The sequence below is a fragment of the Cydia amplana genome, chromosome 18, assembly GCF_948474715.1.
Source record: "Cydia amplana chromosome 18, ilCydAmpl1.1, whole genome shotgun sequence".
NCBI lineage: Eukaryota > Metazoa > Arthropoda > Insecta > Lepidoptera > Tortricidae > Cydia > Cydia amplana.
Genome location: NC_086086.1, coordinates 14,845,228 through 14,974,751, shown reverse-complemented (window position 1 = coordinate 14,974,751; position 129,524 = coordinate 14,845,228). Strand labels below are relative to the sequence as shown.

The 129,524-nt window shown below is 39.6% G+C and overlaps 3 protein-coding genes and 3 non-coding genes across 6 annotated transcripts; 3 read left to right on the top strand and 3 right to left on the bottom strand.

The window, feature by feature from the left end:
* Positions 1-20,544: 20,544 nt before the first annotated feature.
* On the bottom strand, positions 20,545-40,937 carry LOC134656314 (monocarboxylate transporter 14-like). The gene is made up of 5 exons (XM_063511825.1): positions 40,826-40,937; positions 23,666-25,391; positions 22,740-22,955; positions 22,002-22,287; positions 20,545-20,754 (listed from the first exon to the last, which is right to left on the bottom strand). Exons 2-5 carry the CDS (start codon positions 25,331-25,333, stop codon positions 20,576-20,578), a joined length of 2,349 nt encoding a protein of 782 aa, XP_063367895.1. The 5' UTR covers positions 25,334-25,391; positions 40,826-40,937; the 3' UTR covers positions 20,545-20,575.
* Positions 40,938-45,982: 5,045 nt separating this feature from the next.
* Positions 45,983-61,397, top strand: LOC134656361 (putative nuclease HARBI1). Its single transcript, XM_063511879.1, has 7 exons — positions 45,983-46,462; positions 48,405-48,601; positions 49,209-49,338; positions 50,316-50,457; positions 51,018-51,218; positions 58,323-58,531; positions 61,140-61,397. The coding sequence occupies exons 1-7, from the start codon at positions 46,025-46,027 to the stop codon at positions 61,389-61,391; spliced, it is 1,569 nt and encodes a 522-aa protein (XP_063367949.1). The 5' UTR covers positions 45,983-46,024; the 3' UTR covers positions 61,392-61,397.
* A 5,994-nt stretch (positions 61,398-67,391) lies between these two features.
* LOC134656351 (AP-3 complex subunit beta-2) lies at positions 67,392-123,334 on the bottom strand. Its single transcript, XM_063511869.1, has 25 exons — positions 123,120-123,334; positions 122,111-122,218; positions 120,757-120,895; positions 119,531-119,691; positions 118,471-118,614; positions 116,788-116,893; positions 115,529-115,635; positions 113,564-113,655; positions 111,830-111,939; positions 103,796-103,954; positions 102,918-103,026; positions 101,154-101,262; positions 99,862-99,973; positions 99,167-99,328; positions 98,532-98,610; positions 97,489-97,640; positions 90,673-90,767; positions 87,290-87,352; positions 81,578-81,692; positions 73,050-73,227; positions 71,423-71,622; positions 70,545-70,683; positions 70,170-70,279; positions 69,163-69,266; positions 67,392-67,554 (listed from the first exon to the last, which is right to left on the bottom strand). Exons 1-25 carry the CDS (start codon positions 123,224-123,226, stop codon positions 67,407-67,409), a joined length of 3,108 nt encoding a protein of 1,035 aa, XP_063367939.1. The 5' UTR covers positions 123,227-123,334; the 3' UTR covers positions 67,392-67,406.
* Trnas-uga (transfer RNA serine (anticodon UGA)) lies at positions 104,417-104,498 on the bottom strand. Its single transcript has one exon. It is a non-coding gene; the product is annotated as a tRNA-Ser (tRNA).
* Trnas-uga (transfer RNA serine (anticodon UGA)) lies at positions 105,704-105,785 on the top strand. Its single transcript has one exon. It is a non-coding gene; the product is annotated as a tRNA-Ser (tRNA).
* Positions 109,959-110,040, top strand: Trnas-uga (transfer RNA serine (anticodon UGA)). Its single transcript has one exon. It is a non-coding gene; the product is annotated as a tRNA-Ser (tRNA).
* Positions 123,335-129,524: the final 6,190 nt, after the last annotated feature.

Below are 129,524 nucleotides of genomic sequence, written 5' to 3'. Positions count from 1 at the left end.
GTCACTTTCTGACTTTGTCACTTTCTGAGATCGTCACATTCTGAGTACGACACTTTCTGAGGACGTCACTTTCTGAGTACGTCACTTTCTGAGAACGCCACTTTCTGAGGACGTCACTTTCTGAGTTCGTCACTTTCTGAGTTCGTCACTTTTTTAGCATAGGTACGATTTAACAGTATAATATACCTGCACGAAAGATGTATACTGCCAGCAACCAGATTAGCTGTTCGACATACGGTCGCTTTTATATCCTACATACCAATACCAATCTCTGTTTGCCTTACACCTGACTGGTAGAGAATTCCATTTGGCAAAACGTCCTATGTGTCGTGCAATAAAGTGAAAATAGAGAAATAAATAATAATAAAAAACAATGTAATTATGTTTCAATCAGAGTATTTAATTCAGAATAAGTACCTACTTAGGAACTACAAGCACCAAAACATTTAGCCACAGATTGGAGTTAGGCCGGCAACAGCTTCGATTCAATACACACAAATATTTCGCACAGTAGGAACCATGATTTTATCATTCGCCGCTGTGATTAGCTCGTGAAGGTATCACAGCAAGCTCGCTGACACCAGTAGAAGGTCATAATTCCAACATATTTACATTTAAACGGACTGCCGCTCCTTTTGTGACAACATGTTCTTCAGCATACCGCGTCTTCTGTCATGTCTCCATAAACTCAAACGTCTTTTTTTCTGATGATAGTGTAAATTTTGGATACCTATCTGCGTATAAAATCAGCATTGCAGTTTTGTTTCAGACAATATTTCTTCTCGTGTCATCTGTGGAGAATAGGCGTCAATGGATTTTTTCTTCAAAGCGTTGCCGAATTTCAGAATATATGTTCAGCCATCAATCAATTCTGCGTATGAAGTGATCCATACTCTCATAGTTCTCATGTTCTTTATTTGTTTGTTTTCTTCCTATATAGGTTACACGAAGAATTTTTAAATTATTATTACATTATACTTTTAACCTGACAATAAAAATCTAGCATGTCACCGATTTGACATCGCTGATTTTTTTTCTATTTAAAATGCGAAACTACAAAAAGGTTACATATTTATATATAGTTTGTCAAAGGACTGTCTCATTTCAAACATAGACAGAGATAAATATACTATCTTTGTCTTACTCTAGTACTAGCACCCAAAAGAAAAGCATGAGTATAGTTTGTATTGTTCTTATTTAATGACAAATTGGTTTGACGAACTATACTTACAGTCCATTAAGGCATTAACTCTCAGAATGAACTTCGTTTTTCGGGTAAAATCGGACGTAGTCGCGTAATAGAAAATGACAGCGTCGTACTGCACATTTAGTTGCAATCCAACACTAAAACTATACAGGATAGTCTATACCACGACATCCAAAATTTTTTTTAGATTCCTCATATCGTGGGCTATTAGAATATACCCTATGTACCTTGTTTTTTTTTTTTGTCGATGTGGGAATGCTGTTACGCATCGTCCCCCTGGCCCCGACGTGGGCCCATAATGGGGGGTATGTGGGACTCTCACCTCCCAGCTCTTTTCAGTTATGAAAAAAGGGGAGGAGCCTACCCACTAAACCCACACCGGCGTTTCCCACAATATGCCGTTTGGGGAGGCGTCCTGGGATCGCGAACATTCTACCAGGACGATACCCTATGTACCTATACTATAGTACACCAAACGAACACCAAAAATCGGAAAAAGGAAATTTTATATGGATTACTTATGTAGTAGAACATTTTTTGCTACGGGCTACCGTTCAAGAGTTATTTACGAAAAACTCTAAAAAGGGACCTTAACACCATAATAACATCATAATTTGACAGAGTCGCCGGTCAAAGGAACCGAGGTGGAAACTTCCCAAATTATAGATGGTCAACCAAATCTTGTCAGTAAAAAAAGGCGAGAAATTCAAATTTTCTATGAGACGATATCCCTTCGCGCCTACATTTTTCAAATTTGCCGCCTTTTTCTACTGTCAAGATCTGGCTGACCAAGTATAGTAATCTGATAGCCCACGTAGTGAAGAATCTAAAAAAATTTTTGGACATCGAGGTTTGTACCACCTTGTATAGAGTAGTTAATACCACCATAACTAGTAGGTAAGTAAATATTTAAATTCATATTAAATTATGTGACTTTTAAGTACTTACTGTATATTTACAAATTAAATTTAAAATTATTGTTTTAATTTATTCTTTTATTTTAAAGTAATGTTGAATTAAAACTAGAGATAAAATAAACAACACAAACTATAAAATATACTTACTTATCTACAAAAAAAATGTGACTGTTATTATCACTCTATATAATTTCAGCCAGAAGTAGTAAATGACGGTGTGACGTTCTGCTTTCAAATTCTGATTCTATTTTATATAGAATATGACAAAAAGTCAAATAGCAATATAGTCATCAACCAAATAATAAGCATAACGTCATTAAATTAGGGCTTATTTTACATTGAGACAATAGGTATCCCTTACTTTTTGCGGTAAGCTTAAAACTTTTTGTGAGTGAGTAAGAAAGCAGAACAGCAGTATATCACCTTCGCGTGTTACCGCCGATACCCGATGTAAGTATCTTTCTAAAATCCGAAGGTCATTAGAGTTAACGGACTGTAGATAATATGTTGCGCTAGCTTCGACCCGCGACTTCATCTGCGTGGAAGTATAATGATGATGATGATGATTTATAAACAATAATTAGGTCCTTCGCGTCGTAGCGCAAAAATAGTCAAATTTTCGTTCCCCTTTGAAATCCGTAAGTAATATTTAAAAACACGAAAAACAAATAAAAAAAGAAAAAAAAGAAAGAAAAATGTTTATGGGTTGTATCTCCTAAACCGTGCGTCGTAGCGCAAAAATAATAAAATGTTCATTCCTCTGTAAGAAACCCCTAATTAATATAAAAAAAACAAAAAAGAAATAAAAATAAAACAATAAAAAACTTTATAATGCATCTCCTAAACCGTGCCCCGTAGCGCAAAAATAATCAAATTCTCGTTCCCCTCTGAAATGCCTAAGTAATGTTTCAAAAACACGAAAAACAAAAAAAAATATAAAAAAAAGAAAGAAAAAGGTTTATGGGTTGTATCTCTTAAACCGTGTGTCGTAGCGCAAAAATAATAAAATGTTCATTCCTCTGTAAGAAACCCCTATAATTAGTATAATTAATTTTGTTTTAATTTTTTTATATTAATATATGTATAAAAAAATTAAAACAAAAAAGAAATAAAAAAAAAACAAAAAAGAATTATAATGCTGTATCTCCTAAACTGTACGTCGTAGCGGAAAAATAATCAAATTTTCGTTCCCCTTGATTTAAGGCCCGGGGAAGGACATAATTATTATTATCATCATATTTCCACGCAGATGAAGTCGTGGGTCGAAGCTAGCGCACCATATTATCTAATTATAGTTGGTCAAACCAATTTGTCATTAAATAAGAACAATACAAACTATACTCATCCTTTTCTTTTGGGTGCTAGTACTAGAGTAAGACAAAGATGATTATCTCTGTCTATGTTTGAAATGAGACAGTCCTTTGACAAACTATATATAAATAACCTTTTTGTAGTTTCGCATTTTAAATAGAAAATAATCAGCGTTGTCAAATCGGCGACATGCTAGATTTTTATTGTCAGGCTAAAAGTATAATGTAATAATAATTTAAAAATGATGGGGACCTTTGGACCCGGCATGGCTCAGAACGGGTTTTAGTTCTTAAGTTTTATATGTATTACCTTTATATTATTGAAATAAAAACTTCCAATTAGGAAGGAAAAAAAAAAAAAAAAAAATTTAAAAATTCATCGTGTAACTTATATAGGAAGAAAACAAACAAATAAAGAACATGAGAACTATGAGAGTATGGATCACTCCATACGCAGAAGTGATTGATAGCTGAACATATATTCTGAAATTCGGCAACGCTTTGAAGAAAAAATCCATTGACGCCTATTCTCCACAGATGACACGAGAAGAAATATTGTCTGAAACAAAACTGCAATGCTGATTTTATACGCAGATAGGTATCCAAAATTTACACTATCATCAGAAAATAGACGTTTGAGTTTATGGAGACATGACAGAAGACGCGGTATGCTGAAGAATATGTTGTCACGAAAGGAGCGGCAGTCCGTTTAAATGTAAATATGTTGGAATTATGACCTTCTACTGGTGTCAGCGAGCTTGCCGTGATACCTTCACGAGCTAAACACAGCGGCGAATGATAAAATCATGGTTCCTACTGTGTGAAACATTTATGTGTATTGAATCGAAGCTGTTGCCGGCCTAACTCCAATCTGTGGCTAAATGTTTTGGTGCTTGTAGTTTCTAAGTAGGTACTTATTCTGAATTAAATACTCTGATTGAAACATAATTACATTGGTTTTTATTATTATTTATTTCTCTATTTTCACTTTATTGCACGACACATAGGACGTTTTGCCAAATGGAATTCTCTACCAGTCAGGTGTAAGGCAAACAGAGATTGGTATTGGTATGTAGGATATAAAAGCGACCGTATGTCGAACAGCTAATCTGGTTGCTGGCAGTATACATCTTTCATGCAGGTATATTATACTGTTAAATCGTACCTATGCTAAAAAAGTGACGAACTCAGAAAGTGACGAACTCAGAAAGTGACGTCCTCAGAAAGTGGCGTTCTCATAAAGGGTCATTCTCTCATTTCGTGCAAATCGGTGAGATTCTCTCGATTTGTAATTTTTCTTTTAAATGGTAAACTTTTGGGTTTCGTCAATTTGTGGATTCATTTATTAACATTTTTCTGCTAAAGGCACCTTTGTAACCTTATTACTTTTCATTTAATAAGGCTACTGGTAATGAACTACGCGCTGGTAATGAAATCGGCCGAGATGGTAATTTTATCTGTGGACGGTAATGAAACAAACTTATGATATCGAACATAAAAAAACTGTATTTCAAGAAAATTAACACCAATTAAAATCGACAATATTAAAAACATGTGTCTTAAGCACTGTGGAGATGATCAAACCGACTTAACATACACTTGGGGTTGACAATCTCATCTTATAATGTTCAAGCTAGATGGTACATTTACCATTTACTTATCATCATTATAAGTCGAGATTGTCAACCCCAAGTGTTTGTTAAGTCGGTTTGAACATCTGCGCACCATATCACATAAAACGTAGTTTTCAAATTTTCAAAAATTAGCATAGACAAAATATATTTAAATCATTCGCGTTTTGTACCTATGTAATTTATTTTTATCGTTTTAACCCTATAGTGTGGGGTGTCGTTGGATAGGTCTTTAAAAATAAATAGGAGTTTGCAAACAACATTTTTTGATAAAGTGAATCATTTCGGAAATAATAATTTAGAAAGAACAAAAAACGGTTATTCCTTCTAACTTTTGAAAAATCGATCCAAAAATATGAAAAAAAAAATCATAAAAATAGTGCTTAATAAACTCATTCAAACAAAATTAAAGCAAACTTGATAAGTTAAGCCGTTTATGAGTTATCGCTAAAAGTCTTCCCTTCTTATTTTATTTAAAAGCCTGGCAACCCTTATTTGTGATCGGATTTTCGCAAGCAACCCTATAACCACATAATAGTGACCGGGAAAAGATAGGCAACCTAGTTGATTTATATTGTACAAGTTGTATACTTTCCATTGGAACTTATTTTGTTTGTCAGACAGATCGGTGAAATTTGAAAAAAAAAAATTTTTTTTCAAAAAATAATTAAAAATAGTCTTGACCATATTTCTTTAAGCAACCCTATTTATTTATGTTCAGGAACATATTTTCTTTCATAATATGTAAGTTTCATCCGTCAGACATATCGGTGAAGGTCGACCATCTTAGACTACAAAGGCTCCCCTATTATCATATACAGTTTTAAATGTTTATAACAGCGTAGTATTTATAATTACTAAGCCTCTTTTCATTAAATGCACTGCCTCGAATATATTATCATTACCTTCTTAAGTCATTCATTACCTTCCCCAGTAAAATTGGAAGGAAAAGAAGTGAATGAAACCGATATGAATGAAGTTTTGGAAGTTTTTGTCGCCTACATCAGTTGGCATCAGACCTTAATTTTGCAGAATAAACCATCTGAAAGGCGACACTAAAACACTTCATTACGTATAATTATAATAATGTACACTTGCTACTTACTGTATAAATCACGCGATGGCGATGAAGACTATCGAGAACCACACTCCTTCCCGACCCGAGAGATCGTATATATTTTCGCTAACAGTGGCACACGGGCATCCGCTACGAGATCATGCGGCCAACTGACTGACGAACAATGTGTTGCATCGGCGGTAGGCGCTATATACCCTCGCTATGTAGCAAAATATAGCTAATCTATTTCTCGCGTCGGTAATGAAGAAATTACTTGAACCATACACTTATAAGGCTGTATAGTTTTTATTATTTATTTCTAGCTTCTAATATTATACGATTTAAAACATAACTAAATAAGTCATTTATTGCACAAACAACGAATTTTCTATTTGTAGTATCTTAAGGTTAAAATGTAGGTCAAAGTTATATCTTCACGCGTTACATATAGAGATGAATGAAAAAATTGGGTGTTAATTGTACATATAAAGAAAATACTAACTTTTTTAGAATTGTTCATTGGAGATACATATACTTTAGGCCCTATGTTACAACCTTGCATTAACAGATATTCGAAAACGCCACCACATTTTTGGTAAATTTCCGAAAACACCGATTTGCACGAAATGCGAGAACGACCCTAAAGTGACATACTCAGAAAGTGACGTCCTCAGAAAGTGTCGTACTCAGAATGTGACGATCTCAGAAAGTGACAAAGTCAGAAAGTGACGAAATCAGATTGTGACGATCTCAGAAAGTGACAAAGTCAGAAAGTGACAAACTCAGAATGTGACGTCCTAAGAAAGTGACATACTCCGCCTGAACCATACTGAGGGGCTCCCGCGAAAAACGAAAGGCGTACCTAATTAGAGTGACAGACACAGATGCCCGCAATTTGCGAACTTCGATTTTCGCAGTTATAGCCCAGTGCGATGGGTAGACTGAGAAAAGAGATCGCTGTTCTTAAAAAGTTAAACGATTTGACGTAGCCAACGTGACAATCGATTACGCTTCGTAGCGATCGAAACGCAACTAAGCGGTCGTCCAGAAATCATGTGATCGTTTAAGGGGGGTGGGGGTAAAAAAAATATCACAAGAAGGTGGTCAGAGAAGATATCACGTGTAATTTTTTTTTGTGGGGGGGTCAAAAATAGGCCATATATGATCACATGATTTCTGGACGACCCCTAATATGGAAGAGTGATAGAGAAACACAAAGTGATTCGATGGCGAAGCGCATGCGATCGTCACCTTGGCTAGGCCGCCTCTTCAAAGTTAATAAGCTAATTGAATTTATGAACTTGAGCAGTGTCGTACCTAATGTCAGTGGGGTGATACTGGACCTTCCGGCTGCGTAACGAAAAATTATTAGGGTTGGCAAAACTTGACGCTCCTTTGCGTCACAACTACATAAGATAATGTGCGTACTGTGTCGTTTGGTCTTATATTATACAGTCTGTAGCATTGCTTGACGTTACCTAAATAGCCGAAAGGGATAGTGCAATACATTAAAGGGACAACATGATTCGTCCCTGAATCGCAGGGCTTCTGTTTTGTAGGAAGTGTCATTTCTGTATGGTAGTAAGTACTATTATTTATTCTGTGGCAACGTGACTAGTTTAATCTAGTCCGTGAACGAAATCGCATCCGTGAGGCCCTTTTATTTCAAAGTGTATTCCCAATGTAACGGTTGGCTCCTACAGGCTCCCTTAAGTGCGAGGCCACTTTTCCCACGCCTATTTACGCCACTGGACCCGAGAACGGTGGAACGCTCGCTCCATGTACGCTCGACGCTGAAAACGACCGCCATCTTGTTTGAATCAGTGTTTGACGGTCGGCTTTAGCGTCAAACGTCGAGCGTACGTAATCAAAATATATGACAAGTATATGCGGTTGAATTTTACAGACGTATTCGAATTTTAGTTACTCGATCCGTTTCCGATATTATACTAATCTGTCAGTGTCAAAAGTGACATTTCTTCAATCAAAAACGTCACTTAACAAGTAAGATCGGTATCATATCGGAAACAGGTCGTATCGGAAACAGATCAAATATGTAACTAAAATTTGAATACGCTTGATAGTCACAAATGATTATTTGTTATGTTTTCACTGCACCATGGTACCTGTGCTAAATAAATGACTATCTCAATACTACTTATTATAGTTATTTTCATAGTGTAATGTCATATGGTATTCTGGTTTGGGGCAAAGCAGCTGACATACAGACTATATTTGTCTTACAAAAGAGAGCCATTCGTTCTATATATAACTTAAGAGCGCGTGAATCATTAAGAGAACTTTTCAAAGAAATTAATATTTTAACTGTAGCTTCCCAATACATATATGATAGTATTATTTATGTTATTAAGAATCTAGACTCCTTCACTAAGAATTCTGATGTCCATAACTTTAACACTAGAAATAGAAATAAGCTTGCTATCAGAAAGTTTCGTGTCCGTAAAGTACAAAAGTCATTCGTTGGGCAATGCATTTATTTTTATAACAAGTTACCTGAGGATGCTTTAAGATTACCCTTTCCAGCTCTTAAGAATTACTTAAAAAAGTCATTGATGTTAAAAGCTTATTACAGAGTCGAGGACTACTTGACAGACAAACATGCATGGTCCAAACCAGAAACTAACTAATAAAAAGTAGTAGCAATTAAAAACATTGTATTATGTATAGAGTTATAGGTGACACACCTCAGGTAAGCAGGAAAGCACATCAAATATTATATGTTGGTAATTAATAATAATCAATCAGATTTATATAATATGTTTTCCCATTTCTTTTAATAACTTTATTTTCTTTTCCTTTTGTAAGAATTTGATATGTTTTCTGAAAGAGCTACGATTTTGTATGATTCCATGTACATATGTATATTTTCTAAATCAAATTTCTATTACACCTTATGTGTATAATTGCATGAATTCTATAGTAATTTAAATTGTATTTTTTCCCTTATTTTCTCGTAATGCATGTTAATTATAAGATGTAATTATTTTTGAAAAGATGTGTCCCGCCGAGTTTGTTGCCGGTCCCATATTGGGATACCCTCCTCCAATTGAGGGGGGATTTAAATCTTCTCGGGGCAGAGGTGTAGGGTTGGAGCCGGTCTACCTAGCTTTATTTGACGTTCATAAGCGCATTGTAATTATGCCTACTTGAATAAACTATCTTTTATCTTTATCTTATCTTTATCTTTACTGACAAAATCAAAAAATGTAAGGTGAGGTACCAAACTGCGGTAAAACAATAAGTAGTAAAAGAAATGTCAGAAATATTCTTAAACTTATGTCTAAAACTCTAAGACGTGCACCCTAAACGATAATTATAATTAAGAAAATAAGTCGTCATTGTAATGTAAAAGTTAATGCATTGTAATGGTTTATACCAGTGAGAAATGTAAAAAACAATACACTCTTTTTTTGGGCAGTCATGTAAAAAGAAGAAAAATGTAGGTAAGTACCTATGTGTAAAATTAGGACAATATAGAACGATGATGCTTATCGATTTAGACATGACAATGATGTGATGACTGATGAATGTACGTCACATATTAAAAACTTATAATATCATACAAATGTGTTAGAATATTTCATTATTGTAACTGCCTATAACCGTAAAAACCTAAATATTGAATATTTAAAGACTCAATATATTTTATCAAAAAATTAAATCATTTACCACGATTTTCAATAAATGAGCACGTAACATTAAATTTTAATTTAAAATAAACTGAATAAAACTATATTATTATATACATAAATAAACGATGGAGATTTATGTACCTAAATTATTTAAAATATAATAAATATTTTAATGACACACTTTTACTAAATGCCGTTTACCTCTTGCTCTATTTTTGTAAAATACTGTAATTGTCAATTAGTTAAACTACCATTAAAGGATGACTCACGTTAGACCGGGCCGTGACCGGGCCGGAGCTTCCGGAGCTTCGTTTTCTATGGAGAGCATCACGTGATCACCTGTCATCTGTCATAGAAAAGTAAGCGCCGGAAGCTCCGGCCCAGACACGGTCCGGTCTAACGTGAGTCATCCTTAAAATAAAACATATCACAGTAATAAAGTGGGTAAATTATATTTCCAAATTATTGTAATATTTTAATCGATTAGCGTTATAATAAACTTATAATATATCAAACACACAGTCTGAATATAGCAACATAACTCATTAATTATATTGAAGTTAAATGTTATGATTATAAAAATAATTAACAGATATTCTAAAGCTCTGCTAAAATGATAAACAGTTCAGAATGAGAATATACGTACGTAAATCCAAATACTAAAAAATAAAAATATTAAATATTTCATAAATACTGATATTAAATATAAGTAACTGAATAATATTTCAGTATCTGAAATGTCCGATTACCTTAATAAAGGCCGATTCTTATTTATAATTTGTTACGGTTTTAATAATTTGTTTGATACGACTTTGAAGATCGCTCACGCTGATTGGTGCATGTGAAATTTAATTAAATTCGGGGATTTCAAGCTCGTATCGAACGAAACATAGCAAGTTTGTTAGTTAAAATTGACTTAATGTAAATTTACTCTTACAAGTAAATATATCAATTGATCTATTTTCAAGGTAATTGATTGATTATGATTATGTTTACACACTGATTTGTTACAGTGATCGATCAAATTACATTTCTAAAATCAAATCTAGACTAGACTATATAGACAGACTAAAATCAAGTTTGTGATCGTGGTTGTCTGTTACTCGTTAACGTGGTTGTTATTGTAAATATTACTCGTATATTCGACTGCTTATACACTCTTGTCGTATTCCCGTTGTTTTATCATGCCCGCCGTTGAACTCTGATTTACATAATATACTCCAAGTAGTATACCCTCACTTTATCGATAACTTACAATCGTCGTCTGACACTGACAATTTAGTGCCATCTCTGACCGGAAAAATAATGATAGCAGGGAATCATCTTTATTGTCAGGTTAGTTGACAATTGTCAAGTTAGTGAGATATGAGTCAACTCACTTAAATGTTTACCTATTTCTTAATTTATGCAGAAAACTATCTGTATAAATTGAAAATTTGTATTTTTAGTTGTATTAGAAAAGTTGTTAAATTAAGGGATGAACCTAAAATGGTGACCCAAATTTATAATCTTCTAAACGTTACCTGATCTTTATATACATAAAGTAATTAAAATTGAATCTAATAATAAAGTGAGTATTATACTACAGATGTAGTGCATAATTATTTTCCATCGTAATTATTTTCGCGGAAACGTTCGAACGTGTCTTTCTATTTCAATCAGTCTTGGTACAAAATTTATATATTTGGAAAATAATTATGCACTACATCTGTACGGTTTACACTACTAATAACTACGCCAAAGTTAATATTCTTATCTTTTAAAATGAAACCACTAAAAAAGGGTCACTAGTGGATGAAGATTGTATGATGTAACCTAAAGTGATTTCAAGTGAGAATAGATATGTCTTTAAGTCTTTTTCTACGACCTTTTCTATGTCATTTAATGTTAGTGTTATATTGTATTGTAAGTTTTCCATATGCGTTCTCGTCTCGTTGTTTGTTCCAAGAATGGGTGTACCTAATACCTACCGCTGCTGAAACTTGCGTATAAATATGAAATGTTCGGTCTATTTTATTGACAAAATAAATTACCTCGGTTCGCTAAAAAGTGTCTAAATCTAAAAATAATTTATGCATTAAATCATATAACGTTTTTATTTATTTTTATAATTTTCTTTAACGATAAAATTTCGAGTGTATTTTAATTTATATATACACTAGGAAATTGCCAATGCTATCTAAAAATAATTTATGCATTCAATCATATAACGTTTTTATTTATTTTTATAATTTTCTTTAACGATAAAATTTCGAGTGTATTTTAATTTATATAATACACTAGGAAATTGCCAATGCTATTAATAAAAGGTACACCTAATTTTGGACGTGACTTTTCCAATTCGTTCCTCTTGTTTCCAAGATGAGCCGAACTAAAACAGTTCTATGAGCGATATTAAACTTTCGTGAGACATATTTTAAACTGTTTAGACGACAACTTCACTCACTTTAATTTTTAGTCACGTGAACATGTCGCCAATAGCGACTAAAAATTCAAGTGAGTGAAACCGTTGTCGTTTAAACAGTTCAGTTCTATGAGGTTAAGGATTTTTGTCTTAGGTTAAGAAATCGTTGTAATTGTAGATAAAACAGTGGCTGTTTATAGAATTTTGTGGTTGATTTCACTCTTAGCACAATTTATAAAGTATTATCACGAATAAAAAGCATATCCTCTTTGTTATTTAAGTTTTAAAAATGGTAAACTTGTAGGTAAGCTTTTTGTGAATATTTATTTATAAAAACGTCTTCCCTTGTAATTTAAAACCAATTTTTATCTCTTAAATAGTTATTAGAATAATAAATATAATATATTGAAGTAGTTCATACCTGAAGAGTATTTTTCGTTATTTAATAACAGAAAATTTATGAATATTAAATAAAAATAAATAACTGTACGCTTCGATTTTAAAATCTCTTATGAATATCCAATTAAGGAGTTTTTATAGTAATATTGAATGTTTAAGCAACTCTTGATCTACCTCTTCAATTTAATTCTAAATATAATGAATATAATTCTTTAGAAAAAAATATTTTAAACAGCTCAACGTTTGATTGTTAAGGCGAAAGAAAATATTACATACTTAATTATAAGTAGGTAATTATACATATAGTGTGTCTAGACTGGCGTTTTTGGTCACAGCAATTGGAGGGTGTTGTATAAAATACATAAGGTTTCATAAAAGTTTCAAAAACCCGAGAAACGTCTCTTGCATTATTGTCGTAAATAATATTATCATCTCACATTGTGGATTGTGGCGCCTTAACAATAAAAAAAGATTATTACTATTTTAATTTAGCGGACTTTCTTATTAGGAAAATGTAACAAAATTAGTTAATTATATTTTGTATATGATCAAAGAAAGTGACAAAAGGATGTAGGTGCTTGCAGAATTATATTGGAAAGAGTATTTTTTGTAAGTAATGCTAAGAAATTTATTTTGGTGTATAGTTTCTGTAGAATATGTATGTATGTCAGAAATATTATGTAGCACAGGATGCGAGCAATTAGAAATCAAGTACACTACTTATATAGCGATCAAGGTTTATGTTCGCAAAAATCTGATGACCTATCTGTCAGCAGCTATAATGCATTTATTTAGTTAAACTTTAATTAGTTTATGACTGAAAAATAGTTGAATACATATTATTATGATATTATCTGCTTTGTTGTAGTTCATTGGCCATATCATACGATTGGGCAACCTATTTATTTTTCAAATGCATTCTAATCATCAGCCAATCAGAACAATGCCAATTTCATTGACAATTTTCAAGAAAACAAATCAAAGTTCAACTATGAACTGTGCGGCGTATATCTACTACATGTGTGTTTTCTTGAAACTGTCAATTTATGAATAAATACATATGGGGCATTATCTATGAAAAGGGACCTTATTGTCGATGGCGCTTACGCCGCACAGCGTCACGCGGCATTGTATTTACATCGGAGCATCGTTAATAATGGCGTAAGCGGCATCGACAATAAGGTCCCTTTTCATAGATAACGTCACATATTGAATAAGAAATACATGTTTATTCCTAAGCAGGTGTAAGCATTTACAAATAAGACTTTTATTTAGAATTTCTGTTAAAACGTACTGTAGGTACAATTTATTATCGTCTCCTCAGGATTTCTATTATCCACATTAATTTAACGTAAGTTTATTTGTCATCGGAAAAAAATATGGTCATCTTTATTTCTGTCTGCGATAAAATTATTTATCTGAGTCTATTTATTATATTTAGTAACTAAATTACAAAATCACAACTGTAAACATTTGTAGGTAACCTTTTTTTAGTTATGTTAATTAGAAAAAAATGTTATCCAATAAGTTAGGGTGTCAAGTAGGCAGCAGAATTGATGTGTAACACACACAGCTAAATATATTACTGAGAACTATAGTGGCAAGAACATAGTGAATGTACGAATACTTAAGCTCGATTCTCCATACAAACATAGTTACGCTCTCATTTTAAAACGACTAGTTAGATTGCTCTGAAACTTTGTACTTACAATAGGATAAGGTATATCAAGTTCTGTAATTAGTTTATGTAGACTCAGATACCATAGTTAAAAAAATACAGCGAATTTATTTTTTAGAAAACTTGCTCTTGCTCCATTTTGTTTGTTTTATAAACTGGAGCTAAGTATATAATAGTAGTTTTTCTACTCCAGCACTTAAATGTGTCAATTAAATGACTGACAGTGATATCTAAAGCAATGTCATTTGAATGATTTGTCTATAGGCTCATAAGATGACTGCTAGCAGTCATCTTATGAGTATAATACAACTGCTTTATTTTTTTTAAAGATACAAGTTCCGATCATCTTGATTGAAAGAGGTATGTTTTCATTTACAATAATAACTCTTTTTTTTTTTAAATAATAACTCAATTTTTTTTAAATTATAACTCTTTTTTTTTAATAATAACTCTTTTTTTTTGCTGCAGCTGTCATAGAAAAAGTAATGTATGCAACAGCTCATAATTGGTTCTTAAAATTCTCGGGTCTTTTTTTAACTAACTTCGACCCTTGAATTTTAAGAACCCTTATTATATCACTGTTGCATAATAGTAGTTTATGCAACAGTGATATAATAAGGGTTCTTAAAATTCAAGGGTCGAAGTTACAAAACGAGACGTAGTCGAGTTTTGTAAAAAAAGACCCGAGAATTTTAAGAACCAATTATGAGCTGTTGCATACATTACTTTTTCTATGACAGCTGCAGCAAAAAAAAAAAAAAAAAAAAAAAAAAAAAAAAAAAAAAAAAAAAGGGTTATTATTAAAAAAAAAGAAAAAAAAAAGAGTTATTATTAAAAAAAAAGAGATGATTAAAAAAAAAGAGTTATTATTTAAAAAAAATTGAGTTATTATTTAAAGAAAAAAAGAGTTATTATTGTAAATGAAAACATACCTCTTTCAATCAAGATGATCGGAACTTGTATCTTTAAAAAAAATAAAGCAATTATATTATACTCATAAGATGACTGCTAGCAGTCATCTTATGAGCCTATAGACAAATCATTCAAATGACATTGCTTTAGATATCACTGTCAGTCATTTAATTGACACATTTAAGTGCTGGAGTAGAAAAAATAATTAAGAACACTAGAAAAGAACACAATATCAAAATCCCGCTGCCATCGCATGACACGTTGTTGTTTGTGTGTGTAACCTCAATTCCGGTGCCGATAACTAAACATACGTATTTAAAGTGACATAATCTTGTTGTGAACTCTCAAGTAGATTGTAATTTAAACCACTTATGAACATTTCACTGTTATCAACGGTGTTAGTGACCTCGACAATACTTATTTTCAAAGTTACGGTTACCTACATTTCTGGATATTTGTAGCAACAGTGTTAAATAATTGTATGAAATTAATGTTGTGAAGTAGGATTGTCAGTGGGGGTAATATGTAACTTAATTATATCGCTATGTCCCTTTTTCATTAAGTTAACAATATCCATTTGGTGGTAATTTGTCACTGACATTATCTTTGTTATTTTCGGCGCCTATTTCACTACGATGACAATTGTCATCAGACAATGATCATTTACCGTGATAATTTATGATCATTTATCAACAAGTGAACATTGACGTTAGTTTTACTAATCATTGTCAGGTGACTCTCAAGTGTTAATAGGGGCCTGGTACAGCGAGCTACAAAAGAGTATAGGTATGTATGTACTTTTGTAGGGCATTTCTCAGGAGGGCCATTTTTACGTGTCCGGGGCAAAAAGTTATTGAATTTGCTGTTCAATAAATCTGAATTAATTCAGGCATGATCTTCAGCATATATTCTGTCTGGGACACTATCAAACGATTTATTTATTATTTATATAATACATGGAAAAAATATAGAAATGCGAAAAATGATCTTCGGTGGGCGTGTCCCGCGCCCAGATTTTTTGAAACAAAAAAATATTATTCAAGATGGGGCATTATATCGGAGTTATTATCGGTATTCACGCATAAGGTATTAGTTAGCTGATCATATTCTTTATATCAAAATAATGTGTTTGCTCAACACATTGAATAGTTTGTTCAGCAAGCAGGTGTAAGCATAAATCTTGTATAGTTCTTAATCACCTAGCACAAAATAAACTATTAAGTTTTAAAATATAAAATATAAAACTAAAGTTGTTTAGTTCATATCCAGGGCAGAGGGGAGCGAATGTGTAATATGTACTTAAATAATAAGGTATAAAACTCCTTAGCTAACGAAATCATAGTCAAAAGTGGTTAAAAATAAACCTTAAGTTAATTTAGCACGTTTTCATTATTTAAAACAAATTAAAGTTGATTCAAGTCAGTGAGAGAAGAGCTTGATATTTTTTCTATAAAGTCGCTTTGATATTTTTCTAGAGTGCAAAATGCATTTTTGCTCCCCGTGTCCACGCCCAAAGTTCACCGCTCAATGTATTCTATTGTTGTTGTTGAAAAAACTATCGTAATGTTGTTTCCTTCAATAAAGTTGTCAGTAAAGGTTGGAATGAATTTTTATTTAATACTTCGTTTATTTTAACATTAGAAAAAGGGTAAACAACCTGACGCGTCTTTTTATTGAAAAACAATTGAAGGGATGTTTAAAAAAACAACATAACTGCTTAAAGCGGTTGACACTTTTTTAAGAACATTGTTAGTCGTTTCAGGTGTCAACCAGTGTAGTCAGTTATGTGGTTTTTGTAAACATCCCTTCAATTAAAGAGTAACTATTACTTTTAAACCAAAATAATGTAAATTATCATAGGGTAGGTGCATCAGTTTTCGTCCAGCTCTAGTTTTCGTCCACTTGACGAAATTTTAATATAAACCTACATTGCTGCACTAATTTGGACCTATTGCAATTAATAACGTCTAAACAATATATCTATCTACATAAAAGTTTTATTTGGCAAGTAGCAAATTAAAAATCAAATATATTATTTGCTAATCTGTCAAGTGGACGAAAACTAGAGCATGGACGGAAACTACCGCAGTGACAAGTAATGCAAAGTAATTATTAAGTACCTACATATTAGCTGTGACTTAGGGCCCGGCCACATGTCAGCGGTGCGACGCCGCCGCCGCCGCGCGGCGCGGCACCGCAGAATCTGCGGCGCCGCAAACCGCTCTGCGGCGACGCCCGCCGCAACGCAAAATTTTGCGGTGCCGCGCCGCGGTGCCGCCGAGCGGCGTGCGGCGCCGCAGATTTCTGCGGTGCCGCGCCGGTATTTTCTTTTGAAATGATTTGCATCTTCATTCATTATACGAAGATATGGGTTCACCCAAAATTTTCTTTTCAATTGTTTTTTTATTTCTGCGCCTTCTTAATAGCGCTGGCAGTACACCGAGAAATTCAGTAAAATGCTGCAAATGATGTTAAAGGTATGAAAATCGGTACGATTGATCTTTAGGACATTTGAAACAATTTAACCCGAAGCACCATTAAATAAAAAAAACGAGATGAGTTATATTTTTTGTATGGAATTTAAAAAAACTGTTTTGAAACCTATCGTGTGTGGTATTAAACGAAAGGGCTTTCTGAGCCGATTCCAAAAATATCATATCATTACATTTCAGTCATTTTTTTTAATTATAATAAAAATAATTTTCAAAACATACCAAGTTTGGGCTTCTCCAGATACAATACCGTTCAATATTTTTTCGTAAAATATACCTCAAATTATACCTAATATCCTCATATCTAACTCTAAGAAAGCAATTTTGAAAATAATTACATGAAATATGTTTTTTTGTATATTTTCAATTTTACAAAGTGTGATCTATGAATCTCTCAATTAAATATTTAAATAGAAAGCATAAAATTAATATAAGTATAACGGTCTTTCCAGAAAGTCGCTTATATCTCGGAATCTATAAGTCTTAGTAAAAATTATCTATGTAAGAATTAACTGAAAAAACTCACCTTTAACTAAGTGCATTGCTGCCAATTTTATAAATTGGCAGCAATGCACTTAGTACTCATTTGTCAGAGATGACAATTAAAATTAGGTTGGCAACAATGCATTTCATACAATATTTTTTAAGTGGTAATTACACGAAGTATCGTAAAAGTACCAAAAAGATACTGCGTGTATGCACAAATACTTTTTTGGGGAACGCTGACATGTGGCCGGGCCCTTATTTTTCAAAAGTATTGTTTAATAAAAATACACGTCAATATCACTAACTAACCTTCTTTTTAATGCTAAAAAACCGCCCTTTAAGGTTATCTTCGGATTAAGACTGCAGCTGCAATAATATACAAGACAAGTAATGACCCAAAGTATGAAAATAACGAGGTATAATAACTGTTATTTAGACATTACTATTTTCTCGATAGTATTTATAAAGGATGGCTAAAAAAAACTGCATTCCCGTTGCCAGGGAGGTTTGGGGATTATACTGAGCAACTTTTACTAAGTATGGGACTAATCCCGAAATCGCGAAAAAACAATTGGCTGGTCCATTTTCTATGGGAAGGATTTTTTTTTTGCGTGTTCGGGGTTGGTACCATAGTAAAAGTTGCTCAGTAAATATAACCCCAAAACCTCCCAGGCAACGGGAATGCAGTTGTTTTTTTTTTGCCACCGCGTATAATAAGTAGTACATTGTGCAACATGGGTAGGGTTGCCAGATCGAAAGGCGCTATTATCGGGAAAAAATATACATTTTTCGGGATTTTGGGACTTAAGTCGGGAAAAAAGAAACATTCAAATTAAATTAATTGTATTAAAAACAACGATATTATACATTATTGGCAGTCGTCAGCTGCTCCCTGCCCAATCTCGCCATGCCGCGCTGACGGCCTCGACGCGGGTCGCTCGCTTGCTCGACGACAGTTAGGAACTTGAAATTATTGTTTTATAACGTGAAGCTGTTTTTCGGGACAATTTTCGCTTTGGCGGGAATCGGGAACACATGCTAAAAATCGGGAGAATCCCGCCAAATCCCGACCATCTGCCAACCCTAAACATGGGGCGTAAGTTAAATATTGCAAACGAGAGTAAGTTAAATCGCGACGGCTTGCCGGAGCGATTTATAGACTCGAGTTTGCAATATTATTACGCCCCGAGTTACACACAATGTGTTTCATCACACTTGCGATACAAAAATGAAGTATAAAGACAAAAAACTGTTATTTATGGTACTACAAACTTCATTACTCCCTAGGGAAAACGCTTTTTCTATTACTCCCGCTAAGCCTGCGTGCAATTCCACATTTACTGAGCGAGTGTGATGAAAACATTATTGTTCTTCGTCATTTCTCCTTACACACATTAATCGCCTAAATTATGTGCAGTGTCTGACGATATTTTCAGCTTTTAATAAATATCGTTACGTTGCATAATTCGTGCAACTATAATCAGTACGTCACTTAAATCCTTTTTTACCTCCACAAATACATTATCCAAACAACATTATTTACCCAAAGATCAGACTAAAATAGTTACAGCAAACAGTAGGAAGGAAAAACACAGATGACGTGATAACGTAAGATAGAGCAGAGAACCTAACTATACAATTGTTTAAGATAGTTACTTAAACCAAATTAAAATATTATAATTATTTTCGTGAAAGTATTGAATAAAAATCTTAAGTTGATTTAAAAAAATAATGATTTATTAAAAATTGTTTAATATAACAATGGCAGTCAATAGTACATATATAATATAACATACAGTATGCTGTTTATTACAGTTTTATCCTTGAGGAAAACAATTGTAGGCAAATATTTAAATTGTTCTGTATACCTTATACACAATACATTTATCGTATACGTAAATTATTTTATTAAATTACACTTGATCAATAAATTACAATATAAAGTTTTGTAAAAACATCTAAAATTGAATACAATTACTATTACAAAATACTTCAATAAATTGTTATGCTTAAATGAGATTTATTTTACGAATAAACGGAGTATATACAAATACCATTTTTTTTACATTGTAATTTCATTTGGTAAAATGTGTAATATAGCTACAACCTTTTATTAAGTACAAATATTTTAACTTTTATAGAAGACTTTTAGGTAAATATATTACATATTTTGACAACTTGCATATACAGAGTGTGGCATGCTGGCATGTGGCATGTCCAAATATAGACTTACATATTTAAAAGCATAGAAGTGACTTAGTTTGACTATTTCATGCTAGATGTCGCTAGAAGATTAAATGATATTTATGGGATAACGCTGAACAATGAATTATTCTGCCGTTTTTCGTCTGCATTCTTTTTTCATTACAGTGCTCAGCAAAAATTGTCTTGAAAATTTTGTGTAGTCACTTGTTTATGGGATATCTCTCTCACACATCAGCACCGCTCTCGCTCTGCTCCTCAGCCTCCTTTAGCAACGGGGCGCTCCCACACATACGCAGGTCCTTCGTGTACGCGATCACGCCTACGCACACACCGGAGATGACCAACCAGAGGCCGCCGATATAGAATGTCAAGTCCCAGGTTCCGGTCACGTCAAAGAGCATTCCTGGAACAATTTTAAAACATTTTGTATCTGTTGAAGAACTAACAGCTAACGGTGTAGGCAATAACTCAAAATTCTATCATATTACAGTACCTAAAATGTTAGGAATCACCTGACATTTTTAGAAATGAACTACCCACGTGGATATTAGTCTGCGCGGAAGGAGAAGAGTCGTGGAATGTATGGGGCCCGAAAGGTACCATCACGGCCATTTAGGGTCCTAGCTATATTGGTTGATCAATACTTACCCTATAGAATTTCCAATTTAGCATGAACCCTAAATGGCTTAACAATGTGTGGTGACTGTACATTCCACGACTCTTCTCTTTCCGAACATACTCTACGTGTGTGTAAAATAAGAAATAAGCGGTTTTGACTTAGGTATTTACAATATTAGTGGTGGTAATTGCTATAACTGTTCCAAGATTTAGCTATCTACGTCAAACGGCGACTGAAAAAAAAACAACCGATTTGCAATACCGAAGTGATCCCATAAGTGTTCCGTGAACAAAGTTTTGTACAGAACACTAATAAAAATTATAAACAGCTTGACGACATTTTTTGGTCCATTTTACAGTTGGAGGTTCAACTTGCTATCGGTACGAAAAAAGAATACTAATTTCGAAAAATCTCGCTATCATTAGGTACATGATTTTGTTGTTGTGTGCGTGACATCAACTCTAGTCCCATACTTATACAATTGGCAGTATAAACGACATAATTTTCCTTTTGATGTTGGAAAAATTACTTTCCCGTGGGACTAATTATAAATGGTTGCCCATTATTTATAATTAATAGGACTGGAAGGCCAGGCTGGGATATTATAATTTGCGTTGTTGTATTAATGCATTATTAAATTTGAATGACGTCATTTGATGCATTGTTATCATTCACTACACTGTTTACTGAGAAGGTTTATCGATTATCTTCAACGCCTTCATACTGACAAAGCAGGACTAAGTCCCACATAAGAGGCGCGCTGTGCGCGCTCTAATTCCGGGCACCTTCGGCCCTCTTACACTAATAAAATAAAGGGCGCGCTGCACACGCTCTATTTGTCAGGCGCCTTCAACGCTCTCACACTGATAAAGTTGGGATAAGTCCCTTGAAAGGGGCGCGCTGGGTGCGCTCTAGTGCCGAGCGCCTTATTTCATACTTTTAAGAGAGCAATTGTTTAGTAATCAAGTTTTGAACTTATTTTTATAGTATGTACCTATCTAGGATATTAAAACAAGAATAATTAAACGAACCTCCAATAGGCGGCCCCACAAGATGTCCGATCCCCTGACTCAACAGAATCAACCCATAAGCCACAGTGAAATGATCGATCGGCATCAGCTCCATCAGTATGGCAGGCGTATAGGAGTAGGAGCTGGCGAACGACAGGCCAAAGATCGCTGAGATGACGGTCAGCGCCCAGTAGTTCGTGATGAAGGGAGGGTAGGCCGCGACGGAGAGACCGCAGATGACGAGGCAGATCGCGTAGGTCTTGGTCACGTTGATCCAGGGCTGGTCGCCGGCCCAGCCGAGGACGACCTGAGGAACGTAAACATTTAGAAATCTACGTTAGCAAGTCGTCGTAAGGATGGCCTGTTAAATTGAGTGTTCGGTTGTTTAATCCAATGAGGTATTCTTCTTCCTTGTAGTAACCTCATGGCTGAGGGACGTGACGAACGTGGTACCTATTAATGCACACAAAGAAATCTTTAAGCTTATTTTTTTACCCCCGACGCAAAAAGAGTTGTGTTCTAAGTTTGACCATCATCACTTTTAAATGAGTTATTTTTTTTTTAATTCATAGCAAGTTTTCTAGCGATTAGATATATTTTTATCCAAATCGATTCACATTGCGTCAGTTTTTATTTATCGTTTTTATACATATGCATGATTGATTTTGACGGTCATAAAATATTATATTTTTATATAACATAGCTCAAGAATTTATAATGAAATGCTATTATTAAATAAACAAACCTAAATCTACTTACAATCCCAATGCTGCTGGCGACCCCAATGATACTAATCATCACAGCACCGCCCTCAACGCCGCTATCCGTCATGTAGGACGTCAGGAAGAAGTACGGCACGATGAACCACACGGAGAGGATGAGGGACGCCAGGTTGAACATCAGGAAGTGGAACTCGGTGAACATTCGGAAGTCAAACATGGACTTCATGGTCTCGAAGAAGCGGTCATACCACATCTGAGGAAACATAAATGTTTACACTGTCTGTGTAAAAACGTAAACCGTGAAGATTGTTCCACAAACGATGGAAAGACGTCAAAAGTGATACCGTAAAATCAGGTAAGTCCACAACTTACAACTATGGTTCAAATTCAAGTTCCAAGTAAAATACTATAGTATAGTAGTATTTTTCATATTAGGTTGAGTATATAATACAGAAAGAGCATTAGTGTATCTAAGCTCCAAAATAAATGTAACGACTACAAATCATAAATCATAAATAAGGCTCGTTAAGAATCAACGTTAAAAACTGGACCAATGTTGTACTTAAGGGCTATATTTATTTACGGTAATATATCTATAGAAACATAGTAAAAAGCACAGCAGGCACAAGCCAATTTGTACCTAATATTATGCAGAATCGCGAATAGGAAGAAACGCATTTGTCAGTATAAAGTAAAACGAATGCGGTAAATTGCTTATATCAAGGATTCATATTGGATTGAGTCGCGAATAGGAAGGAAGAAACACGTATCTCTATGTGAGACCCTATAATAAATAATAATCATTATTTCTAAATCCATCTTTTGTTTATGATCCTTCAAACCGGATCTTGACTTTTAGTATAACTTTTCCGTGGTCTTTTTTTAAGTTATGAAATATTCGTCAGTCGTTATATGGAGAAACATTTTAGTTATGAAATAATGTTATAAATAGGAATAGCTTACCATTTCATCGTCCGATTCAGACGCAAGAGACCACATCGAATTCCGATAAATATCAGGAAGCGAAGAGGCCCGAAGCTTGTACCTCGGTATATTGAGCATGGCTCCTCTATGCATCATTGTATTTCTGGTCAGATACATTTCTCTCAGATAATGATGATCCGTGGATATTTGTCTCGAAAACCAGTTAGTTTGCGGCATATTGTGTGACGCATGCGTATGGTGAGTATGAGGTTTGTGCTTAGACTTATCTTGCAATAATTTAATATTACTCGCTGTTAGAGCGCTACTTGATCCCACTTTTTCTTCAGCCTTATTTTCTTCATTAATTTTCTCTTCAGATTTCTTAGTTTCCGATTCATGCTTAGGTTTCTTGACTTTGATAGTTACTGGTAGTTGAGCTGGTTCGTTTTTAGCTTCGGTCGGTATGGCAATATTGACTTCAGATTTTCTTCTCGTCAATACATCTGGATAGTTTTGGAGTATTATGTTATACAGACGCTTATTGGTCATCAGTTTTTCAATTACTTCCGCTGGCACCTTTTCATTCTGCTGTACGAATGTAGGTAGATGAATCGCTGAATGCATTCTTCTTTGAAATCCTTGATCTGCGTTCATCTGAGTAGTAGCTTCTAGTTGTTCAGCCTCTGCTATAGTCGTAGCCAAGGTGGATAAAATGTACTCGGGGCTCTTTCCACTCTTCAGCAAGTCTCTAATCTCTTCAGCATTTAAGAACACCGACTCTCCTCCGGTAGAGCCAGCAGAGCTATTACTGGACGATCTTCCAGACTTTGACCTTGATAACTTCCTCTCCTTCCTCTCACGCTTCATTTTTATCTCCAACCATTCAGGATTCCTCATCAGAGCTCCACAAACACACATATTTAACAAAGTACCAGCTAGTAACACTATAGTATTCCTCCAATCATATAAATATAGAAAATAATTCGTCATCGGTGAGTATAACAATGTGCCGAAACCTATTCCGCACGAAGCTAAAGATACCGCCAAGTTTCTTCGTTTGTCGAACCAGAACGCTACTGATACGACAGCAGTTACGTATAAAATGCCCATAGCTAATCCACTCAGAAAACCGAATGTTAGACAGAGTACTTCAACAGAATTGCTCAATGAAGCCAAAAGGAATCCAACCGTTGAAAGGACTCCAGCCAGCATAGTCATTATTCTGCAGCCATATCGGTCCACTAAAGCGCTCATAATTGGTCCAGCTAACAACGGAGTAGCTATGAACAAGCTTCCAATCAAAGATGTCTTTGATTGCGTGGTTTCGAAGTACGAAGTAAATTCTTCGTGAAGTAATCCGAAAGAAAATGCCAAGCCATCGGCACAGGCAGAGACTAGAAACGCAGAGATTACAACTACCCAGCCCCATCCACCATCTGGTATTGGTGGGAGCTTGTCTTCTTCACTTGACTCATCGGAACAGATGCTATCATCATCTCCTATTCCTACAAATTTCACCCGATCAACTGGTGACTCATCACCATCAGCTTTAGTGTATTGAGCAGCTAAGTCATGTCCATTTGATTTGATTGAGTTTATTTTGTCGAGATCTTTCTTCTCGTCCAAGCCAGCTGCAGCTTCGATTGCGTCCATGTTCTTTTCTACTGGTTTTCCATTATCTTTACTCGATTCGTGATCTTCTACCATTTTCTAAAGATTCACAGTCAGAATGTGACTTTTTTCATATGTTTTAGGTAAATGGGGTCTGAAACAAAATAACGGTTTATAATTAATTACTCAGTAGTTTTGTGTATCAACTTTTTCTTGACACTCAATGCCATGGTTACGTTCCCCTGGGCAACCCATGCTATTTACCCAACATGAACTTTTGTGGTAGTTATAGTTAAACCCTTTCTTTCCATAATGGGCATTCGACTACGGATGTTACAGGCAGTGTTGGCCGTAATGTGTAATTCTAATTAACAATTAATCATTTCCATTAACCATTAAATCCGCAATTAGTCAATTGCATTACGCATCAATTTAAATTAAGTTAATTAGAATTGAATTTTGAGACGTTTAATTACATTGATTGTCAATCTAAATTAACGTTTAATGCAATTAAATCAATTTTTTCATAAACTAATAATTAATGTTACTATTGCTTAGAAACTTGGAGCTAGGTATTAAAATTAAAAATAAGCATATGAATACAAGCTTCAGTGAATTATCAGGTCGTGATATTTTAAAATGAGACAACAAAATGACCCTGAAACCTGGCAGTAGGTACCTACTGGAACTCAGGTTTGGTGCAACATAGACACACGCCGTTTAGGCTATTCGACTCGTCACAATGAGCACTTGGGAGAGCAGTACCCAAGATGGAGCTGATGCTGAACCTTGGCTGTACCTAGTGGAACTCAGGTTTGGTGCAACATAGACACACGCCGTTTTGGTCATCCGACTTGTCTTGATGAGCACTTGGGAGAGCAGTACCCAAGATAGAGCTGATGCTGAACCCTGGCAGTACCTAATGGAACTCAGGTTTGGTGCAACATAGACAAACCCCGTTTTAGTCATCCGACTCGTCTTGATGAGCACTTGGGAGAGCAGTACCCAAGATAGAGCTGATGCTGAACCCTGGCAGTACCTAATGGAACTCAGGTTTGGTGCAACATAGACAAACGCCGTTTTGGTCATCCGACTCGTCTTGATGAGCACTTGGGAGAGCAGTACCCAAGATAGAGCTGATGCTGAACCCTGGCAGTACCTAATGGACCTCAGGTTTGGTGCAACATAGACAAACGCCGTTTTGGTCATCCGACTCGTCTTGATGAGCACTTGGGAGAGCAGTATCCAAGATAGAGCTGATGCTGAACCCTGGCAGTACCTAATGGAACTCAGGTTTGGTGCAACATAGACAAACGCCGGTTTGGTCATCCGACTCGTCTTGATGAGCACTTGGGAGAGCAGTACCCAAGATAGAGCTGATGCTGAACCCTGGCAGTACCTAATGGAACTCAGGTTTGGTGCAACATAGACAAACGCCGTTTTGGTCATCCGACTCGTCTTGATGAGCACTTGGGAGAGCAGTACCCAAGATTGAGCTGATGCTGAACCCTGGCAGTACCTAATGGAACTCAGGTTTGGTGCAACATAGACAAACGCCGTTTTGGTCATCCGACTCGTCTTGATGAGCACTTGGGAGAGCAGTGCCCAAGATAGAGCTGATGCTAAACCCTGGCAGTACCTAATGGAACTCAGTTCTGGTGCAACATAGACAAACGCCGTTTTGGTCATCCGACTCGTCTTGATGAGCACTTGGGAGAGCAGTACCCAAGATAGAGCTGATGCTGAACCCTGGCAGTACCTAGTGGAACTCAGGTTTGATGCAACATAGACACACGCCGTATTGGTCATCCTACTCGTCTTGATGAGCACTTGGGAGAGCAGTGCCCAAGATAGAGCTGATGCTAAACCCTGGCAGTACCTAATGGAACTCAGGTCTGGTGCAACATAGACAAACGCCGTTTTGGTCATCCGACTCGTCTTGATGAGCACTTGGGAGAGCAGTACCCAAGATAGAGCTGATGCTGAACTCTGGCAGTACCTAGTGGAACTCAGGTTTGATGCAACATAGACACATGCCGTATTGGTCATCCTACTCGTCTTGATGAGCACTTGGGAGAGCAGTACCCAAGATAGAGCTGATGCTGAACCCTGGCAGTACCTAGTGGAACTCAGGTTTGGTGCAACATAGACACACGCCGTTTTGGTCATCCGACTCGTCGTGATGAGCACTTGGGAGAGCAGTACCCAAGATTGAGCTGATGCTGAACCCTGGCAGTACCTAATGGAACTCAGGTTTGGTGCAACATAGACAAACGCCGTTTTGGTCATCCGACTCGTCTTGATGAGCACTTGGGAGAGCAGTGTCCAAGATAGAGCTGATGCTAAACCCTGGCAGTACCTAATGGAACTCAGGTCTGGTGTAACATAGACAAACGCCGTTTTGGTCATCCGACTCGTCTTGATGAGCACTTGGGAGAGCAGTACCCAAGATAGAGCTGATGCTGAACCCTGGCAGTACCTAATGGAACTCAGGTCTGGTGCAACATAGACAAACGCCGTTTTGGTCATCCGACTCGTCTTGATGAGCACTTGGGAGAGCAGTGCCCAAGATAGAGCTGATGCTAAACCCTGGCAGTACCTAATGGAACTCAGGTCTGGTGCAACATAGACAAACGACGTTTTGGTCATCCGACTCGTCTTGATGAGCACTTGGGAGAGCAGTACCCAAGATAGAGCTGATGCTGAACCCTGGCAGTACCTAGTGGAACTCAGGTTTGATGCAACATAGACACACGCCGTATTGGTCATCCTACTCGTCTTGACGAGCACTTGGGAGAGCAGTACCCAAGATAGAGCTGATACTGAACCCTGGCAGTACCTGCAGGTTCAAGATGTGACGGATGACCTAAATAGCGTGGGCCTATGTTGCACCAAACCTGAGTTCCACTAGGTATAGCCAGGGTTCAGCATCAGCTCTATCTTGGGTACTGCTCTCCCAAGTGCTCATCAAGACGAGTCGGATGACCAAAACGGCGTTTGTCTATATTGCACCAAACCTGAGGTCCATTAGGTACTGCCAGGGTTCAGCATCAGCTCTATCTTGGGTACTGCTCTCCCAAGTGCTCATCAAGACAAGTCGGATGACCAAAACGACGTGTGTCTATGTTGCACCAAACCTGAGTTCCACTAGGTACAGCCAGGGTTCAGCATCAGCTCTATCTTGGGTACTGCTCTCCCAAGTGCTCATCAAGACGAGTCGGATGACCAAAACGGCGTGTTTCTATGTTGCACCAAACCTGAGTTCCATTAGGTACTGCCAGGGTTCAGCATCAGCTCAATCTTGGGTACTGCTCTCCCAAGTGCTCATCAAGATGAGTCGGATGACCAAAACGGCGTGTGTCTATGTTGCACCAAACCTGAGTTCCACTAGGTACTGCCAGGGTTCAGCATCAGCTCTATCTTGGGTACTGCTCTCCCAAGTGCTCATCAAGACGAGTCGGATGACCAAAACGGCGTTTGTCTATGTTGCACCAAACCTGAGTTCCATTAGGTACTGCCAGGGTTCAGCATCAGCTCTATCTTGGGTACTGCTCTCCCAAGTGCTCACCAAGACGAGTCGGATGACCAAAACGGCGTTTGTCTATGTTGCACCAAACCTGAGTTCCACTAGGTACAGCCAAGGTTCAGCATCAGCTCCATCTTGGGTACTGCTCTCCCAAGTGCTCATTGTGACGAGTCGAATAGCCTAAACGGCGTGTGTCTATGTTGCACCAAACCTGAGTTCCACTAGGTACAGCCAGGGTTCAGCATCAGCTCTATCTTGGGTACTGCTCTCCCAAGTGCTCACCAAGACGAGTCGGATGACCAAAACGGCGTTTGTCTATGTTGCACCAAACCTGAGTTCCACTAGGTACAGCCAAGGTTCAGCATCAGCTCCATCTTGGGTACTGCTCTCCCAAGTGCTCATTGTGACGAGTCGAATAGCCTAAACGGCGTGTGTCTATGTTGCACCAAACCTGAGTTCCACTAGGTACAGCCAGGGTTCAGCATCAGCTCTATCTTGGGTACTGCTCTCCTAAGTGCTCACCAAGACGAGTCGGATGACCAAAACGGCGTTTGTCTATGTTGCACCAAACCTGAGTTCCATTAGGTACTGCCAGGGTTCAGCATCAGCTCTACCTTGGGTACTGCTCTCCAAGTGCTCATCAAGACGAGTCGGATGACCAAAACGGCGTTTGTCTATGTTGCACCAAACCTGAGTTTCATTAGGTACTGCCAGGGTTCAGCATGAGCTCTATCTTGGGTACTGCTCTCCCAAGTGCTTACCAAGACGAGTCGGATGACCAAAACGGCGTTTGTCTATGTTGCACCAAACCTGAGTTCCACTAGGTACAGCCAAGGTTCAGCATCAGCTCCATCTTGGGTACTGCTCTCCCAAGTGCTCATTGTGACGAGTCGAATAGCCTAAACGGCGTGTGTCTATGTTGCACCAAACCTGAGTTCCACTAGGTACAGCCAGGGTTCAGCATCAGCTCCATCTTGGGTACTGCTCTCCCAAGTGCTCATTGTGACGAGTCGAATAGCCTAAACGGCGTGTGTGTATGTTGCACCAAACCTGAATTCCACTAGGTACACCCAGGGTTCAGCATCAGCTCTATCTTGGGTACTGGTCTCCCAAGTGCTCATCAAGACGAGTCGGATGACCAAACGGCGTGTTTCTATGTTGCACCAAACCTGAGGTCCACTAGCTAGATAAAAATTACGGGCGCCTTTATAAAATTACGATATATTTTTGTTAATTGATAATTATCAATAATATTTTTAATTGTCATTAAAAATTGATTTAATTTTTAATGGTTTGTGAAGCATTAACCATTAATTCTTTTTAATTTTTAATGGTTCGAAATAAATTAATATTAATGCAAATTGATGTTAATGCGAATTGACAATTAATTTTCCTTCAATGGTTAATGGTTAATTCGAATTAACCTTTTCAATGGTTAATTTTTAATGGTAATTGGGATTAACGTTCGGCCAACACTGGTTACAGGTTACAACATTTCTTCTAACAAATTATTGTCCCCTGGACAACGGAACAGAATAATAACACAAAAAAAGTTGATTTACCCTGTTCAATGATTGATCAACCCCAAGTGTGGTTCAGACTTCATTTGAATGGAAATATGACTAGATTACGGTTCTACTTATTACTTAAGTTCAATGCTTAAAAGTCAGTATACTTAATATTTATTATACTAGAACGTTTTTCGTTCTAAAACTGTGCCAGGCGTTTAACTTATAATTTAAAGTATTAATATTCGAATAATTTTATTTTTAAAGCAGAATATCCAAAAATAACCTGATTTTGGACAACATATTAAAGTGGAATAAAGTGGTCAAGGTCGGGCCTATCCCATATCATTATCAAATCATGACGTCATTGCTGTAGGTATGACCTCGGCCCGTATTAATACAATAGGAAAATTATGCAACGTAATAATAGTAATTATTTATTTTAATTAATGTCGTAAGATACACTCAATTAGCTTGTCAGATAACTCTAGCCTTTTTCTATTATTTTAAACATTATCAATTTATCAGTGAGAGTAAACTTTATTTTAATTGTCACGGATGTTCCACATTGGTATCATGTCTGCATTATGATTATGACGCTATGGTTGTTATCTTATTAATAACAAGTAGGTAGTTAATTAGCATACAAGTCATAGTTTCGCTCTGATTTTTTTGTAAAAGTGCCAAATTTGATACTGGTAGTGGTAGGTAGGCTTTCGTTTGATCTTCTATTTAACACTCGCCAGTTGCTCAGTTGGTACCGATGATCATTTGTTTTGGTTACCTAAACACTAAACTTTACTGTGCCATTGTATCCTTAGTTGAATATGAACACTAACAGTAACTAGACCTTAATAACGATAGTTAACTTTCTGTAATGGTGTACCTATTTAATTACCTTTAACATACGTATGTACAAGTAGGTACCTAAGACTGCCTGTTCACTGAGGTGGAGCGTGGCGGAGATGTGAAAAATCAGCCAATAGCATCCGCTCAGCCTCAGTGGTCAGGCAGCCTAAGCGAGGAAAACCGAAATAATCTGTTACGCAATTTTATTGGTATGACCAATATTATGTTATGACTTGGTTTTTATGCTTAAACTAAAAATGCTTGGGCCCTGTACTGCATGTGCCGGTTACATAAATCGACCCTATTCGAACAATACTTAATAAGACGTCACACCGATCTGTCAGTGTCAAAAGTGACGTTCTCGTTTGAAGAATTGGGCTTGTCATATTTGTCTGAATTCCGTAGACTTTAGCAACAATCGGTGTTTTTAAGTAATGACATTCGCACGTGCGTGACATCATGCAATTTGCATAAGAACACATAAACAATGTTTACGTATAAAGCCCATCCTGACTACTGTAGCGGGCCAATACGACTCACCTATACTTAATGCGGCATTTTGAGTGTGTCATAACCGCTACTAGGTGACAGATTAAGTTATAGCTGTCTGTGTATGTTGTAAATCGCTTTCTGTTTTTGTTCCACTAACACTTAGTTTTTAATCTTAATTGTTACTAACCATTAATGGGCCATTATTGTCTTTTAAATAAATAAATTGAATTGAATTGAAAGCAAGAATAAGAAAATGTAGTAGTATGAATGCTTGTGCAATCCTACAACCGCCATCAGATATATCGGGGCGCCCAAGGTGCTCACAGAAAATAAGTAATAAAATAAAATCACTTTATTTCAGACAAAAAGTCCATATAAAATAAAAATCCTTTTTTTATATATAAAAAAATATTTCTATTGACCCTATTTTAAGACCCTTAACTAAAATAAGACCCTAGACGCACCGCCAGTTTTGAGCACCGCGGTGGCTTCGGTATATATTTGATGGTGACTATACCAGACTCTTATAGATATCAAAAATACGCATTTATTCAAATGAACGATAATTATTATACATCATTCACTCATTACTATTGAATGAACGACAGCGACACTGATATTGACTGAATGGTTATTTTATGGTAGGTACCTACGTAAGAATAAGTTTGACGACCGGTCTGCATAGCTGTGGGTCCCTTGGTGGGTGACCTTTTGCCTGTCAATGTGGTCCTGGGTTCGAATCCCGGTAAAGGACATTTATTTGTGTGATGAGCACAAATATTTGTTCCTAAGTCATGGATGTTTTCTACGTATAGTAGTAGTAGTAGTAGTAAAATACTTTATTGTACAAAGAGAAACATAAAACATGAAAGAACACACATCATTAAGTACCTATAAGTATGTATATCGTCGCCAAGAACCCATACCTAGTAAAAGCTTTGCTTAGTTTGGGGCTAGGTTGATCTGTGTAAGATGCCCTATAAGAAAATAAAGGAGTCAAAAGCGTATGATGTTTGAAAAGATCTAAAGTTATTTGAAGTACGAGTAACTTCATTTTTAACAAACTGTTTTAGTACGTAACTATATACGTATAGAGTCAGACCAAGAAAAGACTGCAGCGATTTTGATAGCCCACGCATTTTAAACGTCTAACTTCTATGAATTTATGACGTGTAAATAACACTTGCACTGCTTGGGCTATCAAAATCGCTGCAGACTTTTCTTGGTCTAACTCTATTTACGTATTCTGTCCCGTCAACCAGTGGACAATGTGAGTCCCACAGATAAGAAGTGTTATAATGTAGGTATGGAGGGTAGAGGATTGGGTAGAGGTAATTAAGGCGTACGACGGCATATAATTATGCAGCAGAAAGTTACCATGGCAACAAAAACAACTCACGCTTTACTAGTAACAAGCAAGTCAGAAGGCATCCGTAACGGAAGAGGTAAGACATTCAGAGAACCAAAATAATAGTTATTTGTTTTACAAGGGGGCAAAGTTGTTGTTCAACCGTTCGTGCTAATATTAATACCCGAGCAAGCGAAAGATTCCAAAATTGGTTCGAAAAATGGAATCTTAAGCGTTGCGAGGGTTTCAAAAGCACGAGGGTTAAACAAAATTTGCCCCAGAGTGAAACACTAAATTTTTCACCACACCAACCCGAAGCAAATATTAAATGTAAAATATCAAACCAAATCAAATCAAACCAATTGTATAATACAATAAAGACTTTATAAATAAATCAAATCCAAATTAATGTTATTTCTTAATTGGTTGCAGGAGGTCTTTGGAGGTTTATTATAAATACTGGAAGGCACTTTAGTTTGTCAATACATTATTTATTATTTAATTTATAAACTTTATAAACACAACATTACATGACGGCGTTTGGAAGTAGAGTAATTGACATTCTCAAGTTTGAATTAAACATCATTCAAACTTGAGCTTCTGTATTCAAATTAAATGTGTCAAGCCAGTGTCGATTGCATATACACCCTCTACATACCAACACACCCCCTCAATCGACTCTGCTTGAAGCATTAATTTACAGCGCTATTCTTTAGTTAAGACAATATTCCAATAAATAATTTCATATAAGTACAATAACCAGAAAAAACATAACACATCCTGTATATTTCCCTCATATTACATCACCCTGTATATTTCCAACATATTACATCACCCTGTATATTTCCCACATATTACATACATGTAATCCCCATTCAACAAATACATTACAGTAAATTCTCATTCAACAAGATAAGTACTCAAATATTCCTCCACTCGATACGTCACCACAAATTATCTATAATAAACGTTTTATTCTTCCACTCTTTAATAAATCCTTTATTCTCCTGCTCGACTCATCAACAATAATCCTCTTCTATATTTCCTTTATACTCCCACTCGATTCTTCCATACTAATCATATTATATAAAATAAAACCTTTATTCACCGACTCAACTCTTCAACATCACTAATAATCTATACCTAATAACAATTCTAATACCAATTATAAAATATTAAAATACAGACTTAGAAACAAAAAACTCAAGGATATTTATCAGAAACGATGTAAAATGTACCTATTAAAGGGAATGTTACTCTTCTTCTTTTTTTGGTGGATGAGGTTAAATAATGATTCAGTTACACTTTCTACACTTACACCCCCTTAAGTGAATCATTATTAAGCACCCCCTCAATTTTGAATACATTTTGTTTCTAGAATCCTTGATCCTCAAGTTTTCTTTCAATAAGTACATATTTCTGTATTATAATATAAAAGTTTACACAACCTATAAAAAAAAAAACTTACATACTACGATATAATATAAAAGAAAAACCCCGACATTTATTCGAAATAATTATTAACGTTCACTTTAGCCCGCACTTATACTACATTGTCTACACTCAATAGCTCACATTATCACTAAAACACTAATCTTCGTTGACATTTTTCAAATTTTACAGCTGGTAAACTTTTCGTTAGTATATCAGCCAGCTGTGATCCAGTTGGACAGTATTTTACTGTAATCTGATTCTCGTCGATTTTCTCCTTTAGATAATAGTATTTTACGTCTATATGTTTGCTTCTTTTTCCCATGATTCCTTTCTTCATAAGCCAAATCGCAGACTGATTATCCACTCTCATCTCAACTTCGAGTTTTTCTTTGGTTATCTCATAGATCAGATCCCTTACGAACAGTAGTTCCTTACAACATTCTGCTGCTGCTATAAATTCTGCTTCTGTACTGCTTAATGCGACTACTGATTGTTTTCTTGAGCTCCATGCCACTGGTCCACCATTCAGCCAAATCACAAAACCAGAAGTGCTGCGTCTAGTGTCTGGATCTCCCGCAAAATCCGAATCACAATAACCCCTGAGAACTTTCTCATCTTTACTAAAGTGAATCCCTTTTTCTGCTGAACCTTTAAGGAATCGCAAAATTGTTTTAGCATTGTTTAAATCATTTAAATTTGGAGAATTTTGATGCCTCGAACAATAACCTACGTGAAAACTAATGTCTGGTCGCGTTTTATTCGAGAGATATAACAATGACCCTATCATCTCGCGGTAAAGCTCATGAGACTTTGTATCAACTTTAACAGATGGATGTTCTTCTATCATAATTGTTGGGCATTTACATTCTTTTGCATTTTCAAGATTAAATTTTTTAATGATTTTCTCACTATATGTCTTCTGAAAAATTTTAATCCCCTTCTTATCTTGCTTTATATCCAAACCTATATAATTAGTAACTTCATCTAAAATTCTTAGTTCGAAGGATTTTTGAATTGTATCTATTATATGCAATAGATCTTCTTCTCTTTCTCCGAGTACTAATCCGTCATCGACATATACTGCAAGGATAATTTTCCTTTCACCTTCCATGACAAAGATGCATTGATCAAGTTTCATTTGTTTAAAACCCATCTTTGTTAATAACTCTGTAAACTTGATATTCCACATTAGTGGAGCTTGTTTTAAACCATACAAGCTCTTGTTTAGTTTGCATACTTTGCCTTCTTTGTCATTGTAGCCTTTAGGCACCTTCATATATATACATTCCTTCAAGTCTCCATGTAAAAAGGCCGTTTTCACATCAAACTGCTTCATCTTTAGACCTTTCGCTGCCGCAATTGATAATAGAATTATTAAAGAAGTAGTATTGACTACCGGACTATATGTCTCATCATAATCTATTTTGTACTTTTGTTGAAAGCCCCTTGCAACTAGTCTGGCTTTATACCTACCATCAGACTTGACAGTAAAAATCCACTTGCTAGTAACTAATTTCCTTCCTTTTGCTTCTTGTTCATCCACAAATGACCACGTCTTATTTTCTTCAAGTGATTTAATTTCTTCTTCTATAGCTTGTTTCCATTTGTCCTTTTCTTTTGATTCTATTGCCTCCTCGTAGGTCAACATCGATGCTTCAGTGTCATAATTCATTAAATAATCTTTATATCTATCGGGTAGTCTACGTTCTCTGGCAGGCTGAACTCTTCTATTTTCATTATTATCACTATCATTATTTCGATTACGATTACTTTCAACTCGATTTTCAACTAGTTCAGTATCAACAGGTTCTTCATTTCCATCATAGTATTCTTCATTACTTTCTTCTTCTTCTACTTCTCGGTTTGTTTCACTTTCATTTATTTCAACTTCATTTGTTTCATTGTTATTTGTTTCATTGCCATTTGTTTCGAATTCATTTGTTTCTACTTCATTTGTTCCACCTTCAATTGTTCCACCTTCAATTATTCCACCTTCAATTGTTTCACCTTCAATTGTTTCACCTTCATTTGTTTCGTCTTCATTTGTTTCGTCTTCACTTGTTTCACTACTCAATCTTCTCAAATGAATATCGCCTTCTCGAACACTCTCCATATTTCTACTACTCATTCTTTTTCTTAACATTTCACCTTCTCGACCTTCATTATTGTTAACTCTACCACCTTGATTTTCTTCCTGTCTATTAACTTCTTTATTTCGTGTTGTGCCTTCCCTAACCGTCTCTTCATTCTCTTCGAATATCTTCCAAAGACCTCTAATGCTTTCATCATTTTCTTCATTTAGATATATACCTTGCTCGTCTTCATTTATTCTTACATCCCTGGCTCTTACAATTGTTTTCGTTTCATCCACCCATATTTTGTAACCATTTCTGATATAGCCAATCAGAATTCCTTTATTACATCTAACTTCTAACTTTCGTACACCTGAGTTTATTTTATAATAGGCTGTTGAACCAAATCTTCTTATATGCGATACATTTGGTTTGAAGCCAAACCACATCTCAGCTGGAGTTTTGTCTTTACCTTCGGTGGGGCTTCTATTTATTAGGAAGCTGGCAGTTGTAAGTGCTTCGCCCCATAGATAGTTTGGAACACGGCCATCGAATATTAATGCTCTAGTTCTTTCTAACAGGGTTCTATTCAGTCTCTCCGCTTTTCCATTCAGTTGCGGCGTGTAGGGTATTGTTAGATCTAGAATTATTCCTTTAGAGTTGCACCAAGACATTAGATTATTGTTCGAGTATTCGCGTCCATTATCGCATCTTATTTTTTTCACTTTTGAATTGAAATGATTTTCCGCTAAAGTCACAAACTGTTTTATTTTGTCAAAGGCTTCACTTTTAAAAGTAATTAAATAAACGACACAAAAATGTGTAAAGTCATCTAGGAAAGTAATAAAATATTTTTTGTTATCCCAAGTGGGAGTTTCTATTGGACCGCAAACATCCGTATGAATTATTTCCAAAGGGAATTTAGCTTGAATTCTATTGTTTTTGAAAGGTTTTCTAGTCATTTTCGCTTTGACACATATTTCGCAAAAATGTTCTTGATTTGCCCCCCCAATTTTAATACCGTTTACCAATTTAGCTAGACGCGGCACATCCGATACGTGACCGAGCCGGCGATGCCAGATATCGACATTCTCGGAGAACAATACCTCTCGAACGATATTTGCAGAAAATTCTGTTTCATAGAGACCGTTTCTAGTTTTATAACCAGTAAGAATAATATTATTATGTTTCTTTACAGATACCTTATTTCCAGCGAAGAGTACAGATGCACCGTGATCAGTGATTGAACTTACAGATATCAGGTTTCTAGAAATTGCAGGAACATATAGTACATCTTCCAGTTCAAAACCATTTGTGTTGACTGTACCTATTGCTTGAGCGACGAGGTTCTCTGCATTGGCACATCTTATATCTACATTTATATTTTCTGTGGAATTTATGATATCATTATTGTAAAACATGTGGGAAGAAGCACCTGAATCAATTATAGCTCTAGTACTAGTCGTGTGTTTTATTTGTTCACTCACCAGGCTGAACGTACGGCAAAACCTTTCAATGTGTCCCTTCCTATTACATTTCCTGCATATTTTTGTAGAAAAACATTCACTGGAAGTGTGTCCACTTTTATTGCAAATGGTGCACTTTTTATTAAAGCAGAATCTCGCAATATGACCTGGTTGATTACAGTTAAAGCACTTCTTTTCATTACTTTTCATGGCCTCTTCTGTTTGTGGAAGTATTTCTGAAGGACTACTATCAAATAGCTTAAGTTCTTTTTGAATACGTTCAATGAGAGTATGTATGGTTTGATCAGATTTTGGAATTACCTCCCATACAGTTCTAAAGAAATTTAAATTAGCTGGTAAGATTGTTAAAATCTTTTGTATAAGCATGTCATCATTTATTTTATTTGTGGTAGACTGTAGTTCGAAACACATATTTTGAAGTTTGCTAATATCCTGAAGTATATCTCCGCTGAATTTATAGTTGTAGAATTCAATTACCTTTAGGTGGCTGTCTTTTTCCACTTTGTAATTAAAGACAACATCTAACTTATCAAAGATATCCTTTGTAGTTGAGCAATTAATAACATAATGTAAGATATTCTCATCTATTGATTTTAAAATAAAATATTTAGCCTTTGCGGCTTTACCTTTATCTTCGCTGTCTTCTCCAACTCCCTTGGCGTCCAGAAATAATTTTGCTAATTTACGCCACGTAGGATAGGAGGAATTTAAATTCAATTTGTTTAGGCAATCCATATTCTTCATCATTTAAAATTACGTACGGTTTACTGAAACGTCAAACTGGTTGCTAGCCTTATTTTGTAAACAACTCCGTTGCTAGGCTTATCTTCTGAAATATTTGTGTACGAAAGCTGAATCGTTTTCCTGAAACACTAAAATTACTTATTTTACTTTATCTTGTGGGCTCCATAACCTCTTAATTGGTTGCAGGAGGTCTTTGGAGGTTTATTATAAAATACTGGAAGGCACTTTAGTTTGTCAATACATTATTTATTATTTAATTTATAAACTTTATAAACACAACATTACATGACGGCGTTTGGAAGTAGAGTAATTGACATTCTCAAGTTTGAATTAAACATCATTCAAACTTGAGCTTCTGTATTCAAATTAAATGTGTCAAGCCAGTGTCGATTGCATATACACCCTCTACATACCAACATTATTGAATATTAATCATCCAAAATCATCATTTAAAAGTCAATTCTACCAGAAAACATAAGAAAACAACTCAAAATTTGCATTTGATTACCTACTTTGCCTCATATGTGAATAAAATGCAACTTTGCTATCGGTTTTTAAAGTGCAAAGTAAGCCTTTCCGAGCTGGTGTGGTGAAAAATATCTTAACTATAGTAAATTAAGCCCTTGCTACACGGTCGCCGACAAGCCTTCTAACCGTCTGACCTTGGTCTGTCCTTGGTCAGTTTTGGTCAAATTTTGTTGGAAACAACTGTCTACACGGTCCGGGACGGACCAAGGCCACGCGGTCTGAAGGCTTGTCGGCGACCGTGTAGCAAGGGCTTTAGAGCCAACAGGAGCTAAGATTTAAATATTTTAGGTAAATATACCCGTCTCGCTAACGGAAGCGGCTCCTAAAACTAGTGCGATAAGGACATTAAGGACAAGGAGAAAAATCCTGCGTAAAAATATCAAAAATCGAGGTTTCGTACTCGACTGTTTCCTCCTCCAAAACTTAACCAATCGTAACCAAATTTAGAAATCTAAATGATTATGACATTATCTGTGTCGGACCGTTTTGCTTTTTTGACTAATTGATGTCAGTTTTGAATAGCACGCCTCTCATTGCGGCATAGTCAATTAGGCCATTTTGGCCATTTTTGAAGGGCTCTAGCGCCTTAAAAAACAAAAATATCAAAAAAAGCAAAACGGTCCGACACAGATATTGACAATATTAATCTGTGTTGAAAAAATCATTGCTCTAGCTTCAAAACCTACGGAGGAAACAGTCGAGTACGTTTGTATGGAGAAATGACCACTCCTGTTGGCTCTTTAGTATGCTTCGTCTGTTATGTTATCGTTTGACCTTGAACTGATGACAATATGCGCCGGCTATCTCGGCGTGAAAATAAATACGTAGGTATGCATTGTTGATTACAGTATTGATTGATGAAATAGTAGCCGTACCACGAGTTGACACTTGACGTTTACGTTATCGACTGCGTAAACTCGATCGCAGTCCATCTCGCTGATTCATTGGTGCGATAAAGATTCGAAAGTGCGAAAGAGAATTCGATCACGTTCACGCACACGATAACGTAAATGTCAAGCGCCAACTCGTGGTAGGTGTCGAACTACACTCCTCTAATAGCGCAATTAAAACGTTCTAAATTTAAATAATGCTCCCTAATCAAAATGTCACAATAAGGCCTCGTACACACGGAAATTAACTCGAATTCAGTTCCCGATTATAGGTACCTACCTACTCATACTTTTCTTTTGGGTGCTAGTACCTACTAGTGTAAGACAGAGATAGTATGATTCTCTGTCTATGCTTAAAACGAGACAGTCCTTTGACAAACTATATTTCTCCATACCAGACCAAAATACCGGTCTAACACGCGGGTGAAGCCGATTTAGCCGATACAGCTAGTGAAACTTATCACAAATCTATCTAAAAATTTCACTGATAAGTTTGATTTCTATTTTCTATTGGAATTAAAATTCCACTTCAGAGTTTAGACCTAACCTCAAAATCCCGACACCGCCAAATAAAATTACTGAAAAAAAAAACAGCGTTCCGTCAATGTGCACAATACCTTAACCAAACAACATTCCAATTTCAAAAACCGCCACAAACTTTTTAAATCTTATCTAACTTTGACGAGCACATTCAGATTTCGCCCACTCACCTAGTTACGAGTGTGAACATAACACACGTGATGGTTTAGTTAGTTTTGTTAATCAAAAATGTAAATAAAGGCGCGGCGCCGGTACGTCATCCCGGCTTCGGGGGCGGCGGTATACTGAATTGAACCGAAGTTGGTACCAAACTCATTTAGCAATACATATGTTTATAACCAGTACTACAACTGCTAATACAAATAGTGTATAGTCTGGGGCGATTTTTGAATTTCGAGCGCTCGATTTCGTGTGGCTCCCTTCAATTTAGGGTCTGTTCGGAAAGAGAAGAGTCGTGGAATGTATTGTGCTCCATACATTCCACGACTCTTCTCTTTCCGCACAGACTCTAATAATATAGTTTGTCCAAGAACGACAGAAATGAGACATCATTTTAAACATAGAGAGAGAGAGAGAGATAATCACACCCAAAAGAAAAGGATGTAGGTGTAGTTTTTTTGTTCTTATTTACTGACACATTGGTTTGACCAACTATATCTCCACTACTAGGCATTTAAATTCTACTAATAGAATTGAAAACGAGTGGTCAATACCACTAGATTCCGAATATCTATCGCTCGTATTTCTAAAATAGCATTTCGCTGTTTTCTACAGATTTTCGAGTGACGAAATCGAGCGCTCGAGATTCAAACATCGGCCCCCTGTTCGGAAAGAGAAGTTCTGAAAATTGAAAAATTTCGAGAATGTTTACAACTTTTTGGTAACGTTCTTCTACAACTTGCACGACTATTATATTCATCATATCAGCCTTTTATCGCCCACTGGTGAGCATAGGCCTCTCTTCGGGTACGCCACTTATCCCGGTCCTGAGCCAATCTCATCCAGAAGTGACCCGCAATCTTCCGAATATCGTTCACCCAACGAGCCAACGGACGCCAGGCACTCCTTTCGTCTGTGAACGGCCACCACTCCGTTAACGTTTTGGCCCACCTGCCATCACTCTGCCTGGTGACATGTCCCGCCCAGCTCCATTTAAGTTTGGTAACGACGTATCCGTTAGCTATAACTGTTAGCACGCTTAACGCATTGAGTGCCTGGTGCTCTGTTCGAAGTCGCTTTCCTCTACACAGCGGGAAAACGTTGTGATCGGATACGAACTTAGCGCTACGAAAACGCCTCGGTGGGCGAGTACGACTTGCACTTGTCCGGTGTTTGTTTATATTTATTCCAATCATCTTAACTACCTAGAGTACCTAGTTATATTTACGTAGATACCTAAAAATGTATTTGATGTATTATTATACGATAAAGTTTTATTTTGTATGCTAAAAAATGACAGCAATAAATCTGAAATTTTGATATTAATCATTATTGTTATAATAGAGAGTTTCCTGGCAGATATTTCTGAAAGCCGCACGGGGAAAAATGGAAAGTTAAAATACTGATTTTAAATATTTGTCTATGTTTATTGTAAATATGGTTAATTATATCGAGCTAAGTAAACTTTATTATATTTACCTTCCTGTCTTGTTCTAGAACAGTTAGCTTAGGTCCATAAATATATCCATGAAAACGTAAGTTTAATTTCAGTGAAAGCAAAACCTCGTAAAGGCATCGCTTCGCGTCGCTTTGGTAAAAAATAGTGCATACCTATGTGTAAATTCTGGGATTGGGATGCCGAGCGAACCACAGCCTGGTTCCGCACGCAACGCCGGGGCAATGTTAAGAAAATGGTACCTATAGTCAGGGCCGGATTAACCCTAAGGCAGAGTAGGCAACTGCCTATGGGCCCCGCCTCGGCTAGGGGCGCGTCAAAAAAAATTTGTTTCATAAAGTAAAAAAAAAAAATTATGGTACCTACTTATACCTAATGTCCAATATCAGTTTCTCAGACACACAATCATTAGATGATTATGTAAATTATGTTATTTTATAGCTTTTAAAGTCTGTAATGTCGAGCACGAATTTCAGGCTCCTGAGGGCCTAAAACCTCATCAATGGAACTTCGGCCCTCCGAGTAACTCTTGTACATATGACACATATTATTGTTGAGTAACATTTGACGATTGGTTCGTGTCAGAGCGCTGCACGCTACTTTCTTACTTCGCTTTTTAACAAATATCAACATTGATTTCAGAAGCTTGGCCTTTTGCCTCGCATGAAAGCTCACCTCGCTGGTTATAAGTACGCTTTGGGCTTGTTAAGTAATGTGGAGATTGCTGAGCTCGACCTTCAGTCAAAAGTGAGGCTACCTCACATTTTGGTTTGTCTTCCAAATTTCCTCTTCTTCAGCTTAGCCTTTGGTCTCGCTGCGCCAAGCTCGGCCTGCGGTCTCGCTTTTTAATACAATGGACATTCGTTGGCGTCTGTGCTCTAGCTGAGCTTGTCCTGAAGCACAGCTTTGACCTCGCATGAAAGCTCGCCTTACTGGGGAACTTCGAATTGTTAGGGCCGGCCCGGCCTTTTTAACACGCTCTCACAATTTTTTTACAAAAAATTTCGCGCTCGCTACGCTCGCGTTTTTTGCTGGTTAACCACACCTACATGGTAGCTTAACTGGTCAATGAATACATGGAAAATCATTATTAGTAGTTTAATTAAAGTTATCTTTTAGTTCTGACACTTAGAGACATTTACACCTCTAAATAAGTTTAGATTTTTTTTCTCCATGTATCTGTTTTGTTTTAATTTTAATATTATTATTATAGTTTTTTTATGTAATTCGACATTAAGAGACCTTATACATCTCTAATTGTATTACGTTAGTTTGATTTGGTAGTTGTATTTTATAATTGTTGGTGTATTATTATTATTGTTTTGCTTGTATGTAAATTCAATGTTGACGTGTAAAAGTGCCCTTGTGGCCTATTTGTTGAATAAATGTTGAAGTTTGAAGTACGGATCGTCTCAACCGACACCTGAAGGTTGAAATTAAAACCGAAAACTTACTTCCCTGTACTGAACATTATGTATGCAGAATTGACTATAAGGGGGCCCCGAGCATTGCACTGCCTAGGGGCCCCGACACGCTTAATCCGGCCCTGCCTATAGTAGAGTCAAAACCAAAGTGCCGGCCGGGCAATAAAACGAGCTGTCAGCAAGGATGCGGCTAAAGTCGATATTTCTTATCGATGAATCACGCTTGTTCTATTAAAGTACTATGCATGTGCATGGTAGTTATAAGTAAAATCGATTCCATTATCTATAAATAAATATATTTACCTCGTTAGGTTTTAGTGATATCTAAATGGTTAATTATAAATAGCAGTCATTAATATCATGGCATTTTGTTACTGTTGCAATATAATTAGTGTACCTATTAGGGTAATTACGAGTATTATAATGACCTAACAATGTGACAGTAGTTATAGATTATTATAGCGGTCATTATTAAGTCCTAAACGTTAATTAGTAATATGTTATCGTGCTATTTTCTCATTGGTTCTTAAAATCAATATAATTAGTGTCCACATATATAAATATTGTAAAATGTCTCACGGATATCATAAGTGCCAACCAGTTGAGCAATGGAGACCATATTTTCTAACGTGCAGTTGTTGAAGTTGAAGGGCGATATTAACTCGCAAACTCGGTGCGTTATCTATAACGTTCTATCAACTCCTCCTTACCACTGTCAATACAACCCTATTGAATTAATCTGGGCTCAAATAAAAGGAGAGGTCGCAGCAAAGAATAATACATTCCGTTTAGCAGATGTAGAAGTTTTATTTCACCAAGCCGTCGACAATGGTTCCAAGACTGGGCCAAGTGTGTTCGACACGCAGAAGATCTACAATTAGCTGATCTACAAAAATATATTGTCAGAGACCCGAATCGTGTGGTAATAAATCTACAAGACGACAGTGATACCGACACCGACAGTTCTGACAGCGAAACTTAGAGCTTTTTATTGAGTATAACTTATTATAATAATTAAATTAAAATTATTCAATATGTTTTTATATATTTTATAATTTATTTTGTCTACCTGAATATAAAAATAAACCTTTGTTACGAAATTTTCTTCTATATTCATATTACACTTAAATACAACCTTATTATTATAAATAAATCCATCGATAATGTGCGAAGGTTGCGGCACGCATCCCTACAAGCAGGTAGAAAAGGGGACGTGGCCGGCCCGGAGATTTATGGCCCCGCCGGCACGATGGTACTGACTTTATAATACCTAATGATACAAAAAGTAAGTACCTAATAGTGTAGATCAAGCAGAAACGTCTGCGAACGATGCTATTGAGCTTAGAAACAAATTAAAAGTGGAATATTTCACTGTCTTGGGTGGGACTTGAACCCGCAACCTCTGGATGACTAGTAAAGTGCTCTGCCATCTGAGCTTTCAATATTTTTTCCCAAAAATAGGTAGGTATACTTTATACAGCCGTATCCAGACGAGCTGGGCAAATCGACCGATTTGATCAGGAAAATAATTGGCGCCAATCTCATCTAGCGACCACACGTTTTAATCACCAATTTGCATTCCAGATATTTCTTTCTTATAAAATTGGTATTTTTGTGTCCGCACCTGCTGATTTGATCGGTGAATTAAATTGGCGTTTATGTCCGCACGGCCCGATTCGATCGGACAATTTCATCAGATTGGCGAAAAATTGTCTCGTCTGGACTCCACTTACGGCACTTACTATAACTCAATTGACCGATGATAATTTTATCTCGTAGCAAAAAAGTTCAAAATAAAGCACCTAACCAACCATAGCTAACGGAAATAAGGTGCATATTATGTTTATGGCCTTGATTGTATGTACCTACTACAAATGAAATGGTGGCCCCAGACAGGGCGCCCGTCTGGCGCTCCGTGTGACTCATACTCTCAATGGCTTTTATTTGCCAAAATATGTCGGAATGGGCGGTCAGAGTTCATACAGTCATCGTGGTATGCTATAATTACTAATTGACAACTAATTACTTAGGTTCACTTAGGTTACAGTTACAGGCTCGAGTTACAAAGGATAATTTTATTATTGTTTGGTTGCTGTTGTTAAAATATGGTTACATGTTACAACAATGTTTTTTATGGCCATTGCAAGTAAAAATACGCTGGAAAAATAAAAAAGTAATCTATAAAAATTCGCGCTATAATTAACGAATGGTAGAAATATAGAGCTACCATTACTACCATTACAAAACCTTTAGTTTAGAAGTTTTTATACCCAACCTGGCAACACAGCACTTAACGTCATACATAGTCATAACGTCATTGTTGTCAATCTATGCAAGCTGCATTTCTATTTCTATTTCAATTAAAACCAACTGATTCCTCACAAACCATGGCTGAAAAGCCACCAGAAGAAGGCTATATATCCGTCGTGGACGAGGAACCAGAGATTTTCGAACTCCTAAAATGGGACGCGCCGCAAACGCAAAAGCATCATCAGAACCCCCATCCCGACCATCGGGGTTTGGAGAAAGGAGTTTATACTCAGTTAAAGGATAAATCTGAGCAGATGAATCAGCAGAAGGCACCAGAAGAGCCTATGGTGCAGGAAAAGAGGTCAAAGCCCGCGGAAACTGACCCGTTTGACCTGCCTGACCCAACGTTTATAGAGACGTATAGATTGTCGAAGGACTTGGCACGCGGTTTGATTGAGGAGTTGAAGCCTGTGATGCCCGAGTCTACGAAGTCTATCGAGTTCTCCGTTGAGAGCAAGGTTTGTTGTGTATATGTTTTAACTCAACTGACAAGTTTCAAAGCAATTTTTTGGCCTGTAGTGTATACTTTACTTGTTTTGATAGCACTCACAAAATCATAATCAAGTAGATTCATAGTAGATGTTGTAGCAAAGGCTCAAAACATAAAGCGTATGTTTAGTTGCATATACATTAACAGTTTTAAACCATTTTAAATCTTATAAAATTAACTTAAACATAGCTTCTAATCACACGCTGGCCAGTTAAATAGACAAAGCTGTAAAAATCCTTTTTGCTTTGTGTAATTATCATTATCACTGACTATTTTCTCAAAATTTGTGGATTATAATGACCTAAAAATCATCTTCAGGCTGAAAGTTTGAGTATGAACAATCTGTGTTACTATTGAAAAAGATCTGTTGTGACTAAAAGCTAAACTCTCATAATAAGAAGTAACATCTAGGCAGTGGAGTAGCTAGTGGGCGAAGTGGGCCATCGCCCACAGCCTCGCACCCTAAGAGGGGACTCGCACAGTGAAAGAAAAGGGCCTCGCAGATGCGATTTCTTCCATGGCTAAATTAGTTCACGCTACGCCACTGCATCTAGGTTAGACAGAGTAGAGCCACTATTAGACCTGTTCAATGTTCTGTAATTTGTTCATATTACGCTGGTTTCCATAATTTCCACCTGTGGTGTATATTTATCCTCGTAAGTCCTGTGTTTTTCCAACAGCAGTAGTCATATCTGCCGGCTCTATACCAAGTACAAACCAAGAATAGTGCTTCAGACCGAAACAAAAAGATGCCGATTTTAGAGATTTTTTGAAGTGGGGTCTTATTTTCAGTATTTTTTATGGTATGTTTATTATGTATGGCACCTCTTTAAGAAGGAAATTATTGAAAATATTTTGTACTTGTGTGAGTACATTGGGTTTTTACACAGTATAATAAAAAAGTTAAAGGATTTATTTAATATTAAAATTAAATCATATATTTTCTCTAAACATCACTAAAGAAAAAATGTTACTTTATTACAACATAACTAATCTTCTTCTTATAAAAAGGTGAATTAAAAAACCTCTTTTTATTATTTTAATATCATACTACATCTACGAAGGTTGGATTTGGGTGTTCAAAATCTGGACTAGATCTCCAGACCTACCCCTTGCACTTTGCCCACGTCGCGCTCTTGTGCACTTGTGCTTCTACCACGGCTTCGCCCACCTCATTGACCACGAGCACTTTGAAATCGATGACTAGATACACGTCCGGGTACTACAACTTCTATTTCTCCATCTTCATATTCCGAAAACGAAGAAAAGTCCCTATTTGATTCTTGGTCGGGTTCAGATATAAACATATCTTCATTATCCGAGTCCTTGATTATCTGAGTCCTAGTTATTGAGAAGTTGTGATATTTGCTATTCATCAAACGCTAGAATAAGAAAAAAAATACTTGTAAGTTAGACCGAACGTACTACCGTAAGTACAAATTATTTTGCCCAATCACGACCCTCCTTAAATATACAGGTTTCTTTGAAATATTGTTTATTTTACAATATTTATAATTTAAATATACTAATACATTCGTATGACAACAGAAAAAACAAGTGATTACTTGAATATAAACCGATTATCTTACCTCGTGCTGGCCAGCGACCTGACTTTGTGGCCATCTTGCGAAAAAGTGACACTGACACTGACAGTTGACTTTACCTGTCTAACATGGCGAAATTGACCATAGAATATAGAATGAGAATGACCGTGTCAGTGTTGCCGTTGTAAAAAAACTACCCGGTAAATGGGGAATGAAAAATTTGTTCTTGAGTAAGTACATTAGGCAGTTAAGCCATCTATGTAGTTAAAATGTCAGGTCTGAAGTGCTATCCTTAATTTGTACTTGTACAAGTACGCGGGGACTTACGAGGTTATACAAAAATAAATATACAAATTTGTATTTCAGGTAATGGCAGCTCTAGCATTCTTCGCAACGGGCAAATACCAGAAGTCAATCCACGGAAAGACGGACCCGAACATAACCCAGTACTTTGTGTTATCAGCCGTCACACAAGTTACGGAGGCCTTGAACAATCCAGCTCTAGTGAAGAAATACATACACTTCCCGCATCTGAGAGTGGAGAGGGACAATCTTAAAGCTAGGTTTGTATAGTTAGACTAAGATAAGTCTGCAACGATTTTGATAGCGCACGCAGTGCAAGTGTTATTTCATACTTCGTAATTTCAACGAAGTTTGAGTTTTGATGTTCAAAATAACACTTGCACTGCATGTGCTATCAAAATTGTTGCAGACTTATTTTGGTCTAACTTTATGTGCTTTAGTAGAATTAGACAAAATGTGAGGCAAAACTTTTTGATCATACCAAAAATTTACTAGATTTTTTTATGCTTTAATTGTAATGAAATGTGCCAAATTTGAGGTTTCTATATGCAATTTGGGGTCATCCATAAATAACATTAATTCCATGTTTTTTTTACATATCATATTTTCTTGACTTCCCGCCGTCTAAACGTGTGATGTAATAAATGGATGACCCTTTTTAAGTTATCCCTTAAACCTATATTCACATAATAATTTACTAAAGTCGACATCATAGCTATGCTCACGCTTTTTGTAAAATTGTATTGTATTGTAAATATAGAAAAACTTTAAATCTTAAAATAATTATTTTTCATTAATTTTCTTCCTGTATTGCCACTACTTATTCAGAGCAAATGCCGTTGAGAATGCTAATTGTGTTTTTTTAAGGTTCTACATGAAGTATGGAGTCCCAAATGTCGTCGGCTGCATAGAGTGCACGCACGTGCCTATAGCGCGGCCCGATGTTGACCAGAAGAGCCATTTCAACAAGTCATACCACTCCAAGAAGGCACAGATTGTGAGTATGGCCATAGAGAAATATAGTAAGACAAGAGTGCTCACTCCATACATCAGTTCAGACTATTAATTTCAGTGTCTACATCTAGCATCGAGTAGCGGAACTATCAGTACTGCTACTTGACAATAGATGTACCACCGACCGGAAAGTCTTATCTCAACAGCATAAGACTTTCCGGTCGGTGCTACATCTATTGTCAAGTAGCAAAACTGATAGTTCCGCTACTCGATGCTAGATGCTAATAGTCTTTTTGGTACTAAAACTGATGTATGGAGTGAGCACTCTATGTATTTTTTTCTCTATGGTATGGCCAAAGATGAATGACAATAAAATCCGAAATAATTATGTGAATTATGTCCTTGTAAGGTCCACCCCACACTAGCGTCTCTCGAGCGTCGTCTAGCCAACTCTATGGTTGCGCAGTGACGCCACTTACGATAGCGCTAACTAGACGCCAACGCTCAAAAGACGCTAGTGTGGCGTCTCTCTAAACACTACCCTAATTCATAAAACTTTACGAGCCTGATTTAGTTAAATTATGTTTTAACCCTTTTTCTTAGGGCTCATTTAGACGGCTTTGGAACTCGCATGCAAGTTTCACTTACATTACGTCATTTGATCTGTTGGCTGAATTTATGTAACCACAATGGTTCGCAATGTAACTAAAATCGTATACGAGTTCGCGTGCCGTCTAAACGAGTAAAGGCTCGTTTAGAATACATACGTGTAAGGCCTGAGTGGACGCTCGAAGCGGAGCGTTCGGCGGGGCGTGCAGCGTGGCTGTGGGCTCACGCGTGATGTGAGCAGCGTGCACTAAGGCCACTCCTATACGCTTGCATTTGTTTAACATGCACGCCGCACGCCCCGCCCCGCTGCACGCCCAACTCGAGCGTCCACTCAGGCCTTACACTAAATCAAAATGACAGATAAAGACACGATTCATAGCGAACCTTAATTCTTACTCATACTTCTTTCAGATTTGCGACAGCGACCTGAACATCATCAGCGTGGACGCGATCCCCGGCGGGTTGCACTCTCACGACACTATACTCAACCAGCACGCGGTCAAGAATGACCTCGAGAGCCTTAACAACTCGGGGGAGCAGTGCTGGCTTATTGGTGAGCTTTATATTTGTCATACATTTGCGACAGCGACCTGAACATCATCAGCGTGGACGCGATCCCCGGCGGGTTGCACTCACACAACACTATACTCAACCAGCACGCGGTCAAGAACGATCTCGAGAGCCTTAACAACTCGGGGGAGCAGTGCTGGCTTATTGGTTAGTTTTGGTTTCTTAAAATTTGAGATTTGTTTCTTCCTAGCGCTGTATACCGGCTTTTTGCCATAGCTTCCTCACGATGTTTTCCTTCACTGAAACGCGACCTGGCCATACCTATATTTGTATCTATGAAACATTTAATATTTCTTAAGGAAACTTAAACTGTGTTTACGTGTTTACACATCCCTTAAGTTAAGATGACGTCTTTGTTGAAGTGCATGGTGGGAAAAATACAAGTATAACGATAACGCACGGCGTTCTTACACCACTTGTTCTTACAGTTTGAGAGTTTTTGTCAACTATCATATCCAATATACGAGTATCCCATAGTCGCCAGTCATGCACAGAGCAAATAATGATAAAAAAACACGCCCTAAAACTGTAACCTCTTTCCAGGTGGCCCTCACTACTCCCAAAAGCCGTACATAATGACCCCCATACCGAAGATCACGAAGAAATCCCCCGTGTCACCAGAGAAGTACTACTCGACCGTACACACACAGACACACAGCGTCATCCTGGAGGCCATTAAACAGCTGAAGAGCAGATGGAAGTGTCTGCAAGCTACTTGTAACAAGCAGTACGACCCTAATACTGGTAAGTAGTACTCGACCGTACACACACAGACACACAGCGTCATCCTGGAGGCCATTAAACAGCTGAAGAGCAGATGGAAGTGTCTGCAAGCTACTAGTAACAAGCAGTACGACCCTAATACTGGTAAGTAGTACTCGACCACACACACACAGACACACAGCGTCATCCTGGAGGCCATTAAACAGCTGAAGAGCAGATGGAAGTGTCTGCAAGCTACTTGTAACAAGCAGTACGACCCTAATACTGGTAAGTAGTACTCGACCACACACACACAGACACACAGCGTCATCCTGGAGGCCATTAAACAGCTGAAGAGCAGATGGAAGTGTCTGCAAGCTACTAGTAACAAGCAGTACGACCCTAATACTGGTAAGTAGTACTCGACCACACACACACAGACACACAGCGTCATCCTGGAGGCCATTAAACAGCTGAAGAGCAGATGGAAGTGTCTGCAAGCTACTAGTAACAAGCAGTACGACCCTAATACTGGTAAGTAGTACTCGACCACACACACACAGACACACAGCGTCATCCTGGAGGCCATTAAACAGCTGAAGAGCAGATGGAAGTGTCTGCAAGCTACTAGTAACAAGCAGTACGACCCTAATACTGGTAAGTAGTACTCGACCACACACACACAGACACACAGCGTCATCCTGGAGGCCATTAAACAGCTGAAGAGCAGATGGAAGTGTCTGCAAGCTACTAGTAACAAGCAGTACGACCCTAATACTGGTAAGTAGTACTCGACCACACACACACAGACACACAGCGTCATCCTGGAGGCCATTAAACAGCTGAAGAGCAGATGGAAGTGTCTGCAAGCTACTAGTAACAAGCAGTACGACCCTAATACTGGTAAGTAGTACTCGACCACACACACACAGACACACAGCGTCATCCTGGAGGCCATTAAACAGCTGAAGAGCAGATGGAAGTGTCTGCAAGCTACTTGTAACAAGCAGTACGACCCTAATACTGGTAAGTAGTACTCGACCACACACACACAGACACACAGCGTCATCCTGGAGGCCATTAAACAGCTGAAGAGCAGATGGAAGTGTCTGCAAGCTACTTGTAACAAGCAGTACGACCCTAATACTGGTAAGTAGTACTCGACCACACACACACAGACACACAGCGTCATCCTGGAGGCCATTAAACAGCTGAAGAGCAGATGGAAGTGTCTGCAAGCTACTTGTAACAAGCAGTACGACCCTAATACTGGTAAGTAGTACTCGACCACACACACACACACACAGACACACAGCGTCATCCTGGAGGCCATTAAACAGCTGAAGAGCAGATGGAAGTGTCTGCAAGCTACTAGTAACAAGCAGTACGACCCTAATACTGGTAAGTAGTACTCGACCACACACACACAGACACACAGCGTCATCCTGGAGGCCATTAAACAGCTGAAGAGCAGATGGAAGTGTCTGCAAGCTACTTGTAACAAGCAGTACGACCCTAATACTGGTAAGTAGTACTCGACCACACACACACAGACACACAGCGTCATCCTGGAGGCCATTAAACAGCTGAAGAGCAGATGGAAGTGTCTGCAAGCTACTTGTAACAAGCAGTACGACCCTAATACTGGTAAGTAGTACTCGACCACACACACACACACACAGACACACAGCGTCATCCTGGAGGCCATTAAACAGCTGAAGAGCAGATGGAAGTGTCTGCAAGCTACTAGTAACAAGCAGTACGACCCTAATACTGGTAAGTAGTACTCGACCACACACACACAGACACACAGCGTCATCCTGGAGGCCATTAAACAGCTGAAGAGCAGATGGAAGTGTCTGCAAGCTACTAGTAACAAGCAGTACGACCCTAATACTGGTAAGTAGTACTCGACCACACACACACAGACACACAGCGTCATCCTGGAGGCCATTAAACAGCTGAAGAGCAGATGGAAGTGTCTGCAAGCTACTAGTAACAAGCAGTACGACCCTAATACTGGTAAGTAGTACTCGACCACACACACACACACACAGACACACAGCGTCATCCTGGAGGCCATTAAACAGCTGAAGAGCAGATGGAAGTGTCTGCAAGCTACTAGTAACAAGCAGTACGACCCTAATACTGGTAAGTAGTACTCGACCACACACACACAGACACACAGCGTCATCCTGGAGGCCATTAAACAGCTGAAGAGCAGATGGAAGTGTCTGCAAGCTACTAGTAACAAGCAGTACGACCCTAATACTGGTAAGTAGTACTCGACCACACACACACAGACACACAGCGTCATCCTGGAGGCCATTAAACAGCTGAAGAGCAGATGGAAGTGTCTGCAAGCTACTAGTAACAAGCAGTACGACCCTAATACTGGTAAGTAGTACTCGACCACACACACACAGACACACAGCGTCATCCTGGAGGCCATTAAACAGCTGAAGAGCAGATGGAAGTGTCTGCAAGCTACTAGTAACAAGCAGTACGACCCTAATACTGGTAAGTAGTACTCGACCACACACACACAGACACACAGCGTCATCCTGGAGGCCATTAAACAGCTGAAGAGCAGATGGAAGTGTCTGCAAGCTACTAGTAACAAGCAGTACGACCCTAATACTGGTAAGTAGTACTCGACCACACACACACAGACACACAGCGTCATCCTGGAGGCCATTAAACAGCTGAAGAGCAGATGGAAGTGTCTGCAAGCTACTTGTAACAAGCAGTACGACCCTAATACTGGTAAGTAGTACTCGACCACACACACACAGACACACAGCGTCATCCTGGAGGCCATTAAACAGCTGAAGAGCAGATGGAAGTGTCTGCAAGCTACTTGTAACAAGCAGTACGACCCTAATACTGGTAAGTAGTACTCGACCACACACACACAGACACACAGCGTCATCCTGGAGGCCATTAAACAGCTGAAGAGCAGATGGAAGTGTCTGCAAGCTACTTGTAACAAGCAGTACGACCCTAATACTGGTAAGTAGTACTCGACCACACACACACAGACACACAGCGTCATCCTGGAGGCCATTAAACAGCTGAAGAGCAGATGGAAGTGTCTGCAAGCTACTTGTAACAAGCAGTACGACCCTAATACTGGTAAGTAGTACTCGACCACACACACACAGACACACAGCGTCATCCTGGAGGCCATTAAACAGCTGAAGAGCAGATGGAAGTGTCTGCAAGCTACTTGTAACAAGCAGTACGACCCTAATACTGGTAAGTAGTACTCGACCGTACACACACAGACACACAGCGTCATCCTGGAGGCCATTAAACAGCTGAAGAGCAGATGGAAGTGTCTGCAAGCTACTTGTAACAAGCAGTACGACCCTAATACTGGTAAGTAGTACTCGACCACACACACACAGACACACAGCGTCATCCTGGAGGCCATTAAACAGCTGAAGAGCAGATGGAAGTGTCTGCAAGCTACTTGTAACAAGCAGTACGACCCTAATACTGGTAAGTAGTACTCGACCACACACACACAGACACAGCGTCATCTTGGAGGCCATTAAACAGCTGAAGAGCAGATGGAAGTGTCTGCAAGGTACTTGTAACAAGCAGTACGACCCTAATACTGGTAAGTAGTACTCGACCACACACACACAGACACACAGCGTCATCCTGAAGGCCATTAAACAGCTGAAGAGCAGATGGAAGTGTCTGCAACCTACTTGTAACAAGCAGTACGACCCTAATACTGGTAAGTAGTACTCGACCACACACACACAGACACACAGCGTCATCCTGGAGGCCATTAAACAGCTGAAGAGCAGATGGAAGTGTCTGCAAGCTACTTGTAACAAGCAGTACGACCCTAATACTGGTAAGTAGTACTCGACCACACACACAGACACACAGCGTCATCCTGAAGGCCATTAAACAGCTGAAGAGCAGATGGAAGTGTCTGCAAGCTACTTGTAACAAGCAGTACGACCCTAATACTGGTAAGTAGTACTCGACCACACACACACAGACACACAGCGTCATCCTGGAGGCCATTAAACAGCTGAAGAGCAGATGGAAGTGTCTGCAAGCTACTTGTAACAAGCAGTACGACCCTAATACTGGTAAGTAGTACTCGACCACACACACAGACACACAGCGTCATCCTGAAGGCCATTAAACAGCTGAAGAGCAGATGGAAGTGTCTGCAAGCTACTTGTAACAAGCAGTACGACCCTAATACTGGTAAGTAGTACTCGACCACACACACACAGACACACAGCGTCATCCTGAAGGCCATTAAACAGCTGAAGAGCAGATGGAAGTGTCTGCAAGCTACTTGTAACAAGCAGTACGACCCTAATACTGGTAAGTAGTACTCGACCACACACACACAGACACACAGCGTCATCCTGGAGGCCATTAAACAGCTGAAGAGCAGATGGAAGTGTCTGCAAGCTACTTGTAACAAGCAGTACGACCCTAATACTGGTAAGTAGTACTCGACCACACAGACACACAGCGTCATCCTGGAGGCGATCAAACAGCTGAAGAGCAGATGGTAGTGTCTGCAAGCTACTTGTAACAAGCAGTACGACCCTAATACTGGTAAGTAGTACTCGACCACACACACACAGACACACAGCGTCATCTTGGAGACCATTAAACAGCTGAAGAGCAGATGGAAGTGTCTGCAAGCTACTTGTAACAAGCAGTACGACCCTAATACTGGTAAGTAGTACTCGACCACACACACACAGACACACAGCGTCATCTTGGAGACCATTAAACAGCTGAAGAGCAGATGGAAGTGTCTGCAAGGTACTTGTAACAAGCAGTACGACCCTAATACTGGTAAGTAGTACTCGACCACACACACACAGACACACAGCGTCATCCTGGAGGCCATTAAACAGCTGAAGAGCAGATGGAAGTGTCTGCAAGCTACTAGTAACAAGCAGTACGACCCTAATACTGGTAAGTAGTACTCGACCACACACACACACACACAGACACACAGCGTCATCCTGGAGGCCATTAAACAGCTGAAGAGCAGATGGAAGTGTCTGCAAGCTACTTGTAACAAGCAGTACGACCCTAATACTGGTAAGTAGTACTCGACCACACAGACACAGACACACAGCGTCATCCTGGAGGCCATTAAACAGCTGAAGAGCAGATGGAAGTGTCTGCAAGCTACTAGTAACAAGCAGTACGACCCTAATACTGGTAAGTAGTACTCGACCACACACACACATACACAGACACACAGCGTCATCCTGGAGGCCATTAAACAGCTGAAGAGCAGATGGAAGTGTCTGCAAGCTACTTGTAACAAGCAGTACGACCCTAATACTGGTAAGTAGTACTCGACCACACACACACAGACACACAGCGTCATCCTGGAGGCCATTAAACAGCTGAAGAGCAGATGGAAGTGTCTGCAAGCTACTTGTAACAAGCAGTACGACCCTAATACTGGTAAGTAGTACTCGACCACACACACACAGACACGCAGCGTCATCCTGGAGGCCATTAAACAGCTGAAGAGCAGATGGAAGTGTCTGCAAGCTACTTGTAACAAGCAGTACGACCCTAATACTGGTAAGTAGTACTCGACCACACACACACAGACACACAGCGTCATCCTGGAGGCCATTAAACAGCTGAAGAGCAGATGGAAGTGTCTGCAAGCTACTTGTAACAAGCAGTACGACCCTAATACTGGTAAGTAGTACTCGACCACACACACACACACAGACACACAGCGTCATCCTGGAGGCCATTAAACAGCTGAAGAGCAGATGGAAGTGTCTGAAAGCTACTTGTAACAAGCAGTACGACCCTAATACTGGTAAGTAGTACTCGACCACACACACACAGACACACAGCGTCATCTTGGAGACCATTAAACAGCTGAAGAGCAGATGGAAGTGTCTGCAAGGTACTTGTAACAAGCAGTACGACCCTAATACTGGTAAGTAGTACTCGACCACACACACACAGACACACAGCGTCATCCTGGAGGCCATTAAACAGCTGAAGAGCAGATGGAAGTGTCTGCAAGCTACTAGTAACAAGCAGTACGACCCTAATACTGGTAAGTAGTACTCGACCACACACACACAGACACACAGCGTCATCCTGGAGGCCATTAAACAGCTGAAGAGCAGATGGAAGTGTCTGCAAGCTACTTGTAACAAGCAGTACGACCCTAATACTGGTAAGTAGTACTCGACCACACACACACAGACACACAGCGTCATCCTGGAGGCGATCAAACAGCTGAAGAGCAGATGGAAGTGTCTGCAAGCTACTTGTAACAAGCAGTACGACCCTAATACTGGTAAGTACTAATTTTTCTTTAAACGAAATTTATCCACCCATGAACGTCTACAACTCTAGAGGTGTCACATGCGCACAACTTATTATATCGATCGTGGTTACTAATTCATCAGAATCCAAATAAAACTATTCAATAATACATTTAATTTCTGACTCAAGTCCCGGAATAAATAATAGTACTAGGTACAGAAGATTCACTTTCTAACAAAACGCGTCTATTACGACAGATATGACCGCTAGGTGGCGCAAGCGCGAGTAGGCGTCCGTTCCGTAGCAGTGCGCGGCAACTACTATGGCTAGACACCAACATTGGTGTGGGTAGGAACTTGTAGCGATGCGACGAAATCGCGGAGTGAGCCACGCCTGCTGAAGTTCAATCTTACCTTGTATATTTTTAGGGTTCCGTACCCAAAGGGTAAAAACGGTACCCTATTACTAAGACTCCGCTGTCCGTCCGTCCGTCCGTCCGTCCGTCTGTCACCAGGCTGTATCTCACGAACCGTGATAGCTAGACAGTTGAAATTTTCACAGATGATGTATTTCTGTTGCCGCTATAACAACAAATACTAAAAACAGAATAAAATAAAGATTTAAGTGGGGCTCCCATACAACAAACGTGATTTTTGACCGAAGTTAAGCAACGTCGGGCGGGGTCAGTACTTGGATGGGTGACCGTTTTTTTGCTTGTTTTTTTTTTCTTGTTTTGCTCTATTTTTTGTTGATGGTGCGGAACCCTCCGTGCGCGAGTCCAACTCGCACTTGGCCGGTTTTTTATTCCTTACAACGTCTAGTAAAATAATCTTTTTTCAGTGTCCAACATGATAGTGGCATGCTGCATGCTGCACAATCTGTGCAACCGTCGAGGGCTCCCCGTTGCACCGCTCACACAGACCGAGGAACGGCTAGAAGCCATGAAGCAGAAGGTGGCCAATAGTCCGGTCTCGAGGAAGCAGGTCGAGGACCCCAAGGGAGTGCAAGCGAGACAGCTGCTGGTTGATCATCTATGGAATGAGCGGAAGGTTAGTACACATCGTGTTAGAGTGAGACATAGGTAGCGCTGCTCACACAGACCGAGGAACGGCTAGAAGCCATGAAACAGAAAGTGGCCAATAGTCCGGTGTCGAGGAAGCAGGTCGAGGACCCCAAGGGAGTGCAAGCGAGACAGCTGCTGGTTGATCATCTATGGAATGAACGGGTTAGTACACATCGTGTTAGAGTGAGACTTATAGGTAGCACTGCTCACACAGACCGAATAGAAGCCATGAAACAGAAGGTGGCCAATAGTCCGGTGTCGAGGAAGCAGGTCGAGGACCCCAAGGGAGTGCAAGCGAGACAGCTGCTGGTTGATCATCTATGGAATGAGCGGAAGGTTAGTACACATCGTGTTAGAGTGAGACTTATAGGTAGCACTGCTCACACAGACCGAATAGAAGCCATGAAACAGAAGGTGGCCAATAGTCCGGTGTCGAGGAAGCAGGTCGAAGACCCCAAAGGAGTGCAAGCGAGACAGCTGCTGGTTGATCATCTATGGAATGAGCGGAAGGTTAGTACACATCGTGTTAGAGTGAGACTTATAGGTAGCACTGCTCACACAGACCGAGGAACGGCTAGAAGCCATGAAACAGAAGGTGGCCAATAGTCCGCGAGGAAGCAGGTCGAAGACCCCAAAGGAGTGCAAGCGAGACAGCTGCTGGTTGATCATCTATGGAATGAACGGAAGGTTAGTACACATCGTGTTAGAGTGAGACTTATAGGTAGCACTGCTCACACAGACCGAATAGAAGCCATGAAACAGAAGGTGGCCAATAGTCCGGTGTCGAGGAAGCAGGTCGAGGACCCCAAGGGAGTGCAAGCGAGACAGCTGCTGGTTGATCATCTATGGAATGAGCGGAAGGTTAGTACACATCGTGTTAGAGTGAGACATAGGTAGCGCTGCTCACACAGACCGAGGAACGGCTAGAAGCCATGAAACAGAAAGTGGCCAATAGTCCGGTGTCGAGGAAGCAGGTCGAGGACCCCAAGGGAGTGCAAGCGAGACAGCTGCTGGTTGATCATCTATGGAATGAACGGAAGGTTAGTACACATCGTGTTAGAGTGAGACATATAGGTAGCACTGCTCACACAGACCGAATAGAAGCCATGAAACAGAAGGTGGCCAATAGTCCGGTGTCGAGGAAGCAGGTCGAGGACCCCAAGGGAGTGCAAGCGAGACAGCTGCTGGTTGATCATCTATGGAATGAACGGGTTAGTACACATCGTGTTAGAGTGAGACTTATAGGTAGCACTGCTCACACAGACCGAATAGAAGCCATGAAGCAGAAGGTGGCCAATAGTCCGGTGTCGAGGAAGCAGGTCGAGGACCCCAAGGGAGTGCAAGCGAGACAGCTGCTGGTTGATCATCTATGGAATGAACGGGTTAGTACACATCGTGTTAGAGTGAGACTTATAGGTAGCACTGCTCACACAGACCGAATAGAAGCCATGAAACAGAAGGTGGCCAATAGTCCGGTGTCGAGGAAGCAGGTCGAAGACCCCAAAGGAGTGCAAGCGAGACAGCTGCTGGTTGATCATCTATGGAATGAGCGGAAGGTTAGTACACATCGTGTTAGAGTGAGACTTATAGGTAGCACTGCTCACACAGACCGAATAGAAGCCATGAAACAGAAGGTGGCCAATAGTCCGGTGTCGAGGAAGCAGGTCGAGGACCCCAAGGGAGTGCAAGCGAGACAGCTGCTGGTTGATCATCTATGGAATGAGCGGAAGGTTAGTACACATCGTGTTAGAGTGAGACTTATAGGTAGCACTGCTCACACAGACCGAGGAACGGCTAGAAGCCATGAAACAGAAGGTGGCCAATAGTCCGCGAGGAAGCAGGTCGAAGACCCCAAAGGAGTGCAAGCGAGACAGCTGCTGGTTGATCATCTATGGAATGAACGGAAGGTAAGATAAAAAGTTTATTTACATGATGATGATGATGATTGAACCTTACTCAGATCAACTTAGCCCTAAACGTAAAGCTTATCCTATGGGTGCTAGGCGACGATATACATACTTATATACATAAAAAACACCCATGACTGTGAAACAAATATTTGTGTTCATCACACAAATAAATGCCCTTACCGGGATTCGAACCCAGGACCATCGGCTTCACACGCAGGGTCACTACCACCAGGCTAGACCGGAAAAAAATCATCAACTTTTTGGATTGATTTATTTTAACAGTTTTGAATGATTCACGGTTATTTTCACTAGACTTATATCGACCCGTTACCCGTGAACAAGATGCAAGTCATGCATGTTGTAACTGCGTCTAAATATCGAGAGCTCGAAAACAATACAAAAGCACAGAATAAGTAATAGTATTATCATACAGAACGGCCACGCACCGCCCCGCCCCGACTCGCATTACCTCGCCCCGCATGAATCTGACGGACTTCTGGCGTACTCTCAGTAGAGCGACTTACGCACACATACACAATGACGCGTGTACAGACGTGCCGCGCACACATATAAACGCAAATTATTTTTGATGTATGGCGTGTCCGCCCTGTGACAAAAGGTAATCACGGTTCATATCCCGGTCGATATAAGTCTAGTGATTTATTAGACTTTCCCTGTTACCAGGTGACCCCAGACTGCGGTAAAAAACGTAAGAAACCCGTCGAAGAGCGGCCACCACAGCCCCAGCCCACACACATCTTGCACACGCACACACAGCAGCCACACACGCACACACAGGTCACACAACACCAGCCCATCATGCACGAGCACCATTTGCATCATGATGACGTCAACAAGAGGCCGCGGATCGTAATGAACAACCCCACATACGGGCTGGGGGTAACGTCGGGGTGGGGCCATTTTCCCCCGCACTAATTTGAGCAAGAACGCACCGCAATAGTTGAGATAATAATCTTACAATATTCCAAATTTTATATTAAAGGAAAAAATGGAAAAATTACGCTTCCGGCAGGACTTGAACCCGCAACCTCCGCAATCCGTGCGTTAGCTCTGCCGATTGAGCTACGGAAGCCTACCAGAATCTTGCGAATTTTTCCATTCCTTCCCTCATGCATACACGCCTTTGGGGTGGCGTATAGCGACATCTACCGAGAGACGATCTACAATAATCCATCTAATAATCTATAATAATCTTACAATAATTCTGTCTTACAGAGAGCCATGTTTTTATAAAAAAAAGAATAATTATTTGAAATTACCAGAGGGCGGAATTGCTCATGGCAAAAATCAAACGTCAATAGAGTTGGAACGTTGAATTTTATCGACTATCGAATAAACTGAAATTAAATTTACCTAGCGTATCTTTATTTATTAATTAACAAAACTAAACCTCAAATCTATAAGTAAACAATAATAGACTTCATATGAACATTACGGAATAACATTTAAATAAAAGACAATATAAAACGATAATTTTAAAAACTACTTAACTTAGTACTGCATTATTAAAAGTAGCTAGTCAATTAAAGTCAGAAATGTAAAAGGTGACTGAACTTATCGATAGCTGAAAACGTCACTAAATTCAACGTTCCAACTCTATTGACGTTTGATTTTTGCCATGAGCAATTCCGCGCTCTGGAAATTACTTTAGGGGCTGTAATCCAGTAATTAAACCCTTTTTTGGCGTTCCTCTAAATTTGTCCATGAGTATATTTGCCATTCTCAATCAAAAGCGTATTTATTGTTGGTACGGTTGTCAATAAGGGCGCGTGTACACGGTTTTACGCGTCTCGTGTATAAAAAAAAAATACATAGCGCGAAGGTGCGGCGGCACCGTGTACAGGCGCCCTAAGGCGCTATTTCCATATGGCTTCAATTTGAAATCAACCTTATCGACAACCGAGAATGCGGTACCTTTTGATTGAAAAAGTCACATACATATACAGGGTGGCCCATTTAGATCGGTCAGTATGGGAAAATCTGAAACTATAAGACATAAGACGATCTCTTCTTAGGAACCATGTCATCGATTTTAGTAACAAGAAAAACTGCATTCATACATTAAAAAAAATATGTGTACTCAGCTCGGGAATCGAACCCGGACGTTTTGAAAAAAAAAATATCTAATATTATTTCTATTTAGATATCGATTGCGTAGGTCTTAAGCAGTAAATGTTACTATGAAACATGATGTCTGAAATGAATAAAATGCATTGTTTTCATATCCTTTAATTTATTTTAGTATGTTTTCGAAATGGCCACCATTTTTTTCAATACATTTTACATAAAAAAAATTAAATGTATGAATGCAGTTTTTCTTGTTACTAAAATCGATGACATGGTTCCTAAGAAGAGATCGTCGTATGTCTTATAGTTTCAGATTTTCCCATACTGACCGATCTAAATGGGCCACCCTGTATATTTTTCATTCTGACTGCACTACCAGCCTTTAAAGCATACTAAAGCATAGAAACAATTTTATTGGTTTACAAACAAAAATTACTTATTTTACTGTTTAGCTCGAAATCTAACATTACTTCGGCATTACCGAATGATATGTAGGTAACATACTGTTTATTTATATTGTAATTTAGTCTACTTAAGTTTTCTCGAATTATTTGTACTTTAAGTTAAATTAGTTTAGTTTTAAAAAGCAGCAGGCAGTTGTTTCAGTTGTTCGGCCGATGACATGATTCCATAGATTCAATAAAAAAAACCGGCCAAGTGCGAGTCGGACTCGCGCACGGAGGGTTCCGCACCATCAACAAAAAATAGAGCAAAACAAGAAAACAAAAACAAGCAAAAAAACGGTCACCCATCCAAGTACTGACCCCGCCCGACGTTGCTTAACTTCGGTCAAAAATCACGTTTGTTGTATGGGAGCCCCACTTAAATCTTTATTTTATTCTGTTTTTAGTATTTGTTGTTATAGCGGCAACAGAAATACATCATCTGTGAAAATTTCAACTGTCTAGCTATCACGGTTCGTGAGATACAGCCTGGTGACAGACGGACGGACAGCGGAGTCTTAGTAATAAGGTCCCGTTTTTACCCTTTGGGTACGGAACCCTAAAAAGCAGTACAGATGTAGTGCATAATTCTTTTCCATCGTATTTTCAAACATACGAACATATCTTACTATTTCAGTCAGTCTCAGTACAAAAAGTACTGAGGTTGACTGAAGTAGCAAGACAAATACGTTTCCGTAAAAGTACGATGTAAAACAATTATGCACTGGACGAATAATCGATTCATGTTTTTTTGTCATCTTTTTTCAATCGTTTAAAGTAGATTTTAGTTCGTTTTATTAGTCTGAAATGTGAATAAATTATTCACTCGCTTAGCTAGCAATAACTATATAACCCAGGCATAGAGAAAAAAATACATAGAGTGCTCTCTCCATACATCAGTTTTAGTACCAAAAAGACTATTAGCATCTAGCATCGAGTAGCGGAACTATCAGTACTGCTACTTGACAATAGATGTAGCACCGACCGGAAAGTCTTATGCTGTTGAGATAAGACTTTCCGGTCGGTACATCTATTGTCAAGTAGCAGTACTGATAGTTCCGCTACTCGATGCTAGATGTAGACACTGAAATTAATAGTCTGAACTGATGTATGGAGTGAGCACTCTTGTCTTACTATATTTCTCTTCTCTATGACCCAGGCCAGAAACAAATTAATTTAAGAAGTGGCAGCTGACGTTCACGAGGCTGGACTATATTTAAATGTCCTATAAATTTACGAGTTATCGACGAAGTTGGTGTTGGCCTGCGTTCAAATATTAGCGATCAGATATTGATCTAATGTCTATTTAGGTAGCTACAACACTGCCTTAAGCTTTGGATTCCTCCGAAAACGGTGCCGTCATATAGCGGCCGCAAAAGACGGCCGTCTTTACGGTGGCGACATGTGGAAAGTACCACGGCGTCATAACACACCGTCATCCACCAAGGTCAAAGCGGGAAATTTGAAAAATGTAGGCGCGATGGGATAACGTCCCATGGAAAATTTGAATTTCGCGCCTTTTCCTACTGACAAGATTTGCTTGACCATCTATAATTTACTTGGAGGATGAAATATCATCAGAAGAGGAAAATAATCGTAGTACGGAATCATTTATTCAAATCTCGTGTCATTTATTCAAAATGGCGTCACCGCTATGTAATAAAACGTTCACGAAACTATCGACACCGTCATGACGGCCGTCATCTTACGTTACGTTGACAGTCAACGTAACGTAACGCCGTCTAGGAAACCGGGCCATCTTGTTTACATAGACAACGTTCTAGTGACGTCATTCAACGCTATATAGCGGCCGTCATATCACGGCACCGTTTTCGAAGGAATCCAAAGCTTTAGAATTTGATGTTTAGATAAGTACAATGTTACTAATGAATTGAACAATTTAAAGTGTCATTCTATGGAACTTGCTAACTATGTAGGTAAACAAAAGTCACTAGTAAATAGGGAGTATTACTGCAATGTTTTGCCGCCAGAGTGCAGCACTAGTGACTTAAGTATACCATAGAGTAACTTGTACATACTGTACCTTAAACTGTTTTTTGACAAGTTTTCACAGACATTCAAATATGACATTGATACATCAAGGCGGTTTGCTTACAAAGGGCCTACCGGGGAACGCGAAATCGAAACTCAGCTATCTGCCTCTTTATCGCTCGAATATGCAAGAGTGATAGAGAGGTTAGATAACAAAATGTCGACTCTCGTTTGCGGTAGACCCTTAGATTGTTTACTTGTTGTTGATGTGGCGCCCCCTACGCAGACTTTCGCGTAATATTCCCTATTGACATCCAGAGACAATTTTAATATGGCGGTTTGTTTACATAGTTAGCAAGTTCCATAGAATGACACTTTACATGCCAAATGGCATTTTTGTACAAAAAATTCTTTGGCGATTTTCTATTGTTAAATATTTTGTACAGCCGCTATGATATATCAACCAAATATCAAAACGCTTGCACTATAAATGCTTTGTTCAGATATTTGTGAATACCTTGTCCGCTCCAATATATCTGATGGCGACAGTACATACACACTTAGCTGGCAAGTGATGTTTTCGGGTGTATTATAAGGAACGTTAGAGAAAAACGTTCTTATACATAATTTTCTAAAAAGGTTTATGAAATAATTCTAAAACACCGTAAACGATTAATTTAGTTAAGAACAAAAGTTAAGGAGACAAAATCGTGTAATTTCTAGGTTATAAATAAAAGAAAAATTATGTTACACATAGTGATATATTTCATTTTATAATATAGATGATATCTTAATCCAAAATGTGTTTTATTCACTTTCGACATTTGCGATCTATGTGTATGGTTATTATTAGTGTCCGACCGAAACATGTTTTTTTGCCGAAACCGAAACCGAATGTTCGGCTTTGGCTCTAGTTTCGGCCGAAACCGAAACCGAAACTTTTGTAGACTTGTTAAAATCGTTGAAAAAATGTCATAAAACCGCTTTTACACACATATTATGGGGCTGTCAACACCCAATGTCCTTGAAATTGATGTTACTTAAGCAGTTTTTTATGAAAATTACTAGAGTTAGACCAAGATAATTCTGCAACGATTTTGATAAGTTGATAACACACGCAGTGCAAGTGTTATTTTAAACGTCAAAACTTTTATGAAATTATGACGTATGCTATCAAAATCATTGCAGAATTTTCTTGGTTTAACTATATTCATTCACCAGTCAAGCTAACATGTAGACACAGGGTCAACCAAAAACGCGAGCGCAGCGAGCGCGAAATTTTTTGTTAACAATATCGCAAGGCCGGGTACCGATCTTCACCTGGGCCTAAAAGTCCGAAGTGCCCCATTGAGGCGAACTTTCATGCGAAGTCAAAGCCGTGCTTAAGGCTTCAGGATAAGTAGTTGAGCACAGACTCCAACCAATGTCCATTGTATTCAAAAGCGAGACCGCAGGCCGAGCATGGCGCAGCGAGGCCAAAGGCTAAGCTGAAGTAGAGGACATGTGGAACACAAACCAATGGTAAATTGAGGTAAAAAGTGAGGCTAGTTTTCTTATTATTATCTTGCCCAGGGCCCAGTAACATGCGACAGTGCTATCTCATTCACTTATAGGTATTGACAGCCTCTTAAGACTGCGTCAACCGTCCAGTGGCACCCTCATTAGTGGAATTGTGTTTTATAATAAACCAATTAATGTCTGTACCTAATATACATGAATCAGTATATGTAAGTATTAATATTGTTGTCCTACTTATTCCCCAACTTTTGGTCTTTGTCCGAAGTACCATTTCGTAAGTTTCGGCCCGGCCGATAGGTTCGGCCGTTTTTTGGCCGAAACCGAAACTACAGCCGAAACATGATTTTTTGGCCGAAACTGGCCGAAACCGAAACCGAAACCGAACCTTCGGTCGGACACTAGTTTTATACCTATTATTTGCGTTCCTTTATACTTTGACATATGGTTTGGGAAATAAATTACAAATTATAAATTCAGGGTCATATTACTAATAGTTACCTATTTCGAAGAATCATAAACGACATCTTGCTGTTCAATGTACATAATAGGTATATGAAACTGGATATGATATTTTGACATAAACGAATATTTAAACTAGAATAGGTTTTCGTTCTTACACGGATACAATATCCAAAATTAAGTCTGAATGCGTTTCGAAAACAAAACATACATAGGCATTATAACCCTTAAACGCATGATTTTTGTATAATTATAAGGGTTAATGAGCCGCAAAAAGTAATGTTACTATTCATGTAGGCCAAAGAGGGGCGTAGGAACAAGGTAATAGATAAAACATCGCAACCTCATTAAGTTTGGATTGGCTAATTCGTCTCAGCGTTAAAAGTCTGTGTCAAAAATGACTTGACAATTAAGACTAACGTAATATAATTATGAGATAGGGCGTATTGTTTTATGTGTTGAACGCCTGAGCCACCTGATTGGCTAATAGAGAAGCGATGGCCATGTTTGGACAATTCGCAGTAACTCTGGTCGAATCAGAGTCGATCCTCAGGGAAAGTAACACCAGATCTTGAGATGACATCATACGGCCAGCAAATCTGAGGAAAAAAGTTAAATTTTTAAGTTAAAAGTTAAGTTTATTTAACCTTTTCGACGCCGTGTCAAACACAAAAGCTGTCACGCTGACGCTACGTCACCGAAGTGTCAAAACTGAAATTGAACTTTATGCATATGCACGTAGGTCTATGTTGCTCTGTGATATGTGACCGATTAATCGGTCTTTGGCATTGAAGAGTTCAGGAAGCAATTTTTTTGTGATATTCAGCAAACGAGTCCGGGAAGCGGTCATCGTCGCCCATGGACATAAGCAACATCACAGGAGCCACTTAAGCGTTGCCGACCCTTGAGAACCCTAAATACCCGCTTCTTGAAGGACCCCATGTCGTAGTGCAAAGAAATACCTCAGGAGGCAACTCATTCTACATTCTGCACGTTCGAATTGATTTGAATGCTTGTAGAGTCTATGCGGAAAGAGAAGAGTCGTGAAATATAAGAAATTTGCAAACAAGACTAATTAAATTCCTGGTTAGTAAAAAAGTTAAGATAGAATGTCAAAATGATTATGATAAACTATTTCCCTTATGTAAAATTTTACCCGTAGATAAGAAAGTCACATACCTCATAGGTTTAGAGCATTATTATAGTGAAAAGTACAAATTAGTAATTAATAATAAATATAATACTAGGAGTGTAAGAGAGAAAAAGCTAGTGCAACCGAAAATTAAAAACTATTATGGCAAAAGAAGCTCAAAGTACCTGGTACCAAAAATATTAAATAAAATTAGCTTACTGAGGCAAAGTCCTAAATTAAGTAAATCCATGTTAAAAACTAGATTAAAAGAATATCTTCTCAATTGAACAATATAAAAATTGTAAAGTGAACATAATTAGAAAATGGAAAAATAATGTAAGCAAACCAATTTATAGAAACAATACATTTATGTGTGGCCTATGAAACTGTTAGTCTAAGTATATAATTAGTTAAATAGGTTAAGTGTATAAAACTGAGCGCATCTCGCCATCAAACGTAACAGTTTGGCGAGAATATTAAAAAAAAAAAAAAAAATGTATTGAGGCCCATACATTCAACGACTCTTTTCTTTCCGAACAGACTCTACAGTAAAAGTTCTAAATATTTTTTTTATAAGTATCTTCTAACTGGGAAGAGGTAGATGTTATCTTAAGGCCCCATTCGCCACGAGCGCTTTTTCAACGCGCGTTAAAAAAGCGCTTGAATCTGTCCGCACCCTAAATTCGATATAAAGACCAAGGCTTAAAGTCGAAAATCCATCAACGCTTGATAAAAAGCGCCACCGCCATCGTGTGAATAAAAACACATATATCCATTTGTGTCATTCAAGCGCTTTTTTAACGCGCGTTGAAAAACCGCTCGTGCGAATGAGGCCTAAGAGGTAGTTAAAGGGTTAAGCAATAACTTAAAAAGGATAAAAGTATTATCATGCCGCGATCAGAAAGGGATTAGAAATAACAGATTTCCATACACTTACGTCAAAATCAATATGGATTGACAGCTATCTCAATCCCTTTCTAATCGCGATTCAGTAATATAAATAAACGAGACACATATCTGTTTCCTTACAAAAATAGACCTTAACGCAGTATCAATAGAGCCCATATTCCGTTACCTGAGGAACTCCCCCTCTGCCGTAATGGCGGCCACATTCGCCGTTTCGAAAACGCGTTTGCAGATGGCCGCTCCATCTTCTAGTTTCGCCGCTTTTTTATCGCACTGAAATGGAAAGCAAGGAAACTAAAATAGATGTCATATACGGGAAAGTCCTTTTTGGGTACTAGAGTACATACAGCAACACTCTTAACTGTCCTTCGGTGGACCTTATTCATCTTATTACAAAAGGCATAAGGTACCAAAAAGCATTCAAACCGGCGTTTTCAGTTTTCGCGTCTAACCAGTGGGAGAACAAACCTTCGGGCAAACTCGGCTCCGTTAAGACGAAACAGGAGCTGAGATTTAAATATTTTAGGTAAATATACCCGTCTCGCTAACGGAAGCGGCTCCTAAAACTAGTGCGATAAGGACAAGGCGAAAAATCCTGCGTAAAAATCTCAAAAATCGAGGTTTCGTACTCGACTGTTTCCTCCTCCAAAACTTAACCAATCGTGACCACATTTGGAAATCTAAATGATTATGAAATTATCTGTGTCGGACCGTTTTGCTTTTTTGGCTAATTGATATCAGTTTTGAATACCACGCCTCTCATTGCGGCATAATCAATTAGGCCATTTTTGAAGGGCTCTAGCGCCTTAAAAAACAAAAATATCAAAAAAAGCAAAACGGTCCGACACAGATATTGACAATATTAATCTGTGTTGAAAAAATCATTGCTCTAGCTTCAAAACCCACGGAGGAAACAGTCGAGTACGTTTGTATGGAGAAATGACCACTCCTGTTGCCTCTTAATGCGTATATTCTAAGGGCGAGCTGTAGAAGTCAATGCATTGGGGATTCTGATGGGTCATCGTGGCTTGTGCCTCTGTGCTGCCATCTTGAGTTGACGTACGCTGTCTTACAGACCGACTGCAACGTGCAACGTCGGCATGCAGTTCCCATACAAATTGCAGTCGGATTGCAGTCCGTCTGTATCGGCCCTAAGCTGTTCCTAAACCGTCTTACCTCGGTCATTCCACGAAGTCTCTTCTGTTCAGTGTCCCACCGCGCTTCTGACATGGTGACCGCTCGCATAAGTTCGCCGACAGGTGGCGTTATAGACACTGAAACTTCGCCTGTAAACAAAAATACAATAAATAAAAAAGAACAGAAAAAAAATTATGTGTGGTGTGACTTTAATGACAACTGTTTGCATAGATGGCGCCATCATAGCTTGCCCCTTTTTCTATGAGATTGAGGGCTGGCATCCAGGGCATTAAAAAAACAATAATTTGACACAATTCTAGGGATTGACTTCGCTATGATGGCGCCATCTGCTAAATATTTCGACCGGCCAACCCCATTTAAAGGTATGACGAACAAACAAGGTAAGTAACTTACCTAAAGAAGAGAGAACAGTGAATTCCACAGGCTGTATGGAATCTTGGAAATCTACTCCAAGAGTGGTGCTGGCGGACGCGCCGGGCGCGAGGCCTGCTATGCTCGCGAAGTCGTGGATGGAACGGGACCCTGTTAGCGTCTGTGAACAAAATGATAATTGTTTAGTTTATCGTTGCGATTGTAATCACCAAATAGATGACTATAATGCTCTAAACAAGGCTCGGAACTTGTTTAATTTTATCGATTTATTCACTTTTCGCTTTAGTTACCTATAAACAAAAAAATATTGTTATCAGATATTATCATGATAAATTTAGATGAGGAGAATTTATTGTTTCATAGTTTTCGTCACGCCATGACCTCCGTGGTTGTGGTGGGGTGAATTTCTGGCTTCGCCCGACCTTTTTAATCCGAATGGGTCTGGCATTGGAGCGCGCTGTGCGCGCCCCATTTGTATAGGAGCGCCCGGCATCAGGGCGCGCACTCTACTATTGTGGCGTCGCCCAGCGTTATATTAATCACTAATTACATTTACTGACCTTTTTATTAATCCTGATATTCCCGATATCCTCCTGAGTGCAGTTGGTGAACGTGATCTCTATGGCTCACATGGAGGCAGAGTAGAGGTGCGGCGCCCTGGTCCAGCGGCGGGCGGCGGCCAGCCCGCGTGACGTCACGCGGGAGATCACCTCCGTGGTTGTGGTCGGGGCGAATTTCTGGCTTCGCCCGACCTTTTTAGTCTGAATGGGTCTGGCATTGGAGCGCGCTGCGCCCGCCCCACTTGTCCGCCTTCCGTATGGGAGCCCAGCGTCAGGGCGCGCACTCTACTATTGTGGCGTCGTCTGGCGTTGTATTATTCACTTATTACATTTACTGACCTTTTTATTAATCCTGATATTCCCGATATCCTCCTGAGTGCAGTTGGTGAACGTGATCTCTATGGCGCACATGGAGGCGGAGTAGAGGTGCGGAGCCCTAGTCCAGCGGCGGGCGGCGGCCAGCCCGCGTGACGTCACGCGGGAGATCACCTCCGTAGTTGTGGTGGGGGTGAAAGTCGGCGAGACGGGGGTGATTGCGTCTATAATAATAAATAATAATAATAAATTCATTTATTTAAGGACCATCAGGGATCATTTTTTTTTTTTGTTTTTTTTTTGTTGTTTTTTTTTTTGTTTTGTTGTCTATGGAAGAAAGGTTACTGTTTAAGGCCCACTTGAACCATTCCACTAACCCAGGGTTAACCGGTTAAAGCTGGAGTTACCATGGTTACGAGTACAATGACACTAGGTTAACGATTTAACCGCATAACCCCGGGTTAGTGGGATGGTGCAAGTGGGCCTACGAGTTTTAAGATGCGAAAACTGTACAGGATGTGGCTTTTCGGCTATAATCTTATTGAACACAATTTTTAACAAGCAGAAACGTCTCCGAATAAATTTACAAGTGGAAAAATTACTGCCATGGGTGAGACTTGAACTCACGGCTTTTGGATCGATACTCCAGCGCTCTCGCTCGCGGACGTTTCTGCTTGCTAAAAATTTATTTAGTTTGGGTAGCACATCGTAACTGGTGAATTTCCAATATGAAGTGTAACGCTCTTACGGTAGATGTCGCTACCGCGTTTGGTGGAAAGAACATAAGTTTGTAATTTGAAATTAGAGAAGAACTTAGAGCTAGTTTAAAACGTTTTCGAGCGATACATATCAGTGAAAGAATAAGGATCAAAGTCAAATGGCGTTCTAACAGTTTTAATCTTCTGTCGAAAGATGGTAGTAAATTTACTGCGGCTAAATAATTACTTTGACAATCCGCCTCTATTTCAAATTATCTTTGCCTATATATCTGGGGGCACGGCCGTGCCCCCGCCAAGACGAGACAAAGGGCAAAAGGCAGTGCATATCTTTTCTCGGCACGTTTCGTCGTATTTTCGAACCCTCGTAGTTTCGGCTAGGCCAGCCATACTCTGTGTGTTCCGCGGAACCCTAAGGGTTCCGCGACACCCCTGCAGGGGTTCCGCAAGAATTTTACTATGCCGCCACCGTATTGTAGGGTTCCATCAAGTATTTCGCTTTCCAAAAGGGTTCCGTCAAAAAACAAACCGGCCAAGTGCGAGTCGGACTCGCGCACGGAGGGTTCCGCACCATCAACAAAAAATAGAGCAAAACAAGCAAAAAAACGGTCACCCATCCAAGTACTGACCCCGCCCGACGTTGCTTAACTTCAGTCAAAAATCACGTTTGTTGTATGGGAGCCCCACTTAAATTTTTATTTTATTCTGTTTTTAGTATTTGTTGTTATAGCGGCAACAGAAATACATCATCTGTGAAAATTTCAACTGTCTAGCTATCACGGTTCGTGAGATACAGCCTGGTGACAGACGGACGGACGGACGGACGGACGGACAGCGGAGTCTTAGTAATAGGGTCCCGTTTTACCCTTTGGGTACGGAACCCTAAAAAGATTGAGAACCGCTGGGCTAGGGTAATGCTAGAGATAGACACTTACCATCGCCAACAGGCCCGGGCCCGGGCCCGACGCTGGGCGGGGACAGGAAACCTCCACACGTGGGTGTCATAGTCGGCAAGGAACTGGCTACTTCGTCTAGTTCCAGTAGTAATTCCAAATTCGACTTCTCGTTGGACGCAGGTTCCGGTTTCGACTTGGACTCGGGTTTTTCTGACACCTATAGAAATATTGATACTATTGTTAAGTATTCGGAATAGTAAATAGATTACAATAGATTATTTTTTATGAAATTACATAATAAATTTTCTTCAATGTCAAACTTTGACATTTCAATATCTTTAAGATATAGAATTGTCTATAATGATATAGTAAATTACAATCAGAAGGTTAACAAATTATCAAAAATTGCAGGCTTGCGAATAGTCAGATACCAGTGTGGAATAAGGTAGAGTTAGACCAAGATAAGTCTGCAACGATTATGATAGCACGCGCTAGCAGAGTTATTTGGGTCAATCAACAATTTCTTGTTGTTATTCTGTCCCATCAGCGAGGAGACAATAGTAGCAAAGATTGTTAGAAGAACTGCTGTACCATGTTCTACTAACATGCTCAGTAGATGTCCCATTATGGAAAGGTCTTATAACTACCATAAAATGCAAGTTTGGTTCATTGAAATACGAAAAACCTAGAATTTTAAGAGTAGACCGTAACCATAGCAACGTGTGACAAGAAAAAGTTAATTAACCCATTTATACGTCATCATTTCATAGAAGTTTGACGTTTAAAATAACACTTGCACTGCGGGTGCTATCAAAATCGTTGCAGACATATATTGGTCTAACTCTACATATATGTTATAAAAAATAATAGGATTATATTGTAGGTATGTCTGGCGGCCAAAAGCTGAAATAAAACGAATGGTGCAATAATTACAAAATTATAAAAAATAGCTTACCTTTATTTGTGAATAAGTAAATAAAAATAAATCGTGCACACTTTTATTAGTGATATAAATATTTGATTAAATTAAAGATATATAGAGTCTGTCCACGACTCTTCTCTTTCCGAACAGACTCTAGAAAAGGGTAGGTGCTGAATAAAATAAATAAAATAAAACCATCTGTGATTTATTATATACATTAACTACAAGTAATTAACAACAAAGTACATAAATAAATAACAATGAATTAATCTAAATTGTTTAATTAAGTTATTCATTAATAGATGCCATATCGTTATCCCTAAAAAGTTATCAGTACCACAAACACCATAATAGAACCAACTTAGCTTTTTAAATAAATGATAATAATAGCCACAAATATGTCTTTGTAATAACAGTCTCATAGTCCACCCAAACTTCAATCCATAGACCGGTATACTGTCCTCTTTTTCAACAATAGTCCCAATCAGGGATGTTGCGGATGCCGATTTTTTGACATCCGCGGATGCGGATGCGGATTTTTAAAGGCTCACATCCGCGGATGCGGATGCGGATGCGGATGTCAAGATAGTACCATAAAAACGTCAAATATTACATTTTAGGAATTTTTATTTCAAAAAACCAGCCAAGTGCGAGTCGGACTCGCGTTCCAAGGGGTACATTAAGTCCCACTCACGCTTGACTGCTCTTTTCTAATAGGTTTTATTGGTTAATGACTAAATTACCTAGCAGTCTAGCATGCTAAGACGTTCCTGTACCGACCTGTTCCACATCCGCATCCGCATTAAATCCGCACCGATTTTATGCCGATGCGGATGCGGATGTTGAAAATAATGCGGAAGTTCCGCGGTTGCGGATGCGGATGCGGATATTCGCAACATCCCTGGTCCCAATGCCTGCTGCGGTTCACGTGTGTCTATTGTTGCACCTGTGAACGGGTTCCAGCAGGCGTTCTACATGACATAAAGCTCTCCAAGGGGCCTCTACGTGTTGGATCTGTGTCCCCACGCAAGCCTCTCAAAAGACCGGGATTATAGGCCCGTGAAATCCACGGAGCCACAAATATCCATTGTGAAAAAGAAAGAAAAATGATTCGCACTTAATAATAACTTAGTAATCAAAGATTCGTTGTTCGTATAAGTTGAGTAAAATCTATAACAAATGCGCTTATGAACGTCAAATACATATATCTACACCGGCTCCAACCCTACACCTCTGCCCCGAGAAGATTTAAATCCCCCCTCAATGGGGTTGGGAGGTCGAAGTATGTAGTATATAGCAGATGGCGCCATCATAGCTTGCCCTGTCAATCCCTAGGATTGTCAATTTTAATGCCGTGGATGCCAGCCTTTTAAGCCAAATCCCATAGAAAAAGGGTGGTCTATATTTGCGAGCTCATATACATATGACGAGGAGGGATAAACGATCATGTTAATTAGAGATGCTCAATGTACGGCATAGGTAAAACGATAGATTTCATAAAATATTAATTATAGGAATGTAGTGAGGTTGACTGCGACACTTTTCCAATTCAAATCTGACTGACGGTTCCACTCAGGATGCCATCTCATTTCGGGCTGTCCGCAGAATCAGCCAGGAACCAATCCATTAAAGAAGCTGTTCAGGTCATTCAAATAAAAGTCACTGTATCGCAGTCAAACACACTCAAGCATAGACTATTTCAATACTTGACATTCCATCAAACGCAGCCGTCATAAATCATAATAGACGGTCTGCGACACGGCCATTCTGACCTTTCACACGTCCTCGTGGGAAGAGTACTATGCAAGTCAAAACTCCACAGGAACAACAAGTCCACTCGGCTATCCTGATCACAATCATAAGTGCAAACAGACTTTACATAAGTTCGCTCGATCAAGTTCAATCGAATTTTATTTAGGAATATAAGAATTTCAAAGCCGCAATGTTCAAGTGCAAGTACAAGTCCAAGTTCAAGTGCAAGTTCAAGTGCAAGTTCAAGTGCAAGTTCGCAATAACCTTATTTGCTTAGAGCTTTATTATCAGCAAAAATGGAACAGGTTGTTAGACTAGTAGTATTCTGTACATCCATAATTGCGTAACCCGCAATCCACATCATTGGCCAAACTCCTTTTATTTATAGGGTATAATCTTTTTTTTGGCTCTGTCCTTATTGCGTAACCCGCAATCTGCATCATTGGCTAACCACCAATGAAAAACCACAGTACTCATTGCGTAACCCGCAATCTGCATCATTGGCTAAACCACCAATGAAAAACCACAACTCATTGCGTAACCCGCAATCTGCATCATTGGCTAAACCACCAATGAAAAACCACAACTCATTGCGTAACCCGCAATCTGCATCATTGGCTAAACCACCAATGAAAAACCACAACTCATTGCGTAACCCGCAATCTGCATCATTGGCTAAACCACCAATGAAAAACCACAACTCATTGCGTAACCCGCAATCTGCATCATTGGCTAAACCACCAATGAAAAACCACAACTCATTGCGTAACCCGCAATCTGCATCATTGGCTAAACCACCAATGAAAAACCACAACTCATTGCGTAACCCGCAATCTGCATCATTGGCTAAACCACCAATGAAAAACCACAGTATACTACTAGTATCATCCGCATGAGAATGTTAAACATTTCATCAACTTAGAGCATAGTGATGTTATGAATGAATGATTTATTAATGATCAGAAGTCATCATTGCGAACTTGCTCCAGACTCTGCATTATCATCGTCTAGATTACTTGGATGTAAAGGTTTTGGCACTTACCTATTTTCTCTAACCAATCGTGAGCATACTTGTAGGTATGAGCATTGCTTCGATGTGTATCTATCTCCTTTCACCACCTTCCAGGTGACCAGGACCTACAGAAGACACGGTGTAACGCGCAACATGACACACGAAAAGGAATTTAATTGCTCAGTCGGTCCTTATCTTCTTACATCCTCGGTCCTTATCATACATGAAATAAAATCGGTTTCGCGACGACTAGTAAATCGCCTCACCTCACCATTCCATTCACCGTTCTTTATTTTTATAACCATTAACGAAAAGAAAACAACCATACGAAACAACTTATGTTGGCCTACTGTCATGAAAATATTAAGCATAAATAAATAACTAACATAAATAAATAAACTTGGGCTTTGTTTGATTTTAAAAACAAGATCGTTATGCTAAATCATCGAAACACTACCTACTTCAACTTCAAAGCACGGAGATAGGTGTTTCATGTCACTTATATACCACATGCAACGTATGCCTTAAATGTCTTATGAAAATGAAAAGCGTGAAGCGTGTTTCACCCGGACACCAATAGACATTAAATTTCTAATTTTAATAAAATCAAACTAATTACAATTTGACAAACGTATTACTTTCTTGATCCATCCTACCCCTGGGGAAAAAAAAAAAAAAAAAAAAACAAATAAAGGCAGTCTTTGTATAACTAATTGCTTCAAAGCAATATAACTTCGGGAATGTGTATAGTCTTACACTCACAATGTGTCCATAATGTCTCCATATCAAAATTAAAATCAAATTAAAATAATGACCCGGTCGGTAGGTACGCCTCAAGTTAATTGAAAGCAAATTTCAGTACCTAGTCCATTGGGCAGACGACGACGAGTTGACGTTACTGAATCACGACTTAGTCGCTTTCTGGAGTACCTACATGTTAAAATGAAAATGCCCATTTGTATTACCATTCAAATAATTATGTCAAATCTGTATGTAACATTTACATTATCCATTATGTTACCAACATGACTTGTCGTATTGTTAACAATTTAATCGTTTTTACATACATAATAGTTTTTAAATTTAAGGGTGGATCAAAGTTATTTTGTTGCCACTCTATCCCGCTGTTCAGGGGACCACAGTGACAGTTTGTTGTAAGTATTCTAGCGGTCGTTGTCGTTCAAAATAAATAATTTAATTAATTAACACAATCTTAAAATGCGTGCTTGATTACTGAACGATTAAAAGAAGTGTTTTTATTTTTATTTTATTTCATTTTCGTCAAAAGCCTCCATCGCCGACTGCACCTGCCCTCCAACAGGCAACCAATACTCATCGAGACAATTCCAACAATACTAAACACAACCAAGCTAGGTACGTCGTCCCATTCAACTCCATCACTGATGTGGAGCTGATCTGAATCAGCTCTACGTCATAAGAATATGGCATTAAATTGTCATCCAATTTACATATGTGTGCAAATTCTCAGTTCCATCGGAAACCGGGAAGCAAGTCACATAGAATTTGCATTATTTGACTCGTACATTGCAAGATCAATTAAAATTTGTCACGAGAACAATAGGTAGGTGTATTAGAATTTGTCAGATAACGTTTGTGCATCAATATACGTAAATAAACTACAGATTTTTACTGTTTTTAATCGTTGCAAAGCTTGAACAGCTTATATCTCGCTATGCGCTACTAATTAAAAATTGGTTTATCTCCATCGGGTATTCATGCTAAAAATAGTACATATTGTATTCCAAACCGTGTATGACGTTTTAAGTTGTCGTGTCTATGTCGCCAAGAACGCTCATTAAGTGTCATTGCGCCCGCCGTCGAAGGAACCTTCATGCTTTCGAGCCTTAAGCGAGACTCATATTTGCATAATTAAAACATTGGTTTGAGTAGTTGTGTGTTCATTTTGGCTGTATCAAATGTGGGCCAAAGAGCCCCTAAATAAAGGAAAACATAATATGAAGTCTCAAGAAATTCGACCGGTACCACCGTGACCCGGAAGGCTAGTGGCTTTGGCGTCCGCCGCAAATGCAGAAGACGCAGATTCGTTCCTAGCCCCGGGCACCGGAGGCCTCGGTAATCGTATGCCTACGTACTTATGTTAAGTCCTTTTCAGTTTATAGTTTCGTAACCATACCATACATTTGAAACCACACAAATTAAGCAGTTTTGGTACATTGCTCAACATATAAATCGATGTCATTAATTGTGACTAAACTCTAAATAACGTTTTTGTTTTACTTCATTCGATGCTTACATAACAAGATCATCACAAAACAGACTTTTGCCACACATTGGCAGCATTCTAACTGTGGTGAAATGTCTTGTTAATCAAAATAAAATGAGAACTGCTCACCAAATAAACAAAGTCTGTCAATGTCAACTGCGATATCGAGAGCAGGAGCGATCCTTCTGCTCGGCTCCACCACACCAGCCGGACACGAAATTAGTAGGCAGCAGCAGCAGGCTAGACAGGCTTCTGTTTTGTAAAGCAGGATTTCCTGGAATCGTTATTTGTAAGCCATGAATTGTAAGCAAGCAAAAGCAAGCGAAATGGCATGGATTCCAATAAACAGATTTAACATAAACACTATTAATGCGTGCGTTAGTTGTGGATAAACGAACGTAATTATCTTTTTTTTTTACCAACTTATATCAAGTCATTAGAAGTAGAATGACAACTAATTTGTACCGTAGTAGCAAATTGTTGGGTGTTGTGACCGTAGTTTCTTGCTATGTTTACCACTATCGGTATAGCTACGTCAATTCCTTATGTATAGGAAGAGTATCAAATATAGTAGCCGCAATTCCTTGCTAAGTTTAGCAGTCAATATCGGTCTAAATTTATGAAATTGGAACGAAACCTGTCCTTGTATTTTAGTTGCATAGGTTGCACTGCCAGAGCACGGAGGTATGCAGCATAGGTATACACGTTGCTGTGGTGTCCGTGGGTCGCGTTCGTCCGTTACAAGGTAGGTAGATCCAGTACGGGCAGCAGGCGAATATCACTTTAAGAGATAGATCACTTTACACCTGTAACGTAAATTTTATATGCGTAGCACACATTTAGAGTGTAAGCACATGCACGTATATTGGGTTAAATACCTGAACATTAAAATTAATAGAGAAAGCTAATTTCTCTGCTTATCTGACATATTTACAAAAATTGTAAATAACAGTTGCTAGGCAACTATGTAATTTGTAGGAAAAGGTAGAGAAAGTATGCAAATAGGTAACCTCTTTAATAGTGATAGACCCGATTCTGTACTATAGTTGGTCAAACCAAATTGTCAGTAAATAAGAACAAAACAAACTATACTCATCCTTTAATTCTGGGTGCTAGTACTAGTGTAAGACAAAGACAGTATGATTCTCTCTGTCTATGTTTGAAATGAGACAGTCCTTTGACAAACTATAATTGAGTAATAGGATTGCCCATTGCTTTCTATTACTTTATCGACATTTATGAATTATAATAAACCTTTGAAGTTATGTGTTCTTATGCTCTAAAGACGTATAAACACGGTTGTAAATCTGAGATACATAAGCAGCAGAGTATGAATTTAAGCTTCATATCGTTTAATAATAAACTACAGTTCGCAAACGTAACGGGAATCAAAATTATTTTGTGTTAAACATTGGCATAGGCAATAATACCCATGGGAAGGGATTAAATACCTACACTCAATTTACTTATCCATAACTGTTTGAACTCACCAGACGTTTTTTCATAAAATACCTTTACTTGTGGGCTTACCACCACTATGTAAATTGCTTGTGCATGAAATTATTTGCTTCAGCTTATTTTCTTCTGTGGGAATAGGGCAAAGGGAGAGGTCGGAAAATCGTAGCATTTTGGAAGTACACCTCCACCTTTTTCATCCCACTTCTGATGACGAGGAGGGATAAACGATCATGTTAATTAGAGATGCTCAATGTACGGCATAGGTAAAACGATAGATTTCATAAAATATTAATTATAGGAATGTAGTGAGGTTGACTGCGACACTTTTCCAATTCAAATCTGACTGACGGTTCCACTCAGGATGCCATCTCATTTCGGGCTGTCCGCAGAATCAGCCAGGAACCAATCCATTAAAGAAGCTGTTCAGGTCATTCAAATAAAAGTCACTGTATCGCAGTCAAACACACTCAAGCATAGACTATTTCAATACTTGACATTCCATCAAACGCAGCCGTCATAAATCATAATAGACGGTCTGCGACACATATATAACCCGGCAACCTTCAAATCAAGGGTGAACAGGCACCTTCTGCGCCTCGGCTAGTCTGTAGCCATGAGTAAGCCCATTTATAATATAAAAAACCGGGCAAGTGCGAGTCGGACTCGCGCACGGAGGGTTCCGCACCATCAACAAAAAATAGAGCAAAACAAGCAAAAAACGGTCACCCATCCAAGTACTGACCCCGCCCGACGTTGCTTAACTTCGGTCAAAAATCACGTTTGTTGTATGGGAGCCCCACTTAAATCTTTATTTTATTCTGTTTTTAGTATTTGTTGTTATAGCGGCAACAGAAATACATCATCTGTGAAAATTTCAACTGTCTAGCTATCACGGTTCGTGAGATACAGCCTGGTGACAGACGGACGGACGGACAGCGGAGTCTTAGTAATAGGGTCCCGTTTTTACCCTTTGGGTACGGAACCCTAAAAAGCTATGATGGCGCCATCTATGCAAACCTTAGAAAGTTGCCAACCCCATTTTGAGAGGACAAAGAGTTATTGACTAAGTTCATAAGCGCATTGTAATATGCCTATTTGAATAATAAACTATCTTTGTTAGCAACCAACCATAACCAGACTTTTTTAACAATCTACCACCACTATATCTACTTGTGTACCTTGTCCTTGGCTTCTGTGGAATGCTCGCTGGTCTCCGCTGAGCTGTCAGACTCACTTCCGTCGTCGGAACCGGAGGAATCACTGTCGGAATCGCTGTCCGAAGTTCCGGAGTTACTGTGAGAAAATGTGGAATATATTCACTACAGGCATAGAGAAAAAAACCGGCCAAGTGCGAGTCGGACTCGCGCACGGAGGGTTCCGCACCATCAACAAAAAAAAGAGCAAAACAAGCAAAAAAAACGGCATCCAAGTACTGACCCCGCCCGACGTTGCTTAACTTCGGTCAAAAATCACGTTTGTTGTATGGGAGACACTTAAATCTTTATTTTATTCTGTTTTTAGTATTTGTTGTTATAGCGGCAACAGAAATACATCATCTGTGAAAATTTCAATTGTCTAGCTATCACGGTTCGTGAGATACAGCCTGGTGACAGACGGACGGACGGACAGCGGAGTCTTAGTAATAGGGTTTCGTTTTTACCCTTTGGGTACGGAACCCTAAAAATACATAGATTGGTCACTCCATACATCAGTTTTAGTAGCAAAAAGAATATTAGCATCTAGCATCGAGTAGCGGAACTATCAGTACTGCCACTTGACAATAGATGTAGCAGTACTGATAGTTCCGCTACTCGATGCTAGATGTAGACACTGAAATTAATAGTAAAACTGATGTATGGAGTGAGCACTCTTGTCTTACTATATTTCTCTATGCTATAGGCCCCCTGCATGAACTATAGGGGGCAGCACAGGAGCTGTCAGGTTTTTGGCGCGAGGCGTAAATCTGTTGTTTATGCTTCCGATGTAGCCCACAAGATTCACTCGCTTCAGTAATCACATCCATCAAAACATCGCATTGTAAGATAGTAGCCGGGGACATAAATATCGATACTCTATCAGTAAACTCAAATCATCTCACTACTCGCGCAAATTATCTTTGCTCAATTGCGGAACTAAGTCTTATCCCGACTGTAAATGAACCTACTAGAGGTGCCGCTTGCTTGGACCACATCCACGTTTCATCTCGTTATCATGCTTCGTCAGTAGTGTGTAAGTCAAACGTCACTGATCACGATATGGTGATTGCAGGAATAAAAACTAAAATAGCGCATCCGGTCCAAAAACGGCGTCAGTCCAACAAAATAGATTTTACCTCCGTTAAGGACGAGCTAAAACAATTGGACTGGAGTCGGGTGACCAGTTCGATCTCTGTAAATGATTCGGTTCAAGCTTTTAACGAGTTGTTCTGCAGTGTCATTCACAAACACACTACTGAGGTTAAGGTTAGTCGTTCCAAATTCGCTATCAAGCCATGGATGACTCCGGGTCTAATTAGATGTTCCAAGCACCGAGATCGTCTGCATGCAAAATATCGTAACAACCCTAACGATGAAAGCCTAAAGCTGATATATACACGGTACAAAAACTTTTATAATAATTTACTAAAGAAGTTAAAATACAAATACGAATCGTTAGAGCTGGAAAAAAGTAAAAATGACCCAAAAAAGCTTTGGAATACTATTAAAACCATTACGTATACCAGGAAAACTGCTAAAATACCTTTGGAACTCACACACATTAAGAACTCAGTAACTGAATCTCTAGACCAATGCAATGAATACTTCTCAAGTGTGGGCCGTTGTCTTGCTGGTAATATATTAACGTCTCTCAATAGCACGCAGGAAAATTTAGCTAGTAAGACCTCAGTCCGGGTATCATCTGCTCAATCTATATTCCTGTATCCTACCGACGTAGCTGAAGTAGAATCCCTCATCAACGGTTTAAAACCAGACAGTGCACCAGGCATTGACGGGGTAACTAACCGCTTACTTAAGGTTCTTAAGAGTATAATAGCGGTACCTCTCACTCATATTTTTAATCTCAGCCTATCTGAAGGAGTTTTTCCTGAAGAATGGAAGGTTTCTGCTGTTGTTCCTATCCACAAATCCGGTCCTAAATCTAATCCTAGCAACTACAGACCGATCTCTTTGCTGGGAGCCTTTTCTAAACTCTTAGAGAAAGTGGTGAACAGGCGCTTAGTGAATTACTTAGAAAAAAATAATATCCTTTCTGAATGCCAATATGGATTCCGAGCAAAGAGGTCGACTGCTGATGCTGTGGAGCTCATGACCAAGCTCATCTCAAGATACTTAGATGACGGTAAGGCCTGCTTGGGAGTATTCTTGGACCTCGCGAAGGCGTTTGACACTGTTTCTGTCCCTATACTGTTAAAAAAGCTGGAGCTCTGTGGGGTTAGGGGTAACGCTCTAAGCTGGTTTCAGAGTTATTTGACCGGTCGTACCCAGAGAATAAAGATAGGCAAAGATGTGAGCGGCGCGGTAGAGCTAGATTTTGGTGTCCCGCAAGGAAGTATCTTGGGCCCCACACTCTTCATTTTATACGTGAATGACATAGCTAATGCAAACATTGATCGTGCAGACGTCATATGTTACGCGGATGACACTGCCATTCTATTTCATGAAGACACGTGGAGTAAAGTTGTCAATTCCGCCGAGAAGGGAATGGCAGTGGTGGCCAAAGGGCTTCAGCATAACCTACTTACATTAAATGTTGACAAGTCTAAGTTTGTATGCTTTCATAAATCTAAAGCTTCCGCGCCTACTAGCTTGCCAAATATCGTGATACATAGATGCAACCCCTTCGGGTCGCAAATTCCAAACTGCACTTGTGAACATATCAGTCGGACTAAAACGGTAAAATATCTTGGCGTTACATTTGACGAAAAGCTTGACTTTCAACAACACATACAACTCACTGCCAATCGTATACGTAAATTAATATATATATTTAAGAACCTGCGCAATTCCGCTGATAAAAAGCTTCTTAGCACTGTTTATGTTAGTATCTGCCAACCGATTTTGTCTTATTGCATAACTGCTTGGGGTGGGGCGGCTAAAACAGCTATGATTATGTTAGAAAGAGCTCAACGTGCTGTACTAAAAGTTATTCTTAAGAAGCCAGTCTTGTACCCAACGAAGCAAGTGTATGGGGATTTGGAGGTACTGAACGTTCGTAGTTTGTTTATTATGCGGGTAGTGATGAACGAACACGCTAGAGTTCTTGAATCGCCAGATCTCTCGGCTATGATGCAAAAACGAAAGTATAAAATTCCCATTCCAACAGTTAAAACAGCATTCGCTAAAAGATTTATAGTATATCTCCAACCGTACATCTACAACAAAGTTAGTGCAACCGTTAGTTTTAAAGATTGTTCAATCGCAGAACTAAAACGCAAACTCAAAACATGGCTAAATACGCTATCTTATGAGGAGATAGAAGAAATACCTAGCATAAACACATGGACTAGTTTATTCACCTATACACAAACATAACATACATACAAACAAACTCGCCCCCTTCACTTGCACACACACGCACTTACACACCTGCATTTCGCTACACCTTAGTAAGCTCAAAATGTAAATAAATATTTAACCTCATAGATTATATTAATATTATTTGTAATTTTTTAAATAAGTTTCGTTTTAATAAGTATGACCTGCAATAATCTAAGCCTGATTGTGTTAACTACGCGCTACATGTCGTTTGAATACTCGTAACTGTGTCGGCTACCTACGGGACAGGCACTGCCTAGTGTAGGAACCATGTATAATTTGTTCTTGGTTTATGTTATTCGAGTACTTGCTTAACCTCTTTGTTTAATACTTATGCTCAATATCAAATATGTACTGAAATAAAGATTTACTTTACTTTACTTTACTTTACTTTTAGATGGCAGAACCTAATATGCACAAGGAGACATACCGACGAGAACGGTATATGGTAGCACTTGCTTTGGCAATTTACATGTGCACATATGTTTCCGATTCAGACCACAAGATGGCGCGCGCACAGTCCCTATTGACTGACGTAAGTCACTAGGCGTAGTCACTAAGCTGGGTTCTGATTTTATATTCTATTACCTAGTCGGTTACTAAGTTCTGTTACAAGGTTTCTAACTCATTAAATATGAAATAAAGCTTAAAATAAAAAAAATTAGGCACAGTTTGATAGATTATTTTGTAACGATCAAAACATGATATAATAATATAAAATTCAGTTGGAGAATTCATGGGAATCTTTGGAAAGCTCCAGATTACGTGAAATCGTAAACACGCGGTCAATTTATGAAAATTATACTTTACAGAAGTGTGTCTAATGCAATCTTGCAACTTTGCCAGAAGATTCAATTACTTATTTTAATGAGACCTCTAAGTTAACGTAAATTTTGTGATGACCGTTTATTTTTTTACTAGTTTATACCCTAAGATATTCCCCTCTAAACATTGTATATTTTTCAGTTTCGCACGAAAACGTATAGATTTAGACAATTGTGCAGGAGGCAGGCTTGCAAAACTCTGTAGACTATGTGTTTAATCAAAGAAACCCACGTAAACTATATGTTAAATTAAAGATGAAAAATCAAGCTATCGATTTGGAGAGAGGAGAAGCGCTGGTGGCCTAGCGGTAAGAGCGTGCGACTTGCAATCCGGAGGTCGCGGGTTCGAACCCCGGCTCGTACCAATGAGTTTTTCGGAACTTATGTACGAAATATCATTTGATATTTACCAGTCGCTTTTCGGTGAAGGAAAACATCGTGAGGAAACCGGACTAATCCCAATACGGGCCTAGTTTACCCTCTGGGTTGGAAGGTCAGATGGCAGTCGCTTTCGTAAAAACTAGTGCCCACGCCAATTCCTGGGATTAGTTGCCAAGCGGACCCCAGGCTCCCATGAGCCGTGGCAAAATGCCGGGACAACGCAAGGAAGATCGAATCAAGCTATCGATTTGTGCAAAGCTGACACATTCTTAATATGATTAGAAATAAATAGCATGTAAAAACGACACGAACAGGGAGCGTACTTTTGACGGTTTTCTTTTACGCCATTTTTCCGAGTTCTATAAGGAATTCTGCAACACCAGAACAACTATGTTTATTAGGTTGTATTGTAAGCTTATCATTAATAAATAAGCTTTACAATTGTATACACGAATAATTAAAAATCGCTACCTATTTCCTTTTATTCCGTGAAAACTCTGGTAACGGAACTTAGTAACCAACTAGGTATAGTAAGGCCAAAGTAATGAGATAAGTAAACAAATAGTAAACAAATTTTCACCAACGGTTCAAAAACGGATAAGAAAATTGCATTTTATTCACATGTGAGGTAAAGTAATCAAATGCAAAATTTTGAGTTGTTAGCTTATAGCTATAGTATAGGTAGAATTGACTTTTCAATTATGAATATTTAATAATATTTACTTTGAATCGATTTGCTTTGATTTTTTTATTTGATATTTTACAGTTAGTATTTTCCATGTGTTGGTGATAAATTTTGTGTTTCACTCTGTGGCCAAATTTGTTTAACCCTCATGCCTTGAAACCCTCGCAACGCTCAATTTTCCATTTTTCGAACCACTCGCTACGCACGTGGTTCAATTTTGGAACCTTTCACTTGCTCGGGTATCAATATTAGCACGAGAGGTTAAACAACAACTTAACCCCCTTATAAAACAAATTGGGCATTATCTATGAAAAGGGACCTTGCCGCACAGCGTCGGCATTGTATTTATATCGGAGCATCGTTAATAATGGCGTAAGCGCCATCGACATTAAGGTACCTTTTCATAGATAACGCAACAAATAACTATTTCAGGGAATCCAAACTTATTTTAATTATCATACATACCTGTTGTAGTTATTAGCTTCCTTTGCTTTCTCCACTTTCTTTTCCGCATCGTTGCTGTCCTCTCTGCAAACAAAAAAACATTGTCAACAGTTATTGTATCCATTTATTGCAATTTGTTTGTATATTTATATACAATTTATTATCTGCAGACCAAGAGTAAATTGCACACGAGACAAAAAAAAACCGGCCAAGTGCGAGTCGGACTCGCGCACGGAGGGTTCCGCACCATCAACAAAAAATAGAGCAATAAAATCAAGTTTGTTGTATGGGAGCCCCCCTTAAATATTTATTTTATTTTATTTTTAGTATTTGTTGTTATAGCAGCAACAGAGATACATCATTTGTGAAAATTTCAACTGTCTAGCTATCGCGGTTCATGAGATACAGCCTGGTGACAGACGGACGGACGGACGGACGGACGGACGGACAGCGAAGTCATAGTAATAGGGTCCCGTTTTTTACCCTTTGTGTACGGAACCCTAAAAATAATTTGTCATTAATAATTTTGTTTTTATTTTTCGTATTATTCCTTTCTGACCAACTTTACAACTAAATTTTTAAGTCTCTAGATAGGGCTAATTTAGATGGCGCGCGAACTCTAATGCGATTTTAGTTACATTGCGGACCATTGAGGTTACATCAATTCAGCCGACCGATCAAATGACGCAATGTAATGGAACCCGCATGAGAGTTCTCGTACCGTCTAAGGGTATAGTTAGTAGCTTTCTAGTAGAGCCCGAAGGCTTATCCTATTGTCTATTGTTTAGTAAAACCGCACGTGCTACTTACCTGCAAAAAAGGGTCCTAATTATTCTATTTGGCACCTGAGCGCGGGCTAGTCCAACGCTCAAAAAACCAGTGTAGGTGCGCTCTCCGATAACGCGCCTTTGTTACGCATCTCGATGACACATTTTAGACTGGTTCTGTAGCGTTCGACTCGCCGGCACTCAGTAACCGAAGTACCGATTTTTTATGCAGGTGGTTGTGGCACGAGCGGTTTTACTTAACAATAGACAATAGGATTAGCCTTCGCGGTCTATTAGAAAGCTACCATTCCATTTCTGACCGCAGCTGCACTACTGGTACATAACGCGTCGCTGTTACTGTCAATTTCCATAGTTATTATTTATTTATCGTATGGCATTTATTTTACACTGTTCATTCATGCATAGTTACATAGTTTATAATCTAAATCTACATTTTTCCAAGTAAGTAATGGCTGCTCTCGTTATGGTCTTAAAGTCTTCCACTGGGCCATCGTACTTTGTTAGTGGGCACTCCAGAACGATATGTCGAACGGTTTGCTTAGAGCATCCGCATTCGCAGGATTCTTGGTCGCTCCAACCCCACTTTTTCCGAAGGTGGGCACAGTGGCCAATTCCTGTTCTCAGGCGGTTGAGCATGCACCAGGCACGGCGTGATTCATTAAAGCCAGGCGCGTGGCTCCGCGGGTTTAGCTCGAAGAGATCAGATGGAACGTCTGCTTGCGTCCATTCTTCGAACCAGGCGTCGTTCAGGTTCCACTGTGAGCGTGGTTGGTGGATAAGGAGAGCCGGTGGGTTTCTAGACTTCAGCCTTGTGCACCTGAACGTAGCCAAGTCTCTGTTCAGAGGTAGTTCCGGTCGTTCATGGGCTTTGTCAATTTCTCTGAGCAGGTGGTGTTTGCGGCGGAGCTGAGGGGGCGCAATACCACTTAGGGCTGGGAGCCAGTGCACAGGGGTGGGCTTCATGCATCCCGTGATGAGGCGCATTGTAGCATTCAGCTGCGTGTCAATGACGCTTGTGTGGGCGCTGTTGAGCCAGGCGGAGGCGCAGTACTCCGCTGTTGAGTATACAAGCGCCAAGGCCGATGTTCGCAGGCAGCTAGCAGAGGCTCCCCACGTTGTCCCCGTTAGTTTTTGCAGAATGTTGTTTCTGGTCCTCAGTTTTGCTGCGGTGTTGTTAAGATGGGAGCTGTAAGTCAAACTTCGGTCCAGAGTAACACCTAGGTATTTGGGAGACGGGTTGTGGTTGAGCACTGAGCCCCTGAATGTGATGCTGAGTTCCTTGGTAGCTAGTCGGTTATTTAGATGGAAGCAACACACTTCAGTTTTCGAGGCGTTAGGACACAGGCGCCAGCGGGTAAAGTAGTCGTCCATGACGGCTAGGTCATGTTCCAAGCGGTTTTCAGTGGTGCTTATATTGCGATCCTGCGCGACTAGGGCTATATCGTCAGCGTAAGCGAATTTCCTCGATTGAGTCTCTGGCATGTCGTAGGTATACAAATTGAACAGAGTGGGAGCCAGGACTGATCCCTGCGGTAGCCCATTATTCAACACCCTAGTGCTGCTGGATTCATTCCCAAGGAGGACGCGGAATGGCCTGTTGGTAAGAGCATCTTCGATGATTTTGTATATTTTTAGGCATGGGATCACCTTGAGGAGCTTAGAGAGGAGGCCGTGCCGCCACACGGTGTCGTAGGCAGCTGTCAGATCTATGAATGCAGTCGACGACTTCAGGTTCTCATCGAAGCCTTTTTCCAAGTGGGTCGTGAGCGCAAGGACTTGATCACTACAGCTGCGGCCTGGGCGAAATCCTGCTTGGTCCTGTGGGATGCATTTGTCGATGGTTGGAGCAATGCGATTTAGCAGTACCCGCTCGAGGAGTTTGTACACCACACTGAGAAGTGCAATTGGGCGGTAACTGTCTGCTCGGTCGGCCGGTTTTGCTGGTTTAAGGACTGCAGTTATTTTCGCCATTTTCATGGATGGCGGGATTTTCCCAGAGTTTATGATGGCTGTGAAAAACGTTGCAAGCCATTTTTGTACGCGAGGTCCGCAATGCTTAATAAACTCTGGGAAGATGTTGTCTTCTCCGCAGGCCTTTCCACATTTGATGCACTTAATGCTAAATTCTATTTCATCAGCAGTCACAGAGCGACTAAAGTGAGGATCCGGGGCAGACTGTGACTTCAGCAGTTTCAACTCCTTCCTGACGGCGCGAGTGTGGGCTTTGTGACAGGGTGCCTTTGATAGGGCTACAATTCGATTCGCTATGTCATTTGGGCATACTTTACTTCTAATTTCCATATTTTTTAATTTCCATAGTAAAATGAACAGTAGTGCAGCTACGGTTGGAAATGGACTGTTACCTTAAATGAGCCCTTAGAAACCGCTAGATAATTTTCTATACTCCTTAGGCTGGGGCCATACAAATGAAAAACCCAAAATTTAATGAAATTTGAACCTATAGTGCAGGGAACAGAGTAGATTTTTATTTGTTTGAAAATTAAACGAAGCAAATGAAATGCAACTCTGTTCCAATTGAATATGGTTTAAATTTCATCGAACTTAAGAAGTACTATAGGTAGGACCTTGGGCCTTAGGAGGGTATGTCGGACTTACTCATCCGAAGACTCTTCGGAGCTGGACTCTTCTGATGATGAAGACCCGGATCCGCTGCTTTCTGGCTCCGAGTAGAAAGTCTTGTGTTTCCGTGACTAAAAGTTAATTAAACTTAAGTAATTATATTACAAAAATATTTCAACTACTTATACATTTTACGAGTTCATAAATATGTAGGTATACATTTTTTTTTTACATTATTGCAATGGATTTAATGTGAAGAAATGTGTACTTATTTATGAACTCGATTGTACTTATTATGTGCGAGAGCCATTCTCGAATGGCATAGATCTGGTGGTACCTTTACATTTTTTACTTAATATTTTAAGTTGTGTGAATTAATAGGATATTTTACTGTATTTAAAATAAATTATTTCACACATGCATGAAGTAAACATAGATACTCATAGCAGTTATTTTTAAACACAAGTTCTATTTAATAAATCGGATAGTAATATAAAAAGTAGGTGAGTTGACCGTGACGTCACTGTGTAATGTTTCATATAAATTCCATATTAGCAAATCGTTTTGACAGTTCTAAAAAAGAAACTGATTTGACTAGTAGAATACCGTGTTATTATCATTTCATTGGATAATTCCTAAGACTACGAAAATAATAGTCTTTTTGGTACCAAAACTGATGTATGGAGTGAGCACTCTATATTTATTATATTTCTCTATGGTTTCGTTACTTTATTCTATGTTTGAAGCACAAATGTATTGAATATTTAGGCCCGGTGAACACTTACCAGTATATCTATATCTCTTGCGCCGGTTCCGCGCGTAGTCGCGCCCCCTGCGCTGTTTCTGGCGGAGTGGGGAGGGGGCGGTACCCGGCCGCCGTACTTCCGATGTATTGCGATAGGGAGTGATTCTGGTGTATGGTAGAGGTAACTTACCACTTACCAGTATACTGACATGTTTGTTAGCCAGTATACTGACATGTTTGTTAGGCGGTTCTTCTGTCTCTTGCGCCGGTTCCGCGCGTAGTCGCGCCCCCTGCGCTGTTTCTGGCGGTGTGGGGAGGGGGCGGTACCCGGCCGCCGTACTTCCGATGTATTGCGCTAGGGAGTGATTCTGGTGTATGGTAGAGGTAACTTACCACTTACCAGTATACTGACATGTTTGTTAGCCAGTATACTGACATGTTTGTTAGGCGGTTCTTCTGTCTCTTGCGCCGGTTCCGCGCGTAGTCGCGCCCCCTGCGCTGTTTCTGGCGGTGTGGGGAGGGGGCGGTACCCGGCCGCCGTACTTCCGATGTATTGCGATAGGGAGTGATTCTGGTGTATGGTAGAGGTAACTTACCACTTACCAGTATACTGACATGTTTGTTAGCCAGTATACTGACATGTTTGTTAGGCGGTTCTTCTGTCTCTTGCGCCGGTTCCGCGCGTAGTCGCGCCCCCTGCGCTGTTTCTGGCGGTGTGGGGAGGGGGCGGTACCCGGCCGCCGTACTTCCGATGTATTGCGATAGGGAGTGATTCTGGTGTATGGTAGAGGTAACTTACCACTTACCAGTATACTGACATGTTTGTTAGCCAGTATACTGACATGTTTGTTAGGCGGTTCTTCTGTCTCTTGCGCCGGTTCCGCGCGTAGTCGCGCCCCCTGCGCTGTTTCTGGCGGTGTGGGGAGGGGGCGGTACCCGGCCGCCGTACTTCCGATGTATTGCGATAGGGAGTGATTCTGGTGTATGGTAGAGGTAACTTACCACTTACCAGTATACTGACATGTTTGTTAGCCAGTATACTGACATGTTTGTTAGGCGGTGCTTCTATCTCTTGCGCCGGTTCCGCGAGTAGTCACGCCCCCTGCGCTGTTTCCGGCGGTGTGGGGAGGGGGCGGTACCCGGCCGCCGTACTTCCGATGTATTGGGATAGCGAGTGACTCTGGTCTATGGTAGCGTAAGTAATATACACTTACCAGTATACTGACATGTTTGTTAGCCAGTATACTGACATGTTTGTTAGGCGGTTCTTCTGTCTCTTGCGCCGGTTCCGCGCGTAGTCGCGCCCCCTGCGCTGTTTCTGGCGGTGTGGGGAGGGGGCGGTACCCGGCCGCCGTACTTCCGATGTATTGCGATAGGGAGTGATTCTGGTGTATGGTAGAGGTAACTTACCACTTACCAGTATACTGACATGTTTGTTAGCCAGTATACTGACATGTTTGTTAGGCGGTGCTTCTATCTCTTGCGCCGGTTCCGCGAGTAGTCGCGCCCCTTGCGCTGTTTCTGGCGGTGTGGGGAGGGGGCGGTAGCCGGTCGCCGTAGTTCCCATGTATTGTGATAGAGCCGAGTGACTCTGGTCTATGGTAGCGTAAGTAATATACACTTACCAGTATACTGACATGTTTGTTAGGCGGTTCTTCTGTCTCTTGCGCCGGTTCCGCGCGTAGTCGCGCCCCCTGCGCTGTTTCTGGCGGTGTGGGGAGGGGGCGGTACCCGGCCGCCGTACTTCCGATGTATTGCGATAGGGAGTGATTCTGGTGTATGGTAGAGGTAACTTACCACTTACCAGTATACTGACATGTTTGTTAGCCAGTATACTGACATGTTTGTTAGGCGGTGCTTCTATCTCTTGCGCCGGTTCCGCGAGTAGTCGCGCCCCTTGCGCTGTTTCTGGCGGTGTCGGGAGGGGGCGGTACCCGGCCGCCGTAGTTCCCATGTATTGTGATAGAGCCGAGTGACTCTGGTCTATGGTAGCGTAAGTAATATACACTTACCAGTATACTGACATGTTTGTTAGGCGGTGCTTCTATCTCTTGCGCCGGTTCCGCGCGTAGTCGCGCCCCTTGCGCTGTTTCCGGCGGTGTGGGGAGGGGGCGGTACCCGGCCGCCGTACTTCCGATGTATTACGATAGGGAGTGATTCTGGTGTATGGTAGAGGTAATATACACTTACCAGTATACTGACATGTTTGTTAGCCAGTATACTGACATGTTTGTTAGGCGGTGCTTCTATCTCTTGCACCGGTTCCGCGCGTAGTCGCGCCCCTTGCGCTGTTTCTGGCGGAGTGGGGAGGGGGCGATACCCGGCCGCCGTACTTCCCATGTATTGTGATAGAGCCGAGTGACTCTGGTCTGTGGTAGCGTAAGTAATATACACTTACCAGTATACTGACATGTTTGTTAGGCGGTGCTTCTATCTCTTGCGCCGGTTCCGCGCGTAGTCGCGCCCCTTGCGCTGTTTCCGGTGGAGTGGGGAGGGGCGGTACCCGGCCGCCGTAGTTCCCATGTATTGTGATAGAGCCGAGTGACTCTGGTCTATGGTAGCGTAAGTAATATACACTTACCAGTATACTGACATGTTTGTTAGGCGGTGCTTCTATCTCTTGCGCCGGTTCCGCGAGTAGTCGCGCCCCCTGCGCTGTTTCTGGCAGTGTGGGGAGGGGGCGGTAGCCGGTCGCCGTAGTTCCCATGTATTGTGATAGAGCCGAGTGACTCCGGTCTATGGTAGTGTAAGTAATATACACTTACCAGTATACTGACATGTTTGTTAGGCGGTTCTTCTGTCTCTTGCGCCGGTTCCGCGCGTAGTCGCGCCCCCTGCGCTGTTTCTGGCGGTGTGGGGAGGGGGCGGTACCCGGCCGCCGTACTTCCGATGTATTGCGATAGGGAGTGATTCTGGTGTATGGTAGAGGTAATATACACTTACCAGTATACTGACATGTTTGATAGCCAGTATACTGACATGTTTGTTAGGCGGTGCTTCTATCTCTTGCGCCGGTTCCGCGCGTAGTCGCGCCCCTTGCGCTGTTTCTGGCGGAGTGGGGAGGGGGCGATACCCGGCCGCCGTACTTCCCATGTATTGTGATAGAGCCGAGTGACTCTGGTCTATGGTAGCGTAAGTAATATACACTTACCAGTATACTGACATGTTTGTTAGGCGGTGCTTCTATCTCTTGCGCCGGTTCCGCGCGTAGTCGCGCCCCTTGCGCTGTTTCCGGTGGAGTGGGGAGGGGGCGGACCCCGGCCGCCGTAGTTCCCATGTATTGTGATAGAGCCGAGTGACTCTGGTCTATGGTAGCGTAAGTAATATACACTTACCAGTATTGGCAAGGTGCGCAGTCGGTGGAGGGGGAAGTGGCGCTGATCGTCACAAACACAGGTAATCTTATGGAATGTCTGACATTAGTACTAGCGGCAGCCGCTTGAACTAATTTTACTCCATAAGATTTAACGTAGAAAGTCTGCCAAAATGAGGGCAGCACCAGTCGCGCACCTAGCGAATACTGACATGTTTGTTAGGCGGTGCTTCTATCTCTTGCGCCGGTTCCGCGCGTAGTCGCGCCCCTTGCGCTGTTTCCGGCGGTGTGGGGAGGGGGCGGTACCCGGCCGCCGTACTTCCGATGTATTGCGATAGGGAGTGATTCTGGTGTATGGTAGAGGTAATATACACTTACCAGTATACTGACATGTTTGTTAGCCAGTATACTGACATGTTTGTTAGGCGGTGCTTCTATCTCTTGCGCCGGTTCCGCGCGTAGTCGCGCCCCTTGCGCTGTTTCTGGCGGAGTGGGGAGGGGGCGATACCCGGCCGCCGTACTTCCCATGTATTGTGATAGAGCCGAGTGACTCTGGTCTATGGTAGCGTAAGTAATATACACTTACCAGTATACTGACATGTTTGTTAGGCGGTGCTTCTATCTCTTGCGCCGGTTCCGCGCGTAGTCGCGCCCGGAGGGGGCGGTACCCGGCCGCCGTACTTCCGATGTATTGCGATAGGGAGTGATTCTGGTGTATGGTAGAGGTAACTTACCACTTACCAGTATACTGACATGTTTGTTAGCCAGTATACTGACATGTTTGTTAGGCGGTGCTTCTGTCTCTTGCGCCGGTTCCGCGCGTAGTCGCGCCCCTTGCGCTGTTTCTGGCGGTGTGGGGAGGGGGCGGTAGACGGTCGCCGTAGTTCCCATGTATTGTGATAGAGCCGAGTGACTCTGGTCTATGGTAGCGTAAGTAATATACACTTACCAGTATACTGACATGTTTGTTAGGCGGTTCTTCTGTCTCTTGCGCCGGTTCCGCGCGTAGTCGCTCCCCTTGCGCTGTTTCTGGCGGTGTGGGGTACTTCCGATGTATTGTGATAGAGCCGAGTGACTCTGGTCTATGGTAGCGTAAGTAATATACACTTACCAGTATACTGACATGTTTGTTAGGCGGTGCTTCTATCTCTTGCGCCGGTTCCGCGCGTAGTCGCGCCCCTTGCGCTGTTTCTGGCGGTGTGGGGAGGGGGCGGTACCCGGCCGCCGTACTTCCGATGTATTGGGATAGTGAGTGACTCTGGTCTATGGTAGCGTAAGTAATATACACTTACCAGTATACTGACATGTTTGTTAGCCAGTATACTGACATGTTTGTTAGGCGTTTCTTCTGTCTCTTGCGCCGGTTCCGCGGGTAGTCGCGCCCCTTGCGCTGTTTCCGGTGGAGTGGGGAGGGGGCGGTAGCCGGTCGCCGTAGTTCCCATGTATTGTGATAGAGCCGAGTGACTCTGGTCTATGGTAGCGTAAGTAATATACACTTACCAGTATACTGACATGTTTGTTAGGCGGTGCTTCTGTCTCTTGCGCCGGAACCGCGCGTAGTCGCGCCCCCTGCGCTGTTTCTGGCGGTGTGGGGAGGGGGCGATACCCGGCCGCCGTACTTCCGATGTATTGTGATAGAGCCGAGTGACTCTGGTCTATGGTAGCGTAAGTAATATACACTTACCAGTATACTGACATGTTTGTTAGGCGGTGCTTCTGTCTCTTGCGCCGGTTCCGCGCGTAGTCGCGCCCCTTGCGCTGTGTCTAGGGGTTTGGGGAGGGGGCGGTACCCGGACGCCGTACTTCCGATGTATTGTGATAGAGCCGAGTGACTCTGGTCTATGGTAGCGTAAGTAATATACACTTACCAGTATACTGACATGTTTGTTAGGCGGTGCTTCTGTCTCTTGCGCCGGTTCCGCGCGTAGTCGCGCCCCTTGCGCTGTTTCTGGCGGTGTGGGGAGGGGGCGGTACCCGGCCGCCGTACTTCCGATGTATTGTGATAGAGCCGAGTGACTCTGGTCTATGGTAGCGTAAGTAATATACACTTACCAGTATACTGACATGATTGTTAGGCGGTGCTTCTGTCTCTTGCGCAGGTTCCGCACGTAGTCGCGCCCCTTGCACTGTTTCTGGCGGTGTGGGGAGGGGGCGGTACCCGGCCGCCGTACTTCCCATGTATTGTGATAGAGCCGAGTGACTCTGGTCTATGGTAGCGTAAGTAATATAGACTTACCAGTATACTGACATGTTTGTTAGGCGGTGCTTCTATCTCTTGCGCCGGTTCCGCGCGTAGTCGCGCCCCCTGCGCTGTTTCTGGCGGTGTGGGGAGGGGGCGGTACCCGGCCGCCGTAGTTCCCATGTATTGTGATAGAGCCGAGTGACTCTGGTCTATGGTAGCGTAAGTAATATACACTTACCAGTATACTGACATGTTTGTTAGGCGGTGCTTCTATCTCTTGCGCCGGTTCCGCGCGTAGTCGCGCCCCCTGCGCTGTTTCCGGCGGAGTGGGGAGGGGGCGATACCCGGCCGCCGTACTTCCGATGTATTGCGATAGGGAGTGATTCTGGTGTATGGTAGAGGTAATATATACTTACCAGTATACTGACATGTTTGTTAGGCGGTGCTTCTGTCTCTTGCACCGGTTCCGCGCGTAGTCGCGCCCCTTGCGCTGTTTCTGGCGGTGTGGGGAGGGGGCGGTACCCGGCCGCCGTACTTCCGATGTATTGTGATAGAGCCGAGTGACTCTAGTCTATGGTAGCGTAAGTAATATAGACTTACCAGTATACTGACATGTTTGTTAGGCGGTGCTTCTGTCTCTTGCGCCGGTTCCGCGCGTAGTCGCGCCCCCTGCGCTGTTTCCGGCGGAGTGGGGAGGGGGCGGTATCCGGCCGCCGTACTTCCGATGTATTGGGACAGGGAGCCGAATATGAACTGCTCGCGATCTGTTATATAATACTTGGCCATCTTATTACGAAGGTTTACATCGATCGATGATTATAAAAATGTATCAGTAAGCTAGAATGACAACATAAATACAACACTTTAAACCAGCGGTCGGCAACAAGCGGCCCGCGAGCCTCCTTGGCTATTTTGTATGTAATATTGACAAACGACAATGCCTGATAAAGTCACAAAGTGCGGCCCGCGTCAACTTCGTTAACTAATATGTGGCCCTTGGCTGCTAAAAGGTTGCCGACCGCTGCTTTAAACTTTCGACATATGCACGGAAAGTGGTCTTTACCGCACTAGTTCGGGAAAGGAGCACCATAACCATATGTACTTTAATAGTTATTTACGATACAAGTGCGGAAAAGAGGAAATTCGTAACGAGTGGCGATAAATTAAAACACGACCGAAGGGAGTGTTTTAAATCGAAACGAGTTGCGAATTACCTATTCGCACGTGTATCGTACAACGTTTTACAGTACATATGGCACTTATACGCACGAAAAGTGCTATTTCCCGCACTAGTTCCGGAAATTAGCCCCGCATGTATGTACTGTATACAGTATGTATCAGAACGAAAGGCCAAGAAAGAGAACCATTAATGTTTAAGTCATACTGAGGAACTTTTACTATGGGACCAACCCCGTAATCGCGAAAAAAAAGTGACTCTCCCATAGGAAATTTCAACATCAGACCAGCAAAATGTATGAAACATCCAATTTTTTTCCGCGTTTTCGGGGTTGGTCCCATAGTAAAAGTTGACTCAGTATGACTTAAACATTAATGGGTCTCTTTCTTGGCCTTTCGTTCTGATACATACTGTATATGTACTGTAAACAATTATGCACTACATCTGCAAGTAAGTGTGTATAAAGTATAAAGGTTACCTTTGAAATTGCTCTGGCTCGGCGGTTTCGGTTTGTGGACGTGGAATATTTCTGCCTTGTGTTTAGACAACTGGTTGTCCTGGAAACAATAATAATTGCTTAAACCAGTTCTATCCAGTAATAGTCTATAGAGTTGAAAGAAATATTCAATTGAGGTAAATGTGGCTAATTCTGTCATAGCATAGAGAAAAAAATACATAGATTGCTCACTCCATACATCAGTTTTGATAGCAAAAAGTCTATTAATTTCAGTGTCTACATCTAGCATCGAGTAGCGGAACTATCAGTACTGCTACTTGACAATAGATGTAGCACCGACCGGAAAGTCTTATGTTGTTGAGCATAAGACTTTCCGGTTGGTGCTACATCTATTGTCAAGTAGCAGTACTGATAGTTCCGCTACTCGATGCTAGATGCTAATAGTCTTTTTGGTATCAAAACTGATGTATGTAGTGAGCACTCTTGTCTTACTATATTTCTCTATGGTCATAGGGACTATTCCGTCCACTAGCGTTTCTCGAACAACGAGCAACTTTTATATTCTTTCTCGTCTTTTCTTTAAATTGTCTGCCAAAATTGAACTTTCTAGGTCATTTAGAAATGGCTAAAAATTATGATGATGTTGTGTGAGTCACCTGAAGTATAAATCTTCTTAACATCCTCGCCCGGTCGCGTACATCGTAACTCGCATCGTAATGTGCGAGCGTCATCACGTAGCGGCACACAGGTAACGTGTCGGGTTGGGTTATTGACAGTTTGACAGCCAAGGATAGAAGTTGGAGTTTCACTAGTTCGTCCTGAAAAAGAAACCTGTGTCACATTATATTTGGAGGGACCATTCTTAATTTATTTACCCCTTGACTGGCAAAGAAGTCAAATGGCTGGGTGAGGCTTATAAAATTCTGGCGAATTTGAACCAAATTATCATACTTATAATCGTAGATCGCAAAACTCTGCGTAGAGGGCGCCACTCCCACAATAAATCACAATCTAAGGGTCTACCACAAACGAGAGAGTCGAAATTTTGTTATCTAACCTCTCTATCACTCTTGCATATTCGAGCGATAAAGAGGCAGATAGCTGAGTTTCGATTTCGCGTTTCCCGGTAGGCCCTTTGTAAACAAACCGCCTTGATGCATCAATGTCATGTTTGATTGTCTGTGAACACTTGTCAAAAACAGTTTAAGGTACAGTATGTATAAGTTACTCTATGGTTTACTAAAGGCGCTAGTGCTGCACTCCGGCGGCAAAACATTGCAGTAATACTACGTTTTGAGACTATAACATCAGCCTTGGTTATAAATAGAGCTACGTAAAATGACGAACTAACCTGATCGGCGAAGTTGCCAGCCATGTGAGCCAAAATGGCCGCCGCACGGGGATGTTCCGCGCCATGTTCTGCTACTAACCAAACAGCCGCCGCGCGTGCATTTGGTGCCAATCTGTACCAAGTTACCAACATACAAATATTGACGTATATCACAGGTCGGGCCTTACGGGCAATAATAATGGGGCCAGTACAACGGTGTGACACCGCTACAACGCGATTGGTTGATGAGTTTGCATCACGCAACTAGTTGCGTTAGACTGCACGATTGGCTCGAATTCGTGGGTGACACCGCTAAACTAGTACCATTTTTAGTGCCCGTAAGGCCCGTCCTGAGATATACGTGGAGGAATGGAATTCACTTCCTGCAAATCTATTCCCAATCCACTATAACTTGAATCTTTTTAAATCGTGAGTGAATAGACATCTGTTAGGTAAGCACGTTCCATCCTAGACTGCATCGGCACTTACCATCAGGTGAGATTGTGGTCAAATGCTTACCAATTTCTAATTAAAAAAAAAACGTTAATGCACACAAATAGTAAATGTGCGAAGTCTAAGACAAATCCATCATAACATCTTAACGCATTCATTGCCACCCAGCCAAACAGGACATCCGCGCCACGAGGGCACAAAAATCTCGTCATATAAAGCTGTAGCACCACGACTAATCATAAAATACCCGATAGTCGGGTTTTCGGCACTTAAGCTGTCAAACGAGTTTTTGGGCACGATTTTTTGCATCACTCATACAATCAATGAACCACCACCCATCATCATAATCAGGGATGTTGCGGATGCAGATTTTTTGACATCCGCGGACGCGGATGCGGATGCGGATATTTAAAGGCTCACATCCGCGGATGCGGATGCGGATGCGGATGTCAAGATTAGGTACTTAGAAAACGTCAAATATTACATTTTTAGTATTTTTTATTTAAAAAAAACGAAACGTTTAGTATTAGAGCAAGAATATAGGGTGCGTTATATTTAATAAACAGTAATTTGGCCGACTTTTCTGGATCTAGACGATTTCGTTATAGGTAATGACGAAATTACCTGGCACTTACGCCGCCGCTAAGACGTTCCTGTACAGACTTGTTTGACATCCGCATCCGCATAAGCTCCGCATCGATTTTATGCGGATGCGGATGCAGATGCGGATGTTGAAAATAATGCGGAAGTTCCGCGGTTGCGGATGCGGATGCGGATGTTCGCAACATCCCTGATCATAATCACCATCGGTATTGCTAGACATATGCTTTCTTGCTGCTGCACTGTTAACTAACACGAACCTGTCAGATCGCAGCAGTTTGGCTGCGCGTGCGACGGCGGCGCGCGCAGAGGTGGCCCCTCCCCCCACTACCCGTTTCACCACCACCACGGCCTCGCATACTACCCACTCTATTAGAAAAAATATAGCGCATTACACAAAAATTATGTTCTAACTATATATTTTACCTGTATGTATGTGCATACATTTCCCAAATAAATAAATAAAAACCGGCCAAGTGCGAATCGGACCCGCGCACGGAGGGTTCCGCACCATCAACAAAAAATAGAGCAAAACAAGCAAAAAAACGGTCACCCATCCAAGTACTGACCCCGCCCGACGTTGCTTAACTTCGGTCAAAAATCACGTTTGTTGTATGGGAGCCCCACTTAAATCTTTATTTTATTCTGTTTTTAGTATTTGTTGTTATAGCGGCAACAGAAATACATCATCTGTGAAAATTTCAACTGTCTAGCTATCACGGTTCGTGAGATACAGCCTGGTGACAGACGGACGGACGGACGGACGGACGGACGGGCGGACGTACGGACGGACAGCGGAGTCTTAGTAATAGGGTCCCGTTTTTACCCTTTCGGTACGGAACCCTAAAAAACACTACCTACTTCAATTCTAAAATAACCTATTTATTTCCGGACCAGATATATAATAGTGGACCGGCCAGCGAAAGAAAAGTCTTCTAGAAATCGATTTTCGCTCATGTCGTCTCGGATATGAGTGAATATCGTATCGATGCATTCAGTGTAATGCCCTGAACACAAATATATGAGATGACAAGCGCGAAAGTGGTGGGGGTAGTTGCTGTGACGTCATAAAGTCGCCAGTACATACTTTTATTTTATTTTCGTTTAAACATACCATGTGGGCTACCAAATGAAAGGGCTTTGTGAGATCACAAATATATATTATGACGTCACAGCAACTCCACCACTTTCGCGCTTGTCATCTCATATATTTGTGTTCAGGGCACAACACTGAATACATCGATACCATATTCACCCATATCCGAGACGACATGAACGAAAACTAACCTAAAGCCTGAAAAAACGGCCGTATAGGAAAGAAATATACAATTCAATTTAATACATAATAACCAGTGATCGGAATTGGTAGTGCCATTTCACGGGACTTCGGTGCGTAAGCTTAGTATGGATATACCTTTTCACCCCGGGTTTTCATATTACCTACTTCAACAGGGATGATGACACATGTTGAATTTTATAACAAAATCTGGTAAAATAGATAGCAAATGAGCATTTTATCATAATAATGTGGATATTAAAATAAAATACATGTTACAAAAATACCTGAAAGTTTCAAAATTTAAGTTTTTTTTTAACTTCCAAAAACGATAAAAGTAAGGGTACCATTCGATTCCTTACATTTTATCCAAAAAATATTGTATAGCAACTATATACATAAACGTAATCCTTTTGTGAGGGGCGTTTCGCGAGTGAAATGCGACTGTCGGACTTTGACTATAATTTCTGACTTTTGTGTTGCTTTAATGCAATGGGTCCCATATAGACATTTGATCCTAATAACAAACCCGATCGATTGATACCATAAATGAAAATTAGTCATGTAGCCTATTAAAAACATGCCAAGAAATATTTTCGTGAAAAAATAAGAGTCTTGGAATCCCGAGTCTTATCCATGTTCAGTACAATGTTTGAGGTCATTGACCCCAAATGGCACTACCTATTCCGATAATTGATAATAACTTTCAATGTCTTCAAACTTATTGCTCTAACTATGACACACTCACCATCTTTACTGCTAAGCAACTTCAGAAGACCATTGAGACACGTCTCGGCCTCGCCTTGAATGGCCACGGCCAATCTGCCGATAGCCTGGATAGTTGCTCCAGCAAACACCTGCATAAAAACAATACATTTAGATACAATAGGGAATATTACGCGAAAGTCTGCATAGGGGGCGCCACTCCCACAAAAAGTCACAATCTAAGGGTCTAGCGCAAACGAGAGAGTCGAAATATTCCTATCTTAACCTCTCTATCACTCTTGCATATTCGAGCGATAAAGAGGCAGATAGCCGAGTTTCGATTTCGCGTTTCCCGGTAGGCTCTTTGTAAACAAACCGCCTTGATGTATCAATGTCATATTTGAATGTCTGTGAAAACTTGTCAAAAAACAGTTTAAGGTACAGTATGTATAAGTTACTCTATGGTATACTTAAGTCACTAGTGCTGCACTCTGGCGGCACAACATTGCAGTAATACTTCCTATTATGCAAGATAAACTTTCAAAGCTAAATATTATATTTCTTGAGAACGCAAACTGCCAACAACGTGCTACATATTCAAACTTACCTTATCAGAGCATGTGACGTAGGTCTGGAACTCCCTAAGTACCACGGCCGCGCTGGTCTCCGTGGCCAGGTTGGTGAGGATCTCTAACTTGAGCAGTTCCAGGTGTGTGGGGTCCGGGTTACTTGTGGGAGTGCTTCAAGGACCTTGCGAGCGTTACCTTATCAGAGCATGTGACGTAGGTCTGGAACTCCCTAAGTACCACGGCCGCGCTGGTCTCCGTGGCCAGGTTGGTGAGGATCTCTAACTTGAGCAGTTCCAGGTGTGTGGGGTCCGGGTTACTTGTGGGAGTGCTTCAAGGACCTTGCGAGCGTTACCTTATCAGAGCATGTGACGTAGGTCTGGAACTCCCTAAGTACCACGGCCGCGCTGGTCTCCGTGGCCAGGTTGGTGAGGATCTCCAGCTTAAGCAGTTTCAGGTGTGTGGGGTCCGAGTTGCGAACGAAGAAGGATTTCAGGAACGGCTCGAATAGAGTCTGAAACAATATTGTATATTAATAATGTGTAAGTTGTGTAACATAAAAGGAGGCTTAATTCACGTATCAATTTATTATGTTGTACAAAAATGAGATTTTTTTTTTATTGAAACGATTCAAATAAAATACTGTTTCCATTGAAAATGATGTGAAATTTGTTTGAAATTACGATTTTATATAAGTACTATTGCTAGGACCTTAGGAGACTTAGGAGATTACAATGCTACCACTTCATTATATTCTGAACTGCTGTCTAAATGGTCAATGGTCTCACCACTACTATTTTGTTTAGGAGCTGTTTTTATTATCAACAAAAAAAATACACGAATTATGAAAAATACCGAAATCTTATTTATTTCTCCAGGATCTGATTCTCAAGATCCCGACTTTATGGCAGAGCACTCAAATATACCCAAACAACAAAAAAAATACAAGTTAAAAAATAATAAATGAAAAAATAGTCGCTGAGGACAGGATTCGAACCTGCGCGGGTAGAACCCATTGGATTTCAAGTCCAACTCCTTAACCACTCGGACACCTCAGCTGTTGCTACCACTGACGAAATTAATGACCTCTTTCAAAACGAAAACTCCATTAATGAAGCCCCATTGTCTTATTTTGTTTATAAAACGAGTATAGTTATTTACTTTGAAAACTTACATTACATGGCGTTATTACCTATAAACGTCTGTAAATTTTGACAGGCAGCTGATAATTGTTTTTCCGTCATTCAAAATTTTGTGTTTCATAGAAAAAACCTGACGAACATGCTTATTTGTTTTGTACCGTAGGAAAGCGAAAGCTTAACGAAGCTGTCACCTGCTTATATGTCATGACCAAACGTCGGAAAGGGTGAGCTATACTTGGTCAAGCAAATCTTGTCAGTAGCAAAAGGCGGCAAATTTGAAAAATCGCGGGTTAGCAAGACTACGTTTGAATTGTTCGAAAATCGCGTGTCATTTATCGTATCTGTGGAACTGTTTTGTTTACATTTCATCTTTGTTCGATGTAGGTATACATTGCTGCTTTTGGTTCGTTTCCCAGGGATACCATACTTTAGTTCGGTTTACATTGCTACTGGCATATCCAGCTTGACAGACTATATTTGCCTTATAATATGACGCAAAGCATGTCAAATTATAAGGTAAATAGTTCACCTGGGCCGACCTCTGGCCATGACAAAAGATCAAAAATAATTGAAAATATTTAAACAAAATATTTTTAAAATCAGTATAGGTAATTTAAAATAGTTAGAGCGGTTACGCACTACGTCCGATCCGAATCCGATCCGAACCCGTGAAAATATGGTCCGAAGTAGCCGTAGAACTATTTCTATGGTAATTTACGCTCTAGATCCGATCTCCGTCATCCGATTTCGGAAAGAAATCAGACGTAGACGGAAAGAAATTCGGATCGGAAGTAGTGCGAAACCGCTCTTACGGTTGTATAAATAAGATCTTCCATGTACAACAACAAGAAATTCAAACCAGTGTTTGTTTTACTCGTAATTATCATTTTATTGTTCACTACTAATTGTTTGCACCTGGATACAATTATTACATAACAGACAAAAATGAAAATGAAACAATACATTGTAATTTTAATTGCCAACGGACAATAGACAAATGCTATGCGAAAATAAACCTTAACATACACGCCTTAAGACTAAAAATCCAAATTTCGCTTATCTATGTTAAACGATTCTATTTTGTCACGAAGAGGCGTGAAAATTCGTCAGTTAATTCAACAGCTGAGGTGTCCGAGTGGTTAAGGAGTTGGACTTGAAATCCAATGGGTTCTACCCGCGCAGGTTCGAATCCTGTCCTCAGCGACTTTTTTAACAATATTAAGAGAGACTTTACATCGAAATCACCATTTTCAATAAGTATAAAATATGCCATAATTTTAAGAATAAATAATATTTAGGGATAATGCCCTATTAAATTAAACATGACGAACCTTTAAGGGTTCCGTTTTTGTCATTTATAGAATAGAATAGAAGAAATTTATTCAATAAACGCTTAAATTTAGGTATTACATGAGACAACAGAACTAATTTATTATTAAGCGTCACTGAAAAGGTCTCCACTCAGCGTAATGTCAAGATACCATCTAAGGATCTCGACGCTGGTCTTCCGTGGAAACCCTTCCGAGAGAACGCAACTACACGCTAAGGTACAAATTTTATATAAGTGCAAAAGTTTCAAGTAAATTTAATAAGGCTATAATTATTACTCAATTAAAAACTAAAATAACAAACTACGGTACCTAAACAGTCATTAATCTGGTTTATCTGGCTTACAAGGTGAAATAAATTATTTAGCAGGCGTTCGTTCTAGTAGGGATATATGGCACAGGAGTATACCCATAGCTATATTTTTTTCACCTCAGCAGCTCGAACAAGGGTACTTTGATTCTTAAAAACAGTGAGCAAAATGCGATTTTGCTCACTGAGTGAGACAAAATGACATTCAAGTGACCTTTATAGTCAAATGTCATTTCAACATGCGGGGTCTAATAAAAGTTCGAAATACTTGGGTTCTATTATCTCTGTCCCTTTCACACTGTTAGCAAAAAGAAACAGACAAAAAAAAGTTAAAACGACATTCAACAGTATATTCACGGTTTATAATATACCCCCGAAAAACTTCAGACCGCATCGTTCCAAACCACGTATAGTACGGCTCTTCTGAGGTGAACTTTTCGCTTCCAACCGTAATCTTTCAAACAAAGGCCATTGTCTCTATTATCGCAAAAGCGCTTGCTCCCGACTTGGCACGTGCCAGTACAACATTCATATTGAAAAACAACCGGTATCGTCATAGTATTAAGGTTCAAATTTAATGTCACTGATATTCTATATATTACGTTTTGGTAGTGTAGGACGATAGACCGCCCCGAAGCGATACGGCACTCATATTATTTTGATACTTAGTGTGGTGTTAAAAATGAAACACGGTTATTTATGATAAAGCGTTGTATATTTGTTATATAACAAAATCTAAGGTAACAATGTAAATTTAAGATTAATAAGTTTAACATAGGTATAATCAACATTTTTCCGTGTAGGTATATAAACAGTTATACGTACTACTAGATAAAATCGTGTCATAAAAAATCAGATATAATCAATTTCTTTCTTATATTATAACCGACCTTTCTTCTGACCGTTGACACGTGACGTTTTGTTAGAAAAGCTGTACGCTTCAAAGCTCCACGTTTGCCTTATCAGTGTTTTTATTGTTACTATGCGTCGGCATCACATCAGAGGTGCTAATTTCACAGTATCGTTATTTTAAAGATAAGAAAAAATAACAATGCTTGCAGCTGCACCTTTGTAAATTATTACATTTACCACCGCAAGCTAATAATTTAAATAAAACAATATAATAAATAACCGCGTTTCATTTTTAACACCACACTAAGTATCAAAATAATATGAGCGCCGTATCGCTTCGGGGCGGTTTATCGTCCTACACTACCAAAACGTAATATCTAGAATATCAGTGACATTAAATTTGAACCTTAATACTATGACGACACCGGTTGTTTTCCAATATGAATGTTGTACTGGCACGTGCTAAGTCGGGAGCAAGCGCTTTTGCGATAATAGAGACAATGGCCTTTGTTTGAAAGATTACGGTTTGAAGCGAAAAGTTCACCTCAGAAGAGCCGTACTATACGAGTATGAATTCTTAATAATTAATAAATAAAAATAAAGTTTAAGATTTCATAAAAACTGATAAAATACTATATTTTAGGTATTTTATTGTACAATTAAAATAACGAACTCAAAAAATACACAGATCATCACGCAAAATTAATTATTTTACTTTTAAGAATTTTTACCATAGTTGACAAATAGTAGTTTATGCAACAGTGATATAATAAGGGTTCTTAAAATTCAAGGGTCGAAGTTACAAAACGAGGCGTAGTCGAGTTTTGTAAAAAAAGACCCGAGAATTTTAAGAACCAATTATGAGCTGTTGCATACATTACTTTTTCTACTCCAGCACTTAAATGTGTCAATTAAATGACTGACAGTGATATCTAAAGCAATGTCATTTGAATGATTTGTCTATAGGCTCATAAGATGACTGCTAGCAGTCATCTTATGAGTATAATACAACTGCTTTATTTTTTTTAAAGATACAAGTTCCGATCATCTTGATTGAAAGAGGTATGTTTTCATTTACAATAATAACTCTTTTTTTTTTTAAATAATAACTCAATTTTTTTTAAATAATAACTCTTTTTTTTTAATAATAACCTTTTTTTTTTTTTTTGCTGCAGCTGTCATAGAAAAAGTAATGTATGCAACAGCTCATAATTGGTTCTTAAAATTCAAGGGTCGAAGTTACAAAACGAGACGTAGTCGAGTTTTGTAAAAAAAGACCTTATTATATCACTGTTGCATAAACTACTATTTTCTATGACAGCTGCAGCAAAAAAAAAAGAGTTATTATTAAAAAAAAAGAGTTATTATTTAAAAAAAAATGAGTTATTATTAAAAAAAAAAGAGTTATTATTGTAAATGAAAACATACCTCTTTCAATCAAGATGATCGGAACTTGTATCTTTAAAAAAAATAAAGCAGTTGTATTATACAGTTGTATTATGCTAGCAGTCATCTTATGAGCCTATAGACAAATCATTCAAATGACATTGCTTTAGATATCACTGTCAGTCATTTAATTGACACATTTAAGTGCTGGAGTAGAAAATAGTACGTATCCGCAATTCGGACCGTATCTTACAAAGATTTTTTTTGTTGTCAAAGTTGGCGATTGAAGTGTCAGTTAATGTTTGTTATTTCTATATTATTTTACTGGAATTTATTATTACGTTTTGTTTTTGTGTTCCATTGCGGTAATTAAACTTAATTGTTTGTATATCTTAAGAAAACATGAGTGCAGGTATTAAGTGATGAAGAAGGATTACATTTTTCAAGTTGTCTAATAGGTATGTTCTCACTGCGCTGAGGTGAAAAATGTTGTGTACTACACGAGATCAAAGTTATTTACATCTCGTGCGCTTTTGAGTCCCTTACTACGCTCAAGATTCTAAATTAGATTCACTCGCTACGCTCGTGAATCTATTATAGAATCTTTCGCTTGCACGGGACTCAAAATAAGCACTCGAAGAAATATCAAACTTTGATCACTTGTTGTACAAATAACTATTGTAAGGTTAAAATGTGTTTTTTTAAATTTACATTTAAATGAACCAACTGATTTAGGCTAAGGATCACTAAAAAGAAATTCAGTTTTACCCTTAGACTAGACCAATAATAATAACTTGCCTGTGGATTGACAGGGTAAGCAATTGATTATACGTTTATTTACGACGACCGGTCTGGCTTAGTGGGTAGTGACCCTGCCGGCTAAGCCGATGGTCCTCGGTTCGAATCCCGGTAAGGGCATTTATTTGTGTGATGAACACTAATATTTGTTCCGGAGTCATGGATGTTTTCTATGTATATAAGTATATACTTATCTATATAAGTATGTATATCGTCGCCTAGCACCCATAGTACAAGCTTTGCTTAGTTTGGGGCTAGGTTGATCTGTGTAAGATTTCCCCCAATATTTATTTATTTATTTATTTATTTACATTGATTTGTATGTAATTGTTTCCATTAATTATGATCCATAATATTGTCTTCGGTTACCGCGATAGTTACTCATGAAATAAAACTATTAAAACGGATTATATCGCGTATATTGAATTTATTCTACATCCCGACGTTCAGTCACCCGTTGACTACGAACGCTGTAAAGGGTTGGTTACGTCAGGATGTAGAATAAATTCAATATACGCGATATAATCCGTTTTAATAGTTTTATTTCATGAATTATGATCCATGTTCATTCATATTAAATGTGCAAAAAAAAACAAGTCAAAATCCTCCGGTGTAATAAACAGCAAACAATGGGACAATAGGGCTTCATTAACGGATGATTTTGTTTGATAGTGGCCGTGAATTTCGTCAGTTGATACAACAGCTGAGGTGTCCGAGTGGTTAAGGAGTTGGACTTGAAATCCAATGGGTTCTACCCGCGCAGGTTCGAATCCTGTCCTCAGCGACTTTTTTATTATTTTCTTAAATTATAATTTATAAAAAAAAAAAAAACATTTTAGTATAAGGTGGCTAGTTATTGAAGGGTGGCCAGTTATTAAACAGTGGCCAGTACTTGACGATTTACCCGTATACAGGGTGGCTAAAAAATAACTGCATTCCCATTGCAAGGGAGGATTTAGGATTATACTGAAAAACTTTTACTATGGTATCAACCCCGATATCGCGAAAAAAAAACTGGCTGTTTCCTCCATTCTCGCTGGCCCATTTTCTATGGGAGGGTTAAAAAATGGTTCGAATCCTGTCCTCAGCGAACTTTTTTTTAACTTGTAACTAAAATTAGTTTTAAGGCCTGTGCGGTTGTGTGTGCGTGACGTTAAGTACATTGCTATGTACCCTAACAGGGTTTATGTGAACAGTAGCTGTAAAATGCTCTTTGTAAGACTTTATGTAACACATGATTATAAATGTAATAAATGAATTATAAATGAAAATTATAGCTCTTCAGTAGTCGGGTAGAAACATGAATCTATTATTTTAACTGGATCAGGCATGAGGGGTGGGGGGAAATGACCGAACGGGATAGTATTATGTATCTTTCAGTAGGAGTAGCAGCGAAAGCGCTATTATTGTTTGTCCTTGTCAGTCTCACATCTTTTAAATTAGTATGGATGACGGTGGGCAACAAATAAAATGGACCAATCATAGTGTCGCATTGCCTATGTTTTGTCCCTCACGGACGCACGCGTATACCACATCTGTTAGGATCCTACCATATATGGGTAGAAAGTAGAGATGCCACGAATATTCGGCAACTATTCGGTATTCGGCCTATTCGGCCACTTTGCCGAATATTCGGTATTCGGCCGAATGTTGCCCTATTCGGCTGAATACCGAATATCTGTTGCACCTACTTAAAAAGAAAATTTGCACAATAAAAATAACCAAAAACTAAGTAGGTATATTTAGAATGTGTTCTTGGAAAGTTGTTAAATACGAAGACCTTTTTTTGAGCATTTGTTGATTAAAAAACATTTTATTTTATCATGAGTCTGTTTTGTTTGACTCTATTTATTAATGCTGTTCAACAAAAATATATCTTAGCTAACGTCATCTAACGTTGAGCTTTGTTAGCGATCAGTTTTCATAATAATTGTGACTCAAAATTTTCGCATGTCATGCCGAATATTCGGTATTCGGCCGAGAGAGGGGCCGAATATTCGGCATTCGGTATTCGGCCAAAACCACTATTCGGGCCATCTCTAGTATTTTGGCGGTAAATATGACAGTTATTGCATGAAAATTAGTTTGTGTAGATACGGCAAATTTATTATGGAGCGTTTTACGACGGAACAACGTGTTTTAATCATTAAAAACAATAGAAACATTAAAAATAACGTTTCCCGGTCGATTAATTTCGAGAAACGGTGACATTGACTGGCCCCCAAGATCGCCTTATTTAACAGCTCCTGACTTTTTTCTGTGGGGCTATCTAAAGGGACGTGTCTATGCTAATAGGCCAACGAACCTTCAGCAATTAAAACAAAATATTCGAAACACTGTCGCTGAGATAACGCCAGAAATGTGTGAAAAAGTGATGAAAAACGCGATGAAAAGGGTTCGCATCTGCCATGCTGCTAGAGGTGGACATTTGTCTGACATTATTTTCCACCTTCGACATTTTTTCACATTTGACATTATTTCAGGAATACTTAATATTTTTTATGTTTTATAGAATAAAATTTCAAAAATAAAGTGTATACCTCTTATTTGGCCACCCTGTAGAAAGCACTCACCCGTTTGTTGACAGTGAGCGAGGCTATGGAGTTGAGTACGACGCTCTGCACTTCCACGGGCGCGCGTAAAAGGCGTATCATCGCTTTAGCCACAGGTGCTAACTCTTGCGCTGTCATAGAGAAAAAAATACATAGAGTGCTCACTCCATACATCAGTTTTAGTACCAAAAAGACTATTAGCATCTAGCATCGAGTAGCTGAACTATCAGTACTGCTACTTGACAATAGATGTAGCACCGACCGGAAAGTCTTATGCTGTTGAGATGAGACTTTCCGGTGGTGCTACATCTATTGTCAAGTAGCAGTACTGATAGTTCCGCTACTCGATGTTAGATGTAGACACTGAAATTAATAGTCTGAACTGATGTATGGAGTGAGCACTCTTGTCTTACTATATTTCTCTATGGCGCTGTACAAAAGACACAATTTTATTGAGAAAATTTTAAAATACGAAATACCTACCTTACCAAAAAACTAAACCTGCCCTTTGACAATGTCAAAGGGAAAGACAGGACGAATCTAAATCATACAAAAATATCTAAAAAAAGATTTCTGTTGAAAATTTTGACCCTCGTTCCGTGTCATTCCCATTTATTTAAAAAAAAAAACTTTTTTTTTTTACAAGCAGAAACGTCTGCGACCGATGCTATTAAGCTTAGAATAAATTTAAAAGTGGAAAAATTACTGTCTTGGGTGAGACTTGAACTCACGGCCTCTGGATCGATATTCCAGCGCTCTGCCATCTGATCATCTGATCTGCTCACTTTTAAATTCATTCCCATTTAGTTCTAAGAAACCATAGAGAAATATAAGTAAAGAAAGAGTGGTATACATACATCACTTTCTTACCAAAACGCAATTTCGTAGTTGACATCTAGCTTCAAGTAGTGGACACTATCAGTTCTGCTAGTTGACAATAGATGTAGCGGCAAAGTAAAACTTTAATGCTCAACAATTTTCAGCTAATTTTATAACCGGATGCACCGGGTTTGTTCCTGGTTCGTCGTATTCCTGTTTCGTCGGATTCCTGATTCGTCGAAATGTGCTAAAAATGCTAGAAAAAGTATGATCACTGGTGATTACATTAAAGTTTTACAGTTTATTTTAAGTTAACCTTAGCTATAAGTTTTAAATTTAGATTAAGATGTACTAACAAAATATGGACCATGTTTGTCTGAAATAAATGCATTTTATTTTTATTTTATTATATTATTATTTTATTTATTTATTAAATCTTCATATTTAGGTAGTAAATACTGGTTTACTGCACGACATATTTAATTATATGTATATAATTCCCACGAAACAAGAATACGACGAATCAGGAATCCGACGAAACAGGAATACGACGAAACAGGAATACGACGAACCAGGAACAAACCATGCACCGGAAGTCTATTTCCAACTCGGCAACTCCTTCTGCTTATAATATTAATCGTAAATTGTTTTAGTAGTACATTTTTCGTCAGTAGCGACACTTGTGATATCTGGTGTCAAGTAGCGGAACTATCAGTACCGCTAGACGTTAGATGTTGACTATGAAATAACTCGCGTTTTTGTAAGAACACTGATGTATGGACTTACCACTCTTTTTTTACTTATATTTCTCTATGTAACAAACCCATTGTTAAGAGCCGGGGTTCAAACCCGCGACCTTCGGTTTGGAGCTAGCTTTTCCACTTTATTAGGCTACCAACTAATTAATTGGTCGCTTAATGAGTAACAAATAATTACCTGGTCCCGCGTGGTAGAACAGTTGAGCCACAGCCATAACGACCCCTGAGTTTCTGCTTTGCAGGAGTGGCTTGGCAGCGCGTAGCAGTAATCTTAGTAATAAAAAAAAAAAAACAAAATTTGAGCCTATATACGTCCCACTGCTGGGCACAGGCCTCCTCTCATGGGCGAGAGGGCTTGGGCTATAGTCCCCACGCTAGCCCAATGCGGATTGGGGACTTCACATACACCTTTGAATTTCTTCGCAGATGTATGCAGGTTTCCTCACGATGTTTTCCTTCACCGAAAAGCTAGCAGTAAATATCAAATGATATTTCGTACATAAGTTCCGAAAAACTCATTGGTACGAGCCAGGATTTGAACCCGCGACCACCGGATTGCAAGTCGCACGCTCTTACCGCTAGGCCACCAGCGCTGAGTAGTAATATCATAAAATTATTTAAATATTTACTTGCAAGAATGTTAGTAGCCTACTTACAAAAAACAAGTTCTTACAATATAAAAAACCGGCCAAGTGCGAGTCGGACTCGCCCATGAAGGGTTCCGTATTTAGGCGATTTATGACGTATTAAAAAAAACTACTTACTAGATCTCGTTCAAACCAATTTTCGGTAGAAGTTTACATGGTAATGTACATCATATATTTTTTTCAGTTTTATCATTCTCTTATTTTAGAAGTTACAGGGGGGGGGGGGACACATTTTACCACTTTGGAAGTGTCTCTCGCGCAAACTATTCAGTTTAGAAAAAAAGGATATTAGAAACCTCAATATCATTTTTGAAGACCTATCCATAGATACCCCACACGTATGGGTTTGATGAAAAAAATTTTTTTGAGTTTCACTTCGAAGTATGGGGACCCCCAAAATTTATTGTTTTTTTTTCTACTTTTGTGTGAAAATCTTAATGCGGTTCACAGAATACATCTACTTACCAAGTTTCAACAGTATAGTTCTTATAGTTTCGGAGAAAAGTGGCTGTGACATACGGACGGACAGACAGACAGACATGACGAATCTATAAGGGTTCCGTTTTTTGCCATTTGGCTACGGAACCCTAAAAAACCGGCCAAGTGCGAGTCGGACTCGCGTTCCAAGGGTTCCGTACATTAAGTCCGATTCACGCTTGACTGCACATTTCTAATAGGTTTTCCTGTTATCTAGGTAAGGAACTATTTTGTGTATTGTTTTTTTCAAAATTTTAGAGCCAGTAGTTTCGGAGATAAGGGGGAGGGGGGACAGGCAGACAGACGCACGAGTGATCCTATAAGGGTTCAGTTTTTTCCTTTAAGTAAGTAAGTAATCATTTATTGTCAGATTGTGCATGTCAGTTTACAGATGTTACAAAATTATTTGATTAGTGAGTGTCACAATCAACCGGTTTACGGTATACAATGTCCTTATTCCTAAACCCGAGTACGGAACCCCTAAAAATGTCCAATACATTCTACTTAACAAAGGTTTAAAAAAAAAGGTTTCGGTCTTCGGCCTCGCTTTTTTAAAACACGGCCTTTGGATCTTGTCCGGTCTCAGCTCTACTGAAACTCGAAGCCTGCGGCTGTCGGGAATTATAGACCTCGTTTACAAAATCTCGCTTACCCCCCGTTGCACAATGTACTATAGCAGGGGTCACCAAATGGCGGACCGCGGTCCGGATCCGGACCGCCGACCTACATTATTTGTTTACTTCACTACATAGTATAAAACAAAGTCGCTTCCCGCTGTCTGTCTGTCCCTTATGTATGCTTAGATCTTTAAAACTTCGCAACGGTTTTTGATGCGGTTTGCGGTAGATAGAGTGATTCAAGAGTCAGGTTTATGTATAATTTGTTAACTCATGTGAACCCGGGACGGGTCGCTAGTATTTAATAAACTCAAGTAGAAACGGACCGCGATGGTCATATTATTTTAAAAACCGGACCCCTAAAGAAACTAATTGGTGACCCCTGTACTGTAGTGTAGTTACCTGTGGTCAGGGTCTAAAGGCGCGGCCCGCTGCGGTCGTTTCTTAGGTACTCCGTCTGTTTCACTGTCTGACTCGTAGAATGGCTCATCGCTGTCCGTCGAGTATTGCTAAAATAAATAGTTTGGTTTAAAGTGAGAGCATTACTTTCATTGTATTGTACCTTATGAACAGGTAACAGACAGACATACATAGTCATCTTTACCCATCACGGAACAATTTTTCGGACATTTGGGACAACACGTAGAGGCCTTTTTGACACTTTAATGTAAGGGGTACACCGAGCGGATGTCCTTGCGCGTGTCATGTGACCAAAGAAAATTTAGTATAGAGGCGTATTGTCAGAGTAAATTTTGTAGTCACAGTAAATGTACTGCCATCTTTCGACAGATGATTAAAACTTTTAGAACGCCATTTGACTTTGATCCTTATTGTTTTACAGAGTGTCGCCCCACTGCCACTAATATTACCTGATAGGGTATTTGACTACTAGTCAAATCCGTTTTTTTTTTTCGAACTGTCAAAACGATTTGGCTATTATGGAATTTATATGACACACTAGCATGTGACGTCACGATCAAATTACCTACTCTTTATAGTTTTATATGAGTTTTAATACATAAATTGTGTCTAAAAATAACTGCTGTCTACGTTTCTCTATTAATTTTCTGGTGCTTTATTTCATGCATGGTGAAAAATAATTTATTTAAAATACAGTCAAATACCCAATAGGGGTACAGTCAGCAGCAGAAGTTGCTAAGCGGGCGAGGTATTCAAAATTACCTTGACACGCTCTTAATCTCTTAATAACAAAGTCGTGTCAAGATCATTTTGAACACCTGACCCGCTTAGCAACTTCTGCTGCTGACTGGAATTATAAATAAGTTTAATAGCATCGATAGCAGACGTTACTGCTTGTTAAAAATTAAAAATAGTATGGGTATGGGGCGCATCGTAACTGGTGAATTTCCAATATGACTTGGAACTCCGGTAGCCGTTCAAGAAGTGTAACGCTCTTACGGTAGATGTCGCTCGGGTCCCCTTGACCCATATGGTGGAAAGATTTGCTGGCTATGGATGAGGTCTTGGTGGCTCAGATGGCAGAGCGCTGGAGTATCGATCCAGAGGCCGTGAGTTCAAGTCACACCGAAGACAGTCAGCTCGAAACTATTTGGGAAACAATAGAGACCCAATTTTTCCACTTTTAAATTTATTCTAAGCTTTTCTGCTTGTTAAAAATTAAAAATTATAAATAAGGTCACCTCATCGTTGGGGTCCGGGAAGAAAGTCTTGGCGTACACTGTTAGAACATTGAGCAGCGTCAGCTGACCCCACTCGTCTACATCTGCTAACAGGGAACAGATTTTTCTGAAAAAAAAAATAAAAAAAATTCAATAAAATAAAAATATATGTATACCTAGAGCGTCCAAATGGTTACCTAATGACTCTCCGACAGTCTTTGCAGATTTTGCAGTTTAGTTTTTGCAGATTATCGATTATAAACTCTATTTACAAGGCTATACAATTCACTTAACTATAACTGCGATGTCTGCGATGTATGAACCGACCACTAGGGGCGCCTTGTCTGACAGCAACTTGTCTATTATGGACTCTATTTACAAGACATTAAAGTACACTTTTAACTGTATATGAGGCTCATTAGCTCCAGAGTCAGTGTCCGTCAATCTATTATAAACTCTATTTACAAGGCTATACAGTTCACTTATCTATAACTGCGGTGTATCAAGCTCATCCGTTCGGGACACACCTCGGTGAACGCCATAGCTGCCGAACCGACCACTAGAGGCGCCTTGCCTGACAGCAACTTGTCTATTATGGACTCTATTTACAAGACATTAAAGTACACTTTTAACTGTATATGAGGCTCATTAGCTCTGGAGTCAGTGTCCGTCAATGTATTATAAACTCTATTTACAAGGCTATACAGTTCACTTACCTATAACTGCGGTGTATCAAGCTCATCCGTTCGGGACACACCTCGGTGAACGCCATAGCTGCCGAACCGACCACTAGAGGCGCCTTGTCTGATAGCAACTTGTTTATTATGGACTCTATTTACAAGTCATTAAAGTACACTTTTAACTGTATTATGAGGCTCCCTTGCTCCGCAACCAGTAACGCCCGTCAGTCTGTTATAAACTCTATTTACAAGGCTATAAAGTTCACTTACCTATAACTGCGGTGTATCAAGCTCATCCGTTCAGGACACACCTCGGTGAACGCCATAGCTGCCGAGCCGACCACTAGGGGCGCCTTGTCTGACAGCAACTTGTCTATTATGGACTTTATTTACAAGGCTATAAAGTACACTTTTAACTGTATATGAGGCTCATTCGCTTCAGAGTGAGTATCGGCCGTCAGTCTATTATAAACTCTATTTACAAGGCTATAAAGTTCACTTACCTATAACTGCGGTGTATCAAGCTCATCCGTTCGGGACACACCTCGGTGAACGCCATAGCTGCCGAACCGACCACTAGAGGCGCCTTGTCTGGCAGCAACTTGTCTATTATGGACTCTATTTACAAGACATTAAAGTTCACTTTTAACTGTATATGAGGCTCATTCGCTCCGGAGTCAGTAACGTCCGTCAATCTATTCTAAACTCTATTTACAAGGCCATACAGTTCACTTACCTATAACTGCGGTGTATCAAGCTCATCCGTTCGGGACACACCTCCGTGAACGCCATAGCTCCCGAGCCGACCACTAGGGGCGCCTTGTCTGATAGCAACTTGTCTATTTTAAACTCTATTTACAAAGCTATACAGTTCACTTACCTATAACTGCGGTGTATCAAGCTCATCCGTTCGGGACACACCTCCGTGAACGCCATAGCTCCCGAGCCGACCACTAGGGGCGCCTTGTCTGATAGCAACTTGTCTATTTTAAACTCTATTTACAAAGCTATACAGTTCACTTACCTATAACTGCGGTGTATCAAGCTCATCCGTTCGGGACACACCTCGGTGAACGCCATAGCTGCCGAGCCGACCACTAGGGGCGCCTTGTCTGACAGCAACTTGTCTATTATGGACACTAGCTCTTCTTTCTGTTCGGGGTCGAGGCTGTAAGTAAAGAAAAATAAATGTAAGTAGCTAAATATTATTTTTTCGGTACCATACAGAGGCAGATAATATAGAAACACACAAATAATAACTAGAAAAGAAAACAACAGGCGGCTGACAGTTGTTTTATTTATCGTAAAATTTAGAGGAAAATATTTTTGACAAATGTTACTGTCCCAAAGTGAAAAAAAAGGAACTATAGAAAACCGGACAAGTGCGAGTCGGACTCGCCCACCGAGGGTTCCGTAATTTTTTGTATTTGTTGTTATAGCGGCAATAGAATTACAACATCCGTGAAAACTTCAACTGTCACTTGTATGTCTATCACGGTTCATGAGATACAGCCTGGTGACAGATCGACGGACAGTGGAGTCTTAGTAATAGGGTCCCGTTTTTACCCTTTGGTTGATGCAACTGCAAACTTTCTCGATAAATAAAATAACAAAATAAAAATAAAAACTGGCTCTAACTGCCCTGGGGTCAAATATTACCATCACATCATTTAGTTTTATTATTACAGCTTTATTTATTTCAGCGAAATTTTGTACAATTTACAATATATAGTACTTTTTTTTGGTAAAATATAATTTTAGTTTATTTTTCATTTTATATGTTGTTTTATTATTTCATTTCACTGATCCCTATTGGGTAAAAGCCTCGTCGAGTCTCTTCCATTGTTCTCTGTCTGTAGCTAGTTTCATCCAATTTTTTTCTGTTTTTTCGACTATTTGAACTATGTCGTCTGACCAGCACCTTTGTGGTCTACCCTTATATCTTTTTCCTGGTGGTCCTGTCCATTCAGTCAACCCATTGCCATTTTATTCCTGGGGAAATATGCTAAACACACCATATAATATAGTAATAAAAATCATAACAATCATAATACATAATTAGGCTAAGGGGTAGATAATATTACCTGTATAGTTTAGGTATAGCATGCGCAGCGGTCTTCCTCACGTAAGGACTCATGTCGGATGAGGAGTCCCGGATGGCCAGCATCACGATGGGCACGATCATGGGCACGCGGATGGAAGACAGCACCCGCAGGGCGCCGGCGCGGATCAGCTGGTTTGGGTCCTAAAATGAGATGCATTTTTGAAATAAATTATTTTTTGACAATAATAATGTGTTTGTTATAAGTTGTGCAGAGCCAAAATTATGTAATAAACTCCCAAAATCCAACTTAGACTGTAATAATTTAGAATAGAATAGAATAGAAAAACGTTTATTGCAGAAACCATCTACATACAGCACCACACATGTAAACTTAAAAAAGAAGATCTTAAGGCCCGTCTCCATATTGCGCGGCAAACTATCGAACTCGATCTGATCGAGTTGGCTCGCGAGCCAACCCGGTATCATTGCGCGCGGCTGCCTCGCGAGCCAATGTTCGATAGTTTGCCGCGCAATATGGAGACAGGCCTTTATACACTAAACAGTTAAAACTATTAGTAGCTTAAACTAACATGCAATAATCGCAGTATTGATGCTGCTATAGAGGCTACAAATGGACACCACTCAGCATATGCTATTTACAAAATTTTAAGAAATTTTTTATCAAAAAAAAAACCTATTCAAGAGTACATCTGTGACAAATTTTAACATCATCGCATAATATTAAATATGAGACCGCTTTTGTTAACTTTTATGTACTTAAATATATTGTAATTTGCATGACTTATGTATTAAGTAGTAGGAAGTACAAAGTAGTAATAGTTTTAAGTTTGACTGTTTGTACGCCTAATGGCAAGATTATTATGTTCCATCATTCCTCATCATTTCATCGTTCATCGTTCCTCTGTATGTAGCACTGAACCACATAAATAATATTCTTCTCTTCGACCCCCAGACAGACATATTCTCACAGAAGGAACCGAGACTCCTAGCCACTGCAACTCGGTATTTGGAGTCAATCTCCACACCCACGACTATACCCTCATAATTTTGTATTAAATTTATTAGTCATGTATATTATAGTATAGTACTAAGTAATTAAATAATTTGTTATGTTTAATAACTTACATGTCTGGTTTAACTGTAAATGTAAGTTAGTCAATAAATAAATAAACAATAAACAATAAACAATCATTGTATATACCCATGTTCTACAGACAATAAACGAATTATGAATTAAGGACATACCTTGAGGGCCCGTTGGAAGGTGCTGATGGACAGAAGCGCCAGATCCTGCTGCTCTTCAGCATACCGGACCAGGTACACGTACACCAGCTTCTTCACTTCAATGTTCTTTGACACCACGTTCTTCACAACCGCGGGGAAGCTACAAGGACGAGAATAAGGGCTCATTTAGACGGTGCGAGAATTCGCATGCGAGTTTCATTAAGCCCCGTCTCCATATTGCGCGGCAAGCTATCGAACATTGGCTCGCGAGGCAGCCGCGTGCAATCGATACCGGGCTGACTCGCGAGCCAACTCGATCATTCGCTCGCTCGAACGCGGCTCGCGACGAACCATTCATTGTCGGTGTTTCGGCGCGCGGCAAAGGAATGTTCGCGCGCAGTTGGGACGGATGTGTACATATTTCAGTTGGCTCGCGAGCGCGGCAGCAGACATGGATAATGAAAAGTGTCGTACTTTAATTAAATTATACGGAACTAAACAGTTTCTATGGAATAGTAAATGTAGTGATTATCGCAACAGATTACGAAGACGCATTAAGAAGTGATGCATGGAATTAATGCTTTTAAAAGTTCGTAATCTTCTGATGTCATTCTTGTGAAATTTTGTAATGTAACATCAACTTCATATCTCATGTCTTCCATAAATCTCACACCACCATGTAGTATTATATTCATAAACATCTTTTTCATCCACCATCGAACTTTCCGTTTAGGTTTCTTGTGAATAATATTATGATAAATAATTATAAAAGCGGCAGCTGCACGACGACGTACGTCCACGGTTCCCGAGTACAAACTGGTCGATCGTCGGATTCGTCGGATCGCCTGCCGCGCGAGGCCGCCGCGCTATAGTTCAAGATGGCGCCGAACTTGGCTCGCGAGCCAAAATACAGGTTTGCCGCGGTCGAACATTGCTCGCGCGGCCGCCGCGCGATATCGAGACGCGGTTTTACATTGCGGCATTTGTCGGTGGGCTGAATTGATGTAACCTCAATGGTCCACAATGTAGGTAACTAAAATCGTATACGAGTTCGCGCGCCGTCTGAATGAGCCCTAAGCATGGTATCAACAAAGGACATAATACAAAAAAACCGGACAAGTGGTTTTTCATAATAATTTATTTGCACATAAAAAGGGTTTTAGAATAATCTGAGAAAACTCAGGTGGATGACCACCCTTTACAAAGAGTATCTTTATTAAATAAACTATTTTGATACATATCTTAATTAATATTTTACGAACATATGAGAGACAACTACCGTGGGTAGACACCAAAATTGTTGTGGGCCGCATGTACTTGTTGCGACACAACAAAATGCCACACCTGGCAAAGCCAAGTTTGTTATTTTACTCACAGGTCTGAAGCATCCCTGCCTTTAGCAATCAATCCAATGATCCTCTTCATGGCTTCCAGCTTTAAGGAATCCTTGGAGCCATCAAGCATCATTTTAAGATCTTCGTTCCTGAAAAATACATTCTAATAAATATCATATTCATAATTTTGTGGTTATTTTTTACCTACGTCTGGGGCCCGTTCCTCAAAAGCTTGTAACTTTTAATACAAGTGGAAGTCTCTTTCTAACAAAAGCCATCAAAAAGTGACATCTGCTTGTATTACAAGTTACAAGCTTTTGAGGGCCCTGGACTTGGAACACTTGATTTTTCTTAAATAAGTTCATGTTTTAATACGATCATGTTTAATATTATTTACAGTACATATGGTGCTACTTTCCCGAACTAGTGCGGGAAATAGCACTTTCCGTGTGGATGTCGAAAGTTGAAAGTGCCATATGTACTGTAAAACGTTGTACGATACACATGGCGTGTTTTAATTTATCGCCACTCGTTTCGAATTTCCTCTTTTCCGCACTTGTATCGTAAATAACTATTCCCGCCTAGTACACCATATTACACTGGTCCTTACAGCTTGTTTTCATACATTTTTTCATGGTTAATACAATGGGTTTATGATTTGGTACATCAGAATCTTTTGAAGCGGGTTTTATTGTAGTTAGAAAACCAATACAAGAATTGATTAGGCAAAAAACAAAGCTGTAGAATAGGTCTCCAAACCACAGATCACAAGTCATTACTTTTGGTCCTTTTAGGGATTAAGGAGAGGACAATCTGGCCCTTGAAAAGGAAGCAGGAGACCGGAAGGCCTCGCCGTAGCCCACTAGCCAAAATGTTAGATCCTTACACTATACTACTTTCAAAGGGAAGATATTGGAATAATCCACAATTTTATTAAATATACTTCAATAGTAATGTTAAAAGGACTGTAAAACTACAGCAGAATAGTCTGTAATTCATGAAATGCATTGCTAAGTCATCTTGTTAAAGAAATGTAAAAATTTCACTTACTTTTTATAATCCGCTTGGAAGAACGCCCCTGACGCTGGATCAGTGGCAGGATACTCCACTTCGCCTTGAACCACTTTGTCATTATTATAAGACGAATTACTCGTCATTTTGAACTAAATTACTTTCAAGCCACTCGGAATCAAATATAATTAACTCAAACAAAATATGAGAGACGGCACTTTCTTTTCGATGTTTGACGTTCGAAGTTAATACTCCAATTTTAGTGTCCGACCGAAGGTTCGGTTTCGGTTTCGGTTTCGGCCAGTTTCGGCCAAAAAATCATGTTTCGGCTGTAGTTTCGGTTTCGGCCAAAAAACGGCCGAACCTTTCGGCCGGGCCGAAACTTATGAAATGGTACTTCGGACAAAGACCAAAAGTTGGGGAACCTCATTGGTACGAGATGGGGTTTGTACCTTCGGATTGAAAGTCGCACGCTCTTATCGCTAGGTCACCAGCGCTTAAGGAAATACATAATAAGAAAACTATTGTAATAAAAATAAATGTGGATTATTTGTGTAGTAGGTATTACTCGTTAGCGGTTTAGGTATAAATGTTTACACATTGTGATTTAAATTTCAGATACATAAGTCAAAAAAATTAAGACATTAGAACAGTTTAATGGTGATTTTAAGCAGGGCCGGATTAAGCATGTCGGGGTCCCCAGGCAGTGCAAGGTTTTGGGGCCCCCTACAGTTAATTCAGCATACAGCATGTTCTGTTGTTCAGTACAGGGAAATAAGTTTGCGCTTAAGTTTGCGCTTTTAATTTCAATCTTCAGGCGTTGGCCAAGTATCAGCCCGCCCCATCTCGAACGACGTGTCTTTTTCGCTCTTATTCACTCACTTATTCAGTAATTTTCCTATCTACCTCTAATGGCAAATTTTAAACGAGGCTAAAGGCTACGCTCAACTAGTGCCGCAAATTTGATTTTCTCAATAGTTAATACATATTTTGCAAGGCTGAACAGCTGACTATTGATTAAAACGAAGAAAAAATCCTTGAAAGTGTCCCCAGTACAGTTTTTCATACGAATATTCGACCTTAGCCTCACTTTTTACCTCAATTTATTTATTTTTTATTTTGTGGTTTGTGTTCCACATGTCCTCTACTTCAGCGCTTAGCCTTTGGCCTCGCTGCGCCATGCTCGGCCTGCGGTCTCGCTTTTTAATACAATGAAAGTTCGCCTCAATGGGGCATTTCGGACTTTTAGGCCCAGGTGAAGATCGGTAGATCGGTACCCGGCCTTGTTAACGAAAAATTTCGCGCTCGCTGCGCTCGCGTTTTTGGTTGACCCTATATTTACATGTTAGCTTGACTGGTAAATGAATAGAGTTAGACCAAGAAAATTCTGCAATGATTTTGATAGCATACGCAGTGCAACTAGTGCAAATGTTATTTATACGTCATAATTTCATAGAAGTTTTGACGTTTAAAATAACACTTGCACTGCGTGTGTTATCAAAATCGTTGCAGAATTATCTTGGTCTAACTCTAGTAATTTTCATAAAAAACTGCTCAAGTAACATCAATTTCAAGGACATTGGGTCTTGACAGCCCCATAATATGTGTGTAAAAGCGGTTTTATGACATTTTTTCAACGATTTTAACAAGTCTACAAAAGTTTCGGTTTCGGTTTCGGTTTCGGCCGAAACTAGAGCCAAAGCCGAACATTCGGTTTCGGTTTCGGTTTCGGCAAAAAAACATGTTTCGGTCGGACACTATCCAATTTACGCTTAATATCAGTTGATGTTTTGCTGTTTTTATGCAGACTTAAGCCTTAGTGCTATAAAGATAAAGTTTATTTTAGCGTCGTATTTTGTTCAAAAATTATAAAAACCGAAACATTTATCCTCAACCTATTTATGTCATTGTGACGTTGGACACGAAATGTCAAAAATGCGTTTAGCCCATAGATGTATTATTTTTAAAGATGGAGCGTAAGCCACCTGTCACCGTAGCCTCACACACACAGACACATTTTATGTACGATTTACAATGAGGAACCAGAGGCATGTGGCCACGACGATAAAGTCATATCGATAAACTATACGGCCTTTTTACAATTTAAATTTTACTTGAAAGGATCTAAACTATCTAAAATGAACAGATAACTATTATAACATTAATTTAGAAGTTCTTTACTTATAAGTTGCTCTTAATTATGACCCCGTTATAATTATTTGAATTATTGTCTAAAGGAGGCATGGAACGCCACATATATGTATAAATGTTACATTAAAACCAAATAAAATATGTTTTTCGCAATAATAGAGTTTATTATTATATTATAAAATTTATAAAGTATTCATTATCCATTAGCATTTCCGGTTGTTTATTTTTAGTGAAGATATCGAAGCTTCAATTAATCGCTATTACGTTCCGCTGTGTAGAGAGTATCGATATATAACATGATTAAAATCGACAAATCTACATCCCTAGAAACGTGCAATAAACTCACACATACACATTTTAACGCACACATACACAGCTTGCCCACCACCAAAATGGCTACGGCTTGACAGATAAATTTTGTACTGAGAACCGAGAACGTTGGGGCCTTGGTTTAGCCTTTGCTTTGTTTATGTACTCTGTGTAATTATCATAGAATTAGAATAGACAAGAACAACTGTCAATCTTCAAAAGTGCGACCAAAAATGAAATGCAAGTGTGTGCGTAAATTGTCTATGTGAGATCAAAAATAGTGATGTCATGTTACAACATATTAATAATCTGTCGGTGTTTGATTGCTTTATCGACTACTTTTTCAAATGTGTTATTTTAAACGTTAAAATTCTACGACATTATGATGTATAAAATAACACATGCACTGCGTGTGCTATCAAAATCGTTACAGCCTTATCTTAGTCTAACTCAGCGGTTCTCAATCTTTTTTTTTTTGACAGAACCCTTTTGGAAAGCGAAATACTTGATGGAACCCTACAATATAACAATAGTTTTTAGAAGTGTATTTTTTTATTGATAAGCACAATAATTATGCTTATTTTATTATTCTAAATTCTTGTGGAACCCCTGCAGGGGTGTCGCGGAACCCTATGGTTCCGCGGAACACACTTTGAGAATGGCTGGTCTAACTCTTACTGTGTTGGAAAGTGAAGTTTAAATTTACTGCTAAACATCTGCACCTTCAAAAAGGTATAACAATCGTTAATATTTGAAGTCGGTTATCAAGGTTAATATCTTAATTATGTCTTGTGAAGAAATGATTACATAGCTATTAATATACCGACAAGTTATCGATACTGTCATCTGAACATTTTGTCAAGCCCTAGCGTAAAGTAACAGTTTACAGTACATATGGGGCTACTTTTCCGCACTAGTGCGTAAAATAGCACTTTTCGTGCGTATGTCGAAACTTTAAAGTGCCATATGTACTGTAAAACGTTGTTCGATACACGTGCGAATAGGTAATTCTCAACTCGTGTCGATTTAAAACACTCCCTTCGGTCGTGTTTTAATTTATCGCCACTCGTTTCGAATTTCCTCTTTTTCGCACTTGTATCGAAAATAACTATTATGTTTTTACACAAAATATTTTAAATTATTGAGTAATATGATAAAATATTAGCACACAAAGGAAGAAAAACTTATGATCAACTGTATAAACCGGCTTCTTACACTTTTTATGCTGTTAATTTGACAAAATATCGTTAAGAAAATTTCGATCGGAATATCATTATTCCTCTGAAATAAATATTTGCTAGGTTTATTTGGCCCCGTGACACTGAAATCCGGTACACTACAAGACACTATCTTCATTGTATTACTTTATCAAATAGTTTTCTTCCGAATTTATGTATATTTTTCAAATTGAAAATTACGGTGATACGCTCTTGGCCGTCCGCGGCCGTCGTCAAACTCAAAAATGGTCACGTTTTCTCATTTGTAGTCTGACTCTTTCCGCCTCATGCGATGTTCATATACGTGATGGCTTCCCTTTCGCACACTTCAGCTGTCTGTCAAGCGCGAGCGCGAAAATGACAAGTCTGTGGTAATTATAGTATAAACGTAGTGATTATATTCTCTTTGTATAGTATAGCCTGACCGAGGGCCTACCGCGAACCACGTTCGACGTGTTGCCTCTCTGTCGCACTTGTGAATTCGTACGTAAGTGTGACAGGGAGGCAACACGTCGAACGTGGTTCGCGGTAGGCCCTCTGAGCCTGACCAGTAATATATGATAATTGTCAAGAGGGCGCTGTTATTCTCATGTATAGGGAGCGCGAGAATGACAAGTCTGTGGTATAGGGTGACAATTCAGTGTAGTATGAAAAAATTAGTTCCAGTGAAATTCCGCAACATGGCGCACCCTCAATAGATCCTGGTTCACCTATATTTATTTAAACGAACCGCTTATTAAATAACTTATTCCTTGCCGATTTTAGACTCTAACAGAATAAAAAACTAAAACTTACTCCTGAATAGTATTTGACTTTTTTTGGAATAAAGGGTTCGCTATTCTCTTCATTTTCTCCTACTCTACACTAGATGTCGCTATACTCGTGTAAGCCAGCTTTGTTTGCAAAAAAGGCGGTAAACTTGAGAAAACTTATCGCGAAGGATCGATCCTCCATACAAATTTTGTATTGGAGATCAATCATAATATATTACAAGATATTACATATATATAAAGTAAACACATTGTGTTTTTCTTCTTGAACGATTTCCCTACCTTCCTTCCCTTCCTTCAGTTTGAACTTGAAAATTTCCAGGGAGCGCCAAGGGAGCGCAATAAATTTTACTTACGGTTGTTTTGTTGCGGCAGAATTGTTTTATAAAGCTAATTTAATTGCTAAGAATATAAAACTAGAAACCTGTTGTAATTAAATCTTGTCTTGCAAATTATAAATTACCTACTTACTTAATAGGATCCTTAGATCCTTAGGCTGTTTTTCTTTCATATTCCGCCTACACAATAAAAATATCGTACAAGTCCGAAACTTTTTGGTCTTGTAGTTAGGTACCTGGGCTATAACCGCAAAAATCGAATTTCGCAACTTGCGGGCATTTTTCTCTGTCACTCTAATTACGCCTTCATTAGAGTAAAAGAGAGAGATGCGAATGTCGGTTTTCGCGGTAGTTTCTGTGAGTAATAATTTTAATTAGGAGATGAACTTGGTTTCTTTGTCTAACGTATTTTAGGTCGGAAACATGTCGAAACTTTTTTAATAACCTCGACAAAGATCGTCTTCTGAGGGCCTACCGCAAAAACCAAAATTCGTCATTTGCGGGGATTTTTCTCTTTTATAAGGTGAACCAGGATCTATTGAGGGTGCGCCATGTTGCGGAATTTCACTGGAACTAATTTTTTCATACTACACTGAATTGTCACCCTATACATGAGAATAACAGCGCCCTCTTGACAATTATCATATACCTATTACTGGTCAGGCTATACTCCAATGAAGCCGTAATTAGAGTGACAGAGAAAGATGCCTGCAATTTGCGAACTTCGATTCTCGCGGTTATAGCCCTGAGGTCCTACCGCGAGCCACCTTCAACGTGTTACCTATTGCCTCTCTGTCGCACTTGTGAATTCGTAAGTGTGACAGAGAGGCAACGCGTCGTACATGGTTTGCGGTAGGCCCTCTGTTTAAATTAGCCTTAAAATATCTTGCAATTGATGAGCCAAAATAGTGAGTAATGTGGAGTCTTGCTAGTTCGCGCTTCGCGCCTCCTTTGACGCGGGCCGAAAAACCGACAAAAAACGAGGAACAATGCGCGAAGGCGTGAACAATCTGCGAAATCGACGCCACACTCGCGTTCGCGTGCAGGTTACCATACAAGTTGCAGTCGGGTTGCAGTCCGTCTGTACCGGCCCTTATACTTAATTCCGTTTTACCGAGGTATGTTCGTTAGTCCGTCCACAGCAAGCAATTATTGAAACGCTGCGGTTCTGCAGTTCAACCAAGTGCATTAAGCGATTCAAATGGATTTACGGCTTGTGAACGACATTAAACAATGAACACGACGGCAAAATTGGACTTTGGTAAATGCCGAACATTTCTGTAGGTATCTACGGCTACCACCCAGAGGCGGAATTTCGCAAATTGCGGGGATCTTTTCTCTTTTACTCCAATTAAGGCGTAATAGAGCGACAGAGAAAAATGCCGGCAATTTGCGAAATTTGGTTTTGGCGGTAGCCCCTCTGGGCTATAACCGCGAAAATCGAAGTTCGTCAATTGCGGTTATTTTTCTCTGTCACTCTAATTAAGCGTTAATGAGAGTAAAAGAGAAAGATCCCCGCAATTTGCGAATTTCGGTTTTCGCGGTAGGCCCGCAGTTTAACAGTGTTTTTATGTTTGAAAGAGCATTAATGACTTACAGAATAATTTAACACGTAAATTTGCCTTTTCAAACGGTTTTAATGGTGTTGATTGTTGTTAA

What these genes read in the sequence shown, in the direction of transcription:
- LOC134656314 (XM_063511825.1), bottom strand. Translation starts at nt 25,333, where the DNA reads ATGGTAGAAGATCACGAATCGAGTAAAGATAATGGAAAACCAGTAGAA. An exon ending in CTGAATCGGACGATGAAATG is followed by an intron (nt 22,956 to 23,665) that starts GTAAGCTATTCC and finishes ATGTTTCCTCAG; the next exon opens with ATGTGGTATGACCGCTTCTT. An exon ending in TGTGGGGCCGCCTATTGGAG is followed by an intron (nt 20,755 to 22,001) that starts GTTCGTTTAATT and finishes AAATTGTTCCAG; the next exon opens with GAATGCTCTTTGACGTGACC.
- LOC134656361 (XM_063511879.1), top strand. Translation starts at nt 46,025, where the DNA reads ATGCAAGCTGCATTTCTATTTCTATTTCAATTAAAACCAACTGATTCC. An exon ending in ACTCCAAGAAGGCACAGATT is followed by an intron (nt 49,339 to 50,315) that starts GTGAGTATGGCC and finishes TACTTCTTTCAG; the next exon opens with ATTTGCGACAGCGACCTGAA. An exon ending in GGAGCAGTGCTGGCTTATTG is followed by an intron (nt 50,458 to 51,017) that starts GTGAGCTTTATA and finishes ACCTCTTTCCAG; the next exon opens with GTGGCCCTCACTACTCCCAA.
- LOC134656351 (XM_063511869.1), bottom strand. Translation starts at nt 123,226, where the DNA reads ATGACGAGTAATTCGTCTTATAATAATGACAAAGTGGTTCAAGGCGAA. An exon ending in CCACAGAAGCCAAGGACAAG is followed by an intron (nt 73,228 to 81,577) that starts GTACACAAGTAG and finishes ATATTTCTATAG; the next exon opens with GTGTCAGAAAAACCCGAGTC. An exon ending in GACTTCGTGGAATGACCGAG is followed by an intron (nt 69,267 to 70,169) that starts GTAAGACGGTTT and finishes TTTCCATTTCAG; the next exon opens with TGCGATAAAAAAGCGGCGAA.